Source organism: Scyliorhinus canicula, chromosome 25 (genome assembly GCF_902713615.1).
Source record: "Scyliorhinus canicula chromosome 25, sScyCan1.1, whole genome shotgun sequence".
Taxonomy (NCBI): domain Eukaryota; kingdom Metazoa; phylum Chordata; class Chondrichthyes; order Carcharhiniformes; family Scyliorhinidae; genus Scyliorhinus; species Scyliorhinus canicula.
The window spans coordinates 16086716-16230894 of NC_052170.1; the positions used below are offsets into that span (position 1 = coordinate 16086716).

At 50.6% G+C, this 144179-nt stretch overlaps 1 protein-coding gene across 1 annotated transcript; it reads right to left on the reverse strand.

The window, feature by feature from the left end:
- Positions 1 to 5767: 5767 nt before the first annotated feature.
- On the reverse strand, positions 5768 to 72175 carry LOC119957243 (adhesion G protein-coupled receptor E2-like). The gene is made up of 16 exons (XM_038785088.1): positions 71864 to 72175; positions 47604 to 47684; positions 37911 to 38051; positions 35792 to 35917; positions 34588 to 34655; positions 31740 to 31914; positions 29938 to 30042; positions 28602 to 28804; positions 26644 to 26805; positions 23197 to 23400; positions 19212 to 19432; positions 15741 to 15807; positions 14254 to 14336; positions 10226 to 10394; positions 7800 to 7898; positions 5768 to 6968 (listed from the first exon to the last, which is right to left on the reverse strand). Exons 1-16 carry the CDS (start codon positions 71889 to 71891, stop codon positions 6915 to 6917), a joined length of 1986 nt encoding a protein of 661 aa, XP_038641016.1. The 5' UTR covers positions 71892 to 72175; the 3' UTR covers positions 5768 to 6914.
- Between the last annotated feature and the right edge of the window lie 72004 nt (positions 72176 to 144179).

The following is a 144179-nucleotide window of genomic DNA, read 5'->3' on the forward strand; positions in this document are numbered from 1 at the left end:
TGACAATGAGATGGTGGAATATAACATCAGTCTCCCCAATCTGAAGGGGACTAAAATCATCCTAATTTTCCCTGCCTGATCAATAGCCTCCTGCCACGAAAGCCTCAGTCCGTTTACATGGGGTGAAGTTCGAACTCCGAAATTTCAACACATGGAATTTTTGAGATTAATTTATGGGATGTCGGCTTCGCTGGCCGGACCAGCATTTATTGTCCATCTCTAATTGCCGTTGACTGAGTGGCCGTGATAGGCCATTCCAGAGGGACAGTTATGAGTCAACGGCATTGCAGAGGATCTAGAATCACGTGGAGGCCAGGCCGGGTAAGCACAGCAGATTTCCTTCCCCAAAGGACAGTAGTGAACCAGATGGGGTTTGGGATGCTGGTGCCCATGTATTTACATTGTGTACATTGTGTTGCCCTGTTATGTATTTTCTTTTTATTTTATTCTCTCTTCATGTACTTTATGATCTATTTGAGCTACGCGCAGAAAAATACTTTTCACTGTACCTCGGTACGTGTGACAATAAACAAATGCAAATCCAAATCATTGGACTTTTGATTCCAGATTTTTAATGAATTCATAATTTCATTATCTGCCATGGTGAGAGAAGAACACATGTGCCCTTGGTAGTGGACCACTACCACTGTGCCACCCCCTCCCCTTAGGGGCATGTAGCCATCCGGGGTGGCCACTTACAAAGGGAAACATGGCCACTTGCAAAGAATCATGGGAAATATGGCCAATGCAGCATCCAGACGAACTCAGAGCTTAGTATTTGTCACTAGAGAACCAGACAGTATCGAAACCCCCAGCCGATTTACATTCTTTAGGCCCATTTTCCCAGAACAAAAGACCTGTACTCAGGTATCAGATACAGATACAGTCTCATCACTGCCACTCCCTTCACGCAGGAAGCCCAAATAGCCAAGGTCAATGACCGCTCAGGACACGCCCAGCCATCAAGGCACCCACCCCTTTATTGGCTAAAATCGAAGGCAGTAATCGAAGCCTGCCGAATTATTGGGCCCAAAGCTAAGGACGGTCCAAAAGAGCGCGAAACCCCCAAAAGGATAAAGAGAGACACTGCCATGTGTTCGAAACAAAGTCACTTTTCCAGACCCAGCCACGCAAGTTCCGAAAAAGGCCTTGTTCCTCTGCGTAAAGCCGGGTTCCTGAAGTTATTACAGGTTGTTTTAGTGTTAGGTGTAATTTAGCTTGTAGCGTTTTTATGCTGCACGTGTGAGTTAATCTTGTGCGTAAATAAACTATTATTGAACTTGACCTAACTAACTGGTTGTTTGGTCTTTGATCGATATCCGGTAAAATCTTGTGGTGGTATCATTTGATACCTGGCGACTCTGAATAGCAACATCACCATTCATGACTATCATTATCCAGTTAAAAAGAGCAACATTATTGGCGTCTCTGGTGTGAATTGGCAACACAAATCCGATATGTCTCAATAAGGCCGCCTCTCATTCTTTTGAACTCCAATGAGCACAGGCCTAACCTGCTCAACCTCTCCTCATAAGAAAATCCCTCCGGACCCTGGATCAACCTCATGAACCTCCTCTGGACAGTCTCCAATTCCAATATATCTTTCCTTAGGTAAGGGGGCCAAAACTGTTCACAGTATTCCAGGTGTGGTCTAACTGGTTCCCTGTATAGTTTTCGCAGGACTTCCCTTTTTTTAAGCTCCATTTCCCTTGGCTTGGGTTCGGTGAGAAAGGTGACGTAAAGTGGGCCCCTGAGGCCTTCCATCTCGGGCAGTATCAGAGGAAAGGAAGCCATGCCTGCTTTTTAAGGCACCAAGTGCCATAAAACAGATACTTATAAAGGTGGCAGACACTTTGGGGAGCCAGGGAGAAAATAAATGTGTGAGTTTAGTCGGCGGGATTAAGGCTTGAGGGGAGAGGGGGTGGTGGGGAGGGGGAGGGGGTTGGAAAACAGGCGATCTTTGGAGCGAAATTGGGTAGTCATAATGGGGAGGGTCAGATGGACATTGTGAGAGTAGTGGTGGGTTAGGGTGGTCAGTGGGAGGGGGGGGGGTTGTGTGGGATATGCAGAGGGTTGGGTGGTTAGTGGGGACATCGTACGGTTCGGGTGGGCCAGGAGGTCAGTTGGGGGGGGGGGGGGTTAATGTGGATTGGGGACGGCTGGGTGGTCAGTGAGGCGATATGATGGGTCGTGGTGGGGTCGGCCAGGTGGTCATTTGGGTGTTGATGGGGTAGCAGTGGGCTGTGGGCATAGTTAGGGTGCCAGGAGTGTATTTGGAGGATTTGAGAGGGTAGTCAAGAAAGGGTGGGGATTCAGTAAAGGGTGGGAGGGGGTACAAGTCAGAGGACCCAGTGGGGGCTAAGGGGGAAAATAGAATAGTTGCAGAGGAGTTAGAAGTGGTTTTAAATCTGCTAATTTTTCCTAGCCAGCTATTCTGGTAAGATAGTCGGAACCATCTGACGTTTCTGATTTAAAGTTTTGGATAATTTCCGGTACATGGCGATTGCCCAGGCAGTTCGAACATCCCAGGAAATTCCCGTGTAGTCCTTGTTGGAGATTTCCAGAGAGTCCGCCAGCATGTTATCTGAGGGTAGCTCCAGGATATGATCACTTTGGAGATCAGAGGATATGTGCCTGGGTTATTAACGGTGTGCCAAGCTCATAGTTACTCCTGGACAGCCTCTCTGGCCCTGCAAATCATATTTTATAGTTGTGAGATGTCCACTGCGATATTTGTAAAACACCTTTTAAAATTTTTTTCAATGCGATTTCAGATTCTGCTTTAATCCCACGGGCTACTTCCCAATCTTCATTTCACTCTGCAAAATTTTGATGGGAATTAAAACATTTGGTGCTTTTTGTTTCCTGGTTTGCTGTCTGTTAGAATACTTCAATTTGATTGGCTGCCTATCCTGATTGATGACAGCACTGCTGTTGGATGCCTGGAGATCCATTTGACTCGGCACTCATTTCAAACTAACATTATGAAGAGGAGAAAGTCACGGCACAGAGATCTTTGTGGGAAGTTTTCAGCTTGGATACTGTCACATTGACCGCAGAATCCAGACTGCAATGTATTTTTGCTTGTGTAATCAAGAGTTCAATTAGTGGTGTAACATCCATGTGTATTATATGACAATGCAACCTGTATAATGGAGGTGTAATAATCCAATCGGTATGTATACGGACCTGTAATATCGCACAACATTAAGTTTAAAAAAAATAAATTTAGAGTACGCAATTCTTTTTTTCCAATTAAGGGGCAATTTAGCATGGCCAAGCAACCTACCCTGCACAACTCTTTGGGTTGCGGGGTGAGACCCATGCAGACTTGGGAGAATGTGCAAACTCCGCACAGGGCCGGGATCGAAACCGGATCCTTGGCGTCGTGAGGCAGCAGTGCTAATAACTGCGCCACGTTGCCGACCTCTCACACCAGTAAATAATAATGTTTGAAGTTCAGGCAATATATTTGCCCCTTATGTAGTCGTGTAATCTGTCTGACGAAGGTGCAATTATATAAAATAGTAATGACACAAAATTTAGATTGAAATCTATATTTATTCCATTCCACGAGCATAGTGTACATCTTTAGCATTTGTGTTTACAGTTTATACTTTAATAAAGAATCTCCTATCATACAAATATACATTAGTACGAATATTTAATCTCATTCTAACAGTGCTAGATTCTTTCATATTTACACCATCTTTGTCTTTTAATTTCCCGTTTGTCTTCCCTCCAGTTGCCGTGGGGAAAAGTCAATTTTGACATCACCTATGATTATCTCTCTGTGGGTCACAGATTAATTCCGCCTTCCTTTATTCCTGCCTTCCCCTCTTTGTTTCCCTCCCTTGGTCTCCCTCTTTACCTGCGCGTTCACCTGCACCCAACGTCTCACTTTTCATGTTAATGGATAAATGGGGCAAATAGCAAATGATGCCTAGGTCCCTCTCTGCCGCCATTTTGTGTCTTTGCCTCATTCGGCCTTCTGCCTCCCGAGTACTGCTCATGGTAATCTCTGGTGGAAATCTCATCCTGCAATGAGTTACCGCAGTTTAGGCTACGACACGGAAACATACATAGAAAAGAGAAGCGGGAGGGAGGCCGTTCGGCCCTTCGAACCTGCTCCGCCATTCGTTATGATCATGGCTGATCATCAAGTTCAATACCCTGATCCTGCCCTGGTCCCCTCCGTATCCCTTGATTCCTTCAGCCCCAAGAGCTATATCTTGTTAATTCTCGAAATAATACAACGTTTTGAGCTCAACTAATTTCTGCGGTCGCAAATTCCACAGATTCACCACTCTCCGGGTGAAGAAATTTTGCCTCACTTCAGTCCTAAAAGGTTTAGCCCTCATCCACAAACCGTAACCCCCCCCCCCCCCCTCCCCCCCAGTTCTGGTCGCCCCCACCATCGGGAACATTATTTCTGAATCGACCCTGTTTAAGAATTGTCACAGTTTCTATGTGATCCCCTCTCACTCTCCTAAACTCCAATGGATATAATTTTAACCGAATTAGTCTCTCCTCACTGGTTGGATTCCCAAGTCTTGTCCCGTTCGCAGTGTTGGAAAAGTGAATGTTAATGGAAGAATCTTAGGAATGTAAGACTTAGGGGCAGGTGGAGACCATTCGGCCCTTCGAGCCTGCTCCGCCATTCGATTAGATCATGGCTGATCAGGTTGTGGCCACAACCCCACTTTCCTGTCTCCACCAGCCCCTCCCCCCCCCCACCCCATAACCCTTGACTCTGCCTTAAATATATTTAATGAAAGCCTCCGCTGCTTTCTGCGGAATGGTTCTCTGAGAGAAGAAACATTCTCTTTATCTCTGTCTTAAAAAGGTAAAACATTTCTTCTCCAATGTATCCCCTGGTTCTAGTCTCTCACAGAAGTGGAGAGATCCTCACAGTAGCTACCCTTCCAATCCCTTCAAGATCTTATATGCTGCAATTATTCGTCTGAACTTTAACCTGTCATCAGGCACCAGCTGTGATGCATTCTTCAGTTGAATAGCCTGCTGACAGGCACTCTTTGTTCGGTAAGGGTAATGGGTATTATGGGACCAAAGTGGGTCAATGATCCGACTCAATTGCTTGGCAGGCCTGAATGGGTAAATAGCCTACATCCTTTCCTATCCTGGAGGTCCTGTGGGGCAGTGGGTTAGCATCCCTGATTCTGAGCCAGAAACTCCAGGTTCGAGTCCCATCCCAGGACATGACGGCCAATGAAGGTGCGTTCACAACGCAACCAAACAGCTTGAGCGCGTCAACCTGCAAAATCCTTCCAACAAGTCAATGACTGTGATGTACCATCAATTGGACGCGAGACACGATGAAGATCCAAACTGTGGCTTTAATCAGCTAGTCGTTAGCCCGGTGGTCGACTACAGAGAAAGGCCGACCGCCGGGAAACCTGGGTACTTATACCCCGCCTCGGAGGCGGGCTCTACTTGCCTCTCGACCAATGGGTGAGCAGTCACATGACTAGTCCCAGCCAATCAGACGAGAGGCACATGACCAGCCAGAGCCAATGGGAAACCAATGCTCTGCACCAATGGCAGTGCTCCCACTCATATCACCACAGGCTGGTGGTGAGAGAAGGAGACACTCCTGGTCCGCCACGCTTGGTGTGGAGTGGCACCCTTCGAGCTAAAAGCCTCTGGCGACATCTGTCCCGGGAATAACTAGCTGTGGAAACGGACAGGGGTCTTCCTTACAGCATCGCTCGGTGGTGGGGAGGGGGGGGGGGGGGGGGGGGGGGGGGGGTAGTGAATTGGAATTGGATTGTTCTCTTCAGTAGGCTGACAGATGAATATTGGATGTTTTACAAGGGACTCCTGCTGCCTCTGTCATCAGCCATCCACTTGTTCCGGGCGCGAAAACAAAGAACTTTTTTATTATTGATTCTCAGGACGTGGCATCGCTGGAAAGGTCGTCAATGTATTGGTCTTCCGAGAAGATTGCTGTGGGCCTTCAGCGTGAGCCAGACTGGGTAAGGGTGGCTCCCTAAATGCCCGCCATTGACTAACTGGGTTCTAGGACAGCCCGAGAGCTTCATCTCGCTTTAAAGGTTATTTCCAGATTTGTGAACCTAATTCAAATTCCCAAAATGTCTGTGGACTCTTTTTCTCCGGATTATTGGTCCAGGCAGTCGGTGCAGGGTTACACCAGCGAATCGGTCCGTCTCGTTCAGTCACCACCACCAACCATCCAACCCCAGGGATCTGAATTCAATTTGGCAGAGAGAGAGAGTTTAAACCCCTTCGCAAGCTAACTGAGCCGCCTTACCTTGCCATCGGCGACTAACCAAACGGAAAATTACCCTTTATAAGTTTTCACACTCCAGGAAAAAATCATTTAAAAAGGCACAGAATGGAAAGGTAAATCATGATCCTTTGTTGCAGAGTGTAGTGCAATACAGACGTTGACAATCTTTAAAATTCATCAGAAGAACAAAGTTACATTGACACGGTGACAATCTGAGGATGCTCCATCGCGCTTTTCAGGCAATAAGGTACTTTTGAAATTGCAGTCAACGCTGGAATGACGGCAGCCCTGCAACCAATTTGCGCACAGCAAGATCCCACCCACCCCGAAAAAAAAATGGAGTAAGTCTGCTTTGTGATATTGGTTGAGGGATGGCCAAGGCGCCTGGGAGAACTCACTGTGATTGGTGAGGTGGCTGATCCCGTGCCACGTCCACGTCTGGGCCCTGACGATTCTCGAAAATGAGCAGCGCTACAGAGAATGATAGTGAAAGAAAGGAACGCTGTGTCACTGGAGCTGGCGCATTACAGAGTACCCCCCCCTGCTCAGGGAGCGTGTGGCAGCATGTGATAGAAACCTGAAGTCGCGTAGGTGATGACTGAGGCGTGGTGTGAAGATGAAGCACAACAATTCCCCCGCTGCATCAAGGGACTGTGCCAGACGTCGTGGACTCTGTTTCTTGGACACTCCTCTGCCCCTGAGAAAAGAAAAGTACAGGCGCCAAGTTAGATGAGGAAAATCATTCTTCACTTCCAGAAGCGATGCCTATTTTAAAATCACTCTGTGGTCAGCCGTGGTTAGAAGAGTCAGCTGTGCCTCAATAAGAACCACCCTTGCCTCTGAGTGGGATGATTGTGATTGGAAAAGAATTTATAACTCAGAGACCAGAGACCTGAACTTGGAAATCTTACTTAGGGAGTGCTGCAGTGTCTGAGATGCTGCACTTTCTGAGATGCTTGCTGCACTGTCTGAGGTGCTGCACTGTCTGAGATGCTGCACTGTCTGAGATGCTGCACTGTCGGAGGTGCTGCACTGTCTGAGATGCTGCACTGTCTGAGGTACTGCACTGTCTGAGATGCTGCACTGTCTGAGATGCTGCACTGTCTGAGATGCTGCACTGTCTGAGGTACTGCACTGTCTGAGGTACTGCACTGTCTGAGATGCTGCACTGTCTGAGATGCTGCACTGTCGGAGGTGCTGCACTGTCTGAGATGCTGCACTGTCTGAGGTACTGCACTGTCTGAGGTACTGCACTGTCTGAGATGCTGCACTGTCTGAGGTACTGCACTGTCTGAGATGCTGCACTGTCTGAGGTACTGCACTGTCGGAGATGCTGCACTGTCTGAGGTACTGCACTGTCTGAGATGCTGCACTGTCTGAGATGCTGCACTGTCTGAGGTACTGCACTGTCTGAGATGCTGCACTGTCTGAGATACTGCGGTGTCTGAGATACTGCAGTGTCTGAGGTACTGCACTTTCAAAGTTACTGCACTGTCTGGGAATCGACCAAATGGTTTGGAGATTTCACCTGGTTTAATGATGTTCGCAAGATGGAGGTGGAAACCGGTCTCCATACGTGTGATTTCCTGAAACACTTCGCCAAACCTCGACCATAGGCCTCTCTCACCTATTAAAAGCAAAGACAGACAGGATTTGTAGCTCACATATGGGTGACACGGTGACAAGGTGGTTAGCACTGCTGCCTCACAGGACCAGGGATCTGAGTTCAATTCCAAGCTCGTGTGACTGTCTGTGCGGAGTCTGCACGTTCTCCCCGCGTCTGCGTGGGTTTCTTCCGGGTGCTCCGGTTTCCTCCCACAGCCCAAAGATGTGCAGGTTAGGTGGATTGGCCATGCTAAATTACCCCCTCAGTGTCCAAAGATGTGGAGGTTAGGTGGGGTACGGTGAAATGGTGGGGGAGTGGACCGAGGTAGGGTGCTCTTTCGGAGGGTCAGTTCAAACCCAATGGGCCGAATGGCCTCCTTCTGCAGCGTTGGGATTCTATGAGAAAGGAAGTAAGTGAATCGAGGGAAGGGTGGACTTCCTGACCCAGACACAGTGCGAACAGTCTAAATTTCAACGCTGGTCATTATTGAGTTGGTTTATCGTGGGATATCACTGGGGGAGGAAACCTATCCACATGCCTTACACACCAAATTTCCAAGGACAAATAACAACACCTGCCTTTAATGGTTCTTCATGGGACAATTACCAGACAAAATCTGACCCCAAACAGGGAGACATTAAAATGGGTGAGCAAATGCTAGGTCACAGAGTTAGATTTCACGAGGAAAGCAGGAAAGATAGATGGTGTGTGTGTGTGTGTGTGTGGGGGGGGGGGGGGATTTGGTGGGGGGGGGGGCTGTTTGGGACAACTCGGTGATGGTAGTTGGGCTCTGTTGACTGTGTTCGGGGAAGGAATGTTCTACAGGGTTCTATTTTCTGATCCAGCGCCCCCCGCTGGACGAATGCAGGTGTTGCACACTAGCTGAACCTTCGGCAAGGAACCTCCCAACATGGAATGTACAGCAGAGAGTCAGGATCCTTGATTCACCCCCCCCCCCCCCCCCCCCCCACCCCCCGCCGAGTAAAGAGGTCTCCCCTGAATTAATGACTGGATTCATGAGCGACGGTTTTCTGTTGGTAACGCCAGCAGCTGCTACCAAGGCTTGAAAATGAAGACAGAGCATTGGACTGCACTGACATATATTCCTGGCAAAGAGAGCGACCAGGGTTTCCTGCTGCCTGGGTGGGTTTGGCGACGAGGACATAAAATCTTGTGAGGTGCCCACATCGCGTTTCAAGCTGACATGATAGCGTGATTGTCCCCTCCCTCCTCCCCGGCAGTGACGGAACGCGATTCTCAACATTCAGCACCGGGATCGTCACTTCCATACATTAGCATAGAATCATCAGGTCTCTCCATCCGGAATCATCCCCCCCACACCGCCGCCTTTCGCCCCAACACCCCTGCAAGAAAGTCCATTCATGTCGGCGCGAAGGCTGGACAGCGTGAAATCCGACTGATCTCCCGAGGCGCGCACTTGGTCAGCCGACCTCCCAGAGGAGCTCGCGGACTGGGTGGTGGTCATGTCCGAATGCTTCCCCAGGGGGCAGTGTCCTGACACTGCCGGGGAAGGGGGGGGGGAATTACGCGGGAGCAATCAGAAAGCCTGACCCACTAGCATGGGTCAGACCCACTAACAGGGGCTGGTTTAGCACAGGGCTAAATCACTGGCTTTGAAAGCAGACCAAGGCAGGCCAGCAGCACGGTTCGATTCCCGTACCAGCCTCCCCGAACAGGCGCCGGAATGTGGCGACTAGGGGCTTTTCACAGTAACTTCATTTGAAGCCTACTTGTGACAATGAGCGATTTTCAATTTCAATGCCACCGTGGGACCCCTCCCTTGCCATTTTTTTTTCTATGTCCTGCATGATCCGGTGGAGAAATCCATCTGCTGCCAATGGCTTCATCACCGCTTTTCCCGACCGTTACCAGCTTTTGCCGAATTTAGGGAACATTGGGCAGCACGGTAGCATGGTGGTTAGCATAAATGCTTCACAGCTCCAGGGTGCCAGGTTCGATTCCCGGCTGGGTCACTGCCTGTGCGGAGTCTGCACGTCCTCCCCGTGTGTGCGTGGGTTTCCTCCGGGTGCTCCGGTTTCCTCCCACAGTCCAAAGATGTGCGGGTTAGGTGGATTGGCCATGCTAAATTGCCCGTAGTGTCCTAAAAAAAGTAAGGTTAAGGGGGGGTTGTTGGGTTACGGGTATAGGGTGGATACGTGGGTTTGAGTAGGGTGATCATGGCTCGGCACAACATCGAGGGCCGAAGGGCCTGTTCTGTGCTGTACTGTTCTATGCTCTATGTTCTATTCCACTTCAGGAAAGCACCACGGGCGCACGATTAAGATACCGGGTTGGGTGACGAACACATGAAGCAAACGGAGACAAACCTTCTTATACATCAGGCAGTGCATGATGAAGATGAACATTCCCTGGAAGCTGTTCAATATGGTGAAGATGTACATCATTGGAATGGTTGCTTCCTGGATGTAAAAGGCCCCGAAAATCCAGGTAGAGCCCAGGATGACTGACTGACCAATGGCCGTCAGGGTAAATACTCTGAAAAAACAATCATCACATTTTTCAGAGCCCCGTCACGGCAATAGACTAAACAACAGCAGCAGCATCAGTGTTTAATAGTACAAAGAACAAAGAACAAAGAAAATTACAGCATAGGAACAGGCCCTTCGGCCCTCCCAGCCTGCGCCGATCCAGATCCTTTATCTAAACCTGTCTCCTATTTTCCAAGGTCTACTTCCCTCTGTTGCCGCCCGTTCATATATCTGTCTAGGTGCCTCTTAAATGATGCTATCGTGCCCGCCTCTACCACCTCCGTTGGTAAAGCGTTCCAGGCACCCACCACCCTCTGCGTAAAAAACTTTCCACGCACATCTCCCTTAAACTTTCCCCCTCTCACCTTGAAATCGTGACCCCTTGTAACTGACACCCCCACTCTTGGAAAAAGCTTGTTGCTATCCACCCTGTCCATACCTCTCATAATTTTGTAGACCTCAATCAGGTCCTCCCTCAACCTCCGTCTTTCCAACAAAAACAATCCTAATCTACTCAACCTTTCTTCATAGCTAGCACCCTCCATACCAGGCAACATCCTGGTGAACCTCCTCTGCACCCTCTCCAAAGCATCCACATCCTTCTGGTAATGTGGCGACCAGAACTGCACGCAGAATTCCAAATGTGGCCTAACCAAAGTCCTATACAACTGTAACATGACCTGCCTACTCTTGTACTCAATACCCCGTCCGATGAAGGCAAGCATGCTGTATGCCTTCTTGACCACTCTATCGACCTGCGTTGCCACCTTCAGGGTACAATGGACCTGAACTCCCAGATCTCTCTGTACATCAATTTTCCCCAGGACCCTTCCATTGACCATATAGTCCGCTCTTGAATTTGATCTTCCAAAATGCATCACCTCGCATTTGCCTGGATTGAACTCCATCTGCCATTTCTCTGCCCAACTCTCCAATCTATCTATATTTTGTTGTATTCTCTGACAGTCTTCCTCGCTATCTGCAACTCCACCAATCTTAGTATCATCTGCAAACTTGCTAATCAGACCACCTATACCTTCCTCCAGGTCATTTATGTATTATCTGAAATATGAAGATCTTTATGATAATCAATTTTGCAGTGGACAGTTTATCACATCAGGCATCACTGGATTAAACTGAATCTTTACCTGGTCCCTCAAACACTATGGGCAGGATTCTGCATTCCCACAGCCGGCCACTGGGGGTCCCCATTGTGGCCACCACACGCCGCCGGGATACCTGGTGTGGATGCGCTACCGGTGGAGTGGAGGATCCCGCCGATGGAGATTTCCGCTGTATGCCAATAGGTAGCTCGTATAGAGTGTGGGTTACAATATTCCAGCCCTTGACTTACCATTCCATTGCTTGTGAGTTTCCACTTGGGGGAATCATTGAACTATAGAATTGCTACAGTGCGGAAGGGGGCCATTCGGCCCATCAAGCCTGCACCGACACGCTGAAAAAGCACCCTTACCTAGGCCCACTCCCCCCGCTCTATCCCCGTAACCCCACCTAACCTGCTCACTTTGGACACGAAGGGGCAATTTAGCATGGCCAATCCACCTGACCAGCACATCTTTGGACTGAGGGAGGAAACCGGAGCACCCGGAGGAAACCCACGCACACACGGGGAGAACGTGCAGACTCCGCACAGACAGTGACCCAGCCGGGAATCGAACCCTGGTTCCTGGTGCTGTGAAGCAGCAGTGCTAACCACTGTGCCAGCGTGCAGCCGCTGCAGCAGCATGGCAGCACAGTGGTTAGCACTGCTGCTCCCTAGCTCCAGGGTCCCAGGTTCGATTCGTGGCTTGGGTCACTGTTTTTGCTGGGTCTGCACGCTCTCACCGTGTCTGCTTGGGCTTCCTCCGGGCGCTCCAGTTTCCTCCCACAAGTCCTGAAAGACGTGCTTGTTAGGTAAGTTGGACATTCTGAATTCTCCTTCTGTGTATCCGAACAGGCGCCGAAATGTGGTGACCAGGGGCTTTTCACAGTAACTTCATTGCAGTGTTAATGTTAGCCGACTTGTGACAATAAAGATTATTTTTAGTATTCATTTATATTCTAGGAATGCTTACCATTCCCATTCAAAGTGAAAATACACAGTTATAGAGGAGACACACTTCTCCACAATCGGAGAGGTGGTAGCACAGTGTTATTGTCACTGGATTAGTAACCTGAGGAAATGTTTAGGATCCTGGGTTCAAATCCCACCACACCAGGGGGTGAAGCCTGAATGTATTCCCTTTAACAATTAAAAGTCGAATGAAGACCATGAATTGGGATTGATCTTTATGGAAGGGAAGAAAGTCTGCCGTCCTTACTTGGTCTGGCTTACGCGTGACTCCAGATCCACAGCAATGTGGTTGCCTCTGAAAGGGCCCAGCAAGCCACTCTGTTCAAGGGCAATCAGGGATGGGCAATAAATGGTGGCCAATAAATAAATAAACTCCTCTATTAGATTCTAGGCCCAGTAATGAGGCGAGACCTGCTGAGAATGGGTAATTTGCCAGCACAGTGCACTGGGGGTTGCAGGAACAGGAGGAACAGGGTCCATACCAGGACCATCGTATACCTTCGGGCGTTCGCTTGTGAGCTTTGTTTAGAGCCTGAGCTGACTGGCCTACCCATCCACAGCCAATTCTAAACTGTGTTGACTGCTTAATCATCAACTGAGCTCAGGAGAACCATGGACTTAGCTGGCTGGGGGATCACATCAACACTGGACACTGTGGTCACTGGATAGACATATGGATGAAAATGGAATAATGTAGGTCAGATAGGCTTCAGATGGTTTCACAGGTCGGCGCAACATCGGGGGCCGAAGGGCCCGTACTGCGCTGTAATGTTCTATGTTCTAACAAATCTTCCCTCAAAAATTAACTTGATTCCACACGTTTTAATTTGGAACGACCCCAAATTAATTTAATTTAATAATCGTTATTGTCACAAGTAGGCTTACATTAACACTGCAATGAAGTTACTGTGAAAATCCACTCGTCGCCACATTCCGACGCCTGTTCGGGTAACACGGAGGGAGAATTCAGAATTCACCTGACAAGCACGTCTTTTGGGACTTGTGGGAGGAAACCGGAGCGCCTAGAGGAAACCCACGCAGACAACGGGGAGAACGTGCAGACTCCACACAGACAGTGACCCAAGCCGGGAATCGAACCTGGGACGCTGGAGCTGTGAAGCAACATTGCTACCCACTGTGCTGCCGTGCCGCCCATTAGCAAGGCTTGCTCCCTCCCCACCCGAACCGGGAGTTCTAAGACCCACGTTTGGTATCGATTAGCCATTACTTTGTGACGTACATTTCCCAGTATTTTAAATCTTAGTGTCCTGCGCGAGGAACATAGAACATACAGTGCAGGAGGAGGCCATTCGGATGCTGCACCGACCCACTTAAGCCCTTCACCAATTTAATACAAAGCGACTAAGATGTTAAGACGTACTTACTAACGCGTTTGTTTTAGTTCCGTGTCAGCCTATGGCCCCAGTCCAGTTAAGGCAGCGAATGCGTTTATGCGGCACCTTTCACAACCTCAGGACGGCCCAAGCCGTTTTGCAGCCAATGAAGCACTCTCTGAGGTGTAGTCACTGGTGTCACATAGAAACAGCGGCCGCCATTTTGAGCAGAGCAAGATCCCGCAAACAGCCATGCGACAATGGGGCAGATGCTCTTGTTTTTTTTTCTTTGACTGTGAACTTGGCCCAGGGATGAATGTTGGCCGGGACACTGAGGGGAGCTTCCCTGCCCTTCGTTGAATCACTTCCCCTACGTCTGCCTGAGAGGGCACTGGGCCTCTGTTTAACGTCTGGTCTAAAAGGGTCACGTTTAGTCAAGTTGTCTGTAAACCATTTACCTGTGGTTCTTCCTGTCAGGCATCATGTTCGACAACTCCACTTTCAATCTCATTAATGTTTTGAAGAGGAAGAGAAAATTGATCTGCAATTGAAATTAAAGATGACACATGATATCGGACATCTTTAAAAAAACGGCAGTGCTCAAATGGTTAAACAGGTCTTGATGGTCACTAATTTTATCTTCTCTAGCCCAGTGTCAGCCCCCTGTTTATGCTGAGTTAGCTGAGCTTAACTCAGAGATGGTTGATTCTTCAACTGGGTCTTAGCATTCCTGGTTAGGGGAAGCATGCATCTCCTACGGTTCCCCGATCATTGTCCCAACTCCCTTCCAGAAGGGAATATGCATGGATATAGAATAAGGATAAGATTGGGAGAAGGTTGGTTTTGGGTGAGCAGCTTAACGGAAAGATGTCCCGAAGCGTGGTACATTGGCGAGACCATGCAGACACTGCGACAACGGATGAACGGGCATCGTGCGACAATCACCAGGCAGGAATGTTCCCTTCCAGTCGGGGAACACTTCAGCAGTCAAGGGCATTCAGCCTCTGATCTCCGGGTGAGCGTTCTCCAAGGCGGCCTTCAGGACACGCGACAACGCAGAATTGCAGAGCAGAAACTTATAGCTAAGTTCCGCATGCATGAGTTCGGCCTCAGCCAGGATCTTGGATTCATGTCACATTACATCCACCCCCCATCATCTGGCCTGGGCTTGCAAAATCCTACCAACTGTCCTGGTTTGAGACAATTCACACCTCTTTAACCTGGGATTACCCCCTATCTCTGGACTGTAATGATTTGATTACCTGCAAATGCTCGCATTCCAGGCATTGTCTGGCATCTCTGACTTTGCCTGTATATGTTTCTGGAACATACCTCTCCATTCACCTGAGGAAGGAGCAGTGCTCCGAAAGCTAGTGTTTGAAACAAACCTGTTGGACTTTAACCTGGTGTTGTAAGACTTCTTACTGTGCTCACCCCAGTCCAACGCCGGCATCTCCACATCACAACTTAACGGAGGTCTTGTGGCGCAGTGGGTTTGCATCCCTGCCGTCCCTGGCTGCGTGCCAGAAATTCCAGGTTCGCGTCCCACCCCAGATCTTGATGGCCGAGGAAGGTGCGTTCGTAACTAGGCCAAGGGTCGACTTTCAACCTGTGGGGTTGAGTTTCAACCAATAAAATCCTTCCAAATTCACCAATGGCTGGCGGTAAGAGCGGTAGCGAATCCTGGTCAGCCACGTTTGATGTGGAGTGGTGACACCCTAGCGATTTCCACACTTGTAAGTTTGACTCAACAGAGGTCGTGAGTCAAGATGGCCGCCAGCTCTTGTCCCTCTGCCAAAACCAATCCATCTCTCCCTCCACCTACACTCCCTCCATCCTCCCTCCCTCTACCTCCCACTCTCTTTATTGTAGCTAGCTCCGAGGCACAAAATGGAACATTTCTTTGATGCAACCAAGTGTCTGATCAATACTTTATTAAACTTACAATGCTGATCACCACGGCAGGCACATAAAAACTGCAGACAAAGCAATTCTTCGTGTCAAGCCAACACCTGTGGTGAAAAGATAAAAGGTGGTTAAACCCGGTCATGTTTATAGAATCACATAAAACCTACACTGCAGAAGGAGGCCACTCGGCCCTTCGAGTCTGCACCGACCTTCCAAAAGAGCATCCTATCCAGGTCCACTCCCCTGCCCATCCCTGTAACCTAACCTGCACTTCCCTGGACATTAAGGGGCAATTTAGCGTGGCCAATCCACCTAACCTGCACATCGTTGGACTGTGGGAGGAAACTGGAGCACCCGGAGGAAACCTACGCAGACATGGAGAGAACGTGCAGACTCCGCACAGACGGTAATCCAAGGGCAGACACGAACTCAGGTCCCCTGGCGATGTGAGGCGGCAGTGCTAACCACTAAGCCACCCCGTGTCATTGGGAATGCGTCAGGCAGTGTTAGATTACATCACATCAACATACACCCAGTTAACGGCCCCTGTGAGCTTGGCGAGATCCCCTTGACCCAATTCCACTGGTTCCCCGGGTTCCGCCAGAGCGAATCAAGAATTTTCAAATCCTTCATTGCCGCACACCCATCCCACTTGGCAAATCTACTTCAGCCACAGGGGCTGGGCAGGGTAGATGCTGAGAGGTTGTTTCCCCTTGCGGGAGACTCTGGGACCAGCGGGCAGAATCTCAGAGTAAGGTAGGTCGCCCATTTCAGACAGAGATGAGGAGGAATTCCTTCCAGAACATAGAACATAGAACAGTACAGCACAGAACAGGCCCTTCGGCCCTCAATGTTGTGCCGAGCCATGATCACCCTACTCAAGCCCACGTATCCACCCTATACCCGTAACCAAACAATCCCCCCCTTAACCTTACTTTTATTAGGACACTATGGGCAATTTAGCATGGCCAATCCACCTAACCCGCACATCTTTGGACTGTGGGAGGAAACCGGAGCACCCGGAGGAAACCCACGCACACAGGGGGAGGACGTGCAGACTCCACACAGCGGAGGGTCTTTCTCTCAGAGGGTCGTGAATCTTTGAGGCATCGGAGGTGCTGAGGGGAAGGGGGCTGATGCCTTGGCCTTCGCCTCTCTGATCGCCCGGTGACGGATACTTTTGAATTGGAGGTTGGCCCACACCGCCGGGGGCCGTAGCATGGTTGGGAGACTTGAATGGGTTTCTCAGGTTGGAGAAAGTCAAATATGCCCTAGGGAGGTACGGTGGAAGCCATTCACGGCTTTATTTGAGCAGCTGTTTATAAAAGGCGGAGGGTGGGGGGGGGGGGGGGGTCAGGGGTGTAAATGGGGGAACTGTACAAACTGTATACCCTGTTGGATGTTAAGGTTGTGTTATTGTGTTGAATATGTTTGGATTAAAATACCTTTTTTAAAAAACAATTATTCGTCCTCTGAAAATGCCTTCCGGAATCCCATTCATCGAACATAGAACATAGCAAAATACAGTACAGAACAGGCCCTTCGGCCCACGATGTTGTGCCGAACTTTTGTCCTAGATTAAGAACAAATTAATCTTCACCCCATCATTCTACCGTAATCCATGTACCTATCCAATAGCCGCTTGAAGGTCCCTAATATTTCCGACGCAACTACTTCCACAAGCAGTGCATTCCATGCCCCCACTACTCTCTGGGTAAAGAACCTACTTCTGACATCCCCCCTATATCTTCCACCATTCACCTTAAATTTATGTCCCCTTGTAATGGTTTGTTCTACTTGTGGAAAAAGTCTCTGATTGTCTACTTAATCTATTTCCCTAATCACCTTATAAACCTCGATCAAGTCGCCCCTCATCCTTCTCCGTTCTAATGAGAAAAGGCCTAGCACCCTCAACCTTACCTCATAAGATCTACTCTCCATTCCAGGCAGCATCCTGGTAAATCTCCTTTGCACCTTTTCCAAAGCTTCCACATCCTTCCCAAAATGAGGCAACCAGAACTGCACACAGTACTCCAAAGGTTTTGTACAGCTGCATCATCACCTCACGGCTCTTAAATTCAATCCCTCTGCTAACGAGCGCTAGCACACCATAGGCCTTCTTCACAGCTCTATCCACTTGAGTGGCAACTTTCAAACCCCCCATTCAGTAGCTTTATGACCGTGAGGGGAAAAAAACAACAATCACAAAGGAAATGCCACCATCGTCTTTTGAAGGCAGCCAAGGATGAGCAGTATCTCCGTTCTTGGAGCATTGTGCACAGTTTTGATCCCCCTTATTAGAGGGAAGATGCTGTGGCATTGGAGTCAGTTCAGAGGAGGTTCACTTGGTTGATTCCAGAGATGAGGGGTTTGTCGCACGAGGAGAGATTGAACAGTTTCGGCCGATACTCTCTCGAGTTTAGAGGAATGAGGGGAGATCAAACCGAGGTATACAAGATGATCAAAGGTGTGGATAAAGTAGACGTGGAGCGGATGCTTCCTCTTGTGGGGCATTCTGGAGCGAGAAGTCATAGTCTTAGGATAAGAGGTCGCAAATTTAAAACAGAGATGAGGAGAAACTACTTCTCCCAAAGGGTTGTGAATATATGGAATTCGCGACCACAACGTGTGGTGGATGTTGGGACGGTAGCATAGCGGTTAGCACTGCGGCTTCACAGCACTAGGGTCCCAGGTTCGATTCCCAGGCTGGGTCACTGTCTGTGCGGAGTCTGCACGTCCTCCCCGTGTCTGCGTGGGTTTCCTCCGGGTGCTCCGATTTCCTCCCACAGTCCAGAGACATGCAGGTTGGGTGGATTGGCCATGATAAATTGCCCTTAGTGTCCAAAAAAGGTTAGGAGGAGTTATTGGGTTATGGGGATAGGGTGGGAGTGAGGGCTTAAGTGGGTCGGTGCAGACTCGATGGGCTGAATGGCCCCCTTCTGCACTGTATGTTTTATGAGAGTGAGTAAATTTAAGGAGGAGTTAAACAGATATTTAATTGGTGATGGGTTGAAGGGTTATGCAAAATGGGCAAGATGGTGGAGTTGAGGCCTGGATGGGATCAGCCATGATCGAATGGCAGAGCAGACTCGATGGGCCAAATGGCCTAATTCAGCTCCTATACCTTATGAAAGTAAGTCATGGGTGCGCCTCAGCTGAGGTACCCTCAGAAGATGCTAAATTTGGCCTCAAGAGCCCTGCCCCGTGGACAGGAAGGATCAGTCATTGCGTGCCGGCCCTTCGCTACGAAGTAGTGCTTCTGTCGGGGATTGGGTGAGGCTGCCATGCTCTTCCTCATGGCCCATTGGTTGGCTATTTGACTGCAGTGTATCCCACGTTGAGTTCGCCAACCAGAGGCTGGCTGGAGCCTGGGGTACCAATCCGCAGTGAGGAATCAATACTTACCATCGGCTAATGAGGGGTTTGTAACATAAAAGCAATGGATCAACAATTGCGTCCCAAGTCAGATGTGTCGTTCATAAGATGACACTTAAGAATGTCCACTCACTGCGATTTGGTGCCATATCCGTTGTGATTGATTGCTGCCGAAACTCCCACGATCAGAAACGGAACCCCGTAGCCAATCCAGTAGATGAACTTCTCGAAAGGAACCTTGGGGGTGAAGACCACCTGCACCATCAGGTAAAGCTGGATTCCTTCTAGAAACATCCAGGCGAACACTGACAGAAAGGAGTAGTGGAGAATGGCTGCGATAACTCCACACAGAACCTGAACAGAAACAGTCAGAGTGTTAATCCAGGGCACCAGCGCTGGGATGTGGAGCACGTGCGTCATGATATGCGGACGCACACATAATGATATCCAGGCAGGCACAGACAAGCAGCTAATGGACACAGAGAACAGGGCAGGACCAATAAGCAGGCAGGACACTCAGGGGTGGGATCTGACTATAAAAGACATGAGGCACTCACACTCCACCTCTTTCCATTGCTGAACATCTACAGAGTGGGTCAGGGTGTATGTACAGGATCACACCTCCAGCACGTGGCTAAGAGCTAGTCTGGTTCAGTCAGACAGAGTAACCACACTTAGGTTAGCAGAGAGTCGAACTTATAGAGAACTGTGCTAACTGTGCTGCTGGTTCAATAAACCCGACTGAACTAACTTCAAGGTCTGGAGTATCTTTTTGATCTAAGCTGTATCCAGTTGCAGCCAGTGTTAGACCCGTGCACCTAACACGACAGCACGAGGGGAGGATTTGCCTTCGCGTGGCGCATCTCGTGACCACAGAGCGTCCTGAATCGCTTGACTGCCGTCTGGGGACTTTTGAAATGTACCCCTGCTGTAATGCAGGAAACGCAGTCGCCATTTTGCCCACTGCAAGGTTCCACAGAGGGTGAGGTGATAACGGGCTGGCCATCGGTTTCAGTGACGTTGGCTGAGGGGTAAATAGGATTCCGAGGTCAACTCCCCCGTTCGCCTTTCGAATGGCGTCATGGCAGCTTGTACATCCACCTGCTTCATTCAAAAGACTGCTCCTCTGACAGCGCAGCGCAACACTCCTTCAGTCCTGCACTGGAAAGTCAGCCGAGAGGTTTGAGCCGAGGTTATTTGGAGCAGGACCTCTGAAGAAGATGGGACGGGAGGAACTGGAATCGGCCACTCGGCCCCCCCGAAGGAGCTCTGCTACTCAATGCGACCACAGCTAATTTGCATCTTAACTCAATCCCCGGACATTGGCTCCAGACCCCTGATCACTGTTGTGTTGGAAAACGATTATTTGTGTTAGCACTGGTTGGTTTTTGAGGGAAAGAGTTGCCCTTATTAGAGGTGAAGTCTTTTTTGTGAAGAGGTTTTCCCTTCTATCCGGAGTGGCCTGACTGTGATTTATATGTTCGTCACTGAACAATAATTGAGGCCCAGGGTGGCAGCAGGGGCTCCTGGGTATGCAGGGGAAGCACAAAAATAATCATGTTCAGGCCTTGGGTGAGGATTCTCGTGACCACACGTGAAAATGAAAAATGAAATGAAAATCGCTTATTGTCACGAGTAGGCTTCAAATGAAGTTACTGTGAAAAGCCCCTAGTCGCCACATTCCGGCGCCTGTTCGGGGAGGCTGGTACGGGAATTGAACCGTGCTGCTGGCCTGCCTGGGCCTGCTTTCAAAGCCAGCGATTTAGCCCAGTGTGCTAAACCAGCCCCTAAAAGGTGTCCTTAAGAAGTCCCTCCCTTAACTTCGGGCACCCCTCCTCCTTTTGAGGTCTAATAACCCCAGATCCTCCCCCCAACACCCCCTCACCAGTCTTTCCCCCGGCACCCCGATCCCCTACTATCCATCTCTGCCCCCCCCCCATCCCCCCCCTCGCCCAAAGCCCTCCCTCCCTGAGACCCCCAAAAACTGACCTCTTGCTCGAGTCCAGGGAATTCGGCCCTGGGGACTGCTTCCCACCGGCGAGGGTGGGGGTCTTCCAGTCCCACCAATGGCGACCCCCCCCCCCTCCATTAGCAGCATGTCCCTCTGAGGTGCGGCAGACGATCGCACAAAAAGGCCGTAGTCATCAGTGGGACCGGAAGGTGGCACGGCTGGTCAATGGCAAGCTTACGCCACCATCGGGAAACATGCCACGCGGGGAGTGGGGAGGCCGAAAATCCCCCCCCCCCCCAAGGAGCAGAAATATTTAATCACCTCTGCCACTTTGTCAAAAGTTCCTGTTTAATTGCAATTGCTCACCTATTTGTAAAATAAATGGTTTAGCAATTTGCACTCAAAGGGACTTCAGCCAAACGTGTTAATGAGTAACTAATGTACAGAGGCCCGGGGGAGGAAATTAACAATTAAGAAGTGGTAACCATAAAAGTTATGGAGTTTTATGGTCGGTCGTAAGTCCAGGGACATGAATATAGGCCCTGTTCGAGTTAGAGTCTGGTCAACTTCCAGTCTTTCAAACCTCGATAATCAGACTTTAATATTCATTACTGTCAGTAAAAATGCTTCAAGTGACCTTGAGTTTATAAATGGAGGTAACAGAGGACGTAAGCGAGCAAGTGCGGAAAACCATTGTGAAACCGGGCCTTCCCCAGCTGTAGCATTGAGTCCAACGCTCGGTGTCAACTCTTTGGAAAGCATGCCAGCTCATGGAGAGGTGTTACAGAAAGGATTCGGGTTGCCAACGGCAATGCATTCCTCGCGATTGAGGGTAGGCGGTGGTCTCGTGGCATTGTCACTGGACTAGCAGTAGACCCAGGGTAATGCTCCGAGGATCAAGGATCTAATCCCATCACAGTTCAATCAAAAAAATCTGGAATTAAAGGACTAATGATGACCACAAAACCATTGTCGATTGTCGTAAAAAAAAAACTCACTGGTTCACTAATGTCCTTCAGGGAAGGAAATCTGCCGTCCTTACCCGGTCTGGCCTACATGTGACTCACAGCAAAGTGGTTGACTCTTAAATACCCTGTGAATGTGGAAAGGCAATTAGGGGTGGGCAACAAATGCTGGCCTTGCCAACGATGCCCTCATCCCATGAATGGATAAGGGGGACAAAACAGGACTTCCCCCACCCACTCTCCATTAGCCGGCCAACACATCCATCTTTGGGAATTGGAAAGTGACATTACCCAATTGGATGATGCTCCCCCCCCCCCCCCCCCCCCCCCCCCCCCACCGCCCCATGTCCTTTTCAATATTCGAATGGCTGCTAAAGAGGAAAGTTCAATGAAAATGACAAAAAAATAAATGTCCTGAAGATCTGGGGCTGAATTCTCCGCCGTCGGGATTCTCTGTTGCGTCGGCAGCTCGGTGGTGGGGTGGGGGGTTTCCTGACGGCGCGCGGCTGCCCCACGACGGGAAACCCCATTTGCCAGCCGGTGAAACGGAGAACCCTGACGGGGTGCCACACCCCAGAAATCCCGCCCCTTATTCCTCCAGGGCTGTGTACACGGCTGAGTTTGGGCAAGGTCTTCAATTCTTGGGAACCCCAGGCCAATCCTTGAGGGGTTGGCATCCCGAGAGGAGGTTGATCCCAAAGGGGGCCAGACAATGCAGCGGCCTGTAAAGACTGGAGAAAGTGGCATTTTTTTTCCTTTAAGCAGAAAAAAAATCAAGGGGTGGCGGTGGGGGGCTTTCGAAATAATGAAGTGTTTTGATTGGGTAAATAATAAGAAGGTGTTTCCAACGCAGTAGGATGTGGTAACCAAAGCTTGCAGATTTGTGGGAATTTTTCCAGGAGCCAGGGAGACATGCGGAGGACCTATATTTACACAGCGAGTGGTTATGATCTGGAACGTGGTGAAAGCAGAATCGAGAGTAACGGGGAATTGGGTAAATGTTTGAAAAGGAAAAAAAAAGGGGCGGGGAGGGGAAGGGGAGGAAAAGGGCTGTCACAGGCATGAGGGGCCGTTTGTCCTCCTTTTTCTTTTTAACTCCATGGCACTGCTGCTCTACAGGACCGAGTGAGGGCGCACGGCTGACTGATGCTGTTTCCCTTCCCCGTCTTGTCACGGACCGAATGACCTTCAGGACTCCTTACCCGATTCCCCGTCCGCGAAATTCCGATCAGGAAGACCAAATCGGCGACAAACAAGCTCAGGCACAGGTGAATGTGGATGGTCCGCCTTAACTCTGTCACAGACTGGCAAGTGGCAAAGGTGGCGATTGCCAGCAGCAGGCACACCAGCGAGATGCTCAATCCAACGTATGTGATGACAGTAACCTCAAACACGTCTGGAAGATCCTGCGGGCACAATGCAGGAAGATCAGGCGTCAGGATTACCTCAATGAGTCCATGCTTCTTCGTACCTGTGAGAGAAGTGTTAGTGGTAAACCAAACAGACGGCTAAGGAAGTGACCACACCAGGAAATCCCGATGAAACAAAAGTTGCGGACGACACAGAATCGTTCCCGTTCGAAGTGTGTCATTGGCACGGTTGCACTGTGGTCAACACATTGAGGGAAGATAGTGATGAAGATAGTGGTGAAGATAGTGGTGAAGACCCTGGACCAGTGATCCAGGGACCCCAGGTAATGCTCTGGGGACCTGGGATCGAATCCTACCGTGGCAGACGGTGAATTCAATAAAGAAATCTGGAATTAAAAGTGTAACGATGACCGTGAATGTTGTAAAAACCTGTTCCTTTTGTAAATATCCTTTAGGGAAGGAAATCTACCATCCTTACCTGGTATGGCCTGTATGTGACCCCAGTTGGTTGGCTCAAGGTGATTAGAGGTGGGTACTAAATGCCGGCCTAGCCAGCGAGACCCACATCCCATGACTTATTTTTTTAAAAAACCACTTCCACTCCCTAGGCCATTGGTGGGAAACGTAGGCTGGTGAGTGGGCCGCAGGAGTGACCCCCCTTCATCTCAGTGGGCTGTGAGATTGAGATCGGCCTTGTTCACTCCCCGTGACTCCATGAATAAGATTAAATATATTTAATACACGTCAAATCTTTCATCGGATGTTAGATAAAATGCTTAATCGTTTGCACATCAATAGAACATGTAATCAACCTCAAATGGTAAAAACAACAGAAATATTTACACTGTGGCCACAGAGGGAGCGGACGGCTCTGACAGCCAATGGCAGCGACTCTAACAGGGGCTGATTTAGGCCAATGGGCTAAACTGCTGGCGTGTAAAGCAGAACAAGGCCAGCAACATCACTTCAGCCACTATACGGATGGAAATCAGCAGAATGTGGCGACCCTGCACGTGGACAACGTTCAACAAAATGTCCCGTGGGGGCCACACTCAGAACCCAGGTGGGCCGTATGTGCCCCCCCCCCCCCCTCCCATGCCACAGATTGCGACCTTTGATCTAGAGTGTGGTGTGCTATTATAATTACATTCTTTGCGCCATCAAATGGCATTTGAGGGCAGCACGGTGGCGCAGTGGGTTAGCACTGCTGCCTCACGGCGCCGAGGTCAAAGGTTCGATCCCGGCCCTGGGTCACTGTCCGGGTGGAGTTTGCACATTCTCCCCGTGTTTGCGTGGGTTTCGCCCCCACAACCCAAAAGATGTGCAGGGTGGGTGGATTGGCCACGCTAAATTGCCCCTTAATTGGAAAAAATGAATTGGGCACTCTAAATTTATTTTTAATAAAGAAAAAAAAATGGAATTTGAATTGAACCCCAGAAAACCTGCATAACTAACGTAATAACAGCTAGGCCTTTTTGGGTGACATCAGGAAAACACTCGTTCATGCAAAAAGTAATGGAACTCTGGAGCACCTAGAAAGATATGCCACTCGAGGGAATCAATTGAAAATGTTAAAATTGATACCCATAAATTGTTTTTGTCGGGTAAAGGTTGAACCAAGGCAGGTGGATGGTGTTAAAATGAAGATCAGCCATGATCAAATTGAATGGTGGAGCAGATTCTCTGTCACTCTCTTCCCCGGGAGTGGTGGGGGTGGGGGTCAATGAATATTATTAAGGCAGAGAGATAGATTGCTGAATAACAGCACGGTAGCATTGTGGATAGCACATTTGCTTCACAGCTCCAGGGTCCCAGGTTCGATTCCGGCTTGGGTGACTGTCTGTGCGGAGTCTGCACATCCTCCCCGTGTGTGCATGGGTTTCCTCCGGGTGCTCCGGTTTCCTCCCACAGTCCAAAGATGCGCAGGTTAGGTGGATTGGCCATGATAAATTGCCCTTAGTGTCCAAAATTGCCCTTCGTGTTGGGTGGGGTTACTGGGTTATGGGGATAGGGTGGAGGTGTTGACCTCGGGTAGGGTGCTCTTTCCAAGAGCCGGTGCAGACTCGATGGGCCGAGTGGCCTCCTTCTGCACTGTAAATTCTATGTAAATTCTATGATAACAGGGAGTCAAAGGTTACCGGAGTAGGGCAAGAATAAGAAGTTGAGGCCACAACCAGATCAGCATTGGTCTCATTACTGGCAGGGTTGACTCGAGGGGCCGAATGGACTACTCTTGATTCGAATGTTAGGTTAGGTGCTGTACGAATATTTGAATGATTCCAATGCAGTGTACAGCAACTTAGTATTTCAGACTTATATGTGTATAAAGTTAATACAGTCCAGAGTACCAATAGTTGCAAAGTGCTTTGACAAGCTTAACTGCAGAATCACAAGGAACTTGACCATAATTCATGAACACAAAGGCTCAAAAAGAGGTCTGTGATTTTGTTATGTATAAACCAGCAGAACAAACCCTCCCTCAAGGGAATCCGAGTAGGAATTCCAAATCCCGGCACTATCTGCCTAATAACTGATAGGTTCGTTCTCAATGCAGAACAGGGGCCCTCCCTGACCACTCCATGGCCAGTATTCATCTCCAATTTGGATTGTTGCGTCATTATTACGTCGCTGCTTGTGGGATCTCGCTGTGCTCAACCCGTCTCCTACGTTACTCCAGCGGTAACACACTCCAAAACCGCGGCATTGGCGGAGCAGCAGTGGAAGACCACGGCATTGGTGTTACTGGACCGATCGGGAGGCCTGGAATAATGTTCGAGCAGGCACGGGTTCAAGGCCTCCCGCGGGAGTTGGAGGGGTTTAAAACTCAATGAACAGATCATGAATGAAGTACCGGCCTTGTGAAGAACGATCTACCATCCTTACCCGGTCTGGCCTACATTTGACTGGAGGCCCCAACATCAATGTGGTTGACTCTTAATTGACCCCTCACTGCGACTGAGTTGGCACTGCCAGCTCCTCAAGGGACAATAAATGCTGGACTTGCTCACGTCGCTGCAGCAAACAAAAGATGCCATCCAAATGGGAGTTTTCCCTTTCTGCTTCCCATTTGTTAACACTGCCTGTGCGCCTTCGCTGTTGACGTATGTCTCCCTCCGTGTTTCCTCCTGATTTTTTTCCCAACTTCGCCGGCCCCTCACAGCCTCACAGTTGCTCAGCCTCTCTTGGCCTTCTTCAGAGCCCACTCCTACAATCCTACCGCCTTCGATGGGACCAGGACCCCCGTTGGCTTATGCAGCGAATCATCCCGGACATACATACCTTCAGAGCCAGCAGTACAGCAAAGCTGGAAAGGTGAAGCGTTCGGCACACGGTATGTGTTTCGTTCGAGGTCACCAACTTGCAACCTTTGGGAGACCAGAACTTTCCTCGCGCTGTCCGATTCCAGTAGGCGCACATCATTCTTGAATTGTCTTTATTTGCCTGGAGAAAAGACAAGGGAAGCTTTCAGGAAAAAGACATCCCATTCTCAACATCCCTTAGTTCCCTTCATTAGGCGTCCGCCATGATTGGCTGAATGGCCTAATTCTGCTCCTACATCTTATGAACTGACGATTGTATTCATGGCCCATTGTATTTTCCCAGATCACAGAGGTAATTTTCTCTGCCTCTCCCTCCCCAGGCACCCAGCTGCCTTCCCTCCACTTCGAAAGGCACAATAATTAATTGAAAACCCCTCAGCCAGAGATTGTCAAACAACAGCCAGTCCCGTTGCAGGTAGTGGGCACATTGGCGCACGGTGGCACAGTGGTTAGCACTGCTGCCTCACGGCGCCGAGGACCCGGGTTCAATCCCGGCCCCGGGTCACTGTTTGTGTGGAGTTTGCACATTCTCCCCATGGATCTCACCCCCCCTCAACCCAAAGATGTGCAGGGTAGGTGGTTTGACCACGCTAAATTGTCCTTTAATTGGAAAAATTAAAAAAAACATTGGCCCAAGCATTATTTTCCCACCACGCGTGGCTCTTGGCTTTAGATGGTTTCACGTGTCGGCGCAACATCGAGGGCCGAAGGGCCCGTACTGCGCTGTAATGTTCTATATTCTATGATAAATGATTCAGGTTCCAGTTGATCGAGTTTAAGGGATTTTCCCCTCTCGACACTGAGTAAACAGGCAAGGTGGGGGAAGGGGGGGGGGAAGAGGTAAAACAAATCATGAGGCGCGGTGGAGCCACTAACCCATTGCCCGCCATTTTCCCTGGGTCGGAAAAAAAGGCGGGCTGTGCCCAGACTCGCACATAAAGTGACGTAGGGTTGGCCATTTAAGTGCCTGTTCTAAACACTGTTTTCCTGGAGGTTGCTATTTTTGTCAAGGTGTTTGGGTCCCTGAAAGCTGTGCGATATCACACCAGGTCAAAGGGGCCAGTTTAGCACAGTGGGCTAAATAGCTGGCTTGCAATGCAGAACAATGCCAGAAGCGCGGGTTCAATTCCCGTACCGGCCTCCCCGAAGAGGCGGCGGAATGTGGCGACTGGGGGCTTTTCACAGCAACTTAATTGAAGCCTATTTGTCACAATAAGTTATGATTATTATTGTGAACCTTGTGGGAAGCCTATTGTAGAGTTGGGAATATATTTTAACTGGTAATTTTGAAATATATTGCCAACTTCACCTGAACTAATTAGATGTTGTTTGAAAAGTTAAATATATTAATATTGCAGTGATTGATCACAGGTATCTGTCCTTAAAGGCATTAAATTAGTCGGCACCGTGTAAGGATTCAGATGCTTAAAAGTACTTTATCCAGTGGATATCATCCTCTTTTGAATTCAACAATATGGAGAAATTAATGTGTTTGGAGGGGAGGGGTTATTAAGTTTGATGCTCACATTGATCTAATGATGAGCCTTAGAAGCACTTTTTCAGTACCCACTATGTACAGAACCAATGTGTTGCACTGACAAGTCTTTTAAATATTCATGAAATAAAGAAATCAGCTGTTCCAACCCCCCAAAAATGCTCCTTTTAAAATCTAATTCAATCAAACAGTTATTCATACTCCCATTGGAAAAACCTTGAATCCACTTAACATCCCTGAAAATGACCAAATAAACAAACAGGCACTGAAAAAAATAATTTACGAAGAGGTGAATTTATTACAAGCTCACAAAACTGTCAGCGAAACTAACCGCCCTACTGGCAGCTGTATTCTATGATCCGAGGAACAATTTCGAAACGCACCATTAGTCAATGAAGATCGCGAAATGGTGTCTCACGAACCTTGGTAAGGCTGAAGGTGAAGGTTACTGCATGGGTGCGAAAGGTTCTCAACTTGCTGTTTATCACTGCTGTTAATACAGCTGAATTCAGCACCATCCTGGGTGGATTAGGTTTAGTGATTTCCTCTTCCACTTCAGTGTTATTGCCCAAAATGTTTGTCATGTTTTTGTGAACGATTAAGGCAACGGTAGGTATCTGTCTACCTGTTCCGTAAAAGAAAACAAGAGCGAGAGAACAAAGCTCAATTACAATTGTCACACCAACTAAGTTTCACTTTCAACCCCTTGATTATTATCACAATGTGTTGTTTCTAAAAATATTGCGCCGTAGGGCTTTTTACCTCAAAAGGCCTCAGCTTACAAGATACCCAAAAGCTGGCTCCTCGCAACAAGGCACTCCACTGGAAGTGTCAATAGAGACTTGGCCACTGGGGTGGGAGTTCAACCTCTGACATTCTGGATCAAGGGTGAGTGCTACCCACTGAGCTGATTTGATAACAATTTGTCATTTTCAATCAGGACGGGGGGGGGGGGGGGGGTGATTTGGTGGCAATGTCACTGGGCTACTAATCCAGAGGCCCAGGCTAATACCATTGGGGACATGGGTTCAAATCCCACCAGGGCAGCTGGTGGAATTTAAACTCAGTTAACACAAAGCTAATCTCAGCAATGGTGACCATGAGACCATCATTGATTGTTGCGAAGAATCCGCCTGCTTTACTAATGCCCTTGAGGGAAGGAAATCGACCAGCCTTCCCTTGTCTGGTCTACATGTGACTCCAGATCCCCAGAAATGTGGTTGATACCCAAATGCCCCCTGCAATGGCCACTCAGTTCACGTGCAAGTAGGGTTGGGCAACAAGCCTTGGCCTTTGTCACCAACGTTCGCAACCCATGAAAGAATAAAGAAAACCAGGTATACCCTGGATGGAAGGCCTGAGGGAAAACAGGAATCTTGGGAAAGAATGTGGGCAGTCATGAGCAATTTATTACCTTTTCTACTGAAGCAACATTTGGAGAATCCGAGCTGCAGTCAAGACCTGGAAGCCAGTGTTAGGTCCTCTAGGAAAGAGCCTGAGGCCTACTCCAGGGACGGGCAAAGGACACCCCATAATTGTTCTATCCCACTACGGTGTGTGGCGGACTTCCAGATGGGGCTGTGTGCGCACTTCCTCCCCACCAGTTTGGGGCCTTAGGCGGCCATGTAGTGCCTGAAAAGGTTCACTAGGTCGTTCAATTTTTCAATTGAATTCCATTTAACTTGGTTTTTTTGCGACACAGTGCCCCTGTTAACCTATCAGAGGTAGACATGGCAGCAGTTATTAATGATATCTTACCAGATGCCCGGCCAGCAAATACAACTTGTTCAACTTCTATGGAGTTGCCCTCTGCCGATATCCTTATGGGTCCTTGAGGGTTCCTTTGACGCCTTATTACGATTTCTAAAAATTCAAGAGTTGACTGTTAATTCCTTCTGTTCCAGCTCCTATATTCTTACTTAAAGGCCTCAATTCACATCCAAATTTCTCTCCAGCTATCAGTATTGCTGTGTAATAAAATGGTTTAATTCTCTTCTATCTCTGCAAGCTCTCTTCAGATCCAGGTGGGAAGGCCTTCCTCCCTGTGTGTGTAAAAAGCCATGCTCAATGTTAGTACATGTTCATAGAATAATAGTGATGCTTCTTTGACCGTGGGCTCCCTCACTCATAAGGCCGGATCTTGCCAGAGTGGCAGTGGCCCTGACGGTGGGGCGGGGAGCCGGGGAAACTCCCAGTGGGCTCAGCTGATGAGCTGCCACCGGGGCTCCATTCCAGGAACGGTGGCCACTGCTGGAACTGCGCCCAGCCGAGAGACGCATTGATCGATTCTGTCCTTGGGGTAAGATAACTGGAGTTGGGCTCGTCGGGGAGCGGGGGAGGGGAGAGAGATGAGGGGAAGGAGGGGTTGGTAAGAGCAAAGGGGGTTGTTCTCATGGGGTCATCCATTGACACCGAGGGCTTCCTCCAAGGGTCACTGATTGAACCCAATTCAGGGGAGCCCCCATTCCGAGCCCTCAGGAAGAACACTGGGGTTCACCAGGTGGGCTATGCATTCAACAGAGAGGGCTCACTAAACGCTGAAAAAAAGTCACGGCCACTTTAAGGTGATCCTGGGCCGGCAGGGCCATCCAACATCCTCCCTGCGGTTGAGAAAATGCCATGGTGGCAAGAAGGTGATGGCCATGCCAACTCTGCCCTTCGATCTCTCGGCATGTGCCTTCTCCCATTCTGCTTGCTCAGGTCCCTTTAAATTCGCCCCTTGGCCCCACTGGTCTTCCACGGATGGACCTTTCATCAGTCTAATCTGACCAAGGTGTTTAAAAAATTAAAGAGATTTGATAGGGTCCACCCGGAGGATGTAGTGGCGGGAAATCAAGAACAAGCGGAGATAGTCTTCAAATCACAGAAGAAATCAGGAGAAAAATCGGGAAACATTTTTCATCGGGAAGGGTGGTAAAAATCTCCATCTACCTCCCCCACCCCAAGGGCCGTGAATGCTGTGGGAAGACTGGACCTCTTATGATTAAGATAGTAATACTTGTGTCGGGTATGGTGTTAAGGGACACGGAGAAATGGAAGGTAAATGGAGATGGTGCACAGATCAGTGATGACCTGACTGAGTGGCAGAGCAGGAGCAAGGAGCGGAATGGCGTCCTCCTTGTGTTGTTCCTTGTGTCTTAATAAAGCTCGTAGTCTCAAAGGTGGAGAAGATGCTTTATTGTGAATTTGTTCTGTCTTCAGAGCTTAACTTACAGCTACCTCAAATGCTGCCTCCCTGTGTGTCTTGCTCCCAGTTCTGTGAAGTGTGTCCTCACTTCCTGTCCCTCTGTATTTATAGCTCTCCCGTGCTCCCTCTAGTGCTTGCTCAGTTGTATTGCATCTACACTGATACACAATCACCACACTCCTGTTGCTAATTTGCTTAATTCTAGTGCGTTTGCAGCTTGGCATATATGAGCATATATTAACACGTACACTGCACTATTATGGGGCGTTGATAGTATTGCGACAATGAGTGGAGTTTCTAGTTAACTAATAATGGGGAGGGGTGGAATGATGTGTTGCCTAATCAGGGATTGGAAAACCATTCGGCCCATTACCAGAGTCCAGCATTGACTTTCGTTCTTCACTTCGTTTCGATGGAGTTTCGACGAGAGACATCAGAATATTCTCCGCGTTATCCAGGAACTGTGTACCTTTGCCGTTCTTTCCCGATGTCCTGCTGATCCTCGACATGTTCTTGTACAGAGCCTCCATTTGGCAGGAGCTCATACACTGTTAACAAGATCGAGAAAGGGAGCAGCCATTTTAAAAATGAATATCGACATCGTTGTACTCCAAACACTCGATGCAGCGCCAAATATCGGCCTGCCACGCACATTCACCAATCGATCTCCGGGTCTGGAAGTCTCCTTCCGTTGGGATTTTCCATTCCCGCCGACAGCACATAGGTTTCCCGACGGTGTGGGATTGTCAAATCCCATTGACAGGCCGCGGGAGTGGAGAATCCCGCCTTGAGTCTCCACTGTGACATCAACTCAATCTGGCCGCACTTGACCGAACTACTGCAGAGAGAGAGTTAGGAAAGGAAGTTGCGGGGAGGACACATAGAGTTTGCGGAGGGATTATAAACTGGTTCAGCCAGTGGGAAAAAAAAATCTGGCAGAGCGTAACTGGGGAAAACGTGAGATTGTCCACTTGGGCGGGAAGGTCAGGAGAGCCGAATATTGTTTGAGAGGAGAGAGAATTTGATCACTCTGCCATTTGTGGCTGAGCTTTCAATCGCCCAGCTTTGGAAATCCCTCTCTGAATCTCTTTGCTCCTCTACCTCACTGTCTTCCTGTGAGACACAATTTTAAACCCGCCTCTTTGACCAACCTTCGTGTCATCTGCCCTAATACCCCCTCTTGAGGCTCTGTGCCAAATTTCGCTGCATTAAGCTCCTTGGAACATCTTATGATGTGAAAGGTGCCATATAAATACAAGTTGTTGTTGTTTCAGTACGTCTCGAAGCACTTGACTGCCCATAAGGGGCTTTTTAAGTCTAGTTCTCCCTCATTTCCTCTCCTAATCGATATTCATCTCATAGCCAGCCTCACAAAAACAGATTTATCTGCCTTTCGCCACCTTGCTGCTTGTGGGATCTTTCTGTGCACAAAATGGCTGCCACGATTCCGACACTTACAGCAGTGACTGCCCTTCGAAGGGACTTCACCGACGGTAAGCTATTCACAGCTTTGAAAACCTATAACGGGGGGAGTCCTCACGTAACCATCCCACTTCCAATTCGAAGGATTCAATTCTATAAGCTTTCCCTCAAAGGTTGTGAGCTTTGTTTCGGAGGCGAGCAGAAGACGTGATGGAGGGAGGCTCTTCCGGAGCGGCGAGTGGCGTCACTGCCCCGGAGCCAGACGTTCCGGGTTCGAGTTCCACCTCAGGGTTTTGACGGGCAAGGAGGGTGCGTTGGTAACCCGGCCAAGCAAGTTGATTGTGCCAACTTGCAAAATCCTTCCAAACGCACCAACGGCTGGCGGTAAGAGCTGGGGGGGGGACTCCTGGTCAGCCATGATGTGGAGTGACGTCCCTCAAGTTATAATCCCCTGGCGACGGACGAGTGACCTGCTCCAGGAATTATTAGCTGTGGAAATGGTCAAAAGGCTGCCTTAGTGACCATTAGGTGCGGGAAGAGAATCGTGTCATGTGAGGGTACCTTTAAGAAATGGGCGTTTATAAATGGGTGTTTACTACTGCAGTGATGTCAGAGTGTGGGTGGAGCTGGGCTGTCTGTCAGCTTTTTACTTTCATTTTAGGCTGTTTGCCGCAGGGTGTGTTTTAGTTTCATTTTCGGTGTTGGAGCTGAAGCCAAACAGAGCAGGTGTACTGTTGATCTCTCTGCCATGAAAAGACTATCTCTTGATCATTGGTGAATTTGGAATTATAAATGTTTTCAGTAGTGAATGTAAACCTAATGTGTTTCTGTTAAAAGGTGTTTCTTCTGTCTTCTGGATGTTGTTTGGGAAGTTATTAAGGATTACTTAGTGTTGTATTCTTTGGGGGTTGTAGTTGAATTGATGGTTGCTAAGATGTTCACTGTATGTTTTAAAAAGGTTAACTTGAGTTCATAGAATAAACATTGTTTTGCTTTAAAAAATACTTTTCCATTTCTGCTGTACCACACCTGTAGAGTGGGCCGTGTGCTCCCCATACCACAATCTAGTAAAAGTTGTGGGTCAGGTGAACTCCATGATACACTTTGGGGTTCTCTAAACCCTGGCCCATAACAATTGGAATTGGAATACGTGACGTAGAGGGTGAGCTCAAAGCTGGAACAAATGGGGTCACAGTTGATCATTCTGAATGAAACTCGAAGTCAAAAGAAAGTCCCTCCAGCAACCACCTGTGCCCTCAACACAGCGGAGGTCATAAAATAGACTCCGAAGACAAGTGTTTGCCTCCACAACAGTTGACAGTAAAATCGCCCAAACAGAAGATGACCACAGGCTGCTTTCCCCTTTGATGGGGGGGGGGGGGGGGGGGGGGGGGGGGGAGAGCTGACTGGAGGTGATTTAACCTGAGGATGAGCACAACTCAGGCGAAGAGCAAGGTTGAGAACCTTCATGAATAACCTCAGCCGGTACGGGAACTGAACCCGCGCTGTTGGCGTCACGATCCAGCTGTCCGGCCAACCGAGCTAAACCGGCCCCAACAGTCAGCAGTTGGAGACTACAAGCATAGGTCTAGACTGAGATGGCCAAATGATTCAAAGTTACGATGTCATGCTGCTGTTTCTGGGATCTTGCTGTGTACAAACTGGCTTCCTGTATTGCAGCGCTGTCTGCACTTCAAAAATACTTCATTGGCTATGAAGTGCTTTGGGCTTGAGATCATGAAAGGCGCTATCTAAATGCAAGCTCTTCCTTTGTGTTCCTCTGCGCTTTATACACTTACCATTTGTTCGGATACTGTTGAATTGGAAACGCCAGCCTCCTTGTTGAAATAGCAATTATATTCACATTCTGGGATAATAAAGGCACATGATTAGTGTCATATGGTTCATTCCTGAACTGACCACATAAATAAATCCCCCATGGTTTCACGTTTCCTGTAAACCCACATTTCATTCTGAACAATTATTAGCTCCTGAAACCAAAACGAAAATGCTGGAAAATCTCAGCAGGTCTGGCAGCATCTGTAGGGAGAGAAAAGAGCTAACATCGAGTCCAGATGACCCTTTGTCAAAACTGAGCTTTGAGAAAGGGTCACCTGGACTCGAAACGTTAGCTCCTTTCTCTCCCTACAGATGCTGCCAGACCTGTTGAGATTTTCCAGCATTTTCTCAGATTCCAGCATCCGCCGTAATTTGCTTTTATTAATTACTCTAGCTGGTTTAGCTCAGTGGGCTAGACAGCTGGCTTGTAATGCAGAACAAGGCCAGCAGCGCGGCTGAGAATTCTGAATTGTCTCTCTGTGTAGCCGAACAGGAGCCGGAATGTGGTGACTAGGGGCTTTTCACAGTAGCTTTATTGAAGCCTACGTGTGACGATAAAAGATTATTATTATTATTAGCCCCTGATTCCCTTCCGTTTGGAAGTTGGGCGTCCACAGCTAACTCAGGGTTTGCAAATTATGTTTTTTTTTACCACTTGTATCAAAGTCCAAAGATGTGCAGGTTAGGTGGATTGGCCATGAGAAATTGCCCTTAGTGTCCAAAATTGCCCTTAGTGTTGGGTAGGGTTACTGGGTTATGGGGACAGGGTGGAGGTGTTGACCTTGGGTAGGGTGCTCTTTCCAAGAGCCGGTGCAGTCTCGATGGGCCGAATGGCCTCCTTCTGCACTGTAAGTTCTATGATAATCACAGTCGGAGATGGAGAGGGCAGTCTGCAATGCACAGCGATCATCGTCAGGCTGGGGAAAGGAGATATCGACAAGCAGCCAACGCCAGTCTGAATGATAAGCAGAGTTTGACTTTGTTTGGAAAGGGTTCAAAAATGGAAATCCAATTTTCTCCACATCTGACGTGTTTTCGGAGTCCAAAACCAAAATATACAAGTTCGAGAACAGGGATCGCCCTGAGCAACACTTGGGAACTACTTGGTCCTCCGAGGATTTGAAATGGCGAGGAGGATGTCAATGAATGTGAACAATGTCTCACCTGAACATATTTTTCTGCTCTCTTTCCCACTGGTCGCGTTGACTACACAGCAATAACTTCCAATCGTGTTCACGCAGGTCGCACCAGCGCCACAGTTTGACCTCTTCTTCTTGCACTCGTCCACGTCTGGGAATAAATGATGAAGTTTAATCTTTTCAGCGGATCACTGTGTGGGTGCATCATACATTGTGGAAACAGTGGTCTGATTTTCAATGGCCAAATGATGTGTCGATTAAAACATTTTTTGAAGCTCCCGCCTGGCCCCCAATTCACCTCTCACCCAACCACTTCCGGCTTTATTTGGAGGGCAGGACAGGAGGTGGATGGGTGGCAGGTTGGCGAATTTCACTGGTGTGGCCGGCAGCCTCTCATTCAGCCTGTTTTACCGATTTAACGGTGACCAGCTGGGTTTCCTGGGCTTTGGCAAACCGGACGGCTGAAGGGGAGTCAGTAACAAGTGACTTTGCAGCCCTACTTGTGGGCCATGAGGAGTAGAACACTGCAATGAAGTTACTGTGAAAATCCCCTCGTCGGCACACTACGGCGCCCGTTCGGGTACACAGAGGGAGAATTCAGAATGTCCAAATTACCTAACAGCACATCTATAGAACATAGAACATTACAGCGCAGTACGGGCTCTTCGGCCCTCGATGTTGCGCCGACCTGTGAAACCATCTGAAGCCTATCTGACCTACACTATTCCATTTTCATCCATATGTCTATCCAGTGACCACTTAAATGCCCTTAAAGTTGGCGAGTCTACTACTGTTGCAGGCAGGGCGTTCCACACCCCTACTACTCTCTGAGTAAAGAAACTGCCTCTGACATCTGTCCTATATCTACCACCCCTCAATTTAAAGCTGTGTCCCCTCGTGTTGGTCATCACCATCCGAGGAAAGAGACTCTCACTGTCCACCCTATCTAACCCTCTGACTATCTTATATGTCTCTATTAAGTCACCTCTCAGCCTTCTCCTCTCTAACGAAAACAACCTCAAGTCCCTGAGCCTTTCCTCTTAAGACCTTCCCTCCATACCAGGCAACATCCTAGTAAATCTCCTCTGAACCCTTTCCAAAGCTTCCACATCCTTCCTATAATGTGGTGCCCAGAACTGCACTCAGTACTCCAGGTGCGGCCGCACCAGAGTCTCTCGGGACTTGTCGGAGGAAACCTCTGCAGACACGGGGAGAACGTGCAGATTCCACACAGTCACCTGGGACCCTGGCGCTTTGAAGCAACAGTGCTAGCCACTGTGCTACCGTGCCGCCATTAGACCCTGAGCCTGGGAATCAAGGATATGATCATCTTTCCCTTCCCCTAGCTTTCGATGGCATTCCCATTGGCAAATCCCATACCATTGATTACCCCCGGGAAGGGAAGAGTTGGGGTGTAGGGGAGGGTGCTGGGGTTTCCTTTGATCCGACGCTATCAGTCTCAGAGACCATATTGGCTTGGTCAAATTCCTTCATTGTCGGAAGATTATTATGGAACACCAGCAGTGCAAGGTCTGCCGTGGTTCAAGGAGAAAGGCCACTTTGTCAAAGGCAACTAGGGATGAAAATAGAAGTGTTGTAAGACCATAAGACATTGGAGCAGAATTAGACCACTCGGCCCATTCAATCAAGGCTGATATTTTCTCATCCCCGTTCTCCTACCTTCCCCCCATAAGCCTTGATCCCCTTATTAATCAAGAACCTATCTATCACTGCCTTAAAGAGACTCAGTGATTTGGCCTCCACAGCCTTCTGCGGCAAAGAGGTCCACAGATTCACCCCCTCTTGCTGAAGAAATTCCTCCTCTGCTCTGTTTTAAAGGATCGTCCCTTCAGTCTGAAGCTGTGCCCTCTGGATCTAGTTTCTCCTTCAAGTGGAAACATCTTCTCCACGTCCACTCTATCCAGGCCTCGCAGTATCCGGTAAGTTTCAATAAGATCCCCCCTCATCCTTCCAAACTCCAACGAGTACAGACCCAGAGTCCTCAACCGTTCCTCATACGACAAGTTCTTCATTCCAGGGATCGTTCTTGTGAACCTCCTCTGGGCCCTTTTGGCAGTGCGCTTGACATCGTATGGAAACTCTGGAGCAATATTGACACAGTCACTGGAACACGCCGATCTTACCTGCACAGTATGCTCGCCCAGTTGTACAGTTGTAATATGGCAAACATAAATAGAACCCCTCATTGCAGAAGCAGGCTGCCCCCCTGGAATTTCGACATCTCGAAGCAGGCGGACATTTGTATGAAAGACACACATCAGGAGCTGAAAGACATTGACAACAATGATGGGATCATGGGAATGTCTTGTTGCAAAATGCCGGGAATGGCAACAGTCACGTTTCTTTGCTTATTTACAGTAATGTTTAACTCACCGTGTGTAGAATTTCCCCAGTGACCTCCTGACCTGGAGTAGGATCTTTTCGGGGGGGGGGGGGGAATAAAAGGGCTCGCCAAGACGTCTGCCAATCCCCTGCCAAAGGCAGGGAGACCACCGCCTATTACCCACAATACCCTCTAACGTCAACACCTCATGCTCACATAACCCCTTTTCGCAAATAGGGAAAGTCCCAAGATGCATCACCAGAGCCTTGTACAACCAAATCCGACGCTCAGCCACATAAAGGGGTAACGGGTGAGATGATCACGTGCTTGGTCAAAGAATTAGGTTTTGCGGAATTACAGATGGAGGAAAGCAAGATGGCGAGGAGAAGAGATTCAGGGAGGAAATTCCAGCTTGAGGATCTGAGCAGCTGAAGGCAAGCCGATAGTGGAGGAAGCCGTTAGAATCTGGGCCATTCAAGAGGCCACCATTAGTCGAGAGGTCTTGGAGGGTTATCGATTCGGAGGAGATCACAAAGATAGGCAGGGTTGAAGCACGAGAGGGCATTGAAAGCAAGGATGGTAATTTTGAAATGAACGTGTTGTTGAGCTGACATCAGTGAGCACATGGCCGTCGGATTTGGAGTGAATTGGGACAAGGGGTCAACCACCTCAAGTTTGAGATGTGGGAGACCAGGGAAGCATTGGGAGTCCAGAGATAAGACAGAATGAATATGAGCTTCAGCAGCAGATATTCTGAGGTAGAATTCCCGTACCAGCCTCCCCGGACAGGCGCCAGAATGTGGCGACTAGGGGCTTTTCACAGTAACTTCATAGAAGCCTACTCGTGACAATAAGCGATTTTCATTTCAATTGGATGATGTTGGACGATGGTGTTAGTGATGGTGTGAATGTATGGTAGGAAGGTCACCTCGGGGTCATCTATACCACCAAGGTAACAAATACTCTGGTCCAGCCTCAGAAACCTTTTATATTTATACATTTTTATCGAATCATTAATAGAATTGCTATAGTGCAGAAGGTGGCCATAATAATAATAATCTTTATTAGTGTCACAAGTAGGCTGACATTTCAGATTCCCAACATGGGCAATATTGTTTTTTTGGGGGGGATATATGGACAGTCAATCCCTGCCCTGATAATCGGTGGTGTATTAACATCACAAGACAATGAGAGTAGAGGGGACACAAGTTCATCACACTGGTCAAACAGCCAATGATAATACTAATAATCTTCATTGTCACAAGTAGGCTAACATTAACACCACAATAAAGTTACTGTGAAAAGCCCCTAGTCGCCACATTCCGGCGCCTGTTCAGGTACACAGAGGGAGAATTCAGAATGTCCAATTCACCTAACAGCACGTCTTTCGGGACTTGTGGGAGGAAACCGGAGCACCCGGAGGAAACCCACGCAGACACGGGGAGAACGTGCAGACTCCGCACAGGCAGTGACCCAAGCCGGGGATCAAACCTGTGACCCTGGAGCTGTGAATCATCAGAGCTAACCATTGTGCTACCACGCTGCCCGAATTAACCCCTTTGGTCCAGCGAGTCTGCACCGACCCTTAGAAAGACCTAACTAGGCCGCAAACCACCCCCCCCCCCCCGGCCGATTCTTGCAATCCCACTCTAAGGGGAAATTTATTGATGGTGCGAATGTATGGTAGGAAGGTCACCTCGGGGTCATCTATACCACCAAGGTAACAAATACTCTGGTCCAGCCTCAGAAACCTTTTATATTTATACATTTTTATCTAATCATTAATAGAATTGCTATAGTGCAGAAGGTGGCCAATCCACCTAACCTGCACATCTTTGGACTGTGGGAGGAAACCCGAGCACCCGGAGGAGACGCACGCAGACATGGGGAGAACGTGCAGATTCCGCAGTCACCCAAGGTCGGAATGTGAGGCAGCAGTGCTCACCATCATGCCGCCCAACTTTGCTGGATTAATTTAGATGATTTCGGCTTTACAGCAGTTGACAAAGCAGTTCCCTTTGAAGCCACCAGATGGCGCTCCAGGAAATTATTTCAATCTGAGACGTTGCCCGGAGTCGGTGAAGAAAATAGTTGTTGGCCGTTCCATTTGTTAAGGGATAGATTTAGGTTCTTCAAGGTTAGGTGCGGAAAGTGCACCCTCTCCATTTCAGACACCCGAGATTTAAACATCAAGCGTCCCCGGTTCAGTTTTACAACGTAGAACAGCAGTGAGTGGCCTGCGGCCTGTGGGCCAGAGGAGGGCCTTCAGGGTTCAGAGTGCGGCCCCACAAGATACTTTGTTGCCCACAGGCAGGGTCACCGCACTCAGCTGATTTCCGTCCGTGTAGTTTCTTCCCTACTCTGTGACTAAAGTGGGGGGCGAGTGGAGTGAGGAGCGAGCTGATTGCTCACAACATTGACCGTGAGAGCCGTGCGCTCCCTCTGTGTCCAAAGTGTCAATATTTATTTTGTTTTTACCATTTGGAAAGGGAGACAGTTCTATTAATATCTCGACGATTAAGCATTTTCTACAGCTCATTACAAAATATTCGGCGTGCATTAAATGTATTTAATCTTTTGTTTAGAAATTTTACAGTGCCCAATTATTTTTTTCTAATTAAGAGGCAATTTAGCGTGACCAATCCACCTACCCTGAACATCTTTTGGAGAGGGGGGGGGGGGGGGGGGGGGGGTGAGACCCACAAAGACGCGGGGAGAATGTGCAAACTCCACACGGATAGTGACAGGGCCGGGATCAAACCCGGATCCATGGCGTCGTGAGGCGGCAGTGTTAACCATTGCGCCACAGTGCCGCCCAGAAATGTATTCAACCTCATCCATGGGGTCACGGCTAGTGGTACAAGCCCGATTTCAATCTTGCGGCCAACTGAGGTGAAGGAGGGTCACTCATGCGGCCCACTCACTGGCCCATCACTGAGGAAAGCTCCGTCACATCTGTGCAGCTTTGGCCATGTCTCAGAGGATTGGGAGATCTTGGCAGGGATTCTCCCCCTACCCGGCGGGGCGGGGGGTCCCGGCGGGGCGGAGTGGCGTGAACCACTCCGGCGTCGGGCCTCCCCAAGGGTGCGGAATTCTCCGCACCTTTAGGGGCTAGGCCCGCGCCAGAGTGGCTCCCGCTCCGCCGGCCGGCGCGAGCGGCCTTTGACGCCCCACCAGCCGGGTGCATGCGCCGGTGCGTGGCAGGGCGGAAGAAAAAGAGTGCCCCTACAGCACAGGCCCGCCCACCGATCGGTGGGCCCAGATCGCGGGCCAGGCCACCGTGGGGGCACCACCCCAGGGACAGATCGCCTCGCGCCCCCTCCCCCCCCCCCAGGAACCCCGCCGCCCGCCCGCACCGCCAATCCCACCTGTACCAGACGTGATTTGATTCCCGCCGGCGAGATTGGCCTGGGGGGTCAGAGAATCCCGCCCTTTCTCTTTATTTACTTATTCACAGTTTATGAGCACATGGGACTAAGGGTTTATTAGCTTCCTGCTCTTAATGAGACACAGAACAAACAGGGCACGAGCTCCAGTCGATAAAAACAGAAGCAGATGCTAGGAAACTGAAATTTCCGAGGGCTAGTTAAGCAGGTCCGGCAACATCTAAGCAGAGTTCACCTTCGGGAAAACAGCTGCATGGGTTGGAATTCTCCGGTCCTGCGGAAGGCTGGGAATTCCGCCAGTAGCAGACGGAGTTCCGCCACTCGCCGCCGGGAAGCACGTGGCTGGGGAAGGAGGGTCGGAGAACCACCCCCAAGCCGGCGGACCCAAAATGTTCAGACTGAATTTTTTTCTGCATTTTCTGTTCTGGTGTCCATTTGAAGAGCTCATTTTTTCTTTCCCCCCCCTCCACCCCCCAAGCCCAGAACAGATTATTTAGTTTGAGGGGCGCTCTGGCTGAACAGGAATCTCTCCTGCCAGTAACACCTGCCATTGACATTGTAGCAGGATCACGTCGTGAACGCACCTTCTGTGGCCGTCAAGTGGGCCCAAGCCAGGGCTGTTGGGATTGACGCCCACTGCAGGGCACGAACCAACCCAGGTTTCTTTGTGTGTCCCTAATTGTCAAGGGTATTGCACTCGGGGCCCTGGGTTCGATACCCACCATTGCAGATGGTGAGCTTTGAATCCAATTTTAAAGAAGATCATAGATCATAGAATTTACAGTGCAGAAGGAGGGCATTCGGCCCATCGAGTCTGCACCGGCTCTTGGAAAGAACACCCTACCCAAGGTCAACACCTCCACCCTATCCCCATAACTCAGTAACCCCACTCAACACTAAGGGCAATTTTGGACACTAAGGGCAATTTATCATGGCCAATCCACCTAACCTGCACATCTTTGGACTGTGGGAGGAAACCGGAGCACCCGGAGGGAACCCACGCACACACGGGGAGGATGTGCAGACTCCGCACAGACAGTGACCCAAGCCGGAATCGAACCTGGGACCCTGGAGCTGTGAAGCCATTGTGCTATCCACAATGCTACCGTGCTGCCTCATAGTTTCATGATAACCATGAAACCATTGTTGTAAAAACCCATCCTTTAGGGAAGGGGCGGCAGGGTGGCACCGTGGTTACCGCTGATACATCACAGCACCATGGACCCGGGATCGATCCCGGCCTTGGGCGACTGTGCAAATTCTCCCCGTGTCTCCGTGTGTTTCGTCCGGGTGCGCCGGTTTCCTCCCACAGTCCAAAGATGTACAGGTGAGGTGGGGTTACGGGGATAGGGCCGGGGACCGGGCCTAGCTGGGGTGCTCTTTTTGAGGATCGGTGCAGAGTCGATGGGGCGAATGGCCTCCTTGTGCACTGTAGAGATTTTATGAAATCTGCCGTCCTTACCCGGTCTGGCCTACACGTGACTCCAGACCCATAGCAACGTAGTTGACTGAAATGTCCTCTGAAATGGTCCACTCAAGTCACTCAGTTCAAGGGTCATTAGGGATGGGCCTACAGTTAGTCATGCCTGCATCAAAAATCTAGTGTATGTCACATGAAAACATACTTCATAAAGTCATGATATTGATGGCGAGAGTGCCTTGCCTCATTCAGTGATGACAAAAGAGCCTCGGCAAATTGAAAAATCAGACCGAAGGATTCATCACTGAAGATTGTGGTCAAGTCAAAGGTTAGAAGTTTGTACTGCATATTGTTGAAATGTTATGAGTTACGCTCCAAATGCCATTTAGTTTTGCTTCTCTGATATTCGCAGCCAAAGTTATGAAACTTTGAAGTTGCACAAAGGTTTTCAAAACTTCACCCTGCACATTTTCACACCCTATTTAATTTCATTACTCAACCACAATGATTGAGCACAGCCTTTGACGAATCGTATTTATACATTCCGTTCAGCAACATTGATGCACATGTGTCTGCACAATCTCTCGGTCTCTCCTACATGCTGGCGAGCATTTTCCACTCCCGTACTTGCCTGTCCATTGTTTGGTAACTGGTGAATAGGCAGGAAACTGGAGGTTGGTCTGTCCTCCCTCCACCCCCTCTCCCTCTCTCTCTCTCACACACACACACACACATGTACACAAAACGTGAGCTCTTTTCACTCCCTACAGATGCTGCCAGACCTGCTGAGATTTTCCAGCATTTTCTCTTTCGTCACACATACACAGATACACATGGGGCAGCACGGAGTGGATAGCACTGTGGCCTCACAGCGCCAGGGTCCCAGGTTCGATTCCCCACTGGGTCACTGGTCTGTGCGGAGTCTGCACGTTTCCCCCAGTGTGTGCGTATTTCCTTCGGGTCCTCCGGTTTCCTCCCACAGTCCAAAGACGTGCAGGTTAGGTGGAGCGGCCATAATAAATTGCTCTTAGTGACCAAAAAAGTTAGGAGGGGTTATTGGGTTACAAGGATCGGGTGGAAGTGAGGGCTCAAGTGGGTCGGTGGAGACTCGATGGGCCTAATGACCTTCTTCTGCACTGTGTGTTCTATGTACTATGTGCATATATATAAATACGCACACATATACACACACATGCACACGCCCACATACCACACATGCACATATGTACACATATGCACATATGTACACATATGCACACACACAGCACACACCCATACACACATGCGTACACATAATAACAATAATCTTTCTTAGTGTCACAAGTAGGCTTACATTAACACTGCAATGAAGTTACTGTGAAAATCTCCTAGTTGCCAAACTTTAGCGCCTGTTCAGGTACACTGAGGGAGAATTCAGAACGTCCAATCCACCTAACATATACACATCCACAGACTCACACGCATGCACACACAGTTAGACACACACATGCACACACACAAATACACACACACTCTCACATACATGCACAGGCACACATGCATGCACACAAATGGACACACACTTAAAACAAACACACACGAGTGAGCACACATACACATACAGACAGATGCATATACACACACACACACATGTGCGTACCCAGACACACTCACATGTACGTGCACACACTCAGACAAATACAAACCGACACAAACACACATGGCACAAATACAAACACATTCAGACACAAATACACACAAGCCCAAAACACACGCAAAAACACGCACACACTGGGGGAAGCGTGCAGACTCCGCACAGACCAGTGACCCAGCGGGGAATCGAACGTCCCGCTTATTTCCCACACTTAAAGTTTTAAACAATGAAGAGTCTTTCACCTCCCATGTTACTTAATCTCACTTTGCACAGATTGGTGGGGGGGGGGGGGGGAGGGGGTGCGAGGCGGGCAAATGGTGAAATCTCTACAAAATCACACTCGTGCATTCCACATCCGCGATGATTCATTTAAGAAGCTGCAGTGCTCAGCAAGTACAAAGGGTCTAACATCAAGTCTGTGCCAGCTTATCTGATTACATATGGATAACAAGAAGCGTGTTGTGATGATATGGTGTCTGCATCTGTGAGCTAAGGTAGGAAGGAGATAGCGTTCTTCACGATTGACTGTCACCCAGTGACCCCCCCCCCCCCCCCCCCCCCCCCCCCCCCCCCGGGGGTTGGCACATGTCTGGATTTTGGACAAAGACCAATCTGATCGCCCAGTCGGCAGGTCTCGTGGTGAAGCAGATGGCGGGCCTTCTTCTGACCTAAAAACTCTGCTTCTGAGCCCCACCCCAGGGACGTAAGCGACATGTGTTTACGACGTGCCCTCACAGGTTGGGTGTCAGGGTGAAGATTCTTCCAACAGGTGCCACGGGGGGGTGAGAGCGGGGGAGGTTCCTGGTCGGCCGAGCGAGAGGAAAGAACGCTGGAACCTCTGCCATTGCTCCAGATTACAATGCACATGTCACAGCGCATGTTGCCGCGGTAACGCGGCCTCCTTGGTTGAATTGTGACGAACTGTTGCCGCCACCATAGTTTAGTGACAGAAGTCGTTGAAAGTGATGTTTCTGGAGCTACGCCTCAGCATGAATCAGACTTTAGGTTTGGTTGACTTTGGTGGGGAATAAAATGAAAGACCATGCTTTAAGGTATCCTGGACACCTTAAGCAGGTTACAGCAGCTCAACTCATAGGATCATAGAATCCCTACAGTGCGGAAAGAGACCATTCGGCCCATTGAGTCTGCACCGACCCTCCAAAAAGCACTCTACTCAGTGCCACTCCCTGGCCCTATCCACGGCCTGTTTGTGTCTCTTCCTTAGTCCAGACATATCCATCTTCAGTTCGTCATACAGTCCTGTTGTCTGCTTGCTGGCGACTACAAAATGGAGGAAGCTCCCCTCACTAGTTTCTCCCCCAGAGTATGCGACGTCAGTGGACGGGGCGCGTGACCTGCTCTCTCTGCTGCCGCTTCTGAAGAAAGGTTGAGTAGATTAGGATTGTTTTCGTTGGAAAGAGGGAGGTTGAGGGGGGACCTGATTGAGGTCTACAAAATTATGAGAGGTATGGACAGGGTGGAAAGCTTTTTCCAAGAGTGGGGGTGTCAATTACAAGGGGTCACGATTTCAAGGTGAGGGGGGGAAAGTTTAAGGGAGATGTGCTTGGGAAGTTTTTTACACAGAGGTTGGTGGGTGCCTGGAACGTTTTGCCAGCGGGGGTGGTAGAGGCGGGCACGATAGCATCATTTAAGATGCATCTAGACAGATGTATCAATGGGCGGGGAACAGAGGGAAGTAGATCCTTGGAAAATAGACGACAGGTTTAAATAAAGGATCTGGATCGGCGCAGGCTGGGGTGGCCGAAGGGCCTGTTCCTGTGCTGTAATTGTCTTTGTTCTTTGTTCTTGTTCTGGCGGGAAAACGAATCGATTAAAAATTAAAAATCTCGGAACAGCGCGCTGACGTATGGACGAGGCGGTCTGTCCTGCTAGGCTCCAGGCCTGTGCACTGTTGCTTCCGGCTGAGGGGGCACGCGCGCGTGAGACGGCCGGCAATCTGGGAAGCCGGTCGCGGCCGTCGGACTCTCCCTCCCGCGATCGGGAACGCCGTGACCGATCGCTCCGGGACCCTCTCGACATCCGCCCACGAGCCACCCGCGGGTCGCCACCCTGTGTTCGAAAATGACTGTCATCATCAAACCTTTTTTTTAAGCCCTGTTGAAACATTGCTGCCCCCCCCCCCCCCACCAAACCACCATTCAAGGGCAGTCCATCCTTCCTGAGCACAGCAACCCTCTGGTTCAACAGCGTAAGACTAGCTCAGAATTGATCTAAAACGTGTGTTTGCCAGGCTGAACTCTGGGCACAATGATACACTGGATTAACATCACAGCAGGAGTAAAGATAAAAGCAAGGAGACGTTTGGCATGAGGAGGTAACATTAAAAGCAGCAATGATTGAATCAATAGTAAATGTAATTAATATTGCTGTCCCTGGTGCCTGTGATTTTGTTACTGAAGGGATTAGGATTACCCAACAGTCATACCCTGAACAGTCCCTCATTGAGGGATTTTGTTTTAATCGACCTCCCCAACCCCCCAACACAAAGTCACCCATTTCTGTGTCAGAATAATTCGACCAATTCGTCCTCGTCCAATCAGTGTTGAGCAAGGACGGAATGCTGAATGGTTCCGAATTGATCAGAAGGCATCAGGTGGGATTTCCAAGCCCTTCCGCCCCCTCCCGCCGCTGACGCGATCTTCCAGTCCCGCCGATGCTTTTTTAAAAATTTCGTCCTTGGCATGTGGGTGTCATTGGGCCTGGGCCAGCATTTGGTGCCCATCCCTAATTGCCCTGGAACGGAGTGGCTGGGTGGGCCATTCCAGAGGGGGGCAGTGAAGAGACAACCCCATCCCTGTGTGGGGCTCTGGCGTCACATGTAGGCCAGACCGGGTAAGTACGGCAGATTTCCTTCCCAGAAGGACATTGGTGAACCAGCTGGGTTTTTACCACAATCGGCAATGGTTGCGTGGTCATCATTAGACTTTAATTCCTGCCGTGGCAGGATTTGAACCTGGGATCCCAGAGTATTACCCTGGGTCTCCGGATTACGAGCCGAGGGACAATACCACCAGCCCCGCCATGTTGCCTTACCTACACAGAGTCCATTCTTCTCTTCTCTTCCGGTTGGGCAGGCGGCCGAACACTGACCCACAAGGGTGCAGAGTATCAACCCTGGAAGCAACATAAAGGTCCTCCGTTAGAATACAACATTTGAGACATCGAGAATCAGAGTTAACTTTACACAGGGGTCGCCTGGAGGCAATTCGCACAGCTCACCGCATATTGCAACTGCTTCAGCCTCATCGGTGTTGCAGAGCGTTTGCCACATTAGAAACTCCTTTGCCTCAAACACCCATCCCTCCGACTGCCACAGCAGCTGTCAGAGCCACGTAACTTTACAATGTTTACTTTCCTATTTCTACATCAGAGCCCTTTTGTCCTAATGAATGACCTTACCAAACCGTAGGTAGCCTAAGATCACGGTCCTGGATTCTTTCACTGATGAACGTAGAAATTGCTACATTTTATATTTTTGGCAGTAATGTTATCAAACATCTGGGTTAAGGTTTTTATTTGTTGCAGTGAAATTATTCAAAAACCTAGGTTAAAGAATCCACGCGGTGTACCTGCTAAAGCTGTAATCAAGAAGTCATAAAAAGTCAGGCCACGATTGATTCTAACCATTTACTTGGTTACAGATAAAGGGCTAATGGAACATTGTTTTGATAGCTGGAAATTCCACGGAGACTAGATAATTTATGAGGAGATGATTTCACTCCGGGCTAAGCAGGTCTTGTGACACCTCACCGGGTTTCAGATGATATAATTATTGGGTGGAGCCAGGTCTGTCTGTAGATTTGCAGTTTGCCATGGAATTTGAGGTGGACAAGACAGAAGGATTTAAAGTTGAAGAGCAGATTTGCCAAATGCTGTTAGGTAGAGCAGACAGCTCTTGAAAGGAACTCTTTCCAAAAGTTTGCCCAGCTGAGCAAGTAAACCTGTTTTGTTAACTTTTTTTATAAGTGACAATTGAGCTATATTGGATTGCTTAATTGGAGTTAGTAGGAGGCATAGGTAGTAGGTTTACATGTTTCCTTGTGTTTAAGAAATGTTTAACAGATAATTGTAAAGCTATTTACTTTGATGTTAATGTGGTTAATTGTATTTGAATTAAAGTTTGTTTTAACTTGAAAGATAACTATTGGTCAGACTCATTGCTCCTGGGGTGAAATATCCTTTCTTCACAATTTTACAAAGTAAAAAAAAATTGATTGGCGTCCTTGTCTGGTACCCGAACAAATGTTGGTGTCTGATCCGGTCCCCTTCAAAAAAAGATGCTTGAGAGCTGATCTAGAATCCATCGAATCGCTGCAGCACAGAAGAAGGCTATTCGGCCCATTGAGTCAGCGACGATCCTCCAAAAGAGCACCCCACCCACTCTACCACCCACCCTCTCCCTAACCCCGTAACCTAACCTGCACACTAGGGGGAAATGTAGCACGGCCAATCCACCTAACGTGCCCATCTTTGGATTTAGCGTTTGCACGTTCTCATACTGTCTCCATGGGTTTCTTCCGGATGCTCCGGTTTCCTCCCACAGTGCAAAAGGTGTGCAGGTTGGGTGGATTGGCCATGCTAAATTTCCCCTTAGTGTCCAAAGGTCAGATGGGGTTACGGGGATAGGGCGGGGGAGTGAGCTGATGGAGGGTGCACTTTAAGAGGGTCGGTGCAGACCCGACTGGCCGAATAGCCGCCTTCAGCAGTCTAGGGATTCTTTGATTCTATGAATGTGCAAACTCCACAGAGACAGTCACCCAAGGCCGGAATCGAACCCGGGTTCCTGGCGCTGTGAGTCAGCAGTGCCAACTACTGGATTTGATAGGGTAGTCAAAGAGAACATTCGTGGGGATGTCCAAAACTAGGTCCCACACTGAGTCATGAGTAAATCCAGGAGGGAATCAAGGGGAAATTTACTCTACCTTGAGCATCACTATGGGTGTGTATGTGCAGCATGGACTGCTGTGGTTCAGGAAAGTAGCTCGCTGCCACCATCTTGTCGAGGGCAGTTAGCGATGAGCAATGCATGCTGGTCTGGCCAGTGAAGCCCACATCCCACGAATGAATAAACAAAGAACCTCAAAGCGTGGTTAGAATGTGGCTCCTGCTGCCCACGTGGGTTGTTTGAAGTGAATAAATATAGTCTTACTTTAGAGGAATCTAGGTAGGTTCACGAGTGGAGGGGGAGGGGAGGAATGGAAGGATATCCTGAGAGGCTGAGGTAAAGTACAGAGAGGGAGAAACCTGGTTCCTCTGGTAAAACCACTGGAAAAGAATTGTTTGTTCGCAGACTGAGGACGGTGGGCGTTTAATGTGAGGAGATTGTGGTGGTTCTTCCTCATGAGCTGCGACAGTCCCTCCGCGATTTCGACTCTGGCCCGTAAGGCCGATGTGTGGTTCTGTGTCTTGGAGGTGGTAGCGGTCGTCTGCACTTGCTGCCCTTGTCCTCTTAGTTGATGGGAGGTCACGAGTCGGTGTTCTGTTTCCTGTTTTTTTTCTCTCGGGCGACGCTCTTGGCTTCTGTGGATCTGCAGGAGATGACTGTGCTGCAGAAAGGCCTCAGCGAGATTAATATCGGTGACCACTCTTTGGGGCTGTGCGTTTTGTGGTAGGTTAAAGTGCAAGGGCTTCTGAGAGGTTGCAGAACCTGAGCTGAAGTACTTGCATTGGTGTAGGAGCTGAATTCAAATCACCTCCACATTCCCCATCAAAATCGACATTCCAATGTCATTGCGAGGTGGCACCGATCCAAGGTTGAATTGCAGCCTTTGACTCAGTTCTGACAACTGTTGGATACTATGTTGGGCAGCACGGTAGCATTGTGGTTAGCATAATTGCTTCACAGCTCCAGTGTCCCAGGTTCGATTCCTGCACATTCTCTCCGTGTCTGCGTGGATTGCCTCCGGGTGCTCCGGTTTCCTCCCACAGTCCAAAGACGTGCAGGTTAGGTGGATTGGCCATGATAAATTGCCCTTAGTGTTGGGTGGGGTTTACTGGGTTATGGGGATAGGGTGGAGGTGTGGACCTTGGGTAGGGTGCTCTTTCCAAGAGCCGGTGCAGACTCGATGGGCCGAATGGCCTCCTTCTGCACTGTAAATTCTATGATGTTCAGAGGTTTAAAAAAACCCCAGAAATTATCTGTACTGCTTTACGACCTTGAGACGTAGGAGCGGAAGTAGGCCATTCGGCCCATCGAGTCTGCTCCGCCACTCAATGAGATCGTGACTGATCTGATCTGATAATCCTCAACTCCACTTTCCCGCCTTATCTCCATAACCCTCGATTCCCTCGCTGATTAAAAATCTGTCTCTCAGCCTTGAACATACTTAACGACCCGGCCTCTACAGCTCTCTGCGGTAAAGAATTCCACAGATTCACTGCGCCGAGAGCAGAAATTCCTCCTCATCTCTGTCTGAAATGGGCCACTCCCTTACTCTGGGATTCTGCCCTCTGGTCCCAGACTGTCCCACAAGGGGAAACAACCTCTCAGCATCGACCCTGTCGAGCCCCCTGAGAATTCCACATATCTCAATAAGGTCACCTCTCATTCTCGTGCAACGCAGCACAGTGGTTAGCACTGTTGCTTCACAGACAGGGTCCCAGCTACGATTCTCGGTTTGGGTCGCTGTCTGTGCGGAGTCTGCACGCTCTCCCCGGATCTGCGTGGGTTTCCTCCGGGTGCTCCCATTTCCTCTCACAAGTCCCGAAAGACGTGCTGTTAGGAGAATTAGACATTCTGAATTCTCCCTCTGTGTACCCGAACAGGCGCCGGAATGTGGCGACTCGGGGATTTTCACAGTAACCTCATTGCAGTGTTGATGTAAGCCTACTGATGTCAATAATAAAGATTATTATTATTTTTAAATTCATTTTGAACGGGATGTGGGCATCGCTGGTTAGGCCCCAGCATTTATTGCCCATCCCTAGTTGCCCTTCAGAAGGTGGTATTGAGCTACCTTCCTGAACCGCTGTAGTCCCTGAGGTGTAGGTACAGCCACAGTGCGGTTAGGAAGAGAGTTACAGAATTTTGACCCAGTGACAGTGAAGGAGCGGCGATATTTTTCCAAGGCGACTTGAGTGACTTGGAGGGGAACCTCCAGGTGGTGGGGTTCCCAGGTAATCTGCCGCTCTTGTCTTTCTGGATGGTAGTGGTCGTGGCTAGTGTCTTGTTATGCTCTTGGCGTAGCATAAGCGGCTTCTTTGATGTTCACTCTGACAAAGGAAGGTTCAGACGTGGAGATGACTTCAACACGTTTATTAAACTATTAACAATTCTCCTACTCAGATTCGCCACTACTGTTAATCCTTCTGTAGCTACTCAGACTGATGAACCAGTCTGCTACAATCCACGTGGTGGGTGTGATATTGAATCAACCCTGTGTCTGTACTCACTGAGTGTCTCCACTGGAAAGAGGAAGATCATGTGTGCTGTGTCCTTTATATATGGGTTGGTGTAATGCCCCCCTGTGGTAGTGTCACCTCTGTGTATATCGTGAATGCCCATTGGTCGTGTCCTATCTTACTGACCTATTGGCTGAGTGTCTGTGTGTCATGTCTCTGGTGCTCCCCCTAGTGTCTAGCTAGTCTAGGTGTACTTACATTAACCCCTTGTGTATTTACAGTGATGCATATCACCACAGCTAGTGACGGTTGAGGCTCCAGCATTCGTTCCATCCCATGGCTGACTATGTCTCTCTCCTGTTCTTGCCGGCTGCCACTGGCGCGTGTTGGATAGAGTCGGAGGTTGATACTCAAACATGTTTGGCCGTGTCAAGAAGGCACCTTCCTCGGCCATCAAGTCCTGGCGTGGGACTCGAACCAGGAGCTGCTGGCTCCAAATCAGGGACATTAACCCACTGGCACCACAGCGTATCCCACATTCAGCAAGGCCCTCTTGTATACTGCCGAGTTTTCAAAATCATGCTTCAGAGTTGATTGCGAACGCAAGCATTTCCAAGTCTTTGTCTATGTTTTGATGCACAGGTTTTTCTACAAACCGACCAAAGCCACCTGTGACTTCAGTTAGTGTAAGCATGGCGGCTCAGAATCTGTTAGTTGTGGCATCATAAACGGTTATCTGTTCGCATACCAGAAGCCAGCTGTGTTAAGCGGGAGGCTGTGATCTTATCATGATCTCACTCCGGAGTACAGTGTGGACGGAAAGTATTGATCCAAAGTGGCAAGTGTTCAGGAAGTGTCAGGTTGTTTTTGTTTGTAGATTTTTCCAATTAAGGGGCAATTTAGTGTGTGCCAATCCACCTACCTTGCACATCTTTTTGAGTCGTGGGAGTGAGACCCACGCAGACACGGGGAGAATGCGATGCGGCGGCCCGGGATTGAACCCGGGTCCTTAGCGCCGCGACGCAGCAGTGCTAACCGCTGCGCCACCGTGTCGCCCCGTTTCAGCTTGTTTTAGAATTAGAATTTACAGTGCAGAAGGAGGCCATTCGGCCCATCGTGTCTGCACCGGCTCTTGGAAAGAGCACCCTACCCAAGGTCAACACCTCCACCCTATCCCCATAACCCAGTAACCCCCACCCAACACTAAGGGCAATTTTGGACACTAAGGGCAATTTAGCATGGCCAATCCACCTAACCTGCACATCTTTGGACATGTGGGAGGAAACGGGAGCACCTGGAGGAAACCCACGCAGACACGGGGAGGATGTGCAGACTCCGCACAGACAGTGTCCCAAGGCCGGATTCGAACCTGGGACCCAGGAACTGTGAAGCAGTTGTGCTAACCACTATGCTACCGTGCTGCCCCCTGCTGAGAAAGTCGACATTCAAACGTCAATAGCTGGAGCTCAGAAGAAATGTTTCGGAATAGGATATTGAAGCAGAGGTAGGCCATTCAGCCCATCGAGTCTGCTGAGGCCTTGAAAAATGTTATCTGAATAATTTAGCTACAGTAATTTATGCCAACTGATACTCAAAGAGAGGCCTTGTTCTGATGTAACAAATATCCAAGACATAAAGTTGAAGGACAAAGGTCAATGCAATATCTTCCGATACATTCTGCTGACTCCTGTAAGGGATCTGAAGCGATTGGCTCCAGTTGCCGAGACAATATATACTTTTACGATGTTCAATGTATTGCCAACCTTTGTTCTTTCAGCCAGTTCCTGGAAATTTTCACAGCTCTAATCCTAGCAATAAAACAAGAACAAAATAGCATTTCACAAGGTTGGGGAGGATGATCCAGGGATGTTTGGGATGTAATCCCCATCTTTGGTGTTTTTATTTCCTCATCCTCAACTGAATTGAAGAGAGGTTTCTTCACCCAGAGTGTGGAGAATGTTTGGGCTTGTCTACGCCGGAGTTCTGAGCAGGCCCAATCACTGAAGTTATTCACGGCGGAGGTTGACGGGTTATTACATTTGAAGGTTGTCAAGGGATAGTGGGGAATGTGGGAAGGTGGGCTTGAGGGAGAATCACAGAACCATTGAATCCCTACAGTGCAGAAGGAGGCCATTCGGCCCATCGAGTCTGCGCCGACCCCCTGAAAAAAGACCCAGGCTCCCCCCTCTCCGTGCAGCCTGTCGCATTGATTTTTTTTTTTATAAATTTAGATTACCCAATTATTTTTTCCAATTAAGGGGCAATTTAGTGTGGCCAATCCACCTACTCTGCACATTTTTGGGTTGTGGGGGCGAAACCCACACAAACACGGGGAGAATGTGCAAACTCCACACGGACAGTGACCCAGAGCCGGGATCGAACCTGGGACCTCAGCGCCGTGAGGCGGTTGTGCTAACCACTAGGCCACCGTGCTGCCCTGCCTGTCGCATTGATAATATTGAATGACAGAGCACGTTTGAAGGGGATTAAAGAGCCAGGGAAGGGACTACAGAGACTGGGAAGGAATTACAGAGACAGGGAGGAGATAACAGAGATAGAGAGGGTGTGACAAGTAGGGCCTTACAGAGATAGGGAGGAGATAACAGAGACAGGGAGGAGATTACAGAGACAGGGAGGGGATTACAGAGACAGGGAGGGGATTACAGAGACAGGGAGGGGATTACAGAGACAGGGAGGGGATTACAGAGACAGGGAGGGGATTACAGAGACAGGGAGGAGATTACAGAGACAGGGAGGAGATTACAGAGACAGGGAGGAGATTACAGAGATATAGAGGGTGTGACAGAGAGAAGGAGGGGCTTACAGAGATCGGGAGGAGATAACAGTGACAGGGAGGAGATTACAGAGATAGGATAACAGAGACAGGGAGGGATTTACAGAGACAGGGAGGAGATTACAGAGATAGGGAGATAACAGAGACTGGGAGGAGATTACAGAGATAGGGAGATAACAGAGACTGGGAGGGGATTACAGAGACTGGGAGGGGATTACAGAGACAGGGAGGAGATAACAGAGACAGGGAGGAGATAACAGAGACAGGGAGGAGATTACAGAGGTAGGGAGATTACAGAGACAGGGAGGAGATTACAGAGACAGGGAGGAGATTACAGAGACAGGGAGATTACAGAGACAGGGAGGAGATTACAGAGACAGGGAGGAGATTACAGAGACAGGGAGGAGATTACAGAGACAGGGAGGAGATTACAGAGACAGGGAGGAGATTACAGAGACAGGGAGGAGATTACAGAGACAGGGAGGAGATTACAGAGATAGGGAGATAACAGAGACAGGGAGGGATTTACAGAGACTGGGAGGAGATAACAGAGATAGGGAGGAGATAACAGAGATAGGGAGGAGATAACAGAGACTGGGAGGAGATTACAGAAATAGGGAGATAACAGAGACAGGGAGGGATTTACAGAGACAGGGAGGAGATAACAGAGATAGGGAGGAGATAACAGAGACAGGGAGGAGATTACAGAGATAGGGAGATAACAGAGACAGGGAGGGATTTACAGAGACTGGGAGGAGATAACAGAGACTAGGAGGGGATTACAGAGACTGGGAGTGGATTACAGAGACAGGGAGGAGATAACAGAGACAGGGAGGAGATAACAGAGACAGGGAGGAGATAACAGAGATAGAGAGGCGATTACAGAGACTGGGAGTGTTGTGTTATGTAATTCAGATGCACCTCCCTGTCTCTGTAATCTCCCAGTCTCTGCGAGATGCACAATGAATGCAAGTGTTTTTACTTCGAAGCAAGCCTGTTTATGCTGGGTGAGTCACTCAATCAGTCAGCAATAGATTGTGACGATCCTGTCTGCAGTGGAATATCAAACAATGGTTTTGAAGTCTTGTTGAATGAGTCACGAAACGATGCATTGTGACTGTCCGTGAGCTCGGTCAGCTCTACAACAATAGGGTTGCGGTGCTGTTGAGTCAGTCACTCAGCCATGGGTTGTGACATCTCGGGGGTCCTTCAGCGATGGAGTGAGCTGGATTTGCTCAGTCCCAGAGCATGCCAGCAATACGGCGCGCCCAAACTACCCATTGTACACAACGTGAACAATATGATTCATATCAGCATCAGATTTACAAGAATGGAAACTTAAAATAACTTTGGGAGGTGCTGATAAGGCAAAATGATAAAAGAATACTCAAATTTCACTTCTGCTGCAAATGACACAGTTTCCTTATGTGCGATCAAGCGAGATCTAATAGCAAGACCGCTCCCCTTTTCAAATAATTATGGTCAGCTGCACAGTGCAATTAAATCCTAATGTGTTTGCAGTATAGCTTTTGATGTGTGAAACCCTTGTGTTCACTTTATTTAGACTGGAATATGACCTGTACTCAAGGTTATATCAGCTGGCATCTGCTGTGAGCAATGAACGGACAAACATTGCCAGGTGTTTGTAAGAATTCCGCATGCGCATTGCCTTCCTGAGGGCAACTTTCCCTCGGCCAATCAGCGCCGTGCCCTCCACAGAGCACCTGGGGGCTCAATGCACAGGGCAGGTCAGTGTACCTCAGCCAATCAGACTGCGGAGGCATTAATGAGCAGCGCAGAATCTATAGCAGCAAGTGTCTCTGAGAATGACAGATTCAGTGTTGAACCAGGTACAGAAAGTGAAATAAGGAGAGGGGAAGAAATTGAATGGGCGGGATTCTCTGACGATATCGTAATCGGCGATAGGGCGGAGAATCCCCGTTGACGACCGAATCGGGGGCGGCGCCTGTCTTTGAACGCTCCGCCCCCTCCAAAACGGAATCATCGAAGGAGCACGGCGCATGCCGTTGGGATGGCCCCAGGATGTTACCTGGAGGCCCTCCCCCGATGCTCCGCCCCCGATGGGCTGAGTTCCTGACGGCGCGCGGGACACGTGTGCTCTCAGTTTTCATGAACCTGGCATGGCGGTTGCGGACTGTGTCCAGCGTCGCCACAGTTGGGGGGGGGGGGAGCCGTGCTGCTAGCTGGGGGGGGCTTCAGTGAGGGCTGGGGGGACTGGTGGGGGTGGCCCAGGGGTGTCCAGCAGGGCACAGTCTGGCAGGTCAGGTCCCTGCGTGGTCGGCGCCATGCTGCACGGAACGACTGCTGCAGATCGTCGCTGTGCGCATGCGCGGCCACGAACCCGGTCGGAGGATTGTGCTGGGGCCTCGCGATTTTTTTTGGGCGGAAAGCCAGACATTCCTCCAGACATAGCCTCAAAATTGGAGAAACCAGCCCAATGAAGGAAGAGCGATAAAAGAGACAGGAAAAATCAGAAACTGAAGTACGTCGTTGAATTACTTTTGACCTCCAAAAACAATGAAAAGCTGAAAGAGTGAGACTCCACACTTGCAAAAGCTCTTTTCGTGCAGTGGAGTGCTTTGATAATGATTAATGCTGTAAACAGGATACTTAAATAGAAGTGGACAGACCAAAATGTTTCAGCTGAGTTCAGTCGCTATCCAAGCGGTAGACAAGTTTGAAATAATTGGCTGGCTCTTTCAGTGAGCCAAAGGCCTCTTTCGTTAATGTAAGAAACATTTAACAAGATGATATTGTTTCTTCTTGCATTCAATGCATCTTTAATGAAGTGCAAAATAGTGAACAAGCACAGCTCTTTCTCCCAAAAATAGAGCATTTAAGACACTATAACTAGCTAATTTAAATGTGATGCTAATACAACTAAGCAACAATATTCCTTTCTTGCAACTTGGGTGGCAAGTAATATTTATGCCACACAAGTGCCAGGCAATGACCATCTCCAACAAAAGAGAATCAAGCCATCGGCCCTTGACATTCAAAGGCATTACCATCACTGAATCACCACTATCAACTTCCTGGGGTCATAATTGACCAGAAACTTAACTGGACCAGCCATATTAGTACTGCAGGTCAGAGGCTGGGATTCCAGCAGCAAGTAACTCAGCTCCTAACTCTGCATAGCCTACACACCATCTACAAGACACAAGTCAGGAGTGTGATGGAATACCCTCCACTTGCCTTGACGAGTTCAGCTCCAACAACACTCAAAACGCTCGACACCATCCAGGACAAAGTAGCCCTGCTCGATTGGCACCCGATCCACAAACATTCACACCCTCCACTGCTGACGAATGGTGGCACCCGTGTGTGCCATCAACAAATGCACTGCAGCAACTCACTGAGGCTGCTTCAACGTCACCTTCCAAACCCACGACCGCTACCATTGGGAAGCACAAGGGCAGCAGACACCTGGGAACACCCCCACCTCACGGTTGCCCTCCAAGCCACTCACCATCCCAACTTGGAAAGATATTGGCCGTTCCTGCCCTGTCGCTGGGTCAAAATCCTGGAATTCCCTCCCTAACAGCACTGTGGGTGTACCTACACCACATGGACAGCAGTGGGTTCAAGAATGCAGCTCACCATCACCTTCTCACGGGCAACTGGGTCTGGGCATAAACGCTGTCTCAGCCACATTCCAGGAATAAATTAAATGCAATTCCCACTCTCACCAAATCCCCACGTAGACCTCCTTCCTCTCGTGTCTTTTCCACTCTAACCCCCAACTCCAGCTCGTCTCGCAATGCGTCGTTAGCTCAATACTGAGACCGAGAGAGGGTTTGTTGGCTCGACCAAAAAAGGGTCGGATGGGGTTGGGCCTGAAGGCCAATTTTTCCTGATAGTTTTCCCACCTGCAGTCAGGGCACGCTGGATAGCCGACACCCCGGGAGCAACTCCCTGCAGCCCTAAAGCGCTGCTCCCCATTTTTATGGCTGTAGGTATTTTCAGTATAAAATACAGCACAAGTGATTCGAACAAGTGGTTCCCCTTCTGTTGTCCTCACCCTTTCCAGTGAGCATTAAGAGGCAGTGAAGCAGATATAAGTGGACCAATTATGACCTAATTTACTGCGCGGGGAACCCAGGGGATTGGGGGGGGGGGGGGGGGGGGGGGGGCGGGGGGGGGGGGGGGGGGGGGGGGAATGCTGCCCAGAAATAAGCTGAAATTCTCCAGCCATCCGCACCAGAGGCATCATCCAGTGTCGCCGACAGTGACCTCCCGGTGGCAGAGGGTGGGAACAACGGGAAAACCCGTTGACATCGGCGGGGCTGGAAGATCCCGCCGTGGGCAAATGGTGGGCCATTCCAACACCGCAAAACATGCCATTGGGGGGACTAGGTGGGGGGTGGGGGCAAAGAATCCCTCCTATAGTCCATGGGGCACACTGGGCTAAATCGCTGGCTTTGAAAGCAGACCAAGGCAGGCCAGCAGCACGGGTTCGATTCCCGTACCAGCCTCCCCCGAACAGGCGCCGGAATGTGGCGACTAGGGGCCTTTTCACAGTAACTTCATTTGAAGCCTACTCGTGACAATAAGCGATTTTCATTTAATTTCATTCTTCCCTCACTTAAGGAAGGACGTTGAGAGCTGAAAGATGGGGAAGAGGAGGTTTACTAAGATGGTACCGGAGATGAAAGATTTCATCCATGTGAAGAGACTGAAGAGGGCGGAGTTGTTCTTCTTCGAGCAGGGGGCTGTTCACCATCGGGAAAGATTCTCGACAGAATAAATAAGTAAAAAATGCGACCGGTGCTAAAAAGGTCGGTAACCAACGGTGACAGGTTGGGCAAAAGAACTGGAGGGAGCAAAAGGGAACTGTTTTTTTAAATCGGTGAGTGGTCATAATTGGAAATAAAAACAGGAAATGCTGGAAACCCAATTGTTCTGGCAGCCGTCTGTGACGAGAGATCCAGGAGTTACGTTTTTAGTCTTTACGACGCTCCCTCAGAGCAGAAGATAGGGAGCGGTGAGATGGGTTTTCTTATGTTTAAGAGGGGGTGGAGCAGATGGAGCAACTTGGAAAGTCAGAGATAGCTGGGAAAGGAAGCAACAACTGTGAGTCGGGGACGAGGCAGAGGAAGTGCTAATGTTAGTGTGAAGGACTGAAGAAGATGCTGATAGCGGCATGGAGGGAAGACAGCAGAAGATGCCGCTGAGCTTTCCCAGCATTTTCATAGAATTTACAGTGCAGAAGGAGGCCATTCGGCCCATCGAGTCTGCACCGGCCCTTGGAAAGAGCACCCGATCTAAGCCCCACCACTACTCTATCCCCGTAACCCCACCTAGCCTTTTCTTTTTGGACACTAAGGGCAATTTATCATGGCCAATCCACTTAACCTGCACATCTTTGGACTGTGGGAGGAAACCGGAGCACCCGGAGGAAACCCTCGCCAACAAGGGGAGAACGTGCAGACTCCGCACCGACAGTGACCCAAGACGGGAATCGAACCTGGGTCCCTGGAGCTGTGAAGCAACCGTGCAAACCACTGTGCTACCATGCTGCCCAGCCGTCCACCCTATTTTGCTTTTATTATGGGAATAATCGGATTTGGGTGGGCTAAGGTGATTCAATAACAACTTTTAAGAGATAATTTAATAACTATCCGATGGGCAAATCTTTGCAGAGCTATTAGCAAAGAGCAGCAGAGTGGGACGAATTGAATAGAACATAGAACATAGAACAGTACAGTACAGAACAGGCCCTTCGGCCCTCAATGTTGTGCCGAGCCATGATCACCCTACTCAACCCCACGTATCCACCCTATACCCGTAACCCAACAACCCCCCCCCCCCCTTAACCTTACTTTTATTAGGACACTACGGGCAATTTAGCATGGCCAATCCACCTAACCCGCACATCTTTGGACTGTGGGAGGAAACCGGAGCACCCGGAGGAAACCCACGCACACAGGGGGAGGACGTGCAGACTCCACACAGACAGTGACCCAGCCGGGAATCGAACCTGGGACCCTGGAGCTGTGAAGCATTTATGCTAACCACCATGCTACCCTGCTGCCCCAAAGAGCCAGTGAGTGCACAATGGGCCGAGTGGCCACCTTCTGTGCGATATCATTCTATGATTCTACTGGAAGAATATGATGGGATGCAAAACCAGCGTTGAACACAATTCCTCCTGTTCCCCGGCCAGCAGGTTTGAAAAAGAGAAAAGTGTGCACTGATATTCCGCTTCTCGTGACGAATAGATGTCTCAAACTGTTTGACAGCCGTTGAAACACTTCCGACGTTTCTACCCTCCTGAGCAGGCAGGCAGTGTAGTTTAACGTCTGAAAGACGGCCCCTTCGACGTGGAGGGACTCCCTCCGGACTGCACTGGGGTGCCAGCCCTGAGTTTGGTGCCCAAGCCCCCGGAATGGGGAGTTAACCTTGGGCTGGATTCACCGTTTTTGAGCCCAAGTGCCGAGGATCTGTGGCGTTTTACGCCAAAAAAAAAACGCCGCCCATTCCTAACCGATGCTGTGACCGATGAGGGGCCAGCAACCGTGCCGCGTTAAAGCCCTGGCCTCCACAATAAAAATGGCTGGAGAACGGACGGGTCCGTGGTCAGAGGCATGAGGCATGCTCACAGCGGTGACCTGCTGTGGTCGCGCCATAACGACTGTGGCAGCGCCGTCCGCAGCCGCCACTCCGGGTTCCCGACCGCTCAGACCACGTGTCAACCACGCGGTTGGGCACTCGGCCCCCCAGGGCTGGAGCCTCGGGGAAGGACCTTCGGGTGATGCGCTAACGCTGTCCCAACGGCGTGCGGCACGCACCGCGATGACGCCGTTTCGGAGGGGGGGGAGGGGGGGGAGGCCATAAAACCTGCGTCAAACAGCCTCGATTTCGGCGTCAGAAGCGATTCTCCGCCCGATTGGCCGATTGCGAAAATTGGCGTCGGGGAACGGTGAGCCCCTTGTGCCTGAGAGCCGGGAGTGCGACCAGATGAGCTGCCTGACGCTGCCCAACGAGCGACCAAGTCACAAACTCAGACCTTGAACCGCACCCAACTTTGAAACTTGGCTGAGGGGGGGGGGGGGGGGGGGGGGGGGGCACTATCACCGAGAATCCTTCCATTTCCTAGAAATGTCAGTTTTGGCCCAGAAATAGGCAGACCATGAACATGTTTGTCAGGCCGTCGTTATCGACAACGCAACGGCTGTGGGTTCAGGAAGCCCTGGTGGTGTTTTCTGATAGGCACGGGTGATCGAGCAACAAAACACATAGCTGACTCTTGTTATCTGCCTAGGCGGGCTGGGGGGGGGGGGGGGGGGGGGGTGGGTGGGGGGGGACGCCGTGGGCCAGTGACTGAGCCCTTTCCCTCTATCAGCTGAGCCCAGTGCTTCATGTTGTGTTAGAGAGGCCCAGCCCAGCGCAGCCTTGAGATGGGGGGTGGACTGGGTGGGAGCACTGGAACTCTGGGTTAGACTCCGAATGCTGGGTGGGGGGTGGGGGGGGGGGGGGGGGGGGGGGAGATCACAACCCCACAACCCCAGAGAAATGTCTTTAGAAAACATCAGCACTCTGGCAAATGGAACAGATGGGAAATCAATAACTACATTTGAATTCATTTACAGCGTATATCTTTGGATCCCACAGCGGAGGGAAGGGGGAAATAATCTTGCGGGACTTGGGGAGAAAGCGCAGCGGGAGTGGGGCTGAGTAGCCGCTGACCTGATGGGCCGAACGATCTCCTTCTGTGTTGTGTGATCCAAGGCTTCCCTGCTGTCAATGTTTGACCCGAACATTGCCAGGGATTTTGGAGTTTCATTCGGCCAAGCTTAGGTTATGTAGCAACCGGATTGCCAGCGTAGCCGCCCCTTTCACCCCCTCACCGGGGCCACTGTGACTGACGGAGGTCAGGTCCTGATGTTTGGGCAGCACGGTAGCATTGTGGATAGCACAATCGCTTCACAGCTCCAGGGTCCCAGGTTCGATTCCGGCTTGGGTCACTGTCTGTGCGGAGTCTGCACATCCTCCCCGTGTGTGCGTGGGTTTCCTCCGGGTGCTCCGGTTTCCTCCCACAGTCCAAAGATGTGCAGGTTAGGTGGATTAGCCATGATAAATTGCCCTTAGTGTCCCAAATTTGCCCTTAGTGTTGGGTGGGGTTACTGGGTTATGGGGATAGGGTGGAGGTGTTAACCTTGGGTAGGGTGCTCTTTCCAGGAGCCGGTGCAGACTCGATGGGCCGAATGGCCTCCTTCTGCACTGTAAATTCTATGTAACACTCAGAATGAAACTGATAGACGAGGGCATTTCACTCCCAGTAAGAGCGAAACACACGTTGTACCTACTGCACACGCTGGACTAGCTGTAGGTGATAATTGGCTCAAACTATTTCTGCTAACCAAGCCCCCATCCCCATGGATAGTTGCTAAATCCAAGCTGTCAACCTTTGCTCACGGACTTTTAAAAACATATCAGTCATGGGATGTGGGTGCCGCACTTATTGCCCGCCCCTAATTGCCCAGAACTGAGCGGCTTGCTCGGCCATTTCAGGTTCGACCTGCTATGGATCTGGAGTGGCCGTTGTAATGACGGAAGCACAACAGCCAATCCGTGCGCAGGCAGTTCCCATGGGCAGCAGTGCCAACCCTGGCCAGGGACTCTGCGCTCGTGACGTTGGTGGAGGGAGGATGCGGTGGTCAGGAATTCCCCCGCTCTTCTTTCACATTGCATCGCGGGATCATTATCACTCATCTCGTGGCGCTGTGGCACTGCCCTTGCCTCTGGATCGGGCGCTCCCGGGTTGCAATCCCGCACCAGGACTCGACGGCCACAGGAGGAATTCCCATTACCCAGTCCAACGGGCGAACAATCAACTCGGGAATCCCTTGTGGAGGATACGTTAAAAAAAAAAGAGATTTGCATTCATCTCCGAGGGGAAAGTTAGGGTAACCAACTGTGACTAAATGTATTCCCGGAGGTTTCACTGTATGACTTGCCCCCACCCTCTGGCTATTAGTCAGCCAACACAGCCAACCTTGTGATGCACGGCCTTCCTACCCCAATTGGAATAAATAAAGACTCATTGCCAATTGGATGATGTCAGCCAAGGAGTTCCTCCTCTACCCTCTCCCCTTCATTTTCACTCCCTTTACATCTGGCAAATCGAAATATTCAAGTGGGGCGACAAGAGAGGAACAACCATTTTAATGGCCCGATTATAATTTTTCCCCCCTCCAGGGTCGCACACAGCGGCAGTGTCCCGGAGATCGACCTCCAATTCCTGGAAACTCCAGGTGGAGGGATGTGGGATGAATGTATAATATAAATTCACACTGTGTCCCTGTGGGCTCCGTCTGTGAGCCATTGCGCGGCTCTGCCCACAGGGGGAGATGAGGAGCATGTACAGGGCTCCGCCCATGGCTCCTCCCACAACTGGAAGTATAAAGTGCTGCGGCCTTGCGAGCCTGCCTTCAGTTCAGCTAGTCGCAGGCAGGCTCAGCTGTAAGTCGATTAAAGCCCCTGTCTTGAGTGAATTAATGGTCGCATCAGGATGGCATTCCGCACGTGGCGGGCAGGGCCTCGGACGAGCACCTCGCCTGGAAGCCAGCACCTCAGACAGTGCAGCTGCCCTGCGCAGGGAGTGCCAACCGGCATCTGGCGAGCCCTCACTCGCCATTAAACTCCCTTTCCCCTCTGGCGGATGCTGATTGGCCAGCCGTGCTTTCCCGGCCTTCTTCCTTGGCGTTTTGTTCATTAAATCTCAGCTTCCTAATTGTCACCTTTCGGTGTGCTTGTCGGCGATGGAGAGAATGCTTGCAATGTTTAATTGCCTGCCTCTGCTCCGTCCGGGTGCCCCTTGACTGATGTGGAGGTCGCTCCGGGGTTAATTGTTGCTCGGCGAGGGAATGTTGCGTGTTGGGACGCGCTGGTAAACCTCCAGTTTCAGGCCAGGGTTCGAAAGCGCATGAAAGGACTTCACATTCCTGCCCTCGATTCGAATGCTTCCAACAGCTTGAAGCGTGACTTCCCAGGCTACAGTGACACAATCCGAGGGGGATGAATAGGAACAATAGATTCCTGGCAGCAAGTCACAGGCTGGAATCCAAGCGAGGGAGGATTGGATGATCTCGTAGTCACAGAGAGCTGTAGTCTGGCTGCCTGTTGCTCAGCTCACTGTTTGCATATTAACTGGGGCCATTATTCTGGCTCTTTGTCTAGTTCAGCGCTTTGTGTTATGTATTCGGCTATCTGGGATTGCCACCAGCACAAAATGAACCGCGAGCTTGGGGCTGTGACTTCTTAACGCGGGTTTCTGGGGAAATCATCATTACTTGTTCTGCAAATCCTGACTTTGCCCTGTCGCATTGTGGCTGAATGTACTCCTTCCTTTCTTTTCCATTGACTGAATCCCCTCGCAGTTTACACACACACACATCACCTGCATCCTACCTCCAGCCAAAAACCTAACTGCTCCAACTATCGATGGAATCCCTAAAGCGCAGAAGGAGGCCATTCGGCCCATCGGGTCTGCACCGACCCCCTGAAAGAGCACTCCGCCCAGTCCCACTGGCCTGCCCTCTCCCCGTAACCCCACCTAACCTTTGGACACTAATTTTAGCACCTAACCTGCACATCTTTGGACTGTGGGAGGAAAGCGGAGCACCCGGAGGAAACCCACGCAGACACGGGGAGGATGTGCAGACTCCGCACAGTCATCCGAGGTCGGCATCGAACCCAGGACCCTGGCGCTGTGAGGCAGCAGTGCTAACTGTACCACCATGCCGCCACACCACTGTGCCACCTTTCCAATATTTAACTGTTATGGCTCCACAAGAGCGGGTCAGAGGCTGGGAATCCTGCGGTGAGTAACTCACCTCCTGACTCCCCAGAGCCTGTCCGCCATCTACAAGGCACAAGTCAGGAGTGCGACGGGATCCTCTCCACTTGCCTGGATGAGGGCAGATCCGACAATCAGCCCTGTTGGATCGGAACCCCATCCGCCATTCACTCCCTCACCACCAGCGCACCGCGGTTTTTAAATTGGGTGATCAAATTCACCCTGACTGATTTCTCTGCCTAACTTGTTGGATATACAACGAATTCTTGACCAAAACTGGTCCGCGCAATGGTTAAATATTCATCGCAGCTTGGAGCTCTGTACTGGAAGCTGCCACCTTCCTGGTGACTCTGCAGGCTGGAGTAGGACAGAACGGGATCTTTGATCCAGATCCAATAAGGCTGTGCATCTGAGTCACATTACAAAAACTATGTGGGGCGTTCCACTGATCGCACTGCCGTAGTCTAAGATGCAGTTTGTTGGTGCTTTGATAATAACAATAATCGCTTCAATGGCGTTACTGTGAAAAGCCCCGAGTCGCCACATTCCGGCCACATTCCGGCGCCTGTTCGGGGAGGCCGGTACGGGAATTGAACCTGTGCTGCTGCCTTGCTCTGCATTGCAAGCCAGCCGTTTATCCCACTGTGCTAAACCAGCCCCAGTTACTGTTGGGTGAATGCACTTGCACACATGGTACAGACCAATAAGGATCTGGATCAGAGCCTTGTACAGACACATGTACAAGGGGCAGCACGGTAGCATGGTGGTTAGCATAAATGCTTCACAGCTCCAGGGTCCCAGATTCGATTCCCGGCTGGGTCACTGTCTGTGTGGAGTCTGCACGTCCTCCCCGTGTGTGCGTGGGTTTCCTCCGGGTGCTCCGGTTTCCTCCCACAGTCCAAAGATGTGCAGGTTAGGTGGATTGGGCACGCTAAATTGCCCGTAGTGTCCTAAATAAGTAAGGTTAAGGGGGGGTTGTTGGGTTACGGGTATAGGGTGGATACGTGGGTTCGAGTAGGGTGATCATTGCTCGGCACAACATCGAGGGCCGAAGGGCCTGTTCTGTGCTGTACTGTTCTATGTTCTATGTCGCGCAGAAAGAGATACTTCAGCCCATCTGGTCAATGCCATGGTTTGTGCCTCCTTACAGTTTCCTACAGAACACTGTGAGCCCAGGTAGAGTGGCTGTGGAGAGGATGTTTCCACTGGGTAGGAGAGACTAGAACCCGAGGGCACAGCCTCAGACTAAAGGGACGATCCTTTAAAACAGAGATGAGGAAGAATTTCTTCAGCCAGAGGGTGGTGAATCGGTAGAACTCTTTGCCGCAGAAGGCTGTGGAGGCCAAGTCACTGAGTGTCTTTAAGACAGAGATAGATAGGTTCTTGATTAATAAGGGGTCAGGGGTTATGGGGAGAAGGCAGGAGAATGGGGATGGGAAACATATCAACCATGATTGAATGGCGGAGCAGGCTCGATGGGCCGAATAGCCTAAATCTGCTCCTTTCTCTTACATTCTTACCTCACCTCACCTCCTCAGCAAATCCTAGTCCTTTCTCCCTCACGTTTGTGCCGAGATTCATCCCAAAATACTTCATCATCTTCTCTCTGTGGTAGCGAGTTCCACAATCTAACTACCCTCTGGCTAAACGCTTCTCCTGAATCCCTGACGGGCGACTCTTGTGTTTGTTCCCAAAGCTGGTTTAGCTGGTTTAGCACACTGGGCTAAATCGCTGGCTTTTAAAGCAGACCAAGGCAGACCAGCAGCACGGTTCGATTCCCGTACCAGCCTCCCCGAACAGGCGCCGGAATGTGGCGACTAGGGGCTCTTCACAGCAACTTCATTGAAGCCTACTCGTGACAATAAGCGAGTTTCATTTCTTTCATTTCATTTTTTGTCACCCTGAGTTGTGGTCTTGCTCCGATCAAACCCTTTCATAATCTGAAAGGCTGTGTTAAGTTGACTGATCCTCGGTTATCAGTACAGCGACCGCAAAACTGGCTCTGATGCAACTGGACTAGAAAGAGGACATTGTGAACTGCTCCGAATGGCCACCCAGCCATTCCTGTTGGGAAAGGTGCACACGGAGGCATCAGACAATGACAGAACCCGGCCTCAGTCATGATATTCTGTTTCACCAACAGTGCTCCCTCCATCAGATGTGGCATCTTCGCTGATGGTTGCGCAGTGCTCAATACCGTTCACAATTCCTTCAATAAGGCAGCCCAACATCCCGCACAAGGGACAAAAGTGGGCTAACCAACTGGCAAATAAATTTCCCTCCATTCAGACGATGGACCATCTCCAAGAATGGTGTACCTCTTCGTAATGTTCGACGGCGTGGCTACGAGAGCAGGTCAGAGGCTGGGAACTCGGCAGTGGGTGACTAACCCTCCTCCTGACTCCCCAAGTCCTCTCCACGCGGCACAAGGTAGGAGGTGCGGCGGGAATACGCCCCCCCCCCCCCCTCCCCACGTCTGGAAATGGTGCAGTCCCAACAGCATCCCAGAAGCTCGGCGCTCCCCAGGAAGGAAGGGCCCTCGGTTTGATCAGCGGCTCTCGCAGAACCTCTGACCCTCCGTTAGCGGCAGCCGGTACCTCCTGCAGACTGGCTGGCATCAGGGCACCGACTTTCCCTCACGGCATGCGAAACGCCATCCCCTCTCGGTTCCCCTTAACGTCGCAGTCCAGGCAGCACGGGTGGCGCAGTGGCTTAGCCCTGCTGCCTGACGGCGCCGCGATCCCAGGTTCGGTCCCGGCTCTGGGTCACTGCCCGTGTGGAGTTTGCACGTTCTCCCCGTGACTGCGTGGGTTTCGCCCCCACAACCCAAAGGATGTGCAGGGTAGGTGGATTGGCCATGCTAAATTGCCCCTTAATTGAAAAAAAAATGAATTGGGCACTCTAAATTCATTAAAAAAAAAAGATCGCAGTCCGTCCTGACCTTAGCACAGAGAGAGGCCACTTGGCCTATCGATTCTGGGCTGGTTCTCCGGCACGAGCAATTTACTTAGTGTCTCTCTGCTGCCTTCTCCCCGTAACCCTGCTCACTCTCCTTCTGCAGATCACAGTGTAACTCCCTCTCGAACGCTTCGATCGAACCGATGGAACGGGTTGGCATTCCATCACGGAGCATTTGCCAAAAGTGACAAGCGTTCAGGTGGAAATGTGACACTTAGCGACAGGGCGCCCGACCTACTGCGGCCGAATCAATGATCGCTGCCGTCTGTCTCACTTTCGCACCACGCGCACTCACGGTCGAATTCAAAATAAAGTACAGCAGCGCGGCTCTCTGATGTGGTGACCTGCATTGGTTGGTGGCGCCTGACCTTTCGACTCTGTGTTGGAAATTTCTGCCCTGATTTCTGTCTATCGGGTTGAGTCAGGTCGGTAGCTGCATGGGCGGGCTGTGCCAGGCATCATTCACAAACAACAGGAAACATGAACACAGCATTATTACTTTCATGGCATTTCCCTGCGCTCCCATATCAGTCCGTGCTGCCTGCCACATCCCTCTTCCTGCGGCATTCATGTATTTCCTGGTCTTTCCTTTCACATCGAGAAAAGAACACACTGTTCCACACTTTCCTGGTCCTGTTTATACGATAATGTTTAATCCTGTAACTGAGTGTATTTACATCTTCGTGCTGCTGTCTTTTCCTACCTGTTTTCAGTCTGTCCATCACCGTCTCCTCCCCTCTCTGTGCCTTCCACCTTTCCTGCTTTTTCTTTGCCTCCTTTTTCTGGTCTCACCTTCAGTCTCTCCTTTTCGTTTGCTCGGTCCCTCCTTTCCTTCCCCTCTTTCCCGGTTAGTCCAGTCTTTCCTTCCTTCTCTCCCTCTGCTATTTCCCAGATTACTTTCTGTTCATTGACTTTTTCACCGCTTTTGCTCTTAGCTCCTTCTCTCATTTGCCTGTCCAGGTGCGTGTGTGTGTGTGTGTGTTGAGTGTGTGCGTGTGTGTTGAGTGTGTGTGAATGTCTATGGTGCGTGTGTGTGGTGTGTGAGTATGTGTGGTTTGTGTGTGTTTGTGCCAGTGTGAGCGTTTGTGTATATATGTTAGTAGGTGTGTCAATGTGTGTATGTCAGTGTGTGCATGAGTGTTTGTATGAGTGTGTGTGCCAGTGTGTTTGCGTGTGTGAGCGTATGTGTGTGTGTGTGCGTGCCAGTGTGAGTGTGTGTGAGTGTGCGTGTATAAGTATGTGTGTCAGTGTGTGTATGTGTCTCTGTGCGTATGAGTGTGAGTGTGAGTGTGAGTGAGTGTCTGTGTGTGTCTGTGAGTGTGTCTGTGTCAGTGTGAGTGTGTGAATGAGTGTGTGAGTGAGTGTGTGTATGTGTGAGTGTCTGTGTCAGTGAGTATGTCAGTGTGTGTGTGCGCGTGTCAGTGTGAGTGTCTGTGTCAGTGTGAGTGTGTCAATGTGTGTGTCTGTGTCAGTGAGTGTGTCAGTGTGAATGTGTGTGTGAGTGTCTGTGTCAGTGAGTGTGTCAGTGTGAATGTGTGTGTGAGTGTCTGTGTCAGTGAGTGTGTCAGTGTGTGCGTGTCTGTGTCAGTGTGTGTCTGTGTCAGGGTGAGTGTGTGTGAGTGAGTGTTTGTGTGTGTCTGTGAATGTGTCTGTGTCAGTGTGAGTGTGTGAATGTGTGTGTGAGTGAGTGTGTGTATGTGTGAGTGTCTGTGTCAGTGAGTATGTCAGTGTGTGTGTCTGTGCCAGTGTGAGTGCGTGAATGTGTGTGTGAGTGAGTGTGTGTATGTGTGTGTCTGTGTCAGTGAGTGTGTCAGTGTGAGTGTCTGTGTCAGTGTGAGTGTCTGTGTCAGTGAGTGTGTCAGTGTGTGTGTGCGCGTGTCAGTGTGTGTCTGTGTCAGTGTGAGTGTGTGAATGTGTGTGTGAGTGAGTGTGTGTATGTGTCAGTGAGTGTGTCAGTGTGAGTGTCTGTGTCAGTGTGAGTGTCTGTGTCAGTGAGTGTGTCAGTGTGTGTGTGCGCGTGTCAGTGTGTGTCTGTGTCAGTGTGAGTGTGTCAATGTGTGTGTCTGTGTCAGTGTGAATGTGTGTGTGAGTGTCTGTGTCAGTGAGTGTGTCAGTGTGAATGTGTGTGTGAGTGTCTGTGTCAGTGAGTGTGCCAGTGTGTGTGTCTGTGTCAGTGAGTGTGTCAGTGTGAATGTGTGTGTGAGTGTCTGTGTCAGTGAGTGTGTCAGTGTGAATGTGTGTGTGAGTGTCTGTGTCAGTGAGTGTGACAGTGTGTGCGTGTCTGTGTCAGTGTGTGTCTGTGTCAGGGTGAGTGTGTGTGAGTGAGTGTGTTTGTGTGCATGAGTGTGTCAGTGTGTGCGTCGGTATCAATGTGTGTCAGTGAGTGTGTCAGTGAGTGTGTGCTGGGTGTTTTGATGTATCCCAGTGGGTAACAGTTTTGTTTTCTGAGTCACAAGGTTGTAAGTTTCAATCTCACTCCTGGATTGCTGTTTGAAATGTAAATCCAGAGGGTGCCTAAATCCGGAGGGTGCCTAAATCCAGAGGGTGCCTAAATCCGGAGGGTGCCTAAATCTGGAGGGTGCCTAAATCCAGAGGGTGCCTAAATCCAGAGGGTGCCTAAATCCAGAGGGTGCCTAAATCCAGAGGGTGCCACACCACCTGATCGTCTGTAAAAGCCACGGAATGTCGAAGCTGTGAAAGCTGCTATAAAAATACAAATCCTTCTTTCTCACATCTATCCACCTGCGCTGAAAACGTTGACATGGTTTACAAAAAGAAAAGAAGCCCCCCCCCCCAAGGAAAATTAGCAGGGTCGATGTTTGCATGAGGTGTTTGGAGCAGCAAGCTGAAAACTCCAGAACGTTCCCCTCCAGCCTCTGCTGCCACTCGATGAGGAATCCCCAGCAGCAGCGTTGGCAGCCTTACCCACACTGAAGGGAAAGGTGTCTCCACACTAGAGCTACGAGCCTTGGCAACACACAGGGGCTGGTTTAGCACACTGGGCTAAATAGCTGGCTTTTAAAGCAGGCCAGCAGCACGGTTCAACTCCCTAACCAGCCTCCCCGAACAGGCGCCGGAATGTGGCTTTTCACAGTAACTTCATTGAAGCCGACTTGTGACAATGAGCGATTTTCATTTTCATATCATTTTCACACTGAACACTGAGCTCCCAGTCAGGCAGATGCACCGACTGGAATAGTTATAACTCCCAAGAATTCTCAGAAGTGGAAATCCACAGAGCAATAATTCATCGAGAGCGGAGAGGCAGAAGGAGAAAGGACGACAGAGAGAGAGAGAGAGAGAGGAGAGGGATAGACCGAGCAGTGACTCACAATTGGACTTTGTGTCAGACATAAAGCGGTCTTATCGACTTACCCAGAACAGGGTATATATTGGGTTCCATGAATGATCGGTGGCTCTTCGGATGAAACTGCGGGATTCCTGGTGAATGGTAAAAGTGTCCACACCCACACTGTGGCCACACACGGCTGATGGGCTGCTGCCCCTCTCTCCCACACTGTGGCCACACACGGCTGATGGGCTGCTGCCCCTCTCTCCCACACTGTGGCCACACACGGCTGATGGGCTGCTGCCCCTCTCTCCCACACTGTGGCCACACACGGCTGATGGGCTGCTGTCAGCTCTGCCCTGCCCCTCACACAGCTCTCCTGCCACTAACTGCTGCCCTGCGTGACTGGCAGCGCTGAGCAGACTGCAAGATTCACGTGTTTTTGAAACCCTAGCTCCCTCTCTGTCACAGAGGCTGAGAACCAATGGCGAGCCTCAAAGGGGGCGGAGACCTAATGGCATTTCTGGGCTGCTGCAGTTATAAATTAAATAATGAGTCACCGTTTATTTTGGCTCTAGCTATAATTTCTTCTGCGCTGTTGTGGATTTCCCTCGACAAGTTTAAAAGCGGCAATGCTCAGATGGTGTAATAGGTGAATACAAAGTCACCCACATAGTTCCTCAGTTGTCCCTCAGTGCTGGCAAATGCACATAGAATTTAAAGTGATTGTCAAAAGAACCATAGGCGGCATGAGGTAAAATTGTTCGACGCAGCAAGTACGTCGGATCTCGTCCGACAGACAGCGCCAAGCTCCCCCTGAACTGCCCCTGGAGCATTATAATACCCTTATCTAAGGAAGGATGTTCTTGCTCTGGAAGGAGTGCAGCGAAGGTTTACCAGACAGATTCCTGGGATGGCAGGACCGGCGTACGAGGAGAGATCGAATCGGTTCGCAGACGAATGAGGGGGTATCTCATGGAAACCTGTAAAATTCTAACAGGACTGGACAGGGTAGATGCAGGAAGGATGTTCCCGATGGCGGGGGAGTCCAGGAACTGAGGTCACAGTCTGAGGATACGGGGTAGACCATTTAGGACAGAGATGAGGAGAAATTCTTTCACCCAGAGAGTGGTCGGCCTGTGGAATTCACTACCACAAGAAATAGTGGAGGCCAAAATAAAAAGCATTTAGATATAGCTCTTGGGGATAAAGGGATCAAAGGATATGGGGGAGAAAGTGGGAGCCGGTTACTGAGTTGGATGGTCAGCCATGATCATAATGAATGGCGGAGCAGGCTCGAAGGGCCGAATGGCCTCCTCCTTATCCTATTTTCTATGTTTGATCGAGACGTGGCACTCGAACCCAAAACACATGCTAACACAGAATCAGAAGTACCAACTGAGCCACAACACTTTACAGTGCAGGAAATGTTCTATGGTGTAGAGTCGGGATATTTTTTCACAGAGTGAGGATAATTTGGACAATGGGGGTAATGTAACAATGGAAAAAATGGATCAGCCACATCCAATAGATCCTTTCCCTTTCAATCCATTGAATTCAATTATTGATTTCGTAATGGGGGCGGACGGTGGTGCAGTGGTAATGTCACTCGCCCAGTAATCCAGATACTCAGGCCAATGCCCTGGGGACATGTCCTCGACTCCCACCAGGACAGAGGGTTAAATATGGTTAGCGCCGCTGCTTCACGGTGCTAGGGCCACGGGTTTGATTCCGACTCTGGGTGTCTGTGTGGCGTCTGCACCTTCTCCCCGTGTCGGCGTGGGTTTCCTCCGGGTACTCTGGTTTCCTCCCACAGTCCAAAGGCGTGCAGATTAGGCAGGGTTGCAGGGTTAACGGGATAGTATGGGCGAGTGAGCCTCGGTCGGGTGCATTTGCGATGGGCCGAACGGTCTCTTTCGGCGCACTCTAGGGATGCTGTGGATTCTAAATCCAATCTTGAATTGAAGTTGGTCTCAGCAAATGTTGATCATGAACATATCATCGATTGCAAAAGTCCATAATGTTCACTAATATCCTTTGGGGGTAGGAAATCCGCCCTCCTTCCCTGGTCTGGCCGACGTGTGACTCCAGATCCACAGCAATGTGGTTGACTCTGAAATGGCCCGAAGGTAGAAACCCACCAGAGGAACGTGCCAGGCCTTGGCGACGCCTGTGGAGTGAGAGAAACGGGGGGGGGGGGGGGGGGGGTCAAATTCCCCGGCCTTCCCCACCGGCCGAATCTGCTGGTCCCGCCAACGGCGATCACCCCCCCCCCCCCCCCCCCCCCACACCCCATGAAAGAATGAGACGAGCTGGCCAATTTCTGTTTTTTCCACATTGGAGTTGGTTCCTGCCTCATCCACGATTAAAAATTCCAAGGAATCCCCTGCAATTAAAACAGGATATGCCACACATTACCGGCACTGCTCATTTGACTCCTTATCGAGCTGGGGGCACTGGGGGTGATGGGGGGGTACAAGAAAAAGGAATAAGGCTTGAGGCTGTTCCAAACAGGGGCATGATCAGCCTCCTGTTAGACACCACCCCGGTTTAGACCTCTGGTGATTTGGTTTGTGCTCTTAGCTTGTCGTGAAGGCGCTGACAAAATAGGCTCTTGTGTTCAACTGTGGGAAGACCTCCAGATGGGAGCCGATTCACTTGAGTGTTCTTTGAGGATGAACGTTTTGTTCATCCTCTAGCACCACTGCCTCACAGCGCCGGGGACCGGGCTCGATTCCGACCTGTGTGGAGTTATTACGTTCTCCCCGTGTCTGCGTGGGTTTCCTCCGGGTGCTCCGGTTTCCTCCCGCAGTCCAAAGATGTGCAGGTTAGGTGGGCTGGCCATGATAAATTGCCCCTTAGTGTCCAAAGGTTAGGTGAGTTTACTGGGCTAGGGGGATAGGGCGGGGGAAAGGGCCGAGGTAGGGTGCTCTTTCAGACAGCCGGTGCAGACTCAATGGGCCGAATGGCCTCCTTCTGCTCTGTAGGGATTCGATGGAATCTACGGAATTCTATTCCACAGTCTGTCAGAGCGGCTATGCCTTCCGGGAAAAGCGGATGAGTTATTTGAAGGCGAGCATGACGTGGCATTTTTGCAGGATGGATTTCACAACCTCTATTTCACTGAGAGCTCTTCACAGCCACTGAACTGTGTCTCCCGCAACCCAGTATTGCAATGTTGCACAAAGCCTTCACAAACAGATCCTGGGGATTGTGTTAGCACTGCTGCCTCACGCCCAGCCGAGGACCCGCGTTCGATCCCGGTCCCAGGTCACCGTCCGTATGGAGTTTGCACATTCTCCCCGTGTCTGTGTGGCTCTCTCCCCCACAACCCAAAAAGATGCGCAGGGTTGGTGGATTGGCCCAAACTAAAATTGTCCCTTTGTTGGAAAAAAACGAATTGGGTACTCTAAATTTATGTTAAAAGAAGATCACGGGATCGTAAACACGGGAGCAGGAGTAGGCCATTCGGCCCATCGAGCCTGCTCCGCCATTGGTTGATCTGGTTGCCGCCTCAACTCCACCTTCCTGACTGTCACCTCTAACCCTTAACTCCCTTGTCTAACTGGGCCTTGGATGTACTTACTGACCCAGTTCTCCGTGGAAGAGATCAACAACTCTCTAGGGGAGGGAATTCCCCCTCATCTCCGCCCTAAGCGGAAGGGTCCACGGTTGAGAATCTCCAGGCCTGCCCTCCCTGTGTGGTGGGTTTTTGGCCCAGCAGAGGGCATCTTCTAGTCCCATCGAAGTCAATGGCCATTTGCGCTGTTTGCCGGCCCCGCCACACCGAGGAACCCATTGTGGGGGGGGGGGGGTGTTCGTCTTTGTGACGACCAGATGGTCCCACAGTCAGGAAGGGTCAGAAAATCCCAGAGTCTTTCTTTCTCAATGAGGTGGATCTTTGTTGAGAGCTATATGAAATATCTCCATAAATGTCCGACAATGTTTCCCTTCTGTCTTACCAAGTGACCTATTTTTCCCAATTCTACTCTGGCAGGGATTTTACTATAGTGCCAGGCGGGTTCGATGACGGGAGAGAAAGATATCGCGGGAAGGCCACGTCGGCGAGAAAGCTTGCCGCGGTTGGCCCCTCCCCCCCCCCCCCCCCCCCCCCCCCCCCCGTTAGTGGCGGGCCGTATTTCCATCAACGTTGGGAACCTTATTCTAATACATCCGCATCTCGCTATGAGGCCCATGTCATAATCTGCACCCATTCACATCATGAGGTAAAAGCAGGCAGTGACAGACACCCAGGTGAGCCAATCAAAATACAGAACAGAACACGACCAATCACACGACAGGACACCAGAGGGGGGCCTTCCAACTATAAAACACACGAGGCATCAGCACTCTGCCTCTTTCCACTGGTGACAACTGTAGTGACAGTCAGGGTGTACAAATCATTCAACACCTTCTACACGTGGATCAGAGCTAGCCTGGTCTAGATTGTTAGAGTTAGTTTACTGAGAGTAGTAGAGTGTCAACGCACAGGCAGCTGTGTGTTTCATTACTGGAGTTCAATAAATCTCATATTGAACCAACTTGATCAGTTAATTGCATCGTGTGCAATCCGTGTTACCCCAGGGCGAACAACACGACAGCCCTTACCCCGGAATCATGCCCACACCCCCTCAAAAAAATCCATCCATGGCGGTGTGATGTCAGAATGGCGGGAATCATGGGCGGACTCAAAAGGAGTCGGCCTGGCGAGCGGAGAGGTCAGAGGTGAGCGCTGTCATGTTAAGCACAGTAAGATAACACGGGCTGCAACTGGATGCAGCTTTACCTGAGAGATACTCCACACCTTGAAGTTAGTTTAATATGATTTATTGAACCTGTCACACAGTTAGCTCAATCCTCTGTGAGTTCGACTCTCTGCAAACCTAGTGTGATTAATATGTCTGACTGAACTAGACTAGCTCTTGGCCACGTGCTGCAGGAGTTATATGATATATACACCCTGATTCACTCTGTAGATGTCACCAGTGGAAAGAGGCAGAGTGAGCCAGGGTATGACTTAGGAGAATTCTGGATCTGACTCGGCGGAAATCAGGGCGTTTACTTGGGGGAGACCGGCTCTACCGCAGGGGAGACTGGGGGGGGGGGGGAGGGGGTTCACAAGGGGGAGACAGGATGGAAGACTGTCAGTGTGAAAAGCACCGTTCCTGAGGATGCCTTCTGCTACTGGGCCACAGGCCTCTTAGAAAGGCCTCAAAGAGGGAAGAGTTGTCTAGGGCAGTGCGATAGGTCATCGGGCAGTCATCGCAGATTAATGGTTCCACTCAAATCTGGTGGGGAGGCAACGCTTCTGGAAGCAGGATGTTGACAAGGGCAATGCCAATGGAAAAACTAGTCAGTGATCATTATCCCATTGCAGTTTAGACCGTTCAGCTAGAACTCAATAAACATGCCTGAGGCGGCACGGTAGCACAGTGGTTAGCACTGTTGCTTCACAGCGCCAGGATCCCAGGTTCGATTCCTGGCTTGGGTCACTGTATGTGGAGTCCGCACGTTCTCCCTGTGTCTGCGTGGGTTTCGTCCGGGTGCTCCGGTTTCCTCCCGCAAGTCTCGAAAGACGTGCTGTTGGGTAATTTGAACATTCTGAATTCTCCCTCTGTGTGCCCGAACGGGGCCGGAAAGTGGCGACGAGGGGCTTTCCACAGTAACTTCATTGCAGTGTTAATGTAAGCCTACTTGTGAAAATAAAGCTATAAATATTGAGTCCAAATACTCACGCTATTATGCCCACTCAAGGATCACTTATGTGTATGAGTGTCACTGATTGCTGCTCAGCATTTAATCCTGGGTGCACTGACTTCCAAAATCATTGAATGTCATGGTATGCTTGTACCATTGGCTGACTTGGAAAGCAAATGCATTCCCTTAGATGGTTGGCAAAGGCACACTGCCTGAGGGGAGCACTCTTAACTCTTGGCTCTGTATTGAGGTGTGCATTAACCATCGCACCCCATAGACCAGGTTGAGTGCATGGCCTGGGAACAATGTTTGCACCTGAGGTGACTGCTCGATACGCAGTCGAGTCACTGGGCCACTAATCTGGAGCATTGCCTCAAGGACCGGGGTTCAAATCCCAACAGGGCAAATGGTGAAATTTGAATTCAATATAATCCTGGAATTAATCTGGTCGAATGATTAGCTTTTGCTTATTAAAAAACCCATCTGGTTCACTGGTACTCTTTAGGGACATTGTGAAAAGGTCTGACACTGGGAAGTTCCAAAGAACAAAGGGAACTTGGCATGGTTTGTCCATAGATCTCTGAAGGCAGAAGGGTATAGAATCATAGAATCATAGAATTTACAGTGCAGAAGGAGGCCATTCGACCCATTGAGTTTGCACCGGCTCTTGTAAAGAGCACCCTCCCTAAGCCCACACTTCCACCCTATCCCCGTAACCCCATCTAACTTAAGGGCAATTTAGCATGGTCAATCCACCTAACCTTCACATCTTTGGACTGTGGGAGGAAACTGGAGCACCCGGAAGAAACCCACGCTCACACGGAGAGAACGTGCAGACTCCGCACAGACAGTAACCCAAGCGGGAATCGAATCTGGGACCCTGGTGCTGTGAAGCCACAGTGCTAACCACTATGCTACCTTGCTGCTGAAGTCAGCAGTCGTCATGGCACTATATCTGTCCCTGATCTTTCACTCTGTCAAAGTAATATGACTAAGGTAAACAAGAACTATTTTCTGCTCTGCTAATTATTTATTTGGGGGATGAAATTCTTGGGTCTGATTGAAAGGTTGGTGATAGCATTTTGGCAGCTCACTTTACATTCCACCCATTTTCTGTTCACTCCAATAAAAAGTAAAAATCAGATGGATACAAAGCGGGCCACTCTCACCAGTTTTGTGCTTCTACCGAAGGTGAATTACACATTAATGAAGTGTCACAATGCATAACACTGAAATAACTCAATTTTGAGCTAATTTTCATATCATACCAAGTAGTACACAAAGGAAAATACTTTAAGTCACTTGGGAGTGATGAAGTTTAGTAAGAAGCACCTAAGCAAAAATATCCAAAGACGCTGGGCGGGATTCTCTGTTTTGCCGGCATTACGCCCACAGGTTTCCCGACAGCGTTGGGTAGTCACAATGGGAAATCCCATTGACAGTGGCGGACCGGAGAATCCTGCTGCTGGTGAGGGCACGCCGCCCAGGAAAACCCGGCAGGTCTGGAAAAAGGCATATGGGACACTTTCTTTTATCAATCGAGGTTACACTCGCAGGGAGGTCATGATGGAACTGTTGAGAACTTTGGTGAGGTCACAGCTGGAGGACCTTGTGCAATTCTGGTCATCACATTACAGGAAGGATGTGATTGTACCGGAGGAGGGGGTGTAGAGGCGATTCACCAGGATGTTGCCTGGGATGGAACATTTATGTTATGAAGAGAGGTTGGATAGGCTTGGGTTGTTTTCACAGGAGCAGAGAAGACTGAGGGGCGACCTGATCGAGGTGGACAGGATTCTGAGGGGCATGGACAGGGTGGATAGGGAGCAGCTGTTCCCCTTAGTTGAAGAGTCGGTTTTGAGGGGGACACAAGTTCAAGGTGAGGGGTGGGAGGTTTTGTGGTTTTTCCCCAGAGGGTGGTGATGGTCTGGAACGCACTGCCTGGGAGGATGCTAGAGGCGGGTTGCATCACTTCACTTAAAGGGCAGGATTCTCCGACCCCCCCGCCGGGTGGGAGAGCCGCCGGGGGTCGGCGTGAATCCCACCCCCGCCGGCCTCCAAATTCTCCGGCCGTCCAAAAGTCGGCGAGGCGTGAGTCGCGCCGTCTGCCTCGGAGAATGGGGGGGACCAGCGCGACTCAATGGGCCACGGGGCTGACCGAATTCTCCGGCCCGCGATGGGCCGAAGTCCCGCTGGGTTTTGCCGGACCCGCCGGCGTGGATCAGACTAGATCCCTTACTGGCGGGACCTGGTGGCGTGGGCGGGCTACGGGGTGCTGCGGGGAAATCTGGCCATGGGGGGTGCCCCCATGGTGGCCTGGCCCGCGATCGGGGCCCACCGATCCGCGGGCGGGCCTGTGCCGTGGGGGCACTCTTTTCCTACGCGTCGGCCGTGTCGGCCTCCGCGATGGACGACACGTAGGTGACCCTCCCGCCCTGCGCATGCGTGGGGATGATGTCAGCAGCCGCTGACGCACCCGCGCATGCGCGGACTCTCTCGCCGGCCGACGGAGTCCCTTCGACCGGTGGGGCGCAAACCACTGCGGCGCCGACCTAGCCCCTGAAGGAGCGGAAGATTCCGCACCTTTGAGGTGGGCCGACGCCGGAGTCGTTCACGCCACTCTGTCCTGCTGGGACCCCGCGCCCCGCCTCGGGAGAATCCCGCCGAAAAGTGCCTGGATGAGCACTTGGCCCGTCATAACATTCAAGGCTATGGGCCAAGTGCTGGCAAATGGGATTAGGTGGGCAGGTCAGGGCCTTTCATGCATCGATGGGCCGAAGGGCCTCTTCTGCTTTGTTGTAGTCTGTGAGTCTGACTGGTCCTCGATGGGGTGCCCTTCCGGCGGGTCGGTGCAGACTCGATGGGTCGAATGGCATCCTTCTCCACTGTAGGGAACCTGATGATTGAATGAACTGAATTTCGATCCTGCAGCTTCTGTGGCGGGCTGGGAACTGATAGGCCCTTGGATGAGTGGGTCAGAAACATAGCTGCTATGGTTGCCATAGCAATAAATTGATTCCATTGATGTTGGTTCAGTGATCAATATTGATCCGGGCATCCGGAAAACCTGGTTGGCGTCTGGAATGTGCTGCCTGGAAATGTGATGGGGGCAGGTTCAATCGAGGCATTCAAGAGGGCGTTGGATGATTATTTGAGTAGAAACAATGTGCAGGGGTAAGGAGGGGGTGGGGGGGGAGGGAGGCAGGGGAATGGGCACTAAGTCACGGTGCTCATTTGGAGAGCTGGTGCAGACATGAACATAGATCATGAACATGAATGAAATGAAAATCGCTTATTGTCACGAGTAGGCTTCAATGAAGTTACTGTGAAAAGCCCCTAGTCGCCACATTCCGCCGCCTGTTCGGGGAGGCTGTTACGGGAATCGAACCATGCTGCTGGCTTGCCTTGGTCTGCTTTCAAAGCCAGCGATTAGCCCTGTGAGCTAAACAGCCCCTGAACAGCCCATAGAACATACAGTGCAGAAGGAGGCCATTCGGCCCATCGGGTCTGCACCGACCCACTTAAGCCCTCACTCCCACCCTATCCCCGTAACCCAATAAGCCCTCCTCACCTTTTTGGTCACTAAGGGCAATTTATCATGGCCAATCCACCTAACCTGCACGTCTTTGGACTGTGGGAGGAAACCGGAGCACCCGGAGGAAACCCACTCAGACACGGGGGAGAACGTGCAGACTCTGCACGGACAGTGACCCAGCGGGGAATCGAACCTGGGACCCTGGCGCTGTGAAGCCGCAGTGCTACCGTGCTGCCCTGATGGGCCGAAAGGTCTCCTTCTGCGCCAGGAACAATTCTGTGAATCTGCAATACCCAAATATTATGAGTCTACCGAGAAGAGGTCAGATGGGTCGTCAGTCTGCCTTATCCCAAAGGAACCATCTTAAATGACCCAGCATTCCCTATAATATTGCATTGGTGTGTCAGCTTAGTGTCCACGCTCAGCTCCCTGGGCCTGAACCCAGCACCCTCAACCTCAGAGGAAAACACCTACTGTTGATGCAAGGCCGTTGACAACATCAGCAACCCTCGACATTGAAGGGTTGTGTTGGGGAAACTTTCTGCCCCCGATCCTTGCTGGCAGACCTGTGCCCGCCAAAAGGTGCGTATATATATATGTGGTATTTTTAAAACATTGTTTCACAGGGTGGGGGTGTCACTGGCTGGGTCAATATTTATTGACCATCCCTAATTGCCCCGTGAGCCGGTGGCAATGAGCCGCAGCAGTCCGTGTGGTGTAGGTACACCCACTGTGCTTTTAGCAAGGGAGTTCCAGGGCTTCGACCCGGCGACAGGGAGGGAGCGGCCGATATGTTTCCAAGTCAGGGTGGCGAGTGATGTGTTGGGTGAGCTGAGTCTACGTGGACTGCGTTTGATGCAGTGTAGAGAGAGACAGGCTTCCAACACTTGATGAGATGCAACACGATTTTATTGAACATCTAAACTATATTACATGCTTAACTGTGAGTTGACACTATGCTGACTTGACTGGAGACCTGAGGCTAGCCTGACCAGACTAACTGACTACCACATGGTGTTTGCCCTGGCTGCTGCTCACGGGCTCTGACTGTCTCAGAGGCTGGATCCCGAGAGAGCGGGAAAACTGGTGCCCTCTGGCTTTATAGTGGGCGTGTCCTGTCTGGTGATTGGCTGCTGTGTTCTGTGTGCTCACTGGTCATCCTGTGTGTCAATCACTGCCTGTCTGCACTCCATCGTATACCTGGATATATATTATGACAGCAAGTGGCTCGTAGGGGAACCTCCAGGTGGTGGGGTTCCCCTGTGTCTGCTGCCCTTGTCCTTCGAGATGGTCGAGGTCGCAGATTTGGAAGGTGCTGACTGGAGGAGCCTTGACGGGTTACCACAGTGCATCTTGTAGTTGGTGCACTCGAGTACCGCTGCTGTGTGCTGGTAGTGAGGGAGTGAATGGTTAAGATGGTGGATGAGGTTCGCGTTTGGTGGAAGGAGTGAGAATAAGAGTTGAGAATGGCTGAACGAGAGGGCCTAGATTTAAGATCATTGCTGAAAAAACTTATGGAGACATGAATGGAAATCTTTTCCCGCAACGCGTTAGCATCCGGAATGCGCTGCTTGAGAGGATGGGGCAGGTGCATTTAATCGAGGCATTCAAGAGGGAATTGAATTATTGTCTGAAGTGGAAGAACATCCAGGTGGCACGGCGGCACAGCGGTTAGCACCGTTGCCTCGCAGCGCCAGGGACCCCGGTTCGATTCGGACCTCGGGTGACCGTCTGTGTGGCGTTTGCACCTTCTCCCCCGTGTCTGCGTGGGTTTCCTCCGGGTGCTCCAGTTTCCTCCCACAGTCCAAATACGTGCAGGTTAGGCGGATTGGCCACGTCAAATTGCCCCTTAGTGTCAAAAAGGTGGGGTTGCGGGGGGATAGGATGGGGGCGTGGCCCTGGCTGGGGTGCTCCATCGGAGGGTCGGTGCAGACTCGACGGGCCGAATGGCCTTCTTCCGCACTGTAGGGATTCTATGATCGGGGGTGAAGGTGGGACAATGGCACTCGGTGCATATCTCCCTGTATATGCAGGGCCGGCTCAAGGCACCGGCAACTCGGGCAGTCGCCCGGGGCGCCATGTGCTCGGGGGCGCCAGAGACTCGGGTCCCGCGCATGCGCAGTTGGGCCGGTGCCAACCAGCGCATGCGCGGTGGCCGCACTCCCCCAGGGTGGCCGCAATCCCCCAGGGCGCCCCCCCCCCCCTCGGGTCCGGTCCCCCCCCCCCCTCGGGTCCGGTCCCCCCCCCCCCTCGGGTCCGGTCCCCCCCCCCTCGGGTCCGGTTCCCCCCCCCCTCGGGTCCGGTCCCCCCCCCTCTCGGCCCCCCCCCTCCCTCTCGGCCCCGCCCCCCCCTCTCGGCCCCCCCCTCTCGGCCCCGCCCCCCCCAAGGGCGCCGAAGTTCAGCTTGCCCGGGACGCCAGCAACCCTAGGGCCGGCGCTGTGTATATGTGTTTCTGTGTGTGTGTATACCCGTGTGCGTTGACGTGTGCGTGAATCTGCGTATTTGTGTGAGTGTGAGTGGGTGTGGGTGTGTTTCAATGCTGGGTAAGGGTTACTTGGGGTTGAATGACTGGCTTTCAGTCTCCAAGTACCAACTGGAAAACTATTATGAGGCATTGACCAGGGCCACGCCACAAGAGTTGGCGAAATGTCTTTCCAAGAACACAGGCATGGTTTACAAGAAATGAAAGTACTATTGTCCCCTCCCCAGAGTCAAATCATTAAATCTGCAGATCCACGGCAGGAGCCCCAAGATGAGGCCAGACCAGTCCCCTCCAAGCGAGTGGGAGCTGAGTAAGGTAATAAAGGTTTTGTGTGTCGGCCCATACCAGGCAGCTCAAAGCCAGACTCAGACACGGAGACCCGTAGATTGTCCTAATGTCGCCTTAGCTCGGCGAGGTATTACGACAGCTCAGTCTGGTTCTGTGAGAAGGGAAGTGGTTTTGAGCGGATAAGAAGTAGGTAGCTTGCCAGTCAGACCGCTGGCAGGAGGCAGACAGCACGTCACAGGCTTTGCTTAATCATGGAGAATTATGCCCGCCCTCGCTGGAAAGGGGAACTGCTGTCGTCGTGTGGCAGCTAGGCCAGCCCTAAAAGATGGCACGGGGAAAGTACGCATTAAGATTGTGGTGTGCTGCTTGGAGGTGGGTGTCGGGTGTGGAGGTGGGGAGTCGTGGGGGTGGGGGAGGATAAGGTGGTGCGGAGGGGAGGTTGGGTGCCACGCAGTTGCGGCTGTGAGGTCGGGAAGCCCCAGGTTCCTCTCGTGCCCTGCACGGCTGCACTCTGGGACTCCTTAAAAGTTGGGGTTTCCGACACCTGCGGGCGGCCTGACTGACAGGCTGCGGGCCTCTCAGACCAGAAGCCTGTTTTATAGGCCGAAGCCTCCAAAAGCTGGGGTTTCCGACACCTGCAGGCGGCCTGATTGACAAGCTGCGGGCCTCTCAGACCAGAAGCCTGTTTGATAGGCCGAAGCCTCCAAAAGCTGGGGTTTCCGACACCTGCAGGCGGCCTGATTGACAAGCTGCGGGCCTCTCAGACCAGAAGCCTGTTTGATAGGCCGAAGCTTCCAAAAGCAGGGGACACGAGGGTGATCAGGGGTGTGGGGGGTGGGGGGGGGGGGGGGGGAGTGGTGGAGGGTGGTTCTGATATTGTGCCGAGGGGTATCTTTCATGTGGTCAGCATGTTGGTCCTGGAGCAAACATCTCTGCTCCTCCTGGCCCACAAACGGTGCTGTAAATGCACTCACTTCATGGATTCAGCCCATTCCAGCTGTTGTTCTGTCAGAGGCCTGGGGAACATTGCCGCTGATACTTAGAAATATGAATGAATGCGAAAATGGTGACACACAGCCTCAATATAATATAGAAGTGACCACCTTCCTTCCCACGTGCAGGTTGACCACCTGACCTTCACACCAACTCTGTTAAAATTGGAACTGGGCAGCTTCGACTCTTGTTCTAGACGTCCTTTGCACTTTAACCTCTGACATGACCCCCAAACCCAGTCATTTCTGGGAGTAAAGATTCGGCACTGGGTTTCACAAAAACACCTCAAGGGCTTTGGGTTCCCCCGAGTTTTGGAAAGGTGCTGTAGAAATGTAACTGTTTCTACTTCTCTCTGTGGAAGGCAGGTATCCACATTCTCAAGAGTTAACTTGAGTCTCAGATGGCCACACTTGCGGCGGCCAAGGTATTTGTGTTTCCCCCCCCCCCCTTGGTGCGATATGAGTGGACCCTATTGGTCTGGATTCGCAAGGGAAGCCGATGCATGTGGAAAGCCTGAAGAGCCACTGATGGCTCGGGAGCAGCACCATTGCCGGCAAGAGCCACGCAGACCATAGTTGTACCGCACAGATTGCACTCGGCAAATTTCTACTTGAGTTGCGTGGTTCGGTTGTTACCATAGGTCCCTCAGCCCAGCTCGGAGACAATTCGACCAGGGTTCCTGCTGCTGAACTAAGGGTGGCGATATCGTCCCTTTAATATGGTGAAAGCGTAGTTCAGCATGCAAGACATTTATATTCCTGTCTGTGCTCCCTGTGACCGGAACATATCTTGTCAGTATATATCTGAGACGGAGAACAGTGTGGTTCATGTCTCCTCAGTCCATGCAAGGAACTAACTGTTTACCTTGCCTGCCCTGGTCAAGTCGTTGAACTTCTCGTGGCGCTGATGAACGGTCCTGGGCACTAAAGAGTTGGCACATTCAGAATCCCCGAGTTACTTCCTTCCATGTGAATGAAATTCTTTTTGGAGGGAACTGGGGGAGGGGGGGGGGGGGGCGTTTTACAGGTGCAAAACAGTCTGTACCTCCCAACCTCACTCCACATAAAACATGGCTGACCAGGGAACTCTCCCACTCCCCATTAAACATGGCTGACCAGGAAACTCTCCCACTCCACATCAAACATGGCTGCCCAGGAAACTCTCCCACTCCACATCAAACATGGCTGACCAGGAAATTCTCCCACTCCACATCAACCATGGCTGACCAGGAAACTCTCCCCCGCCACATCAAACATGGCTGACCAGGAAACTCTCCCACTCCCCATTAAACATGGCTGACCAGAAACTCTCCCCCGCCACATCAAACATGGCTGACCAGGAAACTCTCCCACTCCACATCAAACATGGCTGATCAGGAAACTCTCCCACTCCACATCAAACATGGCTGACCAGGAAACTCTCCCGCTCCACATTAAACATGGCTGACCAGGAAACTCTCCCCCGCCACATCAAACATGGCTGACCAGGAAACTCTCCCACTCCACATCAAACATGGCTGCCCAGGAAACTCTCCCACTCCACATCAAACATGGCTGACCAGGAAATTCTCCCACTCCACATCAACCATGGCTGACCAGGAAACTCTCCCCCGCCACATCAAACATGGCTGACCAGGGAACTCTCCCACTCCCCATTAAACATGGCTGACCAGAAACTCTCCCCCGCCACATCAAACATGGCTGACCAGGAAACTCTCCCACTCCACATCAAACATGGCTGATCAGGAAACTCTCCCACTCCACATCAAACATGGCTGACCAGGAAACTCTCCCGCTCCACATTAAACATGGCTGACCAGGAAACTCTCCCCCGCCACATCAAACATGGCTGACCAGGAAACTCTCCCACTCCACATCAAACATGGCTGACCAGGAAACTCTCCCACTCCATGTCAAACATGGCTGACCAGGAAACTCTCCCCCGCCACATCAAATATTGTTGACCAGGAAACTCTCACACTCCATGTCAAACATTTCTGACCAGGAAACACTCCCACTCCACATCAAACATGGCTGACCAGGAAATTCTCCCACTCCACATCAAACATGGCTGCCCAGGAAACTCTCCCACGCCACATCAAACATGGCTGCCCAGGAAACTCTCCCACTCCACATCAAACATTGCTGACCAGGAAACTCTCCCCCGCCACATCGAATATTGCTGACCAGGAAACTCTCCCACTCCACATCAAGCATGGCTGACCAGGAAACTCTCCCACTCCACATCAAACATGGCTGACCAGGAAACTCTCCCACTCCACATCAAACATGGCTGACCAGGAAACTCTCCCACTCCACATCAAACATGGCTGACCAGGAAACTCTCCCACGCCACATCAAACATGGCTGCCCAGGAAACTCTCCCACTCCACATCAAACATGGCTGCCCAGGAAACTCTCCCACTCCACATCAAACATGGCTGACCAGAAACTCTCCCACTCCCACTTCACATCAAACATGGCTGACCAGGGAACTCTCCCACTCCACATCAAACATGGCTGCCCAGGAAACTCTCCCACTCCACATCAAACATGGCTGCCCAGGAAACTCTCCCCCGCCACATCAAACATGGCTGACCAGAGACTCTCCAGCTCTTGCCACCTGTCAATGGCACATTGGAAGGATTTGCAGGCTGTTAAACACCCTGCTTGACCAAACGATGAATGCACTTTCCTTGCCCATCACCTTCTAAAATAGAACATGACCACAGATCTTCTGGATCTGAGGCCTGGACACCACCTACTGCACCTCCCGACTTCCCATTTACCTGTAATATCTGAAATTCCCGTTTAGGTACTTGAACTCCAATTGATCGAGGACTATTCTGGACTCTATAGTCAAGGCCTTAATCTAGCCTGCTAGGGGAATGTATTTATGGAGCCGGAAAGTAGATGGGGACTGATAAAGAATAGAGCAGGAAATGAAGCATTAAAATTATCCATTAGTTTTCATATTTTTCAGACAAAGCACAGGGCCACTTTCATCAAAGATAATTTGAGCGATCGATACCAGAAGTGTGATTAAGATTTGCATCTTGTCACCTCAACAGAGTTTCTTTGACAAGAATGGATGTCATGAGCCCTGATCAAGGCAGGAGGTGTAAGTCTTTATCACTCCCCAATGGTAAAACACACAGGTTACATTGCTGCCTTCCCACTGTAACTAGGCATTTTTATTTGTCAATTTTGTGCCTGTTGGGACGAGAGCCGTTACTCAGGACAGGTACAGCACAGTAAAATGGGGTACTACCCTTTCCACATTCCCCATCACAGGTTAGATACAGAATAAAACTTCCTCTATGCTGCCCTATCACGCACTCCCAGAGAATGTGCACGCTCCTCCTTCAGGTACAAGGCCCTCAGAGGACATTGATGATCATGGCCTGAGCACCATCGAATCATTGAGGTCCACAGCACTGAAAAGGTCCTTTGGCCCATTGAGTCTGTGTCGGTCAAAAGCAAACGCCTAACTATTCCAATTTTCCAGCACTTGACCCACAGCCATGTACGCCCAAGGATTGCAAGTGCATACCTAAATACTTCTCAAATATTATGAGGGTCTCTGCCTTCACCATCCTTTCAGGCAGCGAGTTCCAGACTCCCACCGCCCTCTTTGTGAAAGGGTTTTCCACAATCCCCTCTAAACCTCCAGCCCTTCACCTTAAATCTCTGCCCCCTGGTCATTGATCCCTCGCCAAGCGGAAACGTTTCTTCCTGTCTACTCTATCTATGCCCCTCAGCCCATTGGAAGGGACATCCAGCAAAGGTTTAGATACAGAGTAAAGCTCCCTCTATACTGTCCCATCAAACACCCTCAGGACAGGTACAGCACGGGGTTAGATACAGAGTAAAGCTCCCTCTATACTGTCCCATCAAACACCCTCAGGACAGGTACAGCACGGGGTTAGATGCAGAGTAAAGCTCCCTCTGCACTGTCCCTATCAAACACTCCCAGGACAGGTACAGCACGGGGTTAGATACAGAGTAAAGCTCCCTCTGCACTGTCCCCATCAAACACTCCCAGGGCACAAACAGCACGGGGTTAGATACAGAGTAAAGCTCCCTCTGCACTGTCCCCATCAAACACTCCCAGGACAGGTACATCACGGGGTTAGATACAGAGTAAAGCTCCCTCTACACTGTCCCCATCAAACACTCCCAGGACAGGTACATCACGGGGTTAGATACAGAGTAAAGCTCCCTCTGCACTGTCCCCATCAAACACTCCCAGGACAGGTACAGCACGAGGTTAGATACAGATTAAAGCTTCCTCTACACTGTCTCCATCAAACACTCCCAGCCAGGTACAGCATGGGGTTAGATACAGAGTAAAGCTCCCTCTATACTGTCCCCATCAAACACTCCCAGCCAGGTACAGCACGGGGTTAGATACAGAGTAAAGCTCCCTCTACACTGTCCCCATCAAACACTCCCAGCCAGGTACAGCACGGGGTTAGATACAGAGTAAAGCTCCCTCTACACTGTCCCCATCAAACACTCCCAGCCAGGTACAGCACGGGGTTAGATACAGAGTAAAGCTCACTCTACCCTGCCCCCATCAAACACTCCCAGCCAGGTACAGCACGGGGTTAGATACAGAGTAAAGCTCACTCTACCCTGCCCCCATCAAACACTCCCAGGACAGGTACAGCACGGGGTTAGATACAGAGTAAATCTCCCTCTACACTGTCCCCATCAAACACTCCCAGGGCAGGTACAGCACGGGGTTAGATACAGAGTAAATCTCCCTCTACACTGACCCCATCAAACACTCCCAGGACAGGTACAGCACGGGGTTAGGTACAGAGTAAATCTCCCTCCACACTGTTCCCATTAAACACTCCCTAGACAAATACAGCACGTGTTTGATAGAAATTGAAGTCCTAACCTCACGAGAATGCCCTACCAAACCACTGATATATTTTAAACTCCTGAAGTTGGGTCTGAAGGTGATTAAGTGTTAACAGTTGTGCAGTGAACCCGTATCCACTCGGGTAGGGCTGCGATTTCCAAACTTATCGGCGAGACAATCTTATCTTTTTGTTTTACTTCAGCCACATCGCTCCGTCTCACATTACACAATTAAACAAAATAATTTAGTGTTTGGGACACACCAACAATATCTCCAACATTCAGGTGGAGAATGTTTGAAATTAAGGCCCAACCTTAATTCGTAAGTTTTAATCCTAATTAATGGTACTTACCGAATCAGCAAAGTCAAATCGACCATGTGGGTGTCTAAATGAGATTTCCCAGGTACAGGCAAAGGGGGGATATTGGTGCTGAGGCGGTTTTCCTCACCCGGAACGCATGTGAGAAATCTCATTGACACAATGGGCAGTATTGATGTCGGCGCTGGGGAGTGAAAATTTAGCGGGAGGCCCAAAATTCATTTTTATGCCGACGTGAATCTCCCGCGGGATCTTTGGGTGGAGCCCGCCATAACGGATCGGGAAATCCTCTCGGGGCTGGTGTGAAGCTGATCTGAATCCTGCCAATGGGATGCAGGTGAAGGCCTGACCAGAATCTCACCCCTCCCAATTCGCCTGAATCTCCGTGACGTCAGTGGTAAAACACGCCAGCCCAGAATGCACCTGGAATAACATTGCGTAGAGGATCCAGGACTTACCTGAGAAAAGTTGCTTCCAGAGTTTGGGACGAGACATCCAGCGATCCTGGATGCCTGAACACCACAGTAGTCGGTGGGGGAGCAGCTATAAGGTGGATCTTCCAGCATCAGTGGCATTGAGGGAGTCCGTCTCTCAACCTCGCAATGTTCCTGGAGATACATTTTCCTTTGCAGGAAATTCATCTTCTTTCTTCATGGAATTGTCACAGTGCAGAAAGTGGCCTTTCGGCCCATTACGTCTGTGCTGACCCCCTGAAAGAGCACCCTACCTCGGCCCCTGCCCCCTCCCTACCCCCATGAACCCACGTAACCTACACATCTTTGGGTACCAATCAATAATCTTTGTTAGTGTCCCAAGTAGGCTTACACTAACACTGCAATGAAGTTACTGTGAAAATCCCCGAGTCGCCACATTCCGCCGCCTGTTCGGGTACACTGAGGAGAATTCAGGATGCCCAATTCACCTAACAAGCACGACTTTCGAGACTTCTGGGAGGAAACCGGAGCGCCCGGAGGAAACCCACGCAGACACGGGGAGAACGTGCAGACTCCGCACAGACAGTGACCCAAGCCGGGAATCGAACCCGGGTCTGTGGCACTGTGAAGCAACAGCGCTAACCACTGTGCTACCACGTTAGCATGGCCAATGCTCCGCACCCGCACACTTTTGGATTGCAGGAGGAAACACACGCAGATGTGGGGAGAAAGTGCAAACTCCACACAGACGGTCACCCGAGGCCGGAATTGAACCTGGGTCCCTGGCACTGTGAAGCGGCAATGCCACTTGTCTCGGCAATGTCCCGACTGTGCCACCGTGGCACCCTATCTTTTCTTTAGTGGTGCCTTTTAAGTATGTCACCCAGATGTGACGGTGGGACACATGCAACCAAGCCTACCTTGCCACAAGATATGGTGCAAAACCCCCAGGTACATAGTTAATTAGGTCGGGACCGAAAGATACGCCACGGTTTTCCCTCGGGATGCAGTGGGAAACACTCCTCGTCCTCGCCACGGGACTTTGTCTGGGATGGGAGAATTACTCCAACGTCTTTCAAGATTCAGGGCACTCCAAAGTGTTTTGAAATGTCGTCACTCTCGCAAGCTGCCAATTTTCACATGGCCAGCTCCCATAACCACCACTGTGATAATGACCAGACAATCTGTGTGCGTGGTGCACTTTGAGGGAGCGATGTTGGCCTGGACTCTGAGGAGAAGATTTTCTATGGAATCGTTCGCCCGAGAGGGCAGGCAGGACATCGGCAGAATGTCTCGTCCAAACAAGAGCACATCCGGCAATGCAGCATTCCCACAGAACTGTGCTGGGCACCCAGCCTAGATAACGTCAGCAGGCTCCTGGAGCAGAACCGGAACCAATGAGAACCCTCCTGATGTTATCCCAAAACCCAGGAGGTTAATTGGGAACGCACCGTTCAATTATTTTCAGTTAGGTACGCTGTGAGAAAGTATATGCAAACCAGGGAGGAACAGTCCAGTCTTGTTGTGATAAATAATATTTATTATATCAAAGGAAAATAAAGCTATAATACACCAAGAAGTATAATACACTAAATAAGGCTATAATACATGCAAGAAAGGCATGTATTATAGCGGTGGTTCTCAACCGGGGTCCACATGGATCCTGGGGGTCCATGTAACATTACTGGGGGTCCACACAAAAAAAATACCGAATTGGGGGTCCACGGTGATATTTTAGTGGTCCATAGGGGCCTCACGGTAGCATGGTGGTTAGCATCAATGCTTCACAGCTCCAGGGTCCCAGGTTCGATTCCCGGCTGGGTCACTGTCTGTGTGGAGTCTGCACGTCCTCCTTGTGTGTGCGTGGGTTTCCTCCGGGTGCTCCGGTTTCCTCCCACAGTCCAAAGATGTGCGGGTTAGGTGGATTGGCCATGCTAAATTGCCCGTAGTGTAAGGTTAATGGGGGGATTGTTGGGTTACGGGTATACGGGTTACGTGGGTTTAAGTAGGGTGATCATTGCTCGGCACAACATCGAGGGCCGAAGGGCCTGTTCTGTGCTGTACTGTTCTATGTTCTATAGAGCAATTCTACTTCAGAACAATTGTTATTACTGAGAATCAAGAAGAAGAAAAAAATGTTTGTTTTCATGATGAATATTCACCTTTCTCTCTCTCTCTCTCTCTCTCGCACTGACAAAGGTCAAAGCGAGATTATAATCTATCTAATTTACCTTGAGGGCTGAAGGGGCTCAGAACCAAAAAGGTGCATTTGCTGTGTTTATTTTTGAGGTACTGTATTCTGAGAAAACAAAATCCATACCGGTTGATGACAAATGGGTTTATTGTGCTTATTAAATACCCACGGTTGACCTGACACTTATGCCACGTTTCTCCTTGACAAGTTTAATGACACAGTAATCACTAGAAACTGTGTCTATTTGATATGAATTGGTTATTTTTAGAGTAATTTAATTCAATTTAGTCAGTAAAAAGTTTTTTTCATTACTTTTCATATTAGAATAAGTTTGGCAACGTACGAAAATACCGCTAATCCGTTTCCAACCCTCACGGTAAGGTAGATGGACTTTAGGATTAGTTTACCACGCATATAAGAAGCTTTTTTTTTTCTGTGGAATGGCTATGGGGGTCCACAAAAAAAAATTAAGAGGAAAAGGGGTCCATGGGTTAAAAAAGGTTGAGAACTCCTGTATTATAGACATACACGACAGCAGTATACTTCACTGCAATAATGGCCATATACACACAGTGGGCCAGGTTCTACGATTCTGAGGCTGTGCAGAGGATCTGTGGCATTTTATGTGGAAACTCCGGCCTCCATGAAATGAATGGCTGAAGAATGGCCGGGTCCATGGACCCATGGACCCATGGACCCATGCATGCCCATGGACCATGCACGCGCACGGCAACAACTGCAGCTGTCATGCCGTAAAACATGGCGCCGGCCGTGTGCTGACTTGACCTGCCAGATAGTGCCCCCCTGTCCACTCCCTGGCCACCTCCTGGCCACGCCCCACCAGACCCCCCCCCCAGCCCTCGTGGAAGCCCCCCCACCCCCCTCTGGCCAGCTGCACGGCTCCCGTCCGACTGTGGTGGCGCTGGGCACCAGTCCGCAGCCGCCAGGCCGGGTTCCCGCAGGCCGAGGCCAAGACTGAACCGTGCCGTCGTGAACTCGGCCCGCCGGGGGCGGAACATCAGGGGAGGGCCTTCAGGGGAGGCTGTCCCAACAGTGTGCGTCGCGTGACGCGCTGATGCCATTTTGGAGTGAACGGAGCATACAAAACGTGCGGCAAACAGGCGCCGGCCCCCGTTTGGGCGTCAAAAGGGATTCTCCGCCCAATCGACGATTACGAAATCGCCATCGGGGAATGGAAAATCAAGCCCAGTGTCTCATGAAGTTACCCTTGTTCCCAGCTACCTATGTGTCCTGAACTCTGAGAAATCCCACTTTCCTAAACAGCATCCAATATTAAAAAAACTCTCTGACCGAAACCCAGCATATAGTTACCACCACACAGGTTATCTTCCAGGTCTTCAGCGTAAGAATATTCTTCCCCGTTAGTGTTTTATTTTACACAGCAATCTTTTAGCAACAATCTGGAGAGCCTGCTTTCCACAGCTGGGAGCTGCTTCTCTACTGCCTTCTCCAGTTATCTTGCTCTGAATATATCATTTTTTTCCCTTTGATGTTACCCACCCTGTGGACCCGGCGCTTATCAGATAGGTGCAAATTATTCCCTTCCTCTCCACTTTGATGTCACCTCTTCTATATGCTATTGTTTTCTCTTAGTCATTTAAGTAAAAGCTTGTTTTCTAACTGCAACGCTAATTTTCTTATCAAAAACACCCCTTCAAGCAGTTTCGCTCGCAAGTTCCCCTTTTATCCCAATTCCTTTTTTAATCTTGATTTTCCTCAATTCTCAACGGGTCCAATTCAAAGGGAGCAAGGAGATTTATTATTTACGATCTACGTTAATGACATAGAGCCGCAGGACGGGTGTAATGTATCCAGGTTTTCTGATTATATTAAACTAGGTGGGAATGTAGGCTGTGTGGAGGACACAAAGAGGCTGCAGATGGGATAGAAAGGTTAAGTCAGTGGGCAGCAAGGTGATGGGTTGAGCATTATGTGCGGAAGTGTGAGGTTATTCGCTTTGGTGTTAAGAATAGAAATGCAGAATATTTTTCTTGGCTGTGAAACTTCTGCATTTTGATGCTCAGTAACTTTTGGGCATGATCATAAAAGGAACAGAGAAAGTGAATGTGCAACTGGTTGCTGTTCATTTGTTGGAAAAGAGGAAACTCTTTGCCCAAATACAGCCATTTTGACACTTGCCATGTAAAAGCAAGAACTGCTATGTGTTCTTGTTTACTGCAACAGTATCGACACATTGCTCATTTCCTTCAAAACTCCTGCCTGGCTTCAAACATTGTCCATAACTACACAGGATAAAATGGTGAAAGACTTGCATTGATGCTCATCTATGTGCATTTTGATACCTTTAACACAGTGACACATCCCACAATATGTGACATCGGACCACATCGCTATTAAGGAACCAAAGAAGACGTAGGAGCAGAAGTAGACCATTCGGCCCTTCTAGTCTGCTCTGCCATCCAATGAGTTTCTGACTGATCTCTACTTATCCCAATAACCTTTGATTCCCTCGCTGATTAAAACTCTGTCTACCTCAACCTTGAACATACTTAACGACCCGGCCTCTACAGCTCTCTGCGGTAATGAACTCCACTCCACTCATGAATTTCCACACAAACAGTGACCCAGCGAGGAATTGAACCTGGGACCCTGGTGCTGTGAAGCAGCAGTGCTAACCACTGTGCTACCCGTGCTGTCTGAAGATTATAAGGACATGGATCCCGCCTGAAGTCAATGGAGCTTTGGGTGGCTTTCATTGATCTGACCAAGGCTTTTGATTCAGTCAATCAGGAAGTATTATGGAAGATCCTGTCAAAGGCCGGCTGTCCAGAGAAATTCATCAACATCCTCTGACCCCTCCACAACAAGATATCGGCAGCAGTCCTCACCAATGGAAATGAGACAGAAACCTTCCAGGGGAAAGTTGGAGTCAGGCAGGGGTCATCTTCATCACCACCATAGAATCCCTACAGTGCAGAAGGAGGCAATTGTTCCCATCTAGTGTGTACCGATCCTCTGAAAGAGCACCCCACCTAGGCCCACCTCCGCTCCCCCCCCCCCACTCCTCCACAACCCATAACCCCCCCTAACCTGCACATCGTTAGACTGTGGGAGGAAACGGGAGCACTCGGAGGAAACCTACGCAGACACGGGGAGAAGGTGCAAACTCCACACAGACCGTGACCCAAGGCCGGAATTGAACCCGGGTCCCTGGCGCTGTGAGGCAGCGGGGCTAACCACTGTGCCACCTTGTCACCCCAAAATAACGCTGACGTCATTCGTGGAACATCAGTATGATGGTGATATCGCCACTTCTGCTCCCTCGGAAGAGAATCTTCAATGCATTTCTTGACACCCTCGCGGAAGCTTACCAAAGAATCAGTCTCAACCTCAACCTCAATCTGAAGAAGACACAATTCCATTACCAACTCGCCCCAGGGCAAGATCCGGTCCTTCCCTCCATCAAGATCAATGGGGAAACGCTAACAAACGTGGAATATTTCCCATGCCTAGGGAACCACCCTCACCTAAGGCTGACATCTATGCGGGGATCCAAATTCGTATCCAATCCGCGTTGGTCTCCTTCAGATGCCAAAGGTTGAGAGTCTTTGACGACCACGACACCCGTGCCGACACCAAGATCCTCGGCTACAAGGCAGCCATGGTCCCAACTCTTCTATACGGTCCATAAACTTGGACTGCATACAGACGTCACCTCCAGGCCCTGGAGTGCTTCATTTGATTGTCAAATGACATTCATTGCAACTGTTACGGAAAAAGGGATGTGGAGAAATAAACGTTTGGCAAGCGCTAATGGAGAGTGGCTGGGGAGAGAACAGAGCCCAGCGCGCTGAACCCTAGCCCTGGGTTCCGTGCAGCGAATTGTTCAGACCACAAAACTGATCATTTTGTGGTTGGGTTCTAGTTTTCGTTTCCTGTTTGTCGCTGGGAAGTTAGGCTGGGAAAGCCTCAGGTTGAGTAACATCTGGGTGTGCCAGTCATGTGAACGCTTGTTGTACGGGGAATACCACTTGCTGTCTAAACCGTGATTAATGTCAGATGGTTCGAGTGATTCAGTCAGTCCCTGGCGGGGAATGTGGCCTCTGTTATCTCAGAGCTCCTCCAGAGCTGTCTTCAGCTGACTTGGGCATTCGACGCTTAGAAACCCTCCCTAAACCTCTCTGCCTCCCTCACCTCCCTCTCCTCCATTAAGATACTCTTTTTTTTAGATATAAATTTAGAGTACCCCATTCATTTTTTCAATTAAGGGGCAATTTAGCACGGCCAATCCACCTACCCTGCACATCTTTGGGTTGTGGGGGTGAAACCCACACAAACACGGGGAGAATGTGCAAACTCCACATGGACAGTGACCCAGAGCTGGGTTTGAACCTGGGACCTCGGCGCCGTGAGGCAGCAATGCTAACCAGCCACCGTGCTGCCCTCATTAAGATACTCTTTAAAACTCTTTGACCACTCACCCGCTTTAAAAATTCATTTACAGGATTTGGGCATTGTTGGCTAGGTCCAGCATTCATTGCCCATCCCTAATTTCCCTCGAGAAGGTGGTCATGAGTCGTCTTCTTGAACCGCTGTGGTGTGGGTACACCTACTGTGCTGTTGGGGAGGGGGTTTGACCCGACAACAGTGAAGGAACAGCCAATATATTTCCACGTCAGGGTGGTGAATGACTTGGAGAAGAATCTCCTGGTGTGGGATTCCCAGGTATTGGAAGGTGCTGCCTAAGGAACCTTGGTGAGTTCCTCAAGTGCATCTTCTGCATGGTTCACATGGTTGCCACTGTGCGTCGGTGGTGGAGGGAGTGAATGTTTGTGGAAGGGGTGGCAATCAAGCGGAGCTGCTTTGTCCTGGATGGTGTTCAGCTTCTTGAGTGTTGTTGGAGCTGCGTTCACCCAGGCAAGTGGAGAGTATTCCCTCACACTCCTGACTTATGCTTTGTAGATGGTGGACAGGCTTTGGGGGGGTCAGGAGGTGAGTTACTCGCCACAGAATTCTTAACCTTTGACCTGCTGTAGTAGCCACAGTATTTACATGGCTGGTTCAGTCCAGTTTCTGGCTAATGTTTACCTCAACGCAAACCACACACCACCAGAATGTTGTTAGTGGGGGAATGAAATTTAAAAAAAATAAATTTAGAGTACCCAATTAATTTTTTCCAATTAACGTGGCCAATTCACCTAGCTTGCACATCTTTGGGTTGTGGGGGCGAAACCCAGGCAACACGGGGAGAATGTGAAAACTCCACACGGACAGTGACCCAGGGCCGGGATCGAACCTGGGACCTCGGCACCGTGAGGCAACAGTGCGCTACTGTGCCGCCCTTTTAGTGGGGGAATGAATGATGGTTGAATATCACGGAGGTTAGATCCTCTCTTGTTGCAGATGGTCATTGCCTGGCACTTCCGTGGCGTGAATGTTACCCATTATACCATAAGACATAGGAGCAGAACTAGGCCATTCGGCCCATCACGTCTACTCTGTCATTCAATCATGGCTGATGTGTTTCTCATCCCCATTCTCCTGCCTTCTCCCCATAACGCCTGATCCCCTTATTAATCAAGAACCAATCTATCTCTGCCTTAAAGACACTCAGTGATTTGGCCTCCACAGCCTTCTGCAGCAAAGAGTTCCACAGATTCACCACCCTCTGGCTGAAGAAACTCCTCCTCATCTCAGTTTTAAAGGATCGTCCCTTCAGCCTGAGATTGTGTCCGCTGCTTCTAAGTTTTTCCGACAAGTGGAAACAGCCTCTCCACGTCCGCTTTACCCATCCGAATAATCTGCTGACGTGGACCGTTGTCCAGTTTTGTTTGATGACGCCCCTGTGAAGCGCCTCGGGTCGTTTCACGTTGCCGAAGGAGCCATCTAGATGCAAGTTGTTGTTGTCGCAGTATGTTTTCATGCACCGTCCAATGGTGAGCTATTGTCTCAGTTCAGATTGACCCCAGCCCAACCCCTGCTGGAGGACCAACACCTCAACCTCCGACGAGGCACATGATACAAGCCTTCTGACTCAACATCGAGTTCAACAACTTTCGACTGTCCCCCTCCATCTTTACCCCTTTTTTGCCGTTTGTTTTTTGTTTTCTTTCACAAACCCCGCACCCCTTCGACATGGGGGGGCATCTGCCACTTGTTCTTTAGCTTTGCTTTCGAAACATAGTAATTAGGAGCAGAAGATGGCCACATTTATTGCAAACTCCACACAATCGCCCAAGACTGGAATTGAACCCAGGTCCTTGGCGCTGTGAGGCAGCCGTGCTAACCACCGTGCCACCGTGCCGCCCTTGTACACCTCGATCAGGCTGCCCCTCAGGCTTCTCTGCTCCAAGGAAACCAGCTCCAGCCTATCCCCCGTCTCTCTTTGTAGCTCAAATATTCCAACACAGGCAACAACCTGGTGAACCTCCTCTGTGCCCTTTTCAATGAATGGCCTGAATGGAGACCTCCTGAGACCGAATCAAGGTCCAGCGGAAATGGCGCCTCCTGCAGCACTTAATCCTTGTCGCCAGTGTACAGTTTCAGGCAAGCAATCAGTTGGAAGCGATGACAATAGAAACATTTTGATTTATTCTCCTTACTATTTACACCTCCTGCTCCCCGAAGGGTCTCATCCTTCCTGTCGTGACCAATTGATGTTGTAAATAACCAGGTGATCTGGGCAGTATCACAACGCTGTTTGTGGCATCTTGCTCTGCAAACATTGGCCGTTGAGTTTCTCACGTCGCAATGGTGGCCACACTTCAAAATTCCTTCGGCTGCTGCAAAGCGTGTGGGGTGTCTGTTGCTCATGGAAGGCGCTATGTGAACGCAGGTCCTTCTTTCCTCTCACCAAAGGTTTTATGAAATTAATTCTTCCAGTCGCCTGACATTGCCAAGGAAGAAACCTTCGCACCCTTTCCTCGGACCCAGGTAAGCCTGTCTGCTGGGGGGGAAGGGATTAGTGGGTGGGACCGACTTTACCACACGGAGTCATATCTGTGGAGGGCTGAGTGAAATTACGAGGATTTTCTCGGTGTTATAACCCTAGAGGAGGCCCAGGGATCTGCAACCTCCGAGTCCCTCTGGCCTCCTCTGAGCACGATTTACCCAGATGAGAGGGAGCGGGGCTACCCCTTTTTCCTAGGACTGCTGGGGCATAAATATCCCGGCCCGGGTGTGGGGCAGATGCGGGTGACCCTTCGGGGAGTAAATAGCAGTCATCACTTCCAACTGATCGCTTGCCTGAAACTTTACACTGGCGACAAGGATTAAGTGGAGCTGCAGGAGGCGCCATTTCCGCTGGACCACGATTAGGCCTCAGGAGGCCTCCATTCAGGCAACAGATATGCCACCCATTGATAAGCTAGAGGTGTTCGACGCCGAGACGGGGCATTGGACCCAGTACATCGAGCGGATGCGCTACTTTGCAGACGGGACAATATGGATTTCGGGAACGATAATAAAACGTTCTAGGCCGGTCTCGTATACGGTGCGAGTACAAGGTAAAGACTCCAACCGACACGTGGACCATCTCTGAAGCTGGGTGGAACAGATGCCCGAGGACCGACCAAGGCCACCCAGCCCGGTGATACCCACCCTCCGAAACAGTATTTTCGGTACCTGTTCCTGATTATTGGACAATTGGCAGGATGCCGGTGATGCCCAGCAGGGCGGCTGAACGTTGCGACTCTGAAATGCTGGAGGCCGCCCAATCCGACCGGGAGTTAGACATGGAGGTTTTGTCCACGGACGTTGACGCAGGTCCGGGGGTGAACTCCGAGCAAGGGGTGGAGGAATCTCCCAGACGTTCGACCAGGAAGCGACGCTCCCCGGGCCGTTATACCCTTCCGGACCCGGAAAGGCGGATGCTGGGTAGACAAGCCCTGGCGAAGAGGGCAAAGGATTTCCCTCCTCCCGTTGAAATGGACCACGTAGGGAGGGGGAAGGGTGTTATAGCCCGACAGGAGGCCCAGGGATCTGCAATCTCAGAGTCCATGTGGCCTCACCTGACTACGATTGACCCAAATGAAAGGGGAGTGAGGTTACTCCCCACAGTGGGGAGCATTGAGGCCATTGAGGGGCTCACTTGAAGGCAGTGAGTGGGGGCTGGTCAGTACTGAGGTGGGGGGGGGGGAATGCTGGCAACCCTTCGTGAGGGGTGGGGGTGAGAGAGCCGGATGATTGTGCGGGGGTGGGGGGGGGGCGATGGGGGGGGGGGGGGTGCCCTTTCAAGATGGCGGCCGACCTCTGTGAAGCCAGGCTCGTCGCTCTGTCAGGCCCCACCCCACCAGACTGATGACGGAAAATCCGCCCACTCACTCGTTTCCTTCAGAGAGACTAAAGATCTGGAGAGGAAATTGATCCGTGGAGCTGGAGAGCGACACACCAGTCTTCAGTCAGAGCGTGACATTCTGAATCAACATGGGAAGATCCCGCCCGTGGTCAGGGGGCAACAGATATTCCAAAAGAGTTGAGGAGTCACATTTAATTTGAAAGGTTTCAAGTGGTTTATTGTGAAGTTACAATTCAAGTACAACACACAGTCAGAAATTAGATGGTCTTGTGGCACAGTAGGGTCGTGTCCCCACCTCGGGACCAGAGGCTTTGGGTTCAAGTCCCACTTCAGGATTTGGTGACCACGGCAGGTGTGTTCATAATGTGGCCAAATAAGCTGTTTATCCACATGTACACCCTTCCCACTGCGACATTTTGCCAAGCGGAACCTTGGCCGAGATCGATGGACGTCCACGGTCACCAGCGTTTTTGTAGGACACGGTACCTGGAGGAGGAATCAGAATAAATATCGTGTGACGCGTGAGGGGTTTACCGCTCCCGAACAACATGGCCTGATCGCTTCTCCAACTTTCGGTTTGTCAGGGTGTTGAGCTGAAGATAGCTGATAGGACCTCCCACCAACCCCCACCCCCTGCTCTACCTCCCCAATGTGGTGAATGTAATTCACACTGTATTGTATTGTATGGTATTATGTCCCTGTGGGCTCTGTATGTGAGCCGTTGCGCGGCTCTGCCCATAGGGGGAGATGAGGAGCTTGTACAGGGCTCCACCCTTGGCTCCGCCCATGGCCCCTCCCACTACCGGAAGTATAAAGTGCTGCAGCCGTGTGAGCCTGCCCTCAGTTCTTCTGGTCGCAGGCAGGCTCAGTTGTAAGACTATTAAAACCACAGTTTACTTCCAATCGTGTTCCGAGTCAATTGATGGTCACATCACCCATCTTACACAAACTTTTCCAATTTGACTTTAACCATTTGAGCTATGAAGAGAGGTTGGATGGGCTTGGGCTGTTTTCGCTAGAGCAGAGAAGACCGAGGGGTGACCTGGTTGAGGTGGACAAGGTTCTGAGGGTCATGAACAGGATGGATAAGGAGAAGCTGTTCCCTTTAGCTCAAGGGTCAGTTACGAGGGAGCACCAGGGCCTTTTCACAGTAACTTCATTGAAGCCTACTCGTGTCAATAAGCGATTATTATTATTATTATTACTTGTTCAAGGTGAGGAGGCAGGAGGTTTAGGGGGGAATGTGAGGAAAAACATTTTTACCCAGAGGGTGGTGAGGGTCTGGAACGCCCTGCCTGGGAGGGTGGTAGAGGCGGGTTGCCTCACATCCTTTAAAAAGTACCTGGATGAGCATTTGGCACGTCGTAACATGCAAAGCTATGGGCCAAGTGCTGGAAAATAGGATTAGGTGGGCAGGTCAGGTGTTTTTCATGCGTTGATGCAGACTCGATGGGCCGAAGGGCCTGCTCTGCACAATGTGATTCTGTGACTGTTCGCCAATATACTTTATTGTTGGAAGTTGGTGCTTATCGCATACCCATTCTGAGCCATTCAATCGCATACTCCCATTGTCCAATAATCAAGAGCAGGTACCCAAAATACTTCCCTCCTTTTCAGACCTCCTCTATGCCTCATGGCTTATCTCTTGTAAGAACATCCCGTTCCTTTTTCCGGATAAGAGGACATAAGTCTTCATCTTATCAGGTCCGGGAATGTCGGTATGAAAAACAATGCCTGAAGGAGCGTTCTGACTGAGATAACGCCCTTATGTAGCACATTGGCCAACTGTGTTGTGTCTATCTTATCTCCAATGGAGACTGAAACAAACCATGAAATTGGAACAGAAAGCGGGAGAAACTTATTTCTAAGCAACCGTGACCTTAGCACCCCTTCTGCAACTATTATTTCCAGAAATTCCAAAATATTCTCAGGACGACTCGTTCTTGTAACTATGGAACTGTCATTTTCTTATGTCAAATAAGCATTGTGCCGTAGATCTTATCCCCCAGTACCTCACCTGTCCCACAATATCTCTCTTCTTGGTAATCTAACTCTCTCACAAATTTATCCCCCTTTTCTCGACCTCTCTGATACCCATCTCTCCAGAACCCTAAACTTCCTGTGACGTTTATCCCTCACAGACCCTCCTACAATGGCCATCTCTCCAGTACAAAGGGCAGCAGGGTAGCATGGTGGTTAGCATAAATGCTTCACAGCTCCAGGGTCCCAGGTTCGATTCCCGGCTGGGTCACTGTCTGTGTGGAGTCTGCACGTCCTCCCCCTGTGTGCGTGGGTTTCCTCCGGGTGCTCCGGTTTCCTCCCACAGTCCAAAGATGTGCGGGTTAGGTGGATTGGCCATGCTAAATTGCCCGTAGTGTCCTAATAAAAGTAAGGTTAAGGAGGGGGTTGTTGGGTTACGGGTATAGGGTGGATACGTGGGTTTGAGTAGGGTGATCATGGCTCGGCACAACATTGAGGGCCGAAGGGCCTGTTCTGTGCTGTACTGTTCTATGTTCTATGTTCTACTCCCACCCCATCACCCACTCCCGCAAAGCCCCTCCAAGTCCTCCAACTCTCCCGTTGTAATACCCAGCTGCCTGCCTCTACCTGAGCCTCTGACCTCTGTCGACTGCTCGACACAGTTAACAAGCAAAAGCATAACATGTGATCAGCCGCTTAACGCTTCTCCTCTTTGCTAGCTGTAACATTTTTGATAAGAAAATGTTTTTGATATCTGCAGCCGTGCCAGACTGAAAGAGGCAGAGAGAGATTAATTCGCACTCTGCTAAGTTTCAGCTGCCTTTGATATGCTCTGAGAAATGAAGCATTTCTCACGCAGAATTAGCATTGTTGGCCTTTTGCACATTGTATGTGTTAGGGAGACACCCTTCCACTGTTTATCCATGCAGGCTTTGCAATCATTTCCCAGCGCAGAGAGCAATGCTTAACAGGGTGGAAATACTTCACTGCTTTATTTTCTATTTTCCCTTCTAACTTTTCTGAAGTCTGACTTGAGGAGCCCAATTTAGCAAGCCTTTGGGCCAAGTGCAGGAAAACGGGATTAGAATAGTTAGGTGGTTATTTTTTTCCCGGCAGATGCGATAGGCCTTTTCTGTGCTGTAGGCCTCTCTGACTCTAATGCAGCTCTGCACGGCTGTGTCAGCACAGAGCGTGTGCTCTAGAGTGAGATTTGTCCCCACCATCTGACTCAGGCAAGCGTGACGCCCCTATGAACGACAGACAACGCTCTGCACACATGGTAAGTGTAAAGTGCGGCCTATCAGGAATCGACAGCAAAACCGGCCGCACTCGTCTCTTTGTGGCCACCAACCCCCGTACTTGTGACACACACACACACATATACAGCAAATCCCACAGACTTGTCGCTGAGTAGTGAGGAATCAGCATCCCCATCCACCACTCGCTTCCTCATTCGGGGCGACAGGGTGCGTTGCGGAGAATATTGCAGCGTCCTTGTGGGACTGAGCCACAGCAAAGAGAGCTGCCAATGGGGACCATCCCAACAGCTCCGACCCTGTTGTGGAAGGATCGTCCGCACCCAAAACCCCTTCGCCCGGAAAATCTTACATTAATTCCTGGGATTCGAACGTCCCTGAAAATGTATTGCCCATCACTAAGTTCCCCCGAGAAGGTGGGCCACATTCTTGAACCGCTGTAGTCCCTGTGGTGCAGGGTCAGGGGGGTCATAGAGTATTCCAGCATAGAAAGAGGCCCTTTGGCCCATCGTGTCCGTGCCGGCCTTCGGCAACCTATCCTAATCCTATTTTCCAGTATTTGGTCCATAGCCTTGTCTGCTCTGGCTTTTCGAGTGCTAATGCTGTGAGGGTTCCCGCCTCCACCACCTTTTCAGGCAGTGAGCTACAGACTCCCACCAGCCTCTGGGTGGAAAAGTTTTTCCTCAAATCCTCTCCAAATCTCCTCCTCCTCACCTTAAACCTTGACCCCCTTCTACTAAGTGGAAATGCTCCTTCCTGTCGACCCGATCTATGTCCATCATAATTTTGTGCACCTCAATCCGGTTTCTCCCTCAGTCTTCTCCCCTCTGAGGAAATCAATCCCGGCCTGACCAGCCTCTCTCAGGCCCAGGCAGCATCCACTCAGTTACCAGGGAGAGAGAATTCTCGCACAAGCCCAGAAGGAGAGGCCCCAAAGGGCTCCAGATCAGTGGCCACAGATCCAACTCCAGGCCTTGAGCTGAGGTTCTCAGTCAAGGCAATGTGACAGAATTGCAATGGGCCACATTCCCCAGAGATTTAACCCCAGGGTCCCTACAGTGCAGAAGGAGGCCATTCGGCCCATCGGGTCTGCACCGACCCTCTGGAAGAGCCCCTACCTGGGCCTACTCCCCTGCCCTATCCCTGTAACCCCATTGCCCCACCTAACCCACCTTTGGACCGTGGGAGGAAACCGGAGCACCCGGAGGAAACCCGCGCAGACACGGGGGAAGAACGTGCAAACTCCACACAGACGGTGACCCGAGGCCGGAATGGAACCCGGATCCCTGGCGCCATGAGGCAGCAGTGCTAACCACTGCGCCGCCGCGCCACCCAATTGGACACCCACCAGATCTAATCCTTTGACGACATTCAGCATGCGACACGACCTCCGAACCCACGTAGAACATAGAACAGTACAGCACAGAACAGGCCCTTCGGCCCTCAATGTTGTGCCGAGCCATGATCACCCTACTCAAACCCACGTATCCACCCTATACCCGTAACCCAACAACCCCCCCCCCCCCCTTAACCTTACTTATTAGGACACTACGGGCAATTTAGCATGGCCAATCCACCTAACCCGCACATCTTTGGACTGTGGGAGGAAACCGGAGCACCCGGAGGAAACCCACGCACACAGGGGGAGGACGTGCAGACTCCACACAGACAGTGACCCAAGCCGGGAATCGAACCTGGGACCCTGGAGCTGTGAAGCATTTATGCTAACCACCATGCTACCCTGCTGCCCCTTAGACATTGGAACCTGCCAGAAGTAAGCGAGGTGCAAGAAGAAGGGCAGGGCCCAGGCTGTCGATGATATTGGGACCGGGTTCCAGGTAGCACCATTTGTTGCTGCTCACGGTTGAAGGCCTCCGAATGTTGCCCTGCATGTTTATTTCTGTATTTGACACTTCACACGCCCTTCCTACTGTCACATCAGGTTCTCAGGGTTCCATTTTTAGACTGCGGGGCTGAAATTACTTTGTAAAGCAGAAGAGGAAGCCTTGGCCTGAGGGAAAGGCACCCAGGCCATGATGCTGTCTCCGCCTTGGGTGGTTTTCCTACGGTCAGGCACTACATCAAATGCAAGCTGATTACGGCTCTTATTCAGCAATATCACCCGCAGTTCCTGGGAAGGGCGATCAGGATCAGGAACCGTGGTTGGGTTTCAACCCTGAGAGCAGCCGACTGCAGGGTTTGAACCTGGCAAATTGCAAAGCCGACCTACTTCACAGAGAAACGCAATGGGTGGGATCTTCCAGCCTGGCAGAAGGCAACCCTCCACGCTGCACCTTCATCCTGCATCCCCTCCCAACCTGCTCTGCTGCAGGCTCCCCAGCGGCAGGATGGGCAAGCCACTCAAAGTGCCGTAGACATTGGAGGGACTGGACGATCCCTCTGACGGCCAATGGCAAGACACCTCCAGCACTGGAAAACACGCCATTGGCAGGACCGGAAAAGCCTTCCCAACGAGCCAACATAAGTTGCTTAAAAGTGCTTCGGCTAATACTCTTAATAACAATCGCTTATTATCACGAGTAGGCCTCAATGAAGTTACTGTGAAAAGCCCCTAGTCGCCACATTCCAGCGCCTGTTCGGGGAAGCCGTTACGGGAATTGAACCCGCGCTGCTGGAGTTGTTCTGCATTGCAAGCCAGTTATTTAGCCCACTGTGCTAAACCAACCCCTTGCTAAACCATCCCCTTCCTGTCTTCCTTTAGAATTGAGCCCAGCAGCTCGATGCACAAGAACCCACAATCGTTCTTTAAAATATTCATTCATGGGATGTGGCTGTCGTTGGCTCGGCCAACGTTTTCCCTCCCCTCCAATTGCCCTTGAGAAGGTGATGGTGGTGAGCTGTCTCGAACGACTGCACCGTATGTGCACCCACAGTGTGGTCAGAGATGGAGTTCCAGGAATGTGGCCCAGCGACCATGAAGGAATGGCGGGTCCAAGTCAGGGTGCCATGTAGCTTGGAGGGCAAGGTACAGATGGTTGCACTCCCACGTGCCTGCTGTCCTTCTCCCGCGTCACAGAGTCGTAGAGGTCTCCAGCACAGAAAAGGCCCTTTGGCCCATCGCGTCTGCATCAACCTAACTACTCTAATCCCATTTCCCAGCACTTGGCCCCGTCTGCTTTTTCATTGCAAGTGCGCATTTAAACACGTCTAAAATGTTATGAGGGTCTCTGCCTTCTTCGCTCCAGTGAGAAAAGCCCTCACTCCCTCAACCTTTCTTCATATGACTTGCCCTCCAGTCCAGGCAGCATCCTGGTAAATCTCCTCTGTACCCTCTCCAAAGCATCCACATCCTTCCTATAATGAGGCCACCAGAACTGGACACAATATTCCAAGTGTGGTCTAACTAGAGTTTTATAAAGCTGCAGCAAAACCTCACGGCTCTTAAACTCAATCCCCCTGTTAATGAAAGCCAACACACCTTGTTAACAACCCTATCAACCTGGGTGGCAACTTTGAGGGATCTATGTATGTGGACCCTAAGATCCCTCTATTCTTCCACATTTCCAAGAATCCTGCCTTTAACCCTATATTCAGCATTCAATTTCGACCTTCCAAAATGAATCCCTTCACATTTATTTAGGTTGAACTCCATCTGCCACTTCTCAGCCCAGCTCTGCATCCTGTCAATGTCCTGTTGTAACCTGCAACAACCCTCAGCACTATCTACAATTCCACCAACCTTCGTGTCATCGGCAAACTTACTAACCCACCCTTCCACTTCCTCATCCAAGTCATTTATAAAAAAATAGGTAGGAAAATTACTGGAGAGAATTCTTCGAGACAGGATCTACTCCCATTTGGAAGCAAATAGACGTATTAGTGAGAGGCAGCATGGTTTTGTGAAGGGGAGGTCGTGTCTCACTAACTTGATAAGAGTTTTTCGAAGAGGTCACAAAGATGATTGATGCAGGTAGGGCAGTGGATGTTGTCTATATGGACTTCAGTAAGGCCTTTGACAAGGCCCCTCATGGTAGACTGGTACAAAAGGTGAAGTCACACGGGATCAGGGGTGAGCTGGCAAGATGGATACAGAACTGGCTAGGTCATAGAAGGCAGAGAGTAGCAATGGAAGGGTGCTTTTCTGATTGGAGAGCTGTGACTACTGGTGTTTTGCAGGGATCAGTGCTGGGACCTTTGCTGTTCGTAGTATATATAAATGATTTGGAGGAAAATGTAACTGATCTGATTAGTAAGTTTGCAGACGACACAAATATTGGTGGAATTGCGGCTAGCGATGAGGACTGTCAGAGGATACAGCAGGATTTAGATCGTTTGGAGACTTGGGCGGAGAGATGGCAGATGGAGTTTAACCCGGACAAATGTGAGGTAATGCATTTTGGAAGGTCTAATGCAGGTACGGAATATACAGTGAATGGTAGAACTCTCAAGAGTATTGACAGTCAGAGGGATCTAGGTGTACAGGTCCACAGGTCACTGAAAGGGGCAACACAGCTGGAGAAGGCATACGGCATGCTTGCCTTCATTGGCCGGGGCATTGAGTGTAAAAATTGGCAAGTCATGTTGCAGCTGTCTAGAACCTTCGTTCGGCCACACTTGGAGTATAGTGTTCAATTCTGGTCGCCACACTAGAAGGATGTGGAGGCTTTAGAGAGGGTGCAGAAGAGATTTACCAGGATGTTGCCTGGTATGGAGGGCATTAGCTGTGAGGAGAGGTTGAATAAACTTGGTTTGATTTCACTGGGACAACGGAGGTTGAGGGGCGACCTGATAGAAGTCTACAAAATTATGAGGGGCACAGACAGAGTGGATAGTCAGAGGCTTTTTCCCAGTGTAGAGGGGTCAATTACTAGGGAGCATAGGTTTAAGGTGCGAGGGGCAAGGTTTAGAGGAGATGTACGAGGCAAGTTTTTTACACAGAGGGTAGTGGGTGTCTGGAACTCGCTGCCGGAAGAGATGGTGGAAGCAGCGACGATAGTGACATTTAAGAGGCATCTTGACAAATACATGAATAGGATGGGAATAGAGGACCCCGGAAGCGTAGAAGATTTTAGTTTAGGCGGGCAGCATAGTTGGCACAGACTTGGATGGCTGAAGGGCCTGTTCCTGTGCTTTACTTTTCTTTGTTCATTGTTCTTGACAGTTTCGACTAAACAAGCACAAATACACGCACACACGGACAGACATATCAGGGCAGGTGCTTGAGGTGGTTGTTTTTCCACAGGCACTTTGTCTATCGAAACTGAACAGGACGATAGACAATGTATGAACGCTTTTCTTCCTGTCCCAAATACGGTGATCGCACCCACTGCTGGAATGCATCTGGAGACACCACTCCATCAGCTGAGGGTAGGATGTAACCAAATAGGGGTTGTTCTAGTTGGCCAAGTTGGGGTTAATAATCCAATCAGGCGATCTGATTTGAGGTTGCTGCCTTCTGTGCCAAGGCCTAGGGTGGGGAAGGTATGTCAAGACACTGGGCTGGATTCTCCACCGTCGGGATTCTCTGTTTCACCGGCAGCCCGGGGGGTTCCTGACGGCGTGGGGCTGCCCCACAATGGGAAACCCCATTGTCCAGCGGAGACGGAGAATCCCGGGGGCGCGTCCGGGACGGAGAATCCCGCCAGCTGCCTTCCGCAACCACGGGATGTCCCAGAACGCTTTGTAGCCTACAAAGTACTTGTGAAGTTGTCATGAAGGAAACACAGCAGCCGATTTGTACACAGGAGGATCCCACATGTTGTGTTCTGTGATACAACCGTTGTAATGATGTACACCAAACATATAATTGTTTAACTACAAAGATGATTTATTAACAATCTATAAAAATGATTTATTAACAAGCGCCTGGTAAAGATAACTGATGAACTGTAATACAGACGATGGCTACTAAATGAATTCAGTGAATTCTCCTGGAGCTGTTCTGAGTGCGACTGTCTTCTTGTACGGCTTACTACCGACAGGTGGGTGTCCCGAGTCACTTGGTGGATCTCTGATGCCACCTGCTGGTCGGAGGTCGTACCAATAATTATGTGCACAGATGGACAACTATATACATTAATGTGAACATGCATATCACCACACCCCACGCCCGTACTGTGATCATTTGTATCTGTCTGAAAGGTTGGAGGGAATCTCGATTTTAACACCTTGTCTGATCAGGTCTCCCTTCTGAATACCGTGACAAGGACATTGTCGCTGTAAAGGAGTGGATGGCCTGGTCAGTCATTCTGAAGTCACACTATGGGGAGATCTGTTAAGGGCCTGACCACCTGGGACGGGCCCTTGCTCGCGAGATTCCCAAGCAGCCAGCATCGTTGTGACTGTGTTTCCCACGCAGTGAAAGAGTATCCCGAATTGTTGGTGGCCACTGATATCAGGAATCGAGACTAGGATGTTTAGAACAGAGATGGTGGGAAGGGGGGGATGGGGGTGTCTTGTTGTCAGGTGCTTTGCAACGCTGTGAGGCGGTGAAAGGCGCTACAGAAATGCAAGCCATTCTTGTTTCGCTTTTGACGGAGCTAACAGCAGATTTCAGTCGAGTTGCTGAGGCGACCACAGTCACGCCTTGTGGCTCTCTGCCTGACTTCCTTTCCCGTTCCCGGTTCTCCATTTTGGCCCAGCCTGCGTCTCGTCGCTCATTTGACGCTGAGTGCCCCGGATTTTCACCTCTTTTCGAGGCCGAAGCCAGGAAATGCTTTTGCAAATGGGAATTGTGGAGATCTTGGTTGACAGGAACACCTGCTTGGGCCAGATCTCCGGACCGGCAGGAAGCCACTTTGGACCCTCGGGTCTGTCCCACCCTTTAACAGCGCACATCAGCCATTATCTCACTAAAATCCAACTTCACACTGGGTAACAAAATGTCGGATTGCAAAACCTGCTGCTTCACTGAGTGACAGATCAGAAACTTCCCTCCAATTCAGGAGATCTGCGTCTGAACTGCTCTAAGTCTCCTATCAAGGGCTGGCAACTGTTTTTCCCACTCGAAAGCGAAGTCCAATAATCAGAGCCCGATGATCCCCTGTATTGAATGCTGATAGGGTCATTCATACTTCTTGTACCACCGCAGTCGCCTCTCAGTACGCAACCCTCCCACACCGCCCCCCCCCCCCCCCCCCCCCCCCCCCCGCCACCCGCGCTGCAGTGCTGCCTGTTTCATTTTGAGTCTGCTTCTGTCCCCACTGATTCTTCTTCCCCAGTCTGACTCCACCCCACCTCTCCCTTGCGAACCCTCCCTCCCACCGTAGCCCGTCCACCCACCCGGTCCACCTCTCGCCTGTTCCGTGTCGTGTTCAGCATGTTGAAATAACACGGGCTGCAACTGGATGCAGCTATAACTCAAGTAGACTCCGGACCTTGAGTTCAGTTCAACTTGATTTATTGAACCTTTCGCAGTGAGCACAGTTCTCTGTGAGTTCGACACTCTGTTAACCTAGCTGTGATTTCTCTATCCAGACTGAACCAGACTAGCTCTTCTCCACGTGCTGTATGCGTTGCGTGATCTGTACACTGGACTCACTCGGTAGATGTCCCGAGTGGAAAGAGGTGGAATGTGAGTGCCTCGTGCCTTTTATAGTGGGAAACCACCTCCCAAGTGTTCTGCCTGCTGATTGGTTATGTCCTGTTCCCTGTGCCCATTGGCTGCCTGTTTGTATCTCATTAAGTGCCTGTCAGCATATCATGACAGTCCGACCACGCCCCACATCTCCTAATGGAATCCTCCAACTACTCCCTCTCTCCTAGCCTGATCTCCACCATCCCTCCCTCCCCCACCGGCTCCTGAACCCCTCTCTCCTGGCCTGACCCTCAGCCTGCCCCCTGCCCATCTCCATCTCCAGGCCATCACCTTCCCCCCTCCTCCCCCCCCCCCCCACCCTCAGTCTAGCTCGACATTCCACCCTCCCCCCCCCCCCCCCTCCACCGGTCACTTTCCCTCGACACATCTGCCCCTCCCCCCACACATTGGTTATCCCCAGTCCTTCCGACTCCCTCCTATCCGGTCTCTGCCCCACCAATTGTCCCCTCCCACCCCCCGGTCCGGTCTGCCTCCCCCCCCCCCCCCCCCCACGGGGGGCACAGCGGTTAGCACTGCTGCTTCACAGCGCCAGGGTCCCGGGTTCAATTCCAGCCCCGGGTGACTGTGTGGAGTTTGCGGATTCTCCCCCGTGTCAGCGTGGAGTTTCCTCCGGGTGCTCCGGTTTCCTCCCACAGTCCAAAGATGTGCAAATTAGTTAGAGTGGCCGTGCTAAATTGTTCCTTAGTATCTGAGGATATGCAGGTTGGGTGGGGAGACCTGGACTGGGCGGGGGAGTAGGCGGAGTAAGGGTATTCTTTCAGAGGGTCGTTGTAGACCCGATGGGCCAAATGATCTCCTTCTGCACTCTAGGGATTCTATGATGCTATCAAACCCCTCACTCGGTCTCTCGCACACCCCTTGTGGGTCTCCCCTGTCCCTTATTGGGTTGCCAGCGACTGCTACTCCGGGGTAGTTACCAGCGAAAGAGAAAGCAGATACCACATCAAAACACCAGACACTGGGCTTCTGGGTATTAAGGCTGAAACCATGGGTTTGGTGGAGATGTTAATAGAGTTTCTGACAGGAAGGTGAGGAATTATGGGGAGTATCGCCCGGCACCGGCGTCAATCCCGCCCCCGCCGTGGCCCGAATTCTCCATCACCCGGGAATCGGCGGGGGAGGGAATCGCGCCGCGCGGGTCGGCGGGCCCCCCGCAGCGATTCTCCGGCCCGCGATGGGCCCAAGTCCCGCCGCTGACAGGCCAATCCCGCCGGCGGGAATCAAAACACCTCTGCTGCCGGCGGGATTGGCGGCACGGGCGGGCTCCGGGGTCCTGGGGGGGGTGGGGGTCGCGGGGTGATGTGACCTCCGGGGGGGTGCCCCCACGGTGGCCTGGCCTGTGATCGGGGCCCACCAATCGGCGGGCGGGCCTGTGCCGTGGGGGCACTTTTTTCTTCCGCCGCGCTGACGCACCGGCGCATGCGCGGACTTCTGCCGGCCGGCGAAGGCCTTATGGCCCCAGCTGGTGGGGCGCCAAAGGCCGTTCGCGCCGGTCGGCGGAGCGACAACCACTCCGGCGCGGGCCTAGACCCTCAATGTGAGGGCTTGACTCCTAAAGGTGCGGAGAATTCCGCGTCTTTGGGGAGTCCCGATGCCGGAGTGGTTGACGCCCCTCCAACACGCCGGGTCCCCCCCCCGCCCCGCCGGGTAGGGGAGAATCCCGGCGTCTGGAGATCTGCCTCTCCTATTGAACTGGCTGTCAGACAGCACTGACTGAAGAGTCAGTAACTAACTTTGTTAAGAGTTGAAAGACTTGCTAAGCTGCTTGGTTTTGGTTGAACAGTTTCTACCAGACAGAGGGCAGAGACCATGCCAGTCATGTCAAAGTTAAGATACTTTCCAGCCTGTAATCTGTGGTTTTTTTCAACCTTATTCGACCTTTATTTCTCAATGGGAATATAGGACAGGCTGTTTTAGCCACCTCTTCTCCCATTGGTTATATCCAGTCACTGGGTTTGGACGGTGATGAAGGGCGATCTGTTTAACAGTGAGGGGCCCAGAATCAGGCTGCTCCTGTTCTGCGCCATTCTTTTTCATTTGATGAAGAGGGATGGATTGACATGAATCAGAGCATTCACACATCCCAGTTAAGGCATGGCTGGTTCCTGGCCCTTCCACGGTACGGGTTTTACCACACCCTGCGTCTTTCATTCTTGACATGACAGGAAACCAGGTTCAGGAACTCGGACGACCTCGGGTGACCTCTGCCCTCAGAGTTCATCTGCACCCTGACCCCCTGCCCCAGTCAATGCTCAGGTAATGAACGCAGCCTCGAGTGCATTTCTGTAAATCAAAAAAAATGAGATGACCAGTGTGACTTTTCAACGTGTCCCAGGTAGAAATCATTTTCAGCGTCGTGGCTGACATGTTCAATCGAATGGTGGAGCCTGCTCGATAGGCCGAATGGCCTAATGCTACTCCTAGGTCTTCTGATCTAGCATCGACTGCAAATAGCTGGATGTCCCATAGTGGATTTCAGCCAACAAAGTGCTTATGAAGTTGGCATTTTAGAAGCACAGCACAGGAAGATCCCACAAACCCGTACTGTGATCTGCCTGAAAGGGTAGAAGGGCGATGGCACAGTGGTCAACACTGCTGCCTCACAGCGCCAGGGCACCGGGTATCAATTCCGGCCTCTTATGTGGAGTTTGCCCCTTCTCCCCGTGTCTGTACGGGCGTCCTCCGAGGGCCCAAGGTTCGTCCCGCAGTCCAAAGATATGCAGGTTCGGTGGATTGATCGTGCTAACATTGCCCCTTGGTCTTCAAAGATGTGCGGTTTAAGCTGGGCTGGGGGGATGGGGTACGGGAGTTGGCCTAGTTGGGGTGTTTGTTCAGGGGGTTTGTCCAGAATCCCATCGAGTCTGCTCCGCCATTCGATCATGGCTGATTTCATACTAGAGCTTAACTCCACCGTCCTGCCCGTTCTCCATAACCCTTCAACCCATGACCAATCAAAAACCTGTCTTGCTCCTCCATAAATTTACTCACTGTCCCAGCCCCACACCCTCCCTTTACCCGGCTCCCGCCCCCCCCTGGCAGCGCGCAGCCGTTCCTGCGCGTCTTTCGTACCGATAATGCCAGCGTGAAATTGCGTTTCGGGGCCAACCGCGGCCGGAGCCGAATTTCCCGCCCGCTGAACGCTCCCGCCCGACCGGCGAAAAATTCAGTCCACAGGCTGACACTGAGCCACGGGTGGAGGTAGGCCTCAGGTTTAGTCGGAGAGGTAGATCGTAGGGAGTGATCTTAACGGGGTGACGAGGGGAAAGAACACGGAGAGGCGTAAGGAGGGATCCTGGGGCCAAGACCACCAGTAGTGGAGTGATTATGATTGGATATGCACAAGAGGCCAGAGTTCGCGGAGGGTAGGTTTCTCGGAGGGGACTGCAGTTGGAGGGGATTACGGAGATAGGGAGGGACAAGGCCATGGAATGATTTAAAATGAAGATGTTGGCTGACTGGAAGCCAGCGTGAGTCAACGGGCGCAAGGGGGTGACACAGGAGAATGGGGCTTGAAATGAGGTAAGGTATGGGCAGTAGAATTCTGGGGGACCTCAAACTGACAGAGGGTAGAATGTGGAGGCCAGCCAGGAGACCATTTGAATCGTCAGGGCTGGGTAAGGGGACCTTCCTGTTTATTCACTTATTTCCCTTTTCTGTTATTTTGCTGTTATCATTTTTTGATCCACGGATGATTAATGAACATGTGTCTTGAAGTCAGGCAACAGAGAGAAAGAGGAATTCGGAAGTTACAGGAGAGAACACTCCGCTGGACCCTGCTAGTTTGAACAGGAGCTTCAGATTTTTCGGCATCAGAGAGAGAGATGGGGTGGGACTCGATTTGATTGACTGGCTGGTGGCCAATGAATTGGCTAAAAGGCTGTATTCAGCCCTGTAACAGCTGGTGGTTGGATCCTCTCCCAGTGGGGTGGTTCTCAGAGACCTGAGGGAGCAGTAGAGTCCGAGACGCAGAAAGGTACGGGTCCTGCTTTCTCTCACTCGCCAGGAAGGCTGTGAGTACTGTCTTCCTGAAGCTGCAGAGAACTTGAATGAATGAATCTACAGGTGACCCATGAGAGGCTGCGAGCAAAGACAAGAACCCGCTCTCTCTCCAGAAAGGCTGTGAGTGCAGCACTTCTGAAACTACAGAGACCTGAATAAATCTACAGTAAAACGTGAAAGCAAAGTTTGAAGAGGAGTAAGGTGCTGAAAGCCACCATCTGAAACGTTCTTCCCTTTTACTTTTTTATTTTTTACCCCTTTCTACCCCTCTGTGTTTGTCTGTCTTGCGTGTGTTTAGAGGGTGGGGAGCAAGTTAAAGTGGAGAATTAGGAATTAGTTAATAGTTAACCAGTCGTATTTGCTGCATAGTTCATTATAATTCTTGTTATAAATAAGCAGCAATTGCGTTTAAATTTACAAACCTGGTGACTGTAATTAGTGGGCAGTCAAGGGCCAAAGGCTTCGGGTATTTTGCGAAGAATTATTGGTTAATTTCGTAGTGTTGCGACTCTGAGCCAAATGGGGCTGGAATTGACCGTGGTCTAGCCCACGGTGACGTAACAGGTGCTGAAGATAGGCTTTCAGCAGCGATTGAGCTAGGAAGTGGTGAAAGCGAGCCATGTTATTATGGAGGCGGAAATAGGCGCTCTTAGAGAAGTTTTAAACACATCCCGGGATCATGGAATCCCTATAGTGCAGAAGGAAGCCATTCGGTCCATCGAGTCTACACCAGCCCTCTGACAGAGCACTGTAACTAGACCCTCACCCCCACCGTTCCCCCCTAACCCCACCTAACCTTTGGACACTAAGGGGCAATTTATTTGGCCAGCCCACCTAACCTGCACATCTTTGGACTGTGGGAGGAAACCGGAGCACCCGGAGGAAACCCACGCACACACGGGGCGTGAACGTGCAAACTCCACACAGATAGAACTGAGCCTGGGTTCCTGGCGCTGTGAGGCAGCAGTGGTAACCACTGTGCCGCTATTGTAGAGAGACACATGTGTGACACCCAGATGTCAGACATTTGCCAGGGTGAGGGATGGTGTTGGTGGGTAAGAAACGGAATTTGGAACAGTTTCAAATTGATTTTGCTTCACTCTCAATTGCTGAGTACCGCAGGAAATGGGGCGGGGGTGGGGGGGGGGGGGGGAGGTGTGTGGTCAATATTTACATAACGAGTGCATTTGCATTGCAAAGTGTGGAGCAAACATAATTATTTGCAGCAGGGAGAGCATTTCTTGTGCATCGTTCTCTCAGCAACAGATTCGAGTGGAGGGCAGGAGATGAGGGGGTGGTGGGGTTAGTGTTGAGAATTGAATACATAACATTCTCCTCCCACTTCCTGCTATTAGTATCAATCATTACCATAGCAGGTACAGCACAGGGTTAGATACAGAGCAAACTGAGGTCCTCTACACTGTCCCTGTCAAAACCTCCCAGAACAAGTACGGTACGGTACAGGGTTAGATACAGAGTAAAGCTCCCTCTACACTGTCCCATCAAACACTCCCAGGGCACATACAGCACGGGGTTAGATACAGAGTAATGCTCACTCTACACTGTCCCCATCAAACACTCCCAGGGCAGGTACAGCACGGGGTTAGATACAGAGTAAAGCTCCCTCTACACTGTCCCCACCAAACACTCCCAGGGCAGGTACAGCACGGGGTTAGATACAGAGTAAAGCTCCCTCTACACTGTCCCATCAAACACACCCAGGACAGGTACAGCACAGGGTTAGATACAGAGTAAAGCTCCCTCTACAATGTTCCCGCCAAACACTCCCAGGACAGGTACAGCACAGGGTTAGATACAGAGTAAAGCTCCCTCCACACTGTCCCCATCAAACACTCCCAGGACAGGTACAGCACGGGGTTAGATAGAGAGTGAAGCTCCCTCTACACTGTCCTGATCAAACACTCCCAGGACAGGGACAGCACGGGGTTAGATACAGAGTAAAGCTCCCTCTAGACTGTCCTGATCAAACACTCCCAGGACAGGTACAGCACGGGGTTAGATACAGAGTAAAGCTCCCTCTACACTGTCCCCATCAAACACTCCCAGGACAGGTACAGCACGGGGTTAGATACAGAGTAAAACTCCCTCTACACTGTCCCCATCAAACACTCCCAGGACAGGTACAGCACGGGGTTAGATACAGAGTAAAGCTCCCTCTACACTGTCCCCATCAAACACTCCCAGGACAGGTACAGCACGGGGTTAGATACAGAGTAAAGCTCCCTCTACACTGTCCCCATCAAACACTACCAGGACAGATACAGCACGGGGTTAGATAGAGTAAAGCTCCCTCTAGACTGTCCTGATCAAACACTCCCAGGACAGGTACAGCACGGGGTTAGATAGAGTAAAGCTCCCTCTAGACTGTCCTGATCAAACACTCCCAGGACAGGTACAACACGGGGTTAGATACAGAGTAAAGCTCCCTCTACACTGTCCCCATCAAACACTCCCAGGACAGGTACAGCACAGGGTTAGATACAGAGTAAAGCTCCCTCTACACTGTCCCCATCAAACACTCCCAGGACAGGTACAGCACGGGGTTAGATACAGAGTGAAGCTCCCTCTACACTGTCCCCATCAAACACTCCCAGGACAGGTACAGCACGGAGTTAGATACAGAGTAAAGCTCCCTCTACACTGTCCCCATCAAACACTCCCAGGACAGGTACAGCACGGGGTTAGATACAGAGCGAAGCTCCCTCTACACTGTCCCCATCAAACACTCCCAGGACAGGTACAGCACGGAGTTAGATACAGAGTAAAGCTCCCTCTACACTGTCCCCATCAAACACTCCCAGGACAGGTACCGCACGGGGTTAGATACAGAGTAAAGCTCCCTCTACACTGTCCCCATCAAACACTCCCAGGACAGGTACAGCATGGGTTAGATACAGAGTAAAGCTCCCTCTACACTGTCCCCATCAAACACTCCCAGGACAAGTACAGCACGGGGTTAGATACAGAGTAAAGCTCCCTCTACACTGTCCCCATCAAACACTCCCAGGACAGGTACAGCACGGGGTTAGATACAGAGTAAAGCTCCCTCTAGACTGTCCTGATCAAACACTCCCAGGACAGGTACAGCACGGGGTTAGATACAGAGTAAAGCTCCCTCTACACTGTCCCCATCAAACACTCCCAGGACAGGTACAGCACGGGGTTAGATACAGAGTAAAGCTCTCTCCATCCTGTCCTGCCAAACTGTCTTCGGTATGGCCCGCTACAGCTCAGACACAGAGTAAGAATCTCCTTATCCTGTCCCAATACTGCATCTTTCTGCTATTTTGCAACTTTTGAACCAATGCTCCACCCCATGATACTGATTGAACTTGCGTAGTATCTATTCAGGGTCGCTTTTAGGAGACTAATGTAAAAGGTGTTATAACTGTCTCTGCACAGGTGTTTGACCACCAGTACCTCTGCATGTAGACCACCTCTGGTATTGTCCAATGATTGGTGCAGAATGAAAAGAATTTCCAATGCTGAACTCAACTTGCACTCGGAGAAACTGCAGTAAGCCATTCCAGAGACTAAATGTCGCCACACGACATTCCTGGAACCCACTCCACCACATGTTATTTTATGGCTCATCATCTCCATTTGTCTGACTTTCAGCTCCGTCGTCTGTACCTTGTAACATTGCCTGGATTAGAACGGCGACTGCGGCGTCATCCAGGCAACACGGCGGCACAGTGTTGATCGCTCTGTGGCTTCACAGCGCCAGGGTCCCAGGTTCGATTCCTGGCTGGGGTCGCTGTCTGTGCGGAGTCTGCACGTACTCCCCCGTGTCTGCGTGGGTTTCCTCCGGGCGCCCCGGTTTCCTCTCACAAGTCCCGAAAGACGTGCTCGTTAGGTGAATTGGACATCCTGAATTCTCCCTCTGTGTACCCGAACAGGCGCTGGAATGTGGCGACGAGGGGATTTTCACAGTAACTTCATTGCAGTGTTAATGTAAGCCGACTTGTGACAATAAAGATGTTTTAAAAAGTTGTTCGGCTGTGGAGGGAGATTCTTCAGGAAGAGAGGTGGGAGGGGGACATGCTTCGGGAGAAATTCCAGAGTTTGAGACCCAGATAGTCGGAGCCAATGGAAGGAAGTGGGGGGGGAGCCTGAGGGGTCAGAATTGGAGGAACCCGGGGAGAAATTGGGGACAGGACACTGAAAATGGATGGGACGAGCATGGAGCACATTATCTCGCAGGCATGCCTTGGGTTGCAAGCAGCACGTTAAGCTCGTACAGTCTGCTCTTTCTGATCATTTATGTCTGTGCACCCCCACGCCCGCTCCAGTTATTGTCATTAGCAGGGGTGTGATATCGTGGGCGGGTGGTGCTAGTCAAAGACAGCCTGCAGCTCTTAACGAGGAGGTGCACCATCTCTGCAAGAAGTGGTGGTAATCTCTTCAGAAGTCAATTTGGGCTATGATCCTTTGAGTCGAGTTCCTGGCAGGTAAGGTAAAGTTGCCATAGTCTCAGCTGACTGTAGGCTGTTTTCCCCTTTGAGGGGAGGGGGGGGGGGGGGGAGCTGACTGGTGGTGATTTAACCCGAGGATCACCACACCTCAGGCCGAGGGACAAGGTTGAGAAGGCGGGGACTTCACGAATAACCTCAGCCGGTGCGGGAATTGAACCCGCGCTGCTGGCCTCGCTCCACATCATGACGCCGCTGTCTGGCCAACTGAGCTAAACCGGCCCTTGGCGAGTAGGAGAGGCGCCCTGTTACTCCAGGGAAGTGCAGGCGGGGTGTGTGGGGTGGTTGGTGTGGGTCAAAGAATCTCCACAGAACCGTTCAGGAGGCTGTGGGAACAATTCGGAGTTGAGATCATTGCGAGGAGTGGTTCTTCAAGAAGACCATAAGGCAGGGAGCAGAACTAGGCTATTTGGCCCATCAGGTCATATCATGGCTGATATGTTTCTAATCCCCATTCTCCTGCCTTCTTCTCATAACCCCTGATCCCCTTATTAATCAAGAACCTATCTATCTCTGTCTTAAAGACACTCCGTGATTTGGCCTCCACAGCCTTCTGCGGCAAACAGTTCCATGGGCAGCACGGTAGCACAGTGGTTAGCACTGTGGCTTCGCAGCGCCAGGGTTCCAGGTTTGATTCCCGGCTTGGGTCACTGTCTGTGCGGCGTCTGCACGTTCTCCCCGTGTCTGCGTGGGTTTCCTCCGAGTGCTCCGGATTCCTCCCACAGTCCAAAGACGTGCAGGTTAGGTGGATTGGCCGTGATAAATTTCTCTTAGTGTCCAAAAAGGTTAGGAGGGGTTGGGTTATGGGGATAGGGTGGAAGTGAGGGCTTAAGTGGGTCACTGCAGACTCGATGGGCCGAATGGCCTGCTTCTGCACTGTATGATCTATGCTGTATTCACCACCCTCTGGCTGAAGAAATTCCTCCTCATCTCACTTTTAAAGGATCGTCCCTGCAGTCTGAGATCGTGTCCTCGGGTTCTATTCCCTCCTAACAGTGGAACTATCTTCTCCACATTCAGTCTCTTTCTCGAGGCCTCTCAGACATGCATGTAGTGCAAGAAGAACTTTACGAACTGACATGAGTTGTCAAGGTGAGCAAGTTCAGCTTCAAATTGAAGGTGCGGTCAACTGCACGACGAGGTTCTGCCACTGCTCAATTTACCACACCCACATCAGCCATCCACAACAAGGCCTATCAATCAGAACTCAACCAAAACGCCAACCTGCTTCAGTACGGTTTGGCGACATCTGTGGAGGGAGAAACAGAGTTAACATTTCGAGTTCTTGTGACCCGTCCCATCCCCATCCCACCACCTCCTCTCTCCCACCCTCCACAGCTAAACATTTAAGCTGGGAAGGAAAGGGCTCTGAGGTGGCAATTAAGTGGCCACCTAAGGGTCTTCGTTGGTCCAAAGGTAGGCTTCCCGTCTAAGGCCCTGCCTAACTCAGAGTAAAATCACTGGTCAGGCCGGGGCAGGCGAGCACAGAATTGCACACTTCACTCACCCCTGTCTGAGAAGCTGCAGTGAAGTTGGGGGGGTTTGGGTGGAGAGGGTGTGTAGGCTGGGGGAGGTGTGCGGGATCGATAAAAACAAAGGACCTGAATCAAATCGTGAAACAACTTTTTAGGATTGGCACATGGTACCAGTAAAACATAAGACACGGGGGAAATGATAATGGAAGGTGACCATTGTAATCTTTACGAGACCTCTGGGGCTGGGCCGATTAGACTCCCCGTGAGTCCCGTGGAGTGCGAGCTTCCACGCTAAAGGAGGGGAAGCCAGAAAAAACCAGAAATGAATGTGGCATTTTCGTACCTCTGCAAAGAAACCCCCCTGTGTGGCTGCTTCCGTGAACTCAACAGGGACATTTCAAATAAGAATTTAAATGGGGCAGAGGAACAGATGGTTCTGGGAATAAATCACAAAAAATAGGTTAACAAGGCCGTCAAAAGGAAACGTCAACCCAAGTCCAGGGGTTTATTTTTAAATTGACAGAGCTGAAGATTAAAGGGGTTATGCTAAATATCTATGAACCTTGGTTAGTCCTCACCTGGAGTGCGGCATACAATTCTGCCACTATATTATTTATTTAACCCTTATTTAGCCAGGTTATTCTACTGAGAACCAATTCTCATTCACATTAACGACCTGGCCAAGAGGCTAATATCGCAGCAACGGAAATTACACAGAAGTACGATTCATTCAAACAATATAAACAGTAACATGCAAATTAGTAGTGAGAGTTGACAGTTTAGCAAACACAAGTATTAGTCATTAGAGTTCAGTAAAAGGCCTTCAAGGTAATAAATTGATTTCACTTCAGCTTTAGCTGTATCTCATTCCAGTCACCGGCAGCTGCAAACATTTGCATCGCTCCGTTACCCGCGTTTAGTCGACTGCGAAGGTTGGGGCAAGTACATCGGTCCTCTCAACAGGCGCTGCTTCCTCAAGGTCGTTTGGGTCATTTTCATGTCCGTGCAACCAGCGCATGTCATCCTCGCTGAGTCCGTGTCGCTCATAAAGGCACTGAGACTTAAATGATTTCCCACGTGAGACAGGAAAAGCACACCTGCTTTCGCCCGAAGCCATAACTCATTCTTCCTGGAACAGGCCACTCCTCTGGAATCAGCGGCTACAGCTTGAGGGTCACCACTTCACATCAAGCATTGCTGAGCGGGAGACTCCAATTCCCGAATAGAGACCAGAGTGCGGCGAGTAGGGGATTTTCGCAGTAACTTCATTGCAGTGTTAAGGCAAGCCTACTTGTGACACTAATGACGATTATTATTATTATTACCACCTGCACAGGAAGGGTTTGCAGGTTGATACTCAACCTCGTTGGCCGTGTTATGAATGCACCTTCAAGGCCTGGGCTGGGGCTTGAACCCAGAGCTCCTGGTTCAGAGGCAGGGGCATTAATCCACTGAGCCACAGAGTCTCCCACATTCACATCCCTCTTCTATACTGCCATCTTTTAAAATCATGTTTTAGAGTTGATTGTGTATGCAGTGGGGTGGGGGAGGGAAGGAGAGGGGGAGGGGTGAGGGGGAGTGGAGTAACGATCGGGGGCTGGGCAGAGAATAAACTTGCTGAAGGTAAAATAGTGTTCCTCCATCACGTGCTAACACCACCGCAGTCGCACTGGAAAGGGTGTGCCCCCTTTCCACAAATATTCAAACCCTCTACCACTGACGAACAGTACAGCTGTGTGTACCATCTACTGCAGTAGCTCACTAAGGTTCCTTAGACAATACCTTCCAAACCCAAGACCGCTTCCATGTAGAAGGACAAGAGCAGCAGACACCTGGGAATCCCACCACCTGGAGGCTCCCCTCACCCTGACTTGGAAATATATCGCCGCACCTTCACTGTTGCTGGGGCAACATCCTGGAACTCCCTCCCTAACAGCACAGTGGATGTACCTACACCTCAAGCACTGCAGCGGTTCAAGAAGGCAACTCACCACAATCTTCTGAAGGGCAACTAGGGATGGGCAATAAATGCACGGCCTAGCCAGCGAGGCCCACATCCCGGAAATGAATAAAATAAATATATATATTTACAAGGAGGATGGTGGAAATGCGGGATGAGGAAGGGATGACCTGGCTGGGTCACACGGGAAGAAAAAGGTGACTTCATGGAGGCCTTTTAAAGTACAGAAGGTTTTGATGGCAGTTGGATATAGCACTTGGGGCAAAGGAGATCAAAGGATATGGGGAGGAAAGTGGGATGAGGCTATTGAGTTGGATAATCAGGCATGATCATAATGCATGGCAGAACAGGCTCGAAGGGCCGAATGGCCTTCTTCTGATCCTATTTTCTATGTTTCTCTGTCAGCAAGGACTGGTTGGGCTGACGGGCCTTTTTCCACTCTGTTTTAATCCTTTCACAGGGTGGGGGGGGGGGGGGGGGGGGGGGGGGGGGGGTCGGTCCAGGGTTTTTACTGCCCATCTCTAATTGCCCTTGAGGAGGGCGCAGGGAGCCACCGTCTTGGATTGCTGCAGCCTCACACGGTGTGTTCTGTCCGGGAGAGGTGCTTGGGAATTCTGACCCAGCGATAGTAAAGGAACAGCGGTTGTCAGTTCTCGCCAGGAAGGTGCGTGACTCGGAGCGGAACCTGCAGATGGCAATGTTCTCCTCTGTCCGCTGCCCCTGCCCTTGCCCACCGCGACGTGGTAAAGGTGTCGGGGATTTGGAAGGTGCTGATGAAGGAATGCCTCTCAAATACTGATAAAATATTGTTCCGATGGGAGAAATCCTCTTCAGCAATAAAGCACCTTTTGTGAACGCCTTGTTATGAAATGGATCATCTGCTTCAGGATCTGTTTAAACCGTCTAATGCAGACAACAAAAAAAAGCTGACAATCATTTAGGCTGATGGAAGGTCACCAGGATTTATCAGGCCTGATAAGAATCAGGGATGTGAGTCAGAGGCAAGAGGCTGACGAAAACCACCGATACGTATAGATTTATTTTTCAAGTGGATCATATCGGAGGCACTTGAAGATGAAATGTTTTGATAACTTTGCAAAGAGGGCGTGCAGCCCCTGCGCCGACTCGCAAAGTTACCTGACTGCTCACCACTCTAATCTCTTGGCCCGAGGTATTGTGGCGTCACTCAGCTGAACCCTGAGGCCTGCAGCGTTGAGGATGGCCTTTCGTTTCCAGGCCAACGCTTTGTCCTCAACCAACGTCGACGGAGAGAGAGAGTCGAGGGGGGAAAAAAAAGGGTCGACCTGACCGTTGCCCCGTTACTCCTTTTGGGATCTTGCTGTGCGCACACTGCCCACCGCGCCGACCTCCGCCTTCCTTTCACCAGCGGCGGAAGCGCCGTCCTGTGTTCGGCTCAGTTCTTCCGTCGGCGCTGAATCGATGATCGGCGACGACGTTCTAAAACAGGGCCGGACAAGGAGGGTGCAGGAAAGGGATGGTGGGGGGGGGGGGGGTCCAGAACCAGGGGTCACAGCCTGAGGATACGGGGTAGACCATTTAGGACAGAGATGAGGAGAAATTTCTTCACCCAGAGAGTGGTCGGCCTGTGGAATTCGCTACCACAGAAAATAGTTGAGGCGAAAACATTGTATGTTTTCAAGGAGTTAGGTAAAACACTTGGGGGGGGGGGGGGGGGGGGGGGGTAAGGGATCAAAGAATATGGGGGGAAAGTTGGAACAGGTTATTGAGTTGGATGATCAGCCATTTTAAATGGAGATTTTTTAAACAGTGATCCCCTAGTTCTATATACTCCCACAAGAGGAAACATCCTCTCCACATCCACCCTGTCAATACCTCCTCAGGATTTTATATGTTTCAATCAAGTTGCCTCTCACTCTTCCAAACTCCAGTGGGTACAGGCCTCGCCTGTCCAACTTTTCCTCTTAAGCCAATCTTCCCATTCCAGGTATTAGTCTGGTTAACCTTCTCAAAATTGCATCCAATGCTTTATAGCCTTCCTGAAAAAAGTTGCATACAGTACTTCAAAGCGGTTTCACCAGTGCCTTGTTCAACTGAAGCGTAACCTCCCTACTTTTGTATTCAATTCCCCTCGCAATAAATGACAACATGAAATGTGTTGAGCGTATGAGAGAGATAAGGGGCGCGATCGACCGGCCACGTCAGGCCCCAATGGGAGTGAGATGTGGCCGGAAGATCCCAGGTGAAGCCACCCGTGGACTTCCCCACAGCAGCATCGCCTCGCGGGATCTACCCAAGTCCCGCAAGGCTTCAGGCTTAGGAACCTGCCCAAAAATGGGCCAGACCAAGCCACACCCACATAAATAGGCCTACTTACCCAATATCAACCGGCCTTCCAGGATCTAGCAGCCTCACCAAGCTGGCTTCAGGTGGGCCCCACTCAGAACTAGTCCACACAAACATGGACCCAGCGTAACGGGGTCCTCCAGGTCATCGGAGAACCCTGGAAGACCAGTGGCCCCCTGACCCTCCCCCGGAACATGGGCGCTGCCAAGCCAGGGTACTAGGGTGGCACTGCGAAGGGGCAGGACCGAGAGGGTCCATGCCCATGGAAAGAGGGTGGGGAGGTATCGCTCCCTCTTGAAATACGCTCAACACGTTTCATGTTGTCATTTATTGCGAGGGGAATTGAATACAGAAGTAGGGAGGTTACGCTTCAGTTGAACAGGGCACTGGTGAAACCGCTTTGAAGTATTGTGTCTAACTTTTTTCAGGAAGGCTGAAAAATACTTGAATGGGCCGATTGGCTTAAGAGGAAAAGTTGGACAGGCGAGGCCTGTATCCACTGGAGTTTAGAAGAGTGAGAGGCAACTTGATTGAAACATATAAAATCCTGGGGGCGGGTGACAGTTTGGGGTTCTGGAAGGGGGCGGGGGGAGGCTGTAATGGGGTGTGGTGGGGCCTAAAGAAGGGGCTCACCAGGGATCCCATATCAGAGTGGCCTCACTTGGATGGATGTGAGGTAATGTTCATGTGTGTGTGTGGTGAATGTAACTCCGTAATTCACACTGTATTGTATATATATGAGACCATGCATTGATAAGCGCAGTTGCGTTGCCCGACCACTAGGGGGAGTAGCGCTGGGAGTGCTTAGGAGTTTGTACGGGGCTCCACCCTTGGCTCCGCCCACGACTCCTCCCCCTGGACTGCTGTATAAATACCAATGCTCAGAGCCAGTCGTTCAGTTCATCGAGAGTTCAACGTGGAACAGGCTGGCTCTGTTGTAAGTAGATTAAAACCACTGTTCATATCTTAAAGCACGTGTCTAGTGAATTGATGGTTCCATCAGTGTGGGTGTGTGGGGGACCTAGCAGCTCACTTACAGATCGGGGCACCCTTTCAAAATGGCGGCCTGATCTCTGAGTTCACCCCTCCAGTGATGAAAAAATTCTAAAGCTGGGATTTAACTAAATGGGAACAATGTCTGAAAAGTGAGCGTGTTTAGCCGTGTGTTTCCCACCACTCGCAGAAACACAACGCTATGTTGCACGTTTTACTTGAGTGTATTACGCGTTTATTAGAGTGTATTAACACGCCTCCGTTTAAAGGCCGTGTGCTTAACACTGCTACAGCTCTGTGTGTGTATTTTCAGCTCGGAGTCGCCAGGTGCCGTATTTAGACGCCTCACAAGTATTTCAAGGTCAGGTTCAAAGTAATAAAACTATACACCGATTAGTAAGTTCAAACGATTAATATTTATTATACAAATATAATAAATACGCATGCACACGCTAAAGACTAATACTTATTTCTACTATTAAACGACTAAATACTTATCTAAGTAGGAACCAGCAAGGTCAGGGGACAAGGCCTTTGTTCCTTCCTGGGCTGCACCTTCTGTTTGCTAATAGTCGAATAATGTATAAGCAATGCCGGGTTCACGTAGCGAGCGTCGTTTTGGCACTTACTGAACGATGGCTAATGCTCAACGGCTGGTGATGGGGGACAGGATCAACGGCTGGAGTCGGAGTCAGGATACAACAGCAGATCTGGGCCGGAGTCAAAGCAGCAGTCCAAGCCGGAGCACAAAAACAGCAACGGAGCCGGAGCACAACAGACAGAACCATGTGCGGGGCCTACCTTTATAGGTCCCCCAATGTCCGTGCCTTTTCGGGGCGGGCCTTTACCTGCCATGTATCGATTGGGTCATTTCCCAATCGATGTCTTACAAATCCCCCAATCTGAGGGTCTCTTCTCGATGGGTGGGGCGGTCTCTAGGGTCTTTTGTGATGGATACTTCTGGTGCCGTTTCGTCTGGGCGTCCACTCAAAGTATCCATTCAAACCCAAATGTTGCTATTGTGTGGGCCCAGATCTGGATCGCCTCATTACTATGCAAAGCGTTTTGCTATTTACACCTTTGGTTGAGATCTTTCACTTGGCCATAAACTAGTTTCGATACGTGCAGAATGCTAATTAGCCTTTGCAGACTGCTTGTCCTGGCTAAGACTGTTTTCTCCCTACAGTCTTAGCAGTTCTCCATTTTGTTAGCCCAGTGTCCATCTTAGGTGGCTACAGCTATAAAACAGCACTGAGGTTAGAGAGGGGGCCTCAGCGGAAACACCTGGCCAAGGCCGAACACAGTCCACGTTCTTGCACTGAGGAGCTCCACTCGCTGGAACTCCTCAGTGTGGCGAGAGATCGGCCGCCATCTTTAAATGGTGTCCCAATCTCTGGAGACCCTGACACAGCCCCCGACACCCCCTCCCCCCCCCACCCCCCCGACACCCCACCGAGCCCCAGTGCACTATGGGAAGGCTCCTCCACACATCCTGACGCCCACACAGGGCATCTCCAACCTGATGGCCACTGCACAAATACGCAAGCTTGGCACTGCCAACCCAGTACCCTGGCAGTATCAGGTTGGCACCCAGGTTGGCACTACTAGGGTTTCAGGCTAGCACTGCTGGGGTACAACCTTGCACAAAGCGTATGCACCTGGGGGCCTCCAATCCTTGAGAGCCCCCCCCCACAGGTGCCATTTCCATCTGTTCCCCATTTGTGGAGCCCAGTGCTAAACAGCACTCACCCAAAGCCTCTGAGGCAGAACGGATAGATCCCAACCCCTCAGGTACTTCGGGAATCTGCACATTGAAGTGAGACTAGCCGGCGTGCTTTAATATGCGCGATTCGCCGAAAATAATCCCGCCCACAATGGGTGGGATTTACATTGCATCGTGAGCCGGGTAGACCCCGGAGCGGGTTCACCCGGCTTTTGTCGGCCATGGGGCGGGCCGATTTACGGGCGCAGCCTGGCTGGTCAATCGCACCCAATGGGCGGGCTTAACCGAAGAGAAACTCCCCAGGGCCCAAAGTAGATGGAGTCACTTCCTTTGACCTCAAGGTACTTTGCAAAGCACATCACTGTCAATTCAATCAAGTGCATATTATTGGAACCCAGGGCAGCCAATCTGTGCCCAGCACATCTTCCAGGAAGGAGAGCAATGAAGCTTGGATTATCTACTGGTTAGTCATATTAGTTGCAGGAGATATAGAGGCAGAACCACCGTTTCTGCCTTTAAAATAGTGATCCATCTGAGAGAGAAGGCGGGGGGGGGGGCCTGAGTATGACGAGTCACCAGAAAGACGGCATCTACGCTACTTGGAAAGCTTGCGTCGACCTTGTGGTCTCGTCTCCAGGGCGGGACTCCAACCCACAGCCTTGTAGCACGGAGAGAGAAAGGTTTCCCACTAGGCCACAGCTGGTACACCCGAGCAAAATGGTGGTCTGGCCACAGAAAGCTGAAAAAAAACCCCGACCTACGTTCTGCATCGCGTGTAATCACAATTCTACACTCTGTCGCCGTCTGTGCTTAATCGGAGTGAAAGAGAGTGTGGAGAGATACGCAGGGAGAATTAGAGACCGGGAGGGATAAAGTTCCATCTCCCATTGCATCTGCTTTATTTTTTTAATAACGCTGATTTTTTTGTACCCATTTTTGAAAGAGTTTATTTTATGCAACCTCCATTATATGAATACAAAGGAAAAGGGATCGAAAGGGAGCATTAATCCCAACGGGCCCAACTTTTTCTTCATCATTCCCAAACATTACTTTGCTAATGATACCATCATTACATTGCTATGCTGAGGTTCTTAGAGCACTTATAAAGAAAGACTGCTGGAGAGGGGTACACGCTATTCACTGGTTTCCTTGAGGTCTTCCATTAGTAGTGGCATCATAGGAGCTGGATGTATCATTCGCCCCAAAACAACATTTGATTTAAAATATGTATGATTCCTATAAAGCTTTGTATTTTTCCTAGAATCACCGCAGTGCAGACGAGGGCCATTTAGCCCATCAAGTCTGCACCGGCCCGCCGAAGGAGCAACCTACCTACGCCCAACCCCAATTCTATCCCCGTAACCCCACTTGGGGCAATTTAGCGTGACCAGTCCACCTAACCTGCACATCTTTGGACTGTGGGAGGAAACCGGAGCACCCGGAGGAAACTCATGCAGCCACGGGGAGAACGTGCAAACTCCACACAGACAGGCGGGAATCGAACTGGGGTCCCTGGCGCTGTGAGGCAACAGTGCTAACCACCGCGCCACCGCGCTGCCCGAAGATCAGTCTTGTGATCAAGTCTCTGGAGCGGGACTCGAAGACCGGGATTTTCCGGCCATTGGGATTTCCTGTTCCCGCCGACAGTGCAGTCCCGCCTGTTGGTTTCCTGGGCAGCATGGGGTGGCTTTAATGGAAAATCCCATTGACAAGCGGGAACAGAGAAACCCAAAGCCAGCGAATGGCGCGCTTCCGAGAAACACGTAGTTGGGGGTCCAGAGAAACCAGCTCAACATCTCTTAGGGCCTGTCAGTTTGTTCAGTTTATTTGCTTAATTGGCGAGTTTGTTCATTATTTTATTTAACTGGTCCACCGCCTTAATAGTCGACTAATTTATTCCCGACTATTGCCTGATGCAAACCAAACAGGATGGACCTTTTGAGCGCTTTCCATGACTCTCGGACATCTCAAAGCTCTTTGCAGCCAATGAAGTGCTTCTGAAGTGCAGTTACCGTTGAAATGTGGGAAATGCAGGGCCCAGTTACGGGCAGAGCAAGATCCCACAGCAATATGTTGATTGAGGGGTCGGTGTGGCCCAGGACTCTGAGGGCAAATTGCCCTGGTTCTTCTGCGAAAGAGCGCCCTTGGTTGTTCTGCACCCGCCAAGCGAGCAATTTGGGGCCTCGTTTTAATGCCTCATCCGAACGCGATGCCGCTGTCGGTGCAGCACTTCCTCAGTGCGGCGGCGGAGCGTCAGACCTGGGATTGGTACTTCGGCTCTGGCACGGGTCATAGGCGCAGAAGGGGAGGGTGTGGTGGCCCAGTGGTTAGCAATGCTGCCGCACAGCGCCAGGGACCGATCGCTGTTGTATTGTGGGAAATGAGCAGTCAATCACTCCTTGAGGGAACGGTTGGGTATTTGGGTTAAGATCTTACTGATGTTGTTTATGGGCAGCACGGCAGCACAAGTGGCTAGCACTGTGGCTTCACAGCGCTAGGGTCCCAGGTTCGATTCCCCGCTGGGTCACTGACTGTGCAGAGTGCTGTGTAGGATGCCACCACAGGAAGGACAGGAATATCCTACGTATTGGCTGAGTCAAACCTAAGTGGTACCATTAACTATTAGTACGCAACTGAATAGCAGTCCCTCAGCTGTTAAGGCTCACAGTTCCGGGTTCCCCTGACAGCTCAGATAACTTGCAGCATTCTCCCATGGCACCATTGTGTGAAAAAAGGGGAACAGATGATGGGTGAACCTCGAGGGCCACTGACTCAGCACATGAAGGTTAAACAGAGCCAGCTATGGCCTCAGTGGGCGAGCTGAAAATATTTATCGGTTCCTGTGACCAGACCCGTCCCCCAGATCTGGTTTGGACAGCACTTGAAGCATGCGAATGCGGTCAACAAAAGCATTGGTGCATCGGTAGCAGAGTTAGTCTGAGGTGCTTGTCATAATATACATCCAGGTATATGATGGTGCACAGACAGGCAGTGATTGACACACAGGATGACCAGTGAGCACACAGAACACAGCAGCCAATCACCAGACAGGACACGGCCACTATAAAGCCAGAGGGCACTAGTTTTCTCGCTCTCTCGGGATCCAGCCTCTGAGACAGTCAGAGCCCATGAGCAACAACTAGACCATCCACCATGTGGTAGTAAGATAGTCTGGTCAGGTTAGCCTCAGGTCTCCAGCCAAGTTAGCATAGTGTCAACCCACAGTTAAAGTATGTATGATAGTTAAGAGTTCAAAAAAATCGAGTTGCATTTCTTCAAGTGTTGGAAGCCTGTCTCTCTCACTGCTGCATTAAACGTAATCCTCTCAGACCCAGCTTACCCAACACATCAGTGCTGAGATAAGCTACTTGAGTGAACCAAAAATGAATCCCGAATCTCTTATCTTAATAGAGACGTGTTTACGGGAAAGCTAGGCAAACACGTAGGAAGATCATAAGACATAGGATGGAAGTAGGCTATTCGGCCCTTCAAGTCTGCTCCGCCATTCAATCATGGCTGATATTTTTCTCATCCCCATTCTCCTGCCTTCTCGCCTGATCCCATTATTAATCAAGAACCTGTCTATCTCTGTCTTAAGGACACTCAGTGATTTGGCCTCCACAGCCTTCAGCGGCAAAGAGTTCCACAGATTCACCACCCTCTGGCTGAAGAAATTCCTGCTCATCTCAGTTTTAAAGGATCGTCCCTTCAGTCTGAGGTTGTGTCCTCAGATTCTAGTTTTTCCTACCAGTGGAACTACCTCCTCCACATAGCATTCCAGCTATGAGGGCTCGGCTGGTTTTGCATCGAACTAGGACACAGTGTACGGCATCAGAAAACAGATCATTTCGTCCAACTGGACTGTTCTGATGTGAGTGTTCCAAACAGGTCTATCCACACCTCTCAGTACCCTGTAAATTCCAATAAGCCCCCCCCCCCCTCATCCTTCTAAACTCCAACGAGTACAGACCCAGAGTCCTCAACCGCTCCTCACATGACAAGCTTTTCATTCCAGGGATCATTCTTGTGAACCTCCTCTGGACCCTTTCCAAGGCCAGCACATCCTTCCTGAGATACGGGGCCCAAAACTCCTCACAATACTCCAAATGGAGGAAGGAATAGCGGGGTACGCTGGCAGACTTAGACGAACAAGGTGATGGAACCATCAATTCACCAGACACGTATTTCCGATATGAATCTAGGCTTTAATCTACTTACTACAGAGCCAGCCTGTTACCCGTTGATGAACTCTCAGTGAACTGCAGGCTGACTCTGGACAAGGGTATTTATACGGCAGCACAAGGGGGAGGAGTCGTGGGCGGTGACAAGGGTGGAGCCCTGTACAAGCTCCTGAGCATTCCCAGAGCTACTCCCCCTAGTGGTCGGGTAACGCTACTGCGCTTACAAAGATACGGTGTGGATTACCATGTTACATTCACCACACAAGGTCAAGCAGACATCTATGTGCAACACTAACTTCAGAACAGTACCTCAGGACCAATCCACCCCCTCAATGCTGTGCCAGCAGCATTTCCTTGACCAAACATTTGTCCACTTCCCTTGTAAAGGTTGATATTGAATCTGCTTCTACCGGCCTGTCACTCAGCGCATTCCGGATCATTGGAGCCTGGAGTGTGACAGAAACTATCCTCATCCGCGAAATGGTTACTTTTATGAACACCGGCCTTATTCATCGAAACGCGCTTCAATTACGGGGCAGCCATTGCGAAACCCGCGCTGAGGAAGTCCCAGCACTGCCGTCGATGGCGGGCAATGGCGGAAAGGGAGGCCGCAGGCTGGCGCTGCGAGGGTATTCCCTCAGGGGATAGCCTGCCGAGCTGCCTCAGAGAGCAGCGGGCCTGTGAAAAATCAATTGCGATTGGAAAAAGTAAACTAAGTTACGTTTAGGCATCACATTCGCGGCAAACCTTAGTTCCCATAGGAGCCTTTTAAAACGCGGTTTCAACCCGGGCAGTTCATCCAACCCTCCCCTACCGGATCAAGTTTGAAGCCAATCGGCCCGTTCATCCGCCAACCACATAAGCAGATGGGCCCACAATCTGGGGGGGGGGGGGGGGGGGGGGGGGGGGGGGGGGTTATCTTCCGAGGAAAGTTTGGACTGGCTGGGCCTCCATCCATTGGAGTTTAGAAGAATGAGGGATGATCTTATCGAGACACCTAAGGCCTGAGGGGGTAACTCAACAGGGTGAATGCTGAAAGGGTCTTTCCCCGTGTGGGAGAGAGTAGAACTAAAGGGGGCACGGTTTAAAATTTTGGGGTCTCCCATTTAAGACGGAGATGAGGAGAAATCCTTTCTCTCGGAGGGTTGTGAGTCTTTGGAACTTTCTTCCCCATTGATTATTCAATGAATATTTTGAAGGGAGAGCTGGACAGACTCTTGACGATCAAGGTGGGGGGTGAGTGGGTCGTTTCAAAGGTTATCAGAAGTTGGCCGAAGGTGGACTCGAGGCCACGATTAGGTCAACCATGATCCTCTTGAGTGACAGAGCAGAGGGACCCGGGCCTACCCCTACTCCTGATTCCCGCGTCCGTGTGTTAATAACCTCTGTTCCGAGCTGTCTCTCCCACCTAACTCCCCACACAACATCCTTGGTACCGTTCCCGTAAATCTCGTCTGGTCCCTCTCAAGGCCTTGACGTCAATTAAAAAGCCCTATCCCCATAGCCCCACCTAACCTGCACATCTTTGGACTGTGGGAGGAAACCGGAGCACCCGGAGGAAACCCACCCAGACACGGGGAAAATGTGCAAACTCCACACAGTCACCAGTCGGAATCGAACCCAGGTACCTGACGCTGTGAGGCATCAGTGCTAACTACTATGCCCTCCTCCGACCCACAGATGGCGAATATATGAATATATAATAATATATTAATATGTAATAATATATGTCCAAAGATGTGCGGGTTAGGTGGATTGGCCATGCTAAATTGCCCGTAGTGTAAGGTTAATGGGGGGATTGTTGGGTTACGGGTATACGGGTTACGTGGTTAAGTGATCATTACGTGATCATTGTTCGGCACAACATCGAGGGCCGAAGGGCCTGTTCTGTGCTGTACTGTTCTATGTTCTATGTTCTCTATGTTCTATGTGTATTTTATTAATATATCAATGATTTAGCATTTTCTATAACTGGTTATGAAATATTCAACGTGTATTAAATGTATTTAATCTTATTCATGGGGTCACGGTTAGCGAACAAACCCCGATTTTATTTTACGACCCATTGAGATGAAAGAGGGTCACACATGCGGCCCACTCACCAGCCTGGGTTGCCGATCACTGGGCTCGGTAGTCTATTCCTGTGATGAACGGTATTTACCTTTAATACCTTGCCCCTTTAAGAGGCTTGGAACCCTGCCGGACTCCGCCTCTGGCTACACCCCCAGGAAACAGTATATAGGATAACGCTCCATGCGGTGAGCACACTTCTCTCGAATGCTGTCCTGTTCTCTGTACATTAAAGCCTTTTGATTACCAACCTCGCTCTCGCGTCGTAATTGAGAGTGCCTCAACTCCTGGTCTCTATGTTTCTAACGTTAGAAGCTCTGGACTTTTTGCTTCCCATCCGCAAGGCGATGCCCACTACAGCTGAGTCAGAAACTTTTATCGGAAAGGCAAAGGAATATTTCGACAGACTTAAAACAGAAAATGCTGGGAGGCAATTGGAACGGCAGAAAGGGCGATGGCGGCTTATGTGGGGCTGGTTGGAGCCTTGTGGCCTGTTTGCACATCAGAGTTCGCCGTCTCGCTCCCCGGCCCTCACTCTGCCGGTCATTCTTCGGGACATTTTGTTGCGCCACTTAGATTTGGAAACGAGAACGTTTTGGTTTACCCTCCAAAAGGCGAGGACTCCTTTGTGTCGCTCGCTTTCCTCACACATCCGAAGTCTCTCTCTTCACAACGCGCCTGCACCGTTGCTGCACTCAACCTACGTGCGCTCCTTGGCAATCAGCTGGAAGCATCTCAGTAGCGACGGCCGTGATGGGGCGCAGATAAAGCGTTTGGCCGATTGTGCAGAGATGAACCACAAGCCACCGCACCAATGCTTAACGTTGCAGGATGGTGAAAATTGAGGTTATGAGGTGCGTGGGATTTTTTTTGTTTGTTTGCATATCGCTCACTTCAAAGCACGTAGTCGGCCTTATTCCCCCGTGCCTCCGTGTTCAAATTGTCAGTTTTGTTTCTTGTCAAATTCTTTGTAGTCATCAAGATGAGAAGCATGATTGAGGAAGAGTGGAAAGGCTTCGCTAATATTGTGGCCAATACTGTCTGGTCAGACAGATACAATTGAGGCTACTTCAGAGCACTTGATGGGACACTTCCCTCATTTCTCCTGCTCCCCTGCAAGGGAGGCAGTGGGCTAGTTAAATCGGAGACCCAAGGCCAAGCTCTGGGGACCTGGGTTCGAATCCCATTGTGGTAAATGATGAAATGTGAATTTAATTTAAAAAAATCTAAAGTTGAAAGTCTAATGCTGGCCATGAAAGTGTCATTTGGTTCATTCATCTTTTTATCGGAAATATTTTTGAGGTTTCATATTTTGTATCCAACAATTTAATAATAATAATCAGAACAATAATCTTTATTATTGTCACAAGTGGGCTTACATTAACACTCAATGAAGTTACTGTGAAAATCCCCTAGTTGCCACACTCTGGCGCCTGTTCGGGTACACGGAGGGAGAATTCAACACATAGAACATAGAACGATACAGCGCAGTACAGGCCCTTCGGCCCTCGATGTTGCACCGACATGGAAAAAAAAACTAAAGGCCATCTAACCTACACTATGCCCTTATCATCCATATGCTTATCCAATAAACTTTTAAATGCCCTCAATGTTGGCGAGTTCACTACTGTTGCAGGTAGGGCATTCCACGGCCTCACCACTCTTTGCGTAAAAAACCCACCTCTGACCTCTGTCCTATATCTATTACCCCTCAATTTAAGGCTATGTCCCCTCGTGCTAGCCACCCCCATCCGCGGGAGAAGGCTCTCGCTGTCTACCCTATCTAACCCTCTGATCATTTTGTATGCCTCTATTAAGTCACCTCTTAACCTTCTTCTCTCTAACGAAAACAACCTCAAGTCCATCAGCCTTTCCTCATAAGATTTTCCCTCCATACCAGGCAACATCCTGGTAAATCTCCTCTGCACCCGTTCCAAAGCTTCCACGTCCTTCCCATAATGAGGCGACCAGAACTGTACGCAATACTCCAAATGCGGCCGTACTAGAGTTTTGTACAACTGCAACATGACCTCATGGCTCCGGAACTCAATCCCTCTACCAATAAAGGTCAACACACCATAGGCCTTCTTCACAACCCTATCAACCTGGGTGGCAACTTTCAGGGATCTATGTACATGGACACTGAGATCCCTCTGCTCATCCACACTACCAAGAATTTTACCATTAGCCAAATATTCCGCATTCCTGTTATTCTTTCCAAAGTGAATCACCTCACACTTCTCCACATTAAACTCCATTTGCCACCTCTCAGCCCAGCTCTGCAGCTTATCTATGTCCCTCTGTAACCTGCAACATCCTTCCGCACTGTCTACAACTCCACCGACTTTAGTGTCGTCTGCAAATGTACTCACCCATCCTTCTGCGCCCTCCTCTAGGTCATTTATAAAAATGACAAACAGCAACGGCCCCAGAACAGATCCTTGTGGTACGCCACTCGTAACTGAACTCCATTCTGAACATTTCCCATCAACTATCACTCGCTGTCTTCTTTCAACTAGCCAATTTCTGATCCACATCTCTAAATCACCCTCAATCCCCAGCCTCTGTATTTTCTGCAATAGCCGACCGTGGGGAACCTTATCAAACGCTTTACTGAAATCCATATACACCACATCAACTGCTCTACCCTAGTCTACCTGTTCAGTCACCTTCTCAAAGAACTCGATAAGGTTTGTGAGGCATGACCTACCCTTCACAAAACCATGCTGACTATCCCTAATCATATTATTCCTATCTGGATGATTATAAATCGTATCTTTTATAATCCTCTCCAAGACCTTACCCACCACAGACGTTAGGCTCACCGGCCTATAGTTACCGGGGTTATCTCTACTCCCCTTCTTGAACAAAGGGACCACATTTGCTATCCTCCAGTCCTCTGGCACTATTCCTGTAGCCAATGATGACCTAAAAATCAAAGCCAAAGGCTCAGCAATCTCTTCCCTGGCTTCCCAGAGAATCCTAGGATAAATCCCATCCGGCCCCGGGGACTTATCTATTTTCACCTTGTCCAGAATTGCCAACACTTCTTCCCTACGCACCTCAATGCCATCTATTCTAATAGCCTGGGTCTCAGCATTCTCCTCCACAATATTATCTTTCTCTTGAGTGAATACTGACGAAAAGTATTCATTTAGTATCTCGCTTATCTCCTCAGCCTCCACACACAACTTCCCACCACTGTCCTTGACTGGCCCTACTCTTACCCTAGTCATTCATCTTTCGGGACTTGTGGGAGAAAACCGGAGCACCCAAAGGAAACCCACGCAAACACGGAGAGAATGTGCAGACTCCGCACAGGCAGTGATCCAAGCCGGGAATCGAACCTGGGACCCTGGAACTGTAAATCCACAGTGCTAACTGTCATAATATCCACTCTAGTATATAATGAGGTGCAGACAGGCAGTGATTGACACACAGGATGACCAATGAACACACAACACAGAACAACCAATCACCAGACAGGACACCACCGCTATAAAGCCCACAGGGCATTAAGACTCCTGCTCTTTTCGGGACCCAGACACTGAGACAGTCAGAGTGCACAAGCTAGTGAGCACTATTACCATGCGGTCGCTAGTAAGTCTGGCCGAGCCAGTAAGAGGTCATCAGTCGGATTAGTAGAGCATCAACCCACAGCTGAACATGTTTAGCAATTCACAGTTAAATAAAACAGCGTTGGATCATCTCCGGTGTCAGACGTTTGTTTCTAGCTTCCCTGCATCCAGTTGCAGTCAACGTCGAACCAACCTGCCCAACACATCATGGTACCAGAGTGCTATTAATCCTGCCAAACCTACCTCGAGTGAATCTGCAACGACCAGCAAGCGGCCATCCAACGAAATGGAAAACATCCAGCCCCCTCCGCAGCTCCGTATCTCCGGCAACCTCGCCACCAATTGGAAAATCTTCAAGCAAAAGTTCCTCCTGTATATCGAGGCCTCCGACCTCGAGGCAGCATCGGATGCCAGGAAGATCGCGCTATTTCTCTCGTCCGCTGGGGATCACGCCATCCATATCTACAACTCGCTTACGTTTGCCGAAGGCGAAGACAAGACGAAATTCAAAACAGTTCTGCTAAAATTCGACAGCCACTGCGACATTGAAGTGAATGAGAGCTTTGGACGGTACATCTTCCAACAGAGACTTCAGGGTGAGGATGAACCTTTTCAGTCCTTCCTGACCCAGCTCCGCATCTTAGCGCAGTCATGTAATTACGGCTCAGCGGCTGATTCCATGATCCGGGATCAGATCGTTTTCGGGGTCCACTCTGATTCCCTGCGGCGGCAGCTCCTCAAAATCAAACAGCTCACCCTCTCCGTCGCTATTGAGACGTGCGTAGTCCATGAGCATGCCAGGCCAGGAATCGTTACTCCCACATCAGAGCAGCAGAAACGGCAAAACTGGCCTCCCACGAGGCAGAACGGGTGCAGGCCATTGCAAAAATGCAAGGCCTGAGTATCGAGGAGAGTAGCAGTTTTCATAGAATTATCATAGAATTTACAGTGCAGAAGGAGGCCATTCGGCCCATCGAGTCTGCACCGGCTCTTGGAAAGAGCACCCTACCCAAGGTCAACAACTCCCCCTTTCCCAATAACCCAGTAACTCCACCCAACACTAAGGGCAATTTTGGACACTAAGGGCAATTTATCATGGCCAATCCACCTAACCTGCACATCTTTGGACTGTGGGAGGAAACCGGAGCACCCGGAGGAAACCCACGCACACACGGGGAGGATGTGCAGACTCCGCACAGACAGTGATCCAAGCCGGAATCGAACCTGGGACCCTGGAGCTGTGAAGCCATTGTGCTATCCACAATGCTACCGTGTTCCCGGGTCCCTACGTATGCGTGCCACAACCGGGTGGACGACGAAGCTGAAAACCCTAATGCGTAGGTGCGTACGTCGGCCGACCGCACTGCGCATGTGTGTTGGCACACGGAACGCGCTGACGTCAGCGTTATGACGTGTCTGAATTGTGGCTCCGCCCATTTAAAGTGGCAATGTCCAGCCAAAGGACGGCGATGCCTACAGTGTGCGAAGTCTGGCCATTACGCGGCCTGCTGCGTAAGGTGTCCGCTCGGTACAACAAGACATGCAGGATTCTGATCCCGACAGCCCAACAGACCCCGATATTGACTGCTCGAGTCTCCATAGCAGGTGGGCATCATAACCACACGCGAGCTGGTCTCCACTGCACCTTCAACCCGCCTTTCGATCCTCAGTGTGGATCCCGACGACGAGTGGTGTGCTATCCTCACAGTCAACCAGACTCGCATCCGGTTTAAACTGGACACCGGCACGTCTGTGAACCTCATATCATAGACCGATCTCAACAGCATCCGTGACCAACCAAGCATTCTTCCACCAACCTGCCAACTACTTGACTACAATGGCAATGCCATATCTGCCAGTGGATCATGCCAGCTAGGGGTATTTCACAAGGAAATCAAGGCAACTTTACGATTCGAGATCGTTCGGCCTGACAGGGCGTCCCTGCTCGGTGCTCGCGCCTGCAAGCTCCTGAATCTGCTCCAGCGAGTCCACACCATGTCCTCGACACCGGCGACTGCCTCGCACGATGTGAACCTCCAGGCCGAGATAGACAACATTCTCACACAATGCCACAACGTGTTTGATGGAATGGGCACGCTCCCATATCGCTACAAAATTTTGCTCCAGCTGAACGCCACCCCAGTGATCCATGCACCACGCCGAGTGCCGGCTCCTCTCAAGGATCGTCTGAAAAAGCAGCTGAAAGACCTCCAAGATCAGGGCATCATCTCAAAGGTCACGGAACCAACAGACCCTGTCAGCTCCATGGTCTGTGTAAAAAAACCCTCTGGTGAACTCCGCATTTGCATTGATCCCAAAGACATGAACTGCAACATCATGCGAGAGCACTGCCCGATCCCGAAGCGTGAAGAGTTAACGAGCGAGATGACTCATGCCAAATTCTTCACCAAGCTGGACGCCTCCCGTGGCTTGTGACAAATACAGCTGGACGTGTCCAATCAGAAGCGGTGCACGTTTAACACTCCGTTCGGCAGGTATTGCTACAACCGCATGCCCTTCGGTATCATATCAGCTTCCGAAGTATTTCATCGCATCATGGAGCAAATGATGGAGGGCATCGAGGGGGTGCGAGTCTATGTGGACGACGTGATCATCTGGTCCACGATGCCCGAGGATCACATTGCTCGCCTCAAACAGGTCTTCCAGCGGATTCATGAAACAGGGGCTATTTAGCACAGGGCTAAATCGCTGGCTTTGAAAGCTGACCAAGGCAGGCCAGCAGCACGGTTCATTTCCCGTACCAGCCTCCCCGAACAGGCGCCGGAATGTGGCAACTAGGGGCTTTTCACAGTAACTTCATTGAAGCCTACTCGTGACAATAAGCGATTTTCATTTCATTTTTTCATTTCAAAATGGCCTCCAGCTCAAAATGGCCAAATGTTCATTTGGTCAATCCGTTATCAAGTTTCTGGGTGACCACATTTCACAGCAGGGTTTGCAACCTGACGCCAATAAGGTGCTAGCGATCAACACCATGAAGACCCCGGAGGACAAGAAGGTGATCCTTCGCTTCCTCGTGATGGTACATTTTCTCGGGAAATTCATTCCCAATTTGGCAGCCCACACCACGGCCCTCCAGCATCTCGTAAAAAAGTCAACAGTGTTCCAGTGGCTGCCCACCCATGAAAAAGAGTGGCTCGAGCTAAAGGCGAAGCTCACCACAGCCCCAGTACTGGCATTCTTTGACCCAACCAGGGACACCAAGATATCTACTGACGTTAGCCGGGACAGCATTGGGGAGGTGCTCCTCCAGCGAGACGACTCCTCGTCCTGGGCTCCAGTGGCATATGCCTCCAGGGCCATGACGCCAACCGAGCAACGGTATGCCCAGATCGAAAAGGAGTGCTTGGGTCTCCTGACAGGAATAGTCAAGTTTCATGACTATACGGCCTGCCGAAGTTCACGGTGGAAACAGACCACAGGCCTTTAGTCCACATAATCCAGAAGGATTTAAATGACATGACACCTCGGTTAAAGCAAATTCTTCTTCGTCTCCACCGATATGACTTCGAACTTGTCTACACACCGGGTAAGGAGCTGGTCATCGCGGATGCCCTATCCCGATCCGTCACCACGCCGTGTGAACAGGGCGACTTCATTCGCCACATTGAAGCACAGGTGCAGCTGTGTGCCAGCAACCTACCAACCACTGATGAACGAGTGGTCCAAGTACGTGAAGAAATTGCCAAGGATCCTCTACTGCAGCGCGTGATGCAACACCTCGCCCATGGTTGGCAAAAGGGGCAGTGTCCCCAGTTCTTTAACAGTAAGGACGAGTTAATGGTCATTGAGGGAATCCTTCTTAAACTGGATAGGATCACCATTCCTCAAAGCATGCGAGCTGTGGTGCTCAGACAGACAATGAGGGTCACCTTGGGGTCGCAAAATGTTGACGCTGGGCTCGGGAGGTGGTTTATTGGCCGGGCATCAACCAGAACATTGCTGACACGGTCCTCAACTGCCCAACCTGCCAGAAGTTTCAATCGGCTCAGCCCAAGGAAACACTGCAACAGCACGAGATTGTGACCTCTCCGTGGTCTAAAATGGGGGTAGACCTCTTTCACGCCAATGGGCGTGATTGCGTGCTCTTGGTCGACTACTTCTCCAGTTACCCGGAAGTGGTGAAATTGTTGGACCACACGTCTAGGTCTGTCATCAAAGCTGCAAAGAGACGTTTGCCAGGCATGGGATACCACTCACGGTAATGAGTGACAACGGTCCATGTTTCTACAGCCAGGAGTGGTCCGATTTTACACGATCCTACCACTTCAGACACATCACCTCCAGCCCCCATTACCCGCAATCAAACGGGAAGGCCGAGAAAGGGGTCCATATCGTCAAACGGTTGTTGTGCAAGGCTGCAGACTCAGCCTCCGATTTCAACTTGGTCCTGCTGGCCGACAGGGCGGCCCCTCTGTCGACTGGTTTGTCTCCGGCGCAGATGCTCAGGAACCGCAACCTGAGGACGACTGTTCCAGCCAGCCATGTTCCAGACCTTGACCACCTCACGGTGCTGCAGAAGGTTCAGCGTTCCAGGGACCAGCAGAAGATCACGTATGATGCTCATGCCGCGGATCTGCCTGCGTTGGCTCCAGAAGATGTTGTTCGCGTTCAGCTGCCTGAGGGAGGTTGGTTGGCCCCAGCTGCTGTTACCAGGAAGGCCGCCCCAAGGTCTTTCATTGTTCAAATGGCTGACGGCTCCATTCTCCGGCGCAACAGGAGGGCGCTGCGGAGAGTTCCCCTCCCACCACCTGACCGCAATGCTCCGCCGGTTATCATGCCTCCTCCGGACGTCTCCTGCCACGAGGCCATTGATCTGCCAGCGATCCCGCCTGTCCACGACACCGCCGCAATGCCAGCAATCCCGCCTGTCCAAGTGCCGGCGTTTCCTGCTCCACCTCTGCGGCGATCAACCAGAATTCGGCGCCCGCCTCAAAGACTGAATCTATAGACTTTACTCTTGTACATTTTGTTCAGTTTGCTCTGTATCTGCACGATAGACACCTTCCCATGTACATATGTTCGTTAACTCACCACTTGTACATAGTCAGGCATGTATATACCTTCACTTTCCAAAACGTATTTTAAAAAAAGGGGAGATGTCATAATATCCACTCTAGTATATAATGAGATGCAGACAGGCAGTGATTGACACACAGGATGACCAATGAACACACAACACAGAACAACCAATCACCAGACAGGACACCACCACTATAAAGCCCACAGGGCATTAAGACTCCCGCTCTTTCTGAGACCCAGACACTGAGACAGTCAGAGTGCACAAGCTAGTGAGCACTACTGCCATGCAGTAGCTAGTAAGTCTGGTCGAGCCAGTAAGAGGTCGCCAGTAGGATTAGTAGAGTGTCAACCCACAGCTGAACATGTACAGCAGTCCATAGTTAAATAAAACCGCGTTGGATCATCTCCGGTGTTAGACGTTTGTTTCTAGTTTCCCTGCATCCAGTTGCAGTCAACGTCGAACCAACCTGCCTAACACATCACTAACCACTGTGATCCTGTGCCGGCCATTTTACAAAACAACGCTGAACCAACACACATATTCACAGCAGAGGATCACCCAACAACCCCTTTAACAGACGTACTTTTCTGACATATTTGACGTATTGACGGACACGTATGTCCAGTTTGGTTCGGGCTTTAGCTGGCCCAACGAGCCGGTCCTCTGTGGCTTTTG

Coding starts and splice junctions, on each gene's coding strand:
- LOC119957243 (XM_038785088.1), bottom strand. CDS start 71,891: ATGGAACCCAATATATACCCTGTTCTGG. Junction 38,052..47,603: donor GAAGAATGGACTCTGTGTAG/GTAAGGCAACAT, acceptor AATGTCTTTCAG/CTCCTGATGTGTGTCTTTCA. Junction 28,805..29,937: donor ATTTGCTGGCCGGGCATCTG/GTAAGATATCAT, acceptor TTTACGGAACAG/GTAGACAGATACCTACCGTT.